This window comes from Mytilus galloprovincialis, chromosome 10 (assembly GCF_965363235.1).
Source record: "Mytilus galloprovincialis chromosome 10, xbMytGall1.hap1.1, whole genome shotgun sequence".
Lineage (NCBI taxonomy): Eukaryota > Metazoa > Mollusca > Bivalvia > Mytilida > Mytilidae > Mytilus > Mytilus galloprovincialis.
The window spans coordinates 12,803,038-12,919,067 of NC_134847.1; the positions used below are offsets into that span (position 1 = coordinate 12,803,038).

Here is a 116,030-nt window from a genome sequence, read left to right on the forward strand (position 1 = left end):
GATATGTGAAACATGAACACACTCACATCATCGGAAGTTTGTTACTGAATTAAAGAAGCCACTACTGAATTATAGTTGCGTGGTATTTGTATTGTCATCTGATAGAAACAGTCATGCTGATTATGTGCACAGTTACTACGGGAAATTAAGATGTGAAATATTTTGCAATCCAAATATTTCTTTACCGGTTTCCTGTTCTTTGCCATGGTAATTGTACAGCGTCACGATGGCCTTATCCCTTATTTAGTATATAATTATCTTTATATTTAGCATTAGTCATATTTTGAGGATGAGAGAGGAAGGTGAGTGTTTGTTCGTATTTTTCAATGCATTGTATTCATTGTTTTCGGCAAATTCATTGAATTGGGTCGGCAAATCCTTACAATAAATCTGTAAAAATAGTCTTTCAAATTTTCCCCTTTACACCATCAGACATCTTCTTTTAGAGGAGCGATATTAATAATATATATGCATATACTTTCATCGGGCCACCTGATGTTTGAGACACCGATTGTAGATAAGAATGAAACAACAACAGTAGGGATCCAGTTAACTTATACTATTGGTATCGGCATCGAATTCGACCACGAACTTGATAACTATTGGAAATATCAATTATGTGGAAAACAAAAGGGTCTGGAGTGGTGAAATTTTTAATCAACACCATTTTCCTATATAATTTATATAAAATTATACGGTTTATTTTTTTTTAATTTGATTCTTCGTATTTGCGTCATTCGGGGAAGCATGTTGGACCTCGACAGTAGTAAACCGAAAGTATTGTTTTGAAGTGATTTATATATTTTACTCTTGCATTCTAGAATATAAAATAAAAACAGTAATAATGTAAAACAACAAATCAACTTCTAGTATTTTAATTTCGTTTCATTCCATATGAATTTCGAACGACGATATTGTTGCAATTGGTGAGATGTAGTAAAAATAACACCGTGCAGTGTTATTGTCATTATTGATAACCCAATATCTACAGTTTGTGATAACAAGCGTCGTCTAGTTTAAATCGTGATACGTTCTGTAATCAACTGCTCTTTCGTATAAATATGTTTTTATGTCATGATCGTGACCTTTACATTGTTTTGAACAGATAAAAGAACGGAGAAGGCACGAAATCGATGTATTCATATTTTAAGAATTTGTGACATGGATCGTAGAGATAATTGCAAGAGAACAATAACTTTAGTTTTAAATGTAAAAGTAAAAACGCCCTCTAACAATCAACAACAAACAAATCAATACATTATACATTTTAAACAAACAAAAGTCATGACAATATACAATATTTATCAAAGGTACCAGGCTAATAATTTGATACACCAAGCGCTCGATTTGTCTAAAGAAGACCCATCATTGGCGATCAGATAAGAAAATTGTAGAAAACCAAAGAGGTAACAAACGGCTATGGAAATCTATGTCTGGGATAAGAAAATCATTAGTTTTTCGAATAATTCATACTTTTTCAAACAGTAAAATTATAAAAATGACCATATCATTGATATATATGTCAACAACGAAGTGCTCACTACTGTGCTAGACAACAAAATGTCAAAGTAAATTAAGTATTTATTGTCCAAACTTTATTTTTCACAATCTACTTAATAGTCCTACCTACACAATAATTTTGGCCAACTAAATTAGACTCAACTCAAATATGCATTTTACCATGCAGACAGACTAGAGCCAGCATTTAATCAAATTTGTAATTCATTATAATACAATAATCTCATTTACATAAGCAAACATCATATATAACACAGTAATAGTATCTATACTAAGTAATTTAAAACACAAGTTTGTGAATCAAAAAATATACTTCCGGCAACAATAGTCATAAATATCTATCAACTTCCAAGAACATTCCAAATGTTAAATATCATATTATGAATACCCGTCATAAACGAACACTCGCCGCCCAGAAAAAACCAACTTATCAACTTTGGAAACCTGTGCACGGAGCAATGCAAGGACCGTTACTGGGTAATGATGCCGTACTCCATCATAATCATGATTATATATAAAAAAAAAATTTTTTATACAAAAAAGGAAGTTTTAACTGTACGATGTCTACGGCTAGAATGACCATCTAGACAAATTTCTCACGAACCCTCGAAAAACAAATTGACATAACAAAACATGAGGTCACCTGACCTATCAAAGCATACATCATTGACCCATACAAAATACTATAGAAACTTTAAGACAGTATTTTTTCCGCTATACTGCGAAATGCTGAAAAATATCTTTATTGAACGTTCCAATATATTAATAGATTTAAAGTTTTATATCGAATTCAACGAGGCTAGAAAGCAGAGATTAACATCAAAATTTGGATTCAATAAATGAAATTTCGGTTTCAAAATAAAATATCAAATTTTGTGCTATCCCAGTTTCATACAACTTGCATAACTATTTATTTAGTTACGTATGGCCAAAGCAAGGGAACATATTGTTTACACATTGTTTATGGGAATTCGAATGAACATTTTTTAAATGGAACGCAATACATGATAATTGTAAACAATGGTAAAGTTTACACTGAAGGAAGTACTTTGACCTATAATGGTTTACTTATACATATTTTGACTTGAATGGAGAGTTGTCTAACTGGCAATCATACCACACTCTCTTATATTTATTGTTGTTAATAGAAACAACCTGTCTGATATGAACTCAATAAACTTGCAGTTGTGCTTCTTTCTTTATAAAATAACTTTTTGTGATATTTTTGCTATATCATTAAAAAAAATCACGAATTAAATTGTATCGACCTTTATGGCTATCACTCGCGTTGCATAATGATATATTTACTGATAAAAGAAATGAATGGTATAGACATCGTACTACTTTCAAAAATGAGGCAAGTTCCTACCACATAGCCATCTATAATACCCTCACCTTGACAAACAAGTCTAATAGACTGAAATAAACCTGAACAACAGGCTTTTGATTTAAACAGGCACATAAGAAAATTATAGAAAATTGTGAAAACGATTGGACTGGTAAAATCACTACTCTCCCAAAATTAAGGATATAGAAATATCTAAGTGGGGGAGCAAAAAAGAGTTCTTTGGTTGGGTTTGAGGCTCCAAAAATGTATGTTTCTTTAATAAATATCGGTTTGACACCGTTTGTATCGTTTGTTCCGTTTGTATCTGTATTAATTGTTAGGTTGACAGCAGTTACATTTGCATATGTTGGCGCCAAATTGTTTACATTCTCTGTCGAGTCAAATATATTTTGACTTGGTTTTTAGTTTTTATCATCGAAATATGGGTTGGTTTGCAATTATTGTCGATTGCATATGTCACTTTCCCATTCGTTTTCCCAGTCTTTAGAGATATTAGTGTTTGAGATCTTGATATCAGGGGCGATAATCCATCATAAGGAGATAAAAATATTATGGTTAGAATTAAGTACGAGACTGAACCCTATGTCAAAATGAACATTAAGAAATAAGAACGGTCTGTTATGGCCCAATTTCACTGTGGTATACTACCTTTGCGCATTGAAACCGTGCGATTTAGAAATGAGGCTCCTGATGAACGTTTCTGCTCCTTGTGCAAAGACGGAACTGTTGATGACAAGAAACATTTCTTACTGTACTGTAAAGCTTACAATAATTTGAGACACATGCTATTTGAATTAGTGAACATCGACAGTAATTCCATACTGGTAGTACATTTGCAACTTTAATGGCATTTTACCAAAGACAAACAGCCAAATATATTTGAATTGATTTTTTCTTAAAGGGAAGAACTTCTTTACAAGTCACAATTTTACATTATTTTTGCTTATTGAAAATATGAACATCAAGAATAAAGGGATTTATAGGTCAAACGCACCGGATGTAATTCAAAACAATTATTGTTTTATTATTATGTAAATAAATGCTAATGCTATACTAATTTACACATGTCATTACAATAAATTATCTACCTAATTTTACATAATGTGACCGGATTAAACATTTTTGTGAATGTCAACCCTCCCCTTATTTGGACTATTGTGTAACATTACATAATGAGTGTAAGAATTAGTTGAAAATAACATAACTCATCAAATCGGCATGAAACATAACAACAACTAACATTAAGATTAAACACACCCGAACTAAACGTACTAACAGCTACTGAAAGCTAGGACGTTAAGCACGTTATCGCGTCAATGCTGATTTGCAATTTGATAAATAACTCTTCTATGAAATCTAAATAGTGCAGCTTTATGAAATTTATATCCATAGATTAGGCAGGTATTACTGTTTCCAAAAATATAAAAAAATATTCTTTAACTTTTCATAAAAGATTCAAATAATGATACAAATATTGCCAAAACGTCAAAAATATGCGCGTCAGACGTAACAAATTATTCGCAAAATAACTTTTGCGGGAATTTTTGTGGTCTAAAAAAAGTTTAAAATCCGCGAAAATTCGCATGAATGATAAACGTCATATATAATTTATGACATCATTGCTGTTTTTTGTGTTGATGGAATGGTCAAAGCTGATTTTTTCAAAAATGAATAATCCTCGCCATGGTCAGGTTTCGGAAAATGGTAAGTTATGAAAAGTTGCCGCATTTAAAAATATCAGATGTTATAAAATTTTGTTTTTATAAATTATTCCTACAAAAGTGCTCAGATCGACCATTTCATATCCGGAATTTTACAGCACTCGCACCACAAATAAAAACGCATTGGCTTCGGGAAAATGTCTTGCAAGATTGTCCAATGTCGAATTTCGCCGCTTTTTACCAAAACACTGTCAGTTTCAACGTCATTATATAAAATATTAAATTTGTGGCATACAAAATAGTGCTTTTGCTTAATTGTGCTTTCACCCCACAAAACGATAACATACTTTTTGATAAGCTGTGAAGTCGAAATGACTTCGTTTTTTAACAAATCAAATGTCTTGCAAGTTTGTCAACTGAACAATTTTATTACGTTTTGAACGTTTCCGATTCGGGACGCTATACATATATGTGTTTTCAAATTATTTCTAAAAGTTTGTTCTTTGTTTTGGTGTTAAACACGGCTACATGGATAAGCGACATTTGTTGTATTTTATTGACATGTCATCATAGGTAGGAGAAGCCGGATATCAAGGGAACTTAAGTTTAAATATTTGCAATAACTGTCGATTAGGATCGGAGTCGAACAAATCTCGCCACGAGCGTATCTTAAAATCGCCGCAGGCTTTTTATCACTTTATATGAACTCATTAGGCCAATCACCCTCCTTGGCCATCGAAATTGAAGGCAGTTTGTATTATCATATGATATATGAACGATATTTCATTGTTTTTAAATAACAAGTACGGTTCGATTTCATGTTTTAAGACCAGAGGACAAAACAAAATAGCAAAATTACAAATTACGAAAATAGATAGAATCATAGAAACCACGATAAGAACTGTAATATAATAAAAGTAGTCATAATCAAATAGAAAATGAATAATTATCTTAAATGGAAAGAAAAAAAACATATGGTAATTTGTCAATAAATAGGTAAAATATTTCAGATGACTGGGGTTGTTCATTTAACGAAGATTCTAAAGTTGTGAAAGGGCTATAATTTATTACTAGAGGATAAAAGATCAACCGTTTATTTTCAAACTTGTGAAGCTTAAAACTGCGATTTGAATTTCATCTGCAATACGGTTCATTTGTGCTGAAATTGAAAGAGGCAGTAAAATTGTTGTACCTGAGGAGTTACACCTCGATACTATAAAAAGCTTGTAAACATATCAGATGAATATAATTATTTTCACGCAATCATTCTCTTTCTTGATTTAATTACTCAGTTGTAAACAATAGAAGTCTTTTTCATTAAAATCTTTTCACTTATCATCACACACACCCATCCCCCTCCCCCCCCCCCCAAAAAAAACCAACAACATTTAAAAAAAGATAAAAGATAAAAGCGCAAAACACAAAAACTATGTTATTTAAGCAACATGAATTGCTTCCTCTCTTCCCTCTCTTCTTTAATTTAAACGGGTGACTAACGCATTATATAATATACTATCTAAGACACTATTTTCTCAACTAAATACCTATTTTGTATTGTTTATTTTTGCTTGCGTAACTTCCAGTAGGAAATATTTCATATGCATATTCAAGACTTTGAAGTATCCATATCGATCAAAAATCATTACAAACAAAACGAACAAAGTATACTCGATTACCGACGTAAAACGTCAAATTTTGACGTTACCAATTGGGACGCAATATCGTGCGTAACGTCTAGTGATTGGACGTCAAAACATTATGAAAAACACAAATACATATTAATTAATATCGGCATAGTTTAGTACCATTAGGTTTCACTGAAGTAAAGCAGTAATCTACTTCATGGTTACTAACATGAAATGTGTAAGCTACTCTTGGAAAGCCATTCATAGGGTCAAGATAACAAAAAAATATCCGTTCGCAGAAACAAACAAGAAAATGCAAATGCTATAAAACTTGTTAAACCTAAACTACAACAAAATGAAATATCGTATATATTTTTTGGCCAGGTATTATTGGTATTATTGGTGCAGCTGTTTTTGTTTTCCCCCTTACTGTCTTCTCTTGTTTTTCAAAAAACATTAACGATATGTTTCAAACTTAATATAAATAGGAAATAGGAAACAAAGCAAGTACCTGAGTAACATAGGTTAAACGCCCGTATATACATTAATTATATGTTTTTTACAATGATCAGAAATCACAATGTAAATCAAATAAATGCAACATTAAAAACATGATAAAGATTTACCTGTTGCGCACGTCGATTCAATTTTGACATTCAACAGATCAATGCATACAGTCAGCTGTTTATATTGTTTAAATCAAGAATTATCTATCACGCATCTGATAAGTGATATATGAACCCTAAAAACTATGTAATTGACATTTGCGAAACACACATTTAAAGTTAAGATTACAGTAGAAACAAGTTGCTTTCTTTAAAAAAAGAAAAGCAATACACGAACCTAAGACCGCTGACTGCCAGGTCACAAAATTGTTGCTGAATTTGTGTTTGCTTTTGAATTTAAATAATTGACTGTGAATAGAAGAAGCCAGTTGAACGTATATATTTACAGCTTCTATTTTAATAGTTATTTTAAAGCTCGACTATTTTATATATCACTTGGGATTGAACATATTTTTCCCGATTATAATCTATTGGCAAATCCTAATTTCTACTAACAGAATAACTTATGCAAATTGCACAAACCTATCGCAATATAAATTTATGCACTCAGTTTGCTTTATAATCTGGAATTCTGGATGCATTTATTTTATCTATCATATCTGTATATTTTGTTTCCTAAATAAATGCCTTTATATTCTCAACTCGTATTTGAAGCTGTCTTTACTCTTGGTAGATGTTGTATGCGGTTAAACCTGTGGCATGCAATTGTTTGGGACCTCTTATGAAGAGACTTATTTTGGTCTCATAAAACATCTCAAATTTTAAGGATTTCCTGATTTTACTTAAATCAATTCAAACATTATACATAGAAACTTAGTTTTGCCAAAGAATTTCTTAATTCAGAAGTTTATGAATACCTGTACACACTTTCAACATAACCAATTTATATAAAAAGGTATGTTGATATAAAAAACGCCAGACACAAGGTTTAAAAGTCTACAAAAAAAGCATCAGTGACGCTTGAAAAAAAATAAAAGGCTAAGTACATTACAAAGTTTAGGAATCTATTCCTTTGGTAGACAATCCTAAGCTTTTTGAAAAGGTCAAAGTTTATAATAGGACAGTGACTAAAAAAAAACCAAAAGAGAAACAACTCCAGGTCAGATTACCGTTAGTAATGGTGACCGTGCTTGAAAGTCACATGTAAAGCTCTTTCTGCCGTGTCCTGAATTTAGATTACAAAAACGAAAATAAGCTTCCACGAGTGAATTTAATAGTATTGCATGCAAGTAAATAGTAAATAGAAAGCATCTCACTGATACTCAGGAAAAAAATACGCATTTGCGTCATCACATATCTAAATCTAATAGTTGAAATCGAATTTCAAACGGCCTACATTAAATTCATTGACATTTTATCCGGAATTTTTTAGAACGCAAACCGATAGTGTGCTTTTGACATGTGATCTATAATGTGATTGAATCAAGACGTGTTGGATAATTAGTCAACACAATTAATACAATTTTCAAAACCGTACCATAGTACAAATATTTAGATGCTATAAGGTTAAACTATTAAAACAAACAAACAAACAAAAATTTAATTAAAATTTTATAATAAACTAACGTTCCTGTTAGTATTTTTTTTCAAATTCCTTTGAATATATATAATATCAATAATCACGAACGTCAAGTATTTACGGATGGACTTTTTATTTATCGAATGAATCTATTTTTAAATTCTAACATTCCACTTAGTATGTGAATATATTACTATACAAAATATAAGCAAAGACTTCTAAATCCATACTAACAGTATAAAATAATCAACATTAGGGTTGTAATTAAATTTTGTTGTAATTATTGTAAATTATTTGTACGGTTGTTGTGAGCTGCAAGGATTTAAAATCATGCTTTATGAATTGAAAACACACAAGTATTTTTATTCACGACAGTTATTTAAATATTTAATTAATTGATCTTACTTTCCGTTTTATGGATATTTTACAATACAAAAAAATAAATAATAATTGCTCATAAAACATAAAAAAACTAAAATGGTATGAAATTATTAATGTAGAAATATAATGATTATTGTTTATACACATTTTTTTTGTAGGATGCAAGAATTTATTTAGATTTAATTTTTATGTTTCCTTTACAAATGAATATTTAAAAATACCAAAGCAGAGTATCTTGTCATATGAAATACTTTAATTGCAACTCTGGAAAAATTCTGATTTCAATCATTGTTAGTTTCTCCAGAAACATAAATACAGTATTTATTTTGTATATATATTTGTTTGATTCCGATTGATTTAAATACTGTTGATAAGAATATTATCTTTCTGTTTTCCGATCTAATATTATCTTTCTGTTTTCCGATCTCATATTAATATTTTAACCAGAATGTTATCTCCCGTAAGTCTAGTATATGATGAAATACACTTATCCCGTGGTTAAATCTTCAAACATAATTAGTTTACATGTTATCGAGACAACAGACAAAACCACGTTTTAATTGACCCAGATACACACAGTGCACAATGGTCGTTTTAAAACAAATATAATTGCGTCGTCAAGGGCCATCAAGGGACGATATCAAAGACGTAGATAACAACCTGTTAAGACCTGTATAAATGACCGAAAACTTTAGAGACGTTCCGAGAATTTATTCTGACTTCCGGCCGAGAGATATCGAGTGACCCATAGACACATCCAAAACTCGCCAATATATAAGCATGAACCCCTCAGGGGGTTCATGCAAAAAAAAAATCATTTCAAAATATGCAAAACAGAACAAAACTGCCAAATGAGCTACATGGTAAGATTACAAAAAAACACCGATTTATTGTGCTAATATTTCTTTTTTGGTCAATGTCGGCACACAATCCCTATTACTTTTTATTTGTTTTAATTCTCCGAAGTCGATTTCAACTTTTTTTGTCCCTAGCATTATAAGCCCAGACGGGAGAGTTATATATCCAATGTTTTACATCAATACGTATTCATGGTATTGTTGAACATCATATTGTGAATATAAGATAATGTGTATCCTAAATAATACCCTTCCTGAATTTCTGTTGAAGGCCCTTAAAATAAATTTCAGCTCCCGCGATAACCGTTACTTTAAACGGAACCTTTGATCACCTCCCTTGAATTTTTGAAATGATAACCATGTTTCAAAAAGCAGATTTGAAGATAAAAACCTCGATTTAAATCTATTTTTGACTTGTACAGATAACAGTAAATTCTTGGTCTCTTAAAATATGACCCCTTACATAGAACGTTTATCTATCTTTTTTATCACAAACGATAACAACGAATCAATTGAATTATTCGTTTACATCAATGCGCCTTAAATTTATGGTTGCAAGCATGGTTAATTTGTTAACGTTTGAAAAATATCTAACTATGGAAAAATCCAATTTAAAAGTCCTTTGTTTTTTCAATATGTATTGCAAAAGATTACATGAGAACACTTAGATGGCGGCAAAACCGTCGTAATCTTTCAATATCCACGAAACTAAAGCCACACAAGGTAAAGATATCTGTACTAATAGAAGTATATATCTGATTATTTTCAGTTTCGGTATATGTATAAGAGGCTTAAATTGTTTTCTTACATAAACAAACAAAAAAAACATGGATTAAAACTGGTGCTTTAGATCGGCCTATCCGATCTGTTAATAGTTACCCAGAGTAGGTGACTATAAAAACATAGATCCTTTCTAGAGGAACTTGGGATTTCTTCTTCAATAAATAATGCGGCTGAAGGCACCAGTTTTATTATATATTTGAAGAATGACTGTAATATTTTTTTTCTGTCTATGAAGAAATAGCATCAAAAATTTGGGGCACAAAGGATAAATTATAGTAGACTGAACAAAGTTGAAAACGTCTTGATCTTAAATATCTATCCAATTAGGACAACAACTGGACAATCCTTAAATATAATTACATTTGTACTATAAAAAAATTACTGAAGTGTCAAGCAGGTATAGGCCCTTAAATCTGATTGTTCTACGATTTTCAATTTACAAATAACAATTGAAAATTTCCTTGCAAATCAAATTAAAAACGTTTCTGGGAAATTTTTAGGACAGTATATGGATGTATGACTAGAAAAAAGAAAATATGTAGTATGATTCCCAATGGGACAACAATTTGACCAAATGACAACAGTTTAACCAAAAAGACATACGAGTTAACAGATATAGTCACCGTATTGATTTATCATAGTGTTGGAAAATGCACTAATTATTCTCCACGGGATTATCATGATAACTGAACGTTATGTTGCTCACCCGATCTTGAGCTATGTTTTATGATTCTGTCTCAAACTTGAGTTTGACCATTTATAGATTTGTTTTCTTGTTAAGTACAGCTCTTTGTAAGAACCAGGCAGAGTGCGATACATGATGGTTTCAGATTTTATCTATAATTGGCCTAGTAGAAGCAGTAAATGAATATTGCTCAAAAAAAAAATTTAAGTGGGAAAATATGAGTGGTTGTCATGGTAACGGACACTCTTTTTTTTGGTCGTTAAGCTTGGTAAAATCTTTCAAAAAACAGCTAAATCACCACAATTCAGAGCCTGCTTATGAATAGAATCATGCATTTTTCATTAATGTTCAAATCTAACATTGATAGAACTTGGTTTAAGCTTCATTTTAGTAAAGATTGCATGTCAACCAAATTTGTAATTTTTTTGAAAATTTTTGTGAAAAAATGCATATTTTCAACATTTCTGAAATTGGGATTTTTTCAAAATTAACAAATTTTCTCTGGTGTTTTTCAAAAAAGTGCAAATGTGTACAGAATAGTTAGCACTGTAGTTATGAAGTTTGGATACTACTTAACCAAATTGAATAGAAAAATGCGTGGGATTTTCTTCAGTTTTATCACCATAGCAACCGATTTTTTCCTTGGAAACGGAGTTTCATTTGCAGAATATTGCAGTTTAAGAGCTTAAATGTCTTGGATTTTTTCATAACCAATAAGAAAATACATAAAAACTTTAAATTACTATCATCAAGTGTTGTTGACTTCAATTGTTACCACAGAAACACATACTAACCATAGCAACATCCACTCTGAAACTGCATAAATAGAAATTTATGTAAAAAAATACATAAATAGAGGGTGTTTATTTTCAAATTGGAACATGACTGCATGCTTTGCTTCACTCACAGACTTGTCTGGTTTTTTTCCTTCAGATTTTTCAATAAATGTAATATATAATGTAATATTGGGGTTAGAAGGTAAAAAAAGGGGGGGTAGGTTCATTTTTTTAAAGATATCATACATGAAGATTTTTGAAAAGATAACGTTTGGTCGGCGAGCCTGATTATAAATAGAATCATTTTTTTTCTCTCAGAAATTTCTTATATAACATCGATATAAGCGGTTTTAGCTTCAGAGCTAAGTTAAGGTACATTGTAGTTGTCATGTTTTGGGATTTTTGTCAGATTTTGGGAAACCTCAAGTTTTATTCATTTGAATGCCTTAAGAATAAATTTATAAGGGTTCTGCGGAACCCAGTGTCTTGCCTACTTTTGCTGTAAATCGCAGGCTCAACAGAAATGAGGAAAAAAATCGGTAAAAATATTCCTCTTCATACTATCTTTAGATTGTAAGAAACTTCTGTCCAAGTTTGGTAAAAATCCAGGATAGTTTATGAATCTAATAAATGTTTTAAAAACTTTTACTGCAGACTGTATGTCATGTTAACTGGAAGAAAATCTAAGTCCATTTAAAAGTAAAATACGGAAAAAATGGATTTATCTTTTTACAAAATTTACTTCTTGATACTATCTTATGATCATAAATAAGCTTCTGTCCAAGTTTGGTACAAACACAGCATGCCCAGGATAGTTTGAGAAAGTTATTAAAATTCTAAAAACTTTAACCACAGAGTAAATGTAATGTTCCCCCGCAGAAAAAAATTAGTTCATTTATAAGTAAAATACGGAAAAAAATAGAATTTTATTTTTACAAAATTTACTTCTGGATACTATCTTATGATCATTGGTATATTGTAGAGAGTTGTCTTATTAACAATTATACCACATCTTAAGATCAAATGGTCACTTTTAGAAATTTCTTTATAGTTAACCAACAACATTCAAACTTGATCTCTGTTTTGTGGTAATAAGCATTGTGTATACATGTTTCATAAGATTTGATTGAGGCAAACTATAATTGCCAGTGGCGTAGCTAGGCAATTTTTAAGTGTACGCCCCAACCTCAGCGAGGGGTTTCAATCTAAGAGCCCCAATCTGATCCAGATGATAACACGACCGCTTCGAGGAGGGGGAGGCACATTTCGGTCATTAAAAATTTATCAATACATGTAGCGAGTTGAACATACTTTAGAGACTATTTTTTCAATCTTTTATGTTTAATGTATTCATTGTGTTGATCTGGAATCTATTGGTAATTGATGTTAGAGAAAATATTCAAATCAGTTACTTTGAAATATGTTTAAAAGGAACCGTGTGGTAACGCAATAACTCGACCAAAACCCCTTTTTATGCAAATTTCGTTAATGGATATGAAATGATTAATTTGCATAGATGTTTAGGTGCATTATGAAAATTCGAAAAGGGTTCTGTTAATTGCTAAAATACAAGTCCGTATGTCAATTGAAAAATGAATAAAAAATACTCTCAAAATGTTGCTTTAGACATAAATCACAAAAAAACTTTTGCCAATGATTCATAAAATTTGATGGAAGTAACAAACTTTAACCACAGACTTTATATTTACTTGTTAACTGCAAAAAGAAATTCCTTTTTAGTTAAATACGGAGAAATTAAGAATATGAAATCACCATTATGCTCTGGGTACTCTTTTGAGAATAAAAAAAACTTCTGCCAACTTTCGTAAAATCATAAGTTCATGAAGGTTTGACAAAATTGTTGATATAAAACAATTTAACCACATATTGAACCTAAACGTTGACGCCGCCGACAAAATATAGATTTACTTTTTCTTTTCTACGCGTCATAAATGCTTACAGACTCGGCTTAAATTCAAAGCACATATCGAATCTCAGCTGATTATCAAATGCTTCAAACAAAAGAAAAGTAAGAAGAATTCACAGTAGATTCAGACTTTGACTGACAGAAAATGAATAAATATATAATAGGGTTCCATTTGATAAAAAGTAAATTTCGTCACTTTTATTCTCAACTGCAAGCTATTGAAGAAAGATTTACAAGACTGATGTGCTTTAAAATCAGATATTTTTAATTTATTGAGATTAAAATATTTTTTTACCAAAATTCAAGTGTACGCCAGGGCGTTTTGACATAAACGTAGCTGCGCCTGATTGCAAAATAGAAACCAACTTTGTGACGACTAATGTACTGACGGACATGGATTAAACCTACTACAACGCCCCTCCCCCCTCCCAAATTGTGGCGCGGCCATAAAAGTGTTTATTTTAGTTTTTGCCATTGTACCTTGAATCGATCAAATGTGTGCACAACGCGTGGGACATCGGAAATTTATTCTTTTTTTACACATGGGACACTAAAGTCTTGTATTCATGAATGATTACAACTTGTTGGGAATAGAAAACATTGATAATTACAAAGAAAAATAACATTGGTATGTACTGCGCTGTTTCTAGTGTTGCATTTAATTAAATAAGACCATGTGTGGAATTTGTCTTCAAATTATTACTGTTATTAATCTTGTATTTATGCAAATATTCTCAGCTTAGTGGTTTGATAACCGGTCCCAAACATCAAAAATCTAAATACATGATGAGATTAAGCATATATCAAAGAACCCCAAATATACAATTTTGTTGAAATCAAACAAAGTTTAATTTTGAACCCCAATTTGGACCAACTTGAAAACTGGGCCTATAATCAAAAATCTAAGTACATGTTTAGATTCAGCATATCAAAGAACCACAAGGATTCAGTTTTTGTTGATATCAAACAAAGTTAAATTTTGGACCACAATTTGGACAAACTTGAAAACTGGGCCCATAATGAAAAATCTAAGTACATGTTTAGATTCAGCATAATTATCAAAGAACCCCAAGGATTCAATTTTTGTTAAGATCAAACTTAGTTTAATTTTGGACCCTTTGGACCTTAATGTAGATCAATTTGAAAACGGGACCAAAAATTAAGAATCTACATACACAGTTAGATTCGGCATATCAAAGAACCCCAATTATTCAATTTTTGATGAAACCAAACAAAGTTTAATTTTGGACCTTTTAGGCCCCTTATTCCTAAACCGTTTGGACCAAAACTCCCAAAATCAATCCTAACCTTCCTTTTATGGTCATAAACCTTGTGTTTAAATTTCATAGATTTCTATTTACTTATACTGAAGTAAGGGTGCGAAAACCAAGAAAAATGCTTATTTGGGCCCCTCTTTGGCCCCTTATTCCTAAACTGTTGGGAACTCAACTTCCAAAATCAATCCCAACCTTTCTGTTGTGGTCATAAACCTTGTGTTTAAGTTTATTGATTTCTATTTACTTATACTAATATATATATGCGACAACCAAGAATAATGCTTATTTGGGCCCTTTTTTGACCCGTAATTCCTAAACTGTTGGAACCAAAACTCCCTAAATCAATCCCAACCTTCCTTTTGTTGTCACAAACCTTGTGTAAAAATTTCATAGATTTCTATTTACTTAAACTAAAGTTATAGTGCGAAAACCAAGAAAATGCTTATTTGGGCCCTTTTTGGTCCCTAATTCCTAAACTGTTATGACCAACACTCCAAAAAGTCAATCCCAACCTTCTTTTTGACACACACACACACACACACAAAACAAGATATAATGTTATCGGAATCTTGAACTTATGAGATGTATGTAGAACGACACATAGTAAGGAATAATTCATAATTGATACAATTATTTTGCTTGATAATTTTGATATGATAATCTTGCCGGTAAAAGCATAATTATTTTACCGGGATTAGCACAATTCCAACTTAGCAGATGTATTCTATTTGTCTATCTCGGAGATCCAGAATTTTAATTGCGGGATAGTAGTACAACAAAGGAGTTATTAATGATATGTTAATAGCTACATGTATATTTAAAGAGGATTCCATTATACTGGACTTCTGATATTAGCGATCAACAATTGACTATTATTATTTTTTTTAAGTCACCACCAACTTAAAATGTGTTCAATTTGCATGTCCGTCTATCCGTCCGTCCATCACACTTAAATTTCAGTTTAGAAATGCTTGACCAAATGATTCTATTATTGGTTTGTTAATATTATGTTACAGGTCAATTTTGTGATTTATGCTGGAATAACATCTTAGACGGGTGTGTGCCATAAGAAATTAAGAATTTTCTTACAATTGTTAGGGCCATATCTAACTTGCCTTGCCATAAGCCAGGTTGGCCCAGTTATTGTAAACCCATGAAGTTCATCATCTGCTAACTTCCAAAAATTGATAATCAGATGATGAACTCGGAACAAAGTCCGACCAAATGCAATTATCTTTTTAAGTATCTACTTGTATGCAACATTTTAAAAAATCAACATACCCCCCTACCCCTCCCCCTTCCAACCCAATGTTACATTATATATTACATTTATTGAACAATCTGAAGGGAAAAAAACACAGACAAGACTGTGCGTGAAGCAAAGAATGAAGCCATATTCCAATTTGAAAATAAACACCTTCTATTTATGTATTTTTTACATAAATTTCTATTTTTGCAGTTTTTAAGTGGATGTTGCTATGGATAATATGTGTTTCCGTGGTAACAATTGAAGTCAACAACACTTGACGATAGTAATTTAAAGTTTGAGTTGGCTTTTATGTATTTTCTTATTGGTTATAAAACAATTCAGGACATTTAAGCTCTAAAACTGCAATATTCTGCAAATAAAAACTCTGTTTCCAAGGAAAAAATCGGTTGCTATGGTGATAAAACTAGAAAAAATCCCACGCATTTTTCTATTTAATTTGGTAAAGTAGTATCCAAACTTCATTACTACAGTGCTAACTATTCTGTACACATTTGCACTTTTTTTAAAAACACCTGAGAAAATTTGATAATTTCGAAAAAATCCCAATTTCAGAAATGTTGAAAATATGCATTTTTTCACAAAATTTTTCAAAAAATATACAAACTTGGTTAACATGCAATCTTCACTAAAATGAAGCTTAAACCAAGTTGTATAAATGTTACATATGAACATCAATGAAAAATGCATGATTCTATTCATAATCAGGCTCTAAAATGTGGTGATTTAGCTGATTTTTTAATGATTTTACAATGCTTAACAACCCAAAAATAGTGTGTCCGTTACCATGGCAACCACTCATATTTTCACACTCAAAATTATTTTTTGAGCTTTATTCATTTATTGCTTCTATTAGTCCAATTATAGATAAAATCTGGAACCCCCCATATATCACATGTATATGGCACTCTGCCTGGTTCTTATAAAGAGCTGTACTTAATAGTTTAATCATATTTTAACATCAGATATGAAACTGCTTGACAGTTGTAAAATTATCTATATGTGCATTGCGTAACATTAAATTACATTATCCTTGGTAAAAAAAAAATGAACAGATTGCTTTTTCTTGTCATCCTTATTATTTATATACAGATTCTTCGAATACATCGAGTGAGAAACGATATTCTTCCACTTGGCACACTTTACAATTTAAAAATTAATTCGCGAGGTTCGCCAAGCATTTAAAATATCTCCAATTTAACTGTCGAAAGTGGATACATATCGTATTGCACGAGATCTGGTTGTTGAATAAAGATTTATAAACGATAAACAGACAATTTCAATCCTTCTTATCGAATGATGTGCAAACTGATTTTTTTTTCTCGTTAGAGGTCATCAGGCATATTCGCCCTTTTGAATGACGTCACAATACGAAATTCAGGAGGAAAGCAAGAACGTCTGAAGTCATATACGAATTTTGACCACATGTTGATTAAATGAAAATAACCAGCAGCTCAGGAATAAAAATAGTCAGGTAATAATTAGAGAAACAGATATATCAACTGTCGGCTCGTTTGAAAGGGCGGTTTTACTGTTGTCATTGTCTTGTGAAAGAGTGATAAATCTCTCTTAAACAACAAAATTATTATAATTTTTTAGCGGAACATTTTGTCAACTAGACATATCCGCTTATTGTTTCAATCTTAAATGTCTTATTTCAAGAAAAAATATCAATTAATAATTAAAAAAATTAGTTAATACTGGTTTTTCCAGTCCAGGTCGATTGACTCAGTTGTAGATTGGACAACTCTTTGACGAGTCTGGCTTACCAAGTTGTAAGTTTGAGATCTACTAGTGTAATGTTTTGAAAAGTCTAAGCTCATTGTTTTCTTATCATTTATAATAACAAGGCCCTCCGAAAAGAAGTTGCTTTGGTCCTCCGTTGGTGTATATGGCTGATAGACTACTAAGTAATTATACATTTCAAATCTACTTTATATAGTTAGCATGATAAACTACCGATTAACAATACGACGGTACGAAATCTTATTTCTAAAAACTTGAAAAACGTACGTTTTAAACAAATTGTGTACTTTATTGGGACATTACGAATGCTTGGTAACAGCAGACAAATATTGAGATCTTTTGTGAGTATGTGAACCTTCAGTGGCGGAGCAAGAAATTTTTCTTAGGGGGTGATACGGTGCTTTTTGTCCGCGATTTGCTTTTTGTCCGCTTTTGCTTTTTGTCCGATTATTTTGCTTTTTGTCCGATACTTTTGCTTTTTGTCCGTTGCTTTTTGTCCGTTTTGCTTTTTGTCCGATACTTTTGCTTTTTGTCCGATACTTTTGCTTTTTGTCCGTTGCTTTTTGTCCGTTTTGCTTTTTGTCCGATAATTTTGCTTTTTGTCCGACACTTTTGCTTTTTGTCCGTTGCTTTTTGTCCGTTTTGCTTTTTAGCTCACCTGGACCATAGGACTAAGTGAGCTTTTCTCATTTTCTCATTATTCGTCGTCGTCATTAATTTTTACAAAAATCTTCTCTTCTGAAACTACTGGCAAAATTAAAGCAAACATTGCCAAAATCATCCTTAGGGTATTTAGTTTCAAAAAAGTATCCGATGACCCCGCCCAATAATTAAGATGGCCGCAATGTCTTAAAGAAGAGCATCGCATAAAATGTAGATTTTGGCTTATATATCTGAAACAAAACCATAGAGACAATCTAACAAGGGATAAGAACATTTCGCCTCATAAAATAATGTGGACCAGTCAGAACTTTTCATGTGGGACAATATGAGCTCTTAATTTAAAAAAAAGTGGGACAATCGGGAATAAGCCCTACAGACTTGAGCAATTCTAAAATAAACACTGTTGATGTATCTCTTTTAAATTTTCTATTAAAAAGTGTTTTACATTTACGAATGCACTATATTGTATCTGTATCTAAAATATTAAACGCATTTATTTCGTGATAGAAATTAAGTAAATGCTTAAGTTACCATTTTATTACTTTTTCCCCTCTTTTCGAGTTTGTCAAACAAAAATAAACTACTTTGTTGAAAATGCTGTTGTGTTAACCAAAGTTTCCTTAATCTTATTACTTGAATAACCTCGAACTTCCTCGTCATTTGGATATAGTTGCTAAATAATTCCGAAATGTATGGATTAATACAGTTTATCTAAATAAATAGCTACACATGTATTACGTAAACTTTGTGATAGTGTTCCAAAAATGAAGTTTGTTTGTTTGTTATATTTGTAATATTTGTAATGTTTAAGAAAAATAAAGTTGTTGGAAATATGACGAAAATATTACCAGACTTAAAAAAGTTTTTTTTTAACTGAAATGTTGCAAAATATTTTGGAGCGACTGTCAATCGGCCATTCGCATATAAGTGCAAATGGTGACTATATATTATTAGCGGGAAGAAGAAACTGTGCGTTTAAGCAATAACATGTCGTAAATGTGTGCACTTCCACATGTAGCAAACGCCGACACCATTTAACATAGTGATAAAACTATTCAAACGAGAAAACCATTGATTTACAAAACACTATACGACAAACAAATACAGAAACAAACAACAACTATTGAATTACAGATTGAAACTCCGTTCCTGACTTATTCGTATGATTATCATATATAATATTTAGCGCGGTTAAACATCAATTTAGAATTTCAATAACGAAACCATCACTCAAGGATTATTTGATTTGATAAATTTCTAAACTATTCTAAAGTTTCGAGCATATAAAAAAGAAGATGTGGTATGATTGCCAATGAGACAACTATCCACAAAAGACAAAAATGACACAAACATTAACAACTATAGGTCACCGTACGACCTTCAACAATGAGCAAAGCCCATACCGCATAGTCAGCTATAAAGGCCCCGATAAGACAATGTAAAACAATTCAAACGAGAAAACTAACGGCCTTATTTAAGTAAAAAAATGAACGAAAAACAAATATGTAACACATAAAATAAACGACAACCACTGAATTACAGGCTCCTGACTTGGGACAGGCACAGATTTAAATAATGTGCCGGAGTTAAACATATTAGCGGGATCACAACCCTCCCCCTAACCTGGGACAGTGGTATAACAGTACAACATAAGAACGAACTATAAAAATCAGTTGAAAAAGTGCGGGAATTTCTCGCTACATTGAAGACCTGTTGGTGACCCTCTGCTGTTGTTTTTTATTTGGTCGGGTTGTTGTCTCTTTGACACATACCCCATTTCCATTCTCAATTTTATTAACTCATCAGATAGACACAAATACAAGTGGACGTGGCCGGGTACTTATACATCCCGACACAAAAAGTCACAATGAACAGATCTGAGAGTACTCGCAGTTATCTGACAGCTATTTCAAAGCCACTAACAACTAATAAAAAGTCATGCCTCTGAGACTTAACGTTCGTTTAAGTCTTTGAATATCCCATGTATTCTACAAATTGGTGTACGTCCACCATTGCTCACACGTTTGAGGATGACAGACTAACTTACGACCAGAATGAATAAGAATTAGTCTATATAACAAGATCTAAAATATTTCTAGTGTAAAAGACTTTAACCTCGCCACATTATTTATGTATGTGCCTGTACCAAGTCAGGAGCCTGTATATTCAGTGGTTGTCGTTTGTTTATGTGTTACATATTTGTTTTTTCATTTATTTTTTTGACATAAATAAGGCCGTTAGTTTTCTCGTTTGAATTGTTTTACATTATCTTATCGGGGCCTTTTATAGCTGACTATGCTGTATGGGCTTTCCTCATTGTTGAAGGCCGTACGGTGACCTAATGCTGTTAATGTCTGTGTCATTTTGGTCTTTTGTGGATAGTTGTCTCATTTGCAATAATACCACATCTTCTTTTTTACAAGAATGCCAACTCCTCACACGTACAATTATTACTTCATTTTCTTTTTTTCACTCATCTAATTATTATATCTATTTTAATTCAATATTGTATCCATATAAATGTATATGAACGCTTACATATATATAATTATTGCGATATCATATATAAGAGAGAGGCAAAGTGTACCAAAGGATAATCACACTAAAATGGGTTGAAACAAACCAACAAAGCCGCAGCTGAATGAAAAACAACAAGATACACAACAGTCCACAAAACAAATGGTCCGAGAACACAATTAATTCGTAGTGCATTTCTTTTAGAACATAAATGAAAATTAAAAAAATCCCACCTGCGCTTTCTCAATGAAACTTTTACAGTGTGTTGTACTAATTTTGGGACAAATTATATCAAAATTATAGAAAACTTCATCGCGTCTAACTCAAAATATGGACAATTTTGTGTTTAGGGTGTCTTGAAATCTTTTGACAGCTTCCGAAGTGCTAATTTTTAACCTTTTTCAGCTGGACCAAATCACTACTTTCCTGTAAAATTCTGGACCCAAATTTTTTTACAGTGTAATTTCATCCCCCCTCCCCTACTTACAATGTGAGGCATTAAACAAGGAGAAATAAATTTGGAAGGGGTATAAAAATTATTGGCAAGTAACCCACTGTTATCACTAGGGACTAATAACGAAAATCAAGGGACGACAATTGTGGTCTCGGACGAAATCATTGAAATTTAAAATCTGAGCAACAAGAACCAATGCAACTGTGATGATGTATGGTTAACTGGAAGAGTAAGATAATCCTGCTCCGTCCATTAAGTTTTAAAAAGTCATGTATTAAACTCAAACTCTCGAACACGTTGTCTTGGAAGATCTTTATTCCAAGGGGGTCCTTAATAGTTGCTTTTTGATAATCCTATAAGGAGTTTATAATTTAACTCCTTGCGAACACTTTCATAAGGAACGAAAATTCCCATCTGCATCTTTTTGAAAAGATTGCAAATATTGTTTAAATTAAATAGGGTATCCCATTTCAAACCCAGCGTCTCGGAAAATCTCATTTTAGGGCACTAGACAATGATTAAATGTAGTAATTCGATAATAATACATGGATTTCTCGCGATAACATCGTTAAGGCGAAATTTAAAGTTTGTCTTGGCTGATTGAAGAAATTTCACAATAAAAACTGAAACGCAAAAACGCATAAAGATGTTTATTCAGGACAATAACTTATATAAAACAACAGCAGAAATACATATGATGTATCACCAATGGAGGTTGTAAAATACTGTAGGTGATACTTAAACGTAATGTTCTATTTATTTTTTTTGTCGTTAAGGGGACTGGAGGGTATTAATCCATTATTTTTTAGATATACATGTAGGATTTTGCTTGTTTTTCTATAGATGAACTTTTATCCTATACTAAATAGAAAAATCAAATAAAAACATGGGGTTATCGTTCACTTAAGCTCACAATCTGCCCTCGAAAGAAGCAACCATTTTTGTTAAGGTACTTTTTTTAAGTTGAACTAATAGGAGAAATAGAGAGATATATATATCGAAATAAAAAAAGAACTAAATTACAGAAATCGATTTAATTTTACAACTGTTTAGTTCACGTAAAGCATATTTGAAAAATATCTATAGGTCACCGATGAGTTGAAAAAGACATTTTAATTCTAATGCCAAAACAAAATGTCATTATTGCACTAAAGGGAGACAATTTGGAGCTTTTACAGTGATATAAACATTTGAAATATAAATCTGAGGCCAAAATCATTCGATTTTTTGGGTTGATTTTTGAGCCAATTCATAAAGTTATAACTAATAGTGTAATAAATAAAATTTGTAATGAAAACAAAAATGATAAAATTTTTGCTGAAATTACCCTCGAGCCTCCGAAAGAGCAAGTATTGCACAAAAAAAAGGAATCATCCTTTACGGAAACAACTCTTGAAATCATCGGCTATTCGTCGATGACTAAAGGCTATTTATTTCTGAAATCTAAATTTTGTTTTGCTGTTCTGAGTGTTCAAGATGTTACATGCAGCTAAAATATTGGTAAAACATTTGAAAAAATACTGATCTGTATAAAATTTACACAAAAGTAAACGAATGAAAGCCACTGGAATGCAGTCCAGGACTCGGATAAATAAGCACATTTAAACAAGAGTGCACACACTGAAATGTCTCGCCTACTTTACTCATCATTAATATTATGTTGATAGCCCTAAGTATAAAGATTTATTACAACTGCCACATAAACTTAACATTAACCAAGATAGCTAACCAAAGACCAAATGAATTATGAAAATGAGGTAAAGGTCAGACGAACCATACCAGGCAGACATGAACAGCTAACATTTCTTCGATACAACAAATATACTTGACCTATTACTTATAGTTTAAGAAAAACAGACCAAAACACAAAAACTTAACACTGTTCAATGAACCGTGAAATTGAGGTCATGGTCAAATAAAACCTGGGAGACTTATATATAGATCATAAGATATTTTCATGCACCAAATATAGTGACCTTTGGCATATAATATTAGATGAAAAGACCAAAACTCAAAAACTGAACTTTGACCACTGAACCATGAAAATGAGGTCAAGGTCAGATGATATCTTCCCGCTAGACATGTACACCTTACAATCATTCCATACAACAAATATTGTAGACTCATTGCATAAAGTATGAGAAAAACAGACCAAGACAGAAAAATTTAACTACAACCACTGAACCGTGAAAATGAGGTCAAGGTCAGATGACACCTGCCAGTTGGACATGTACACCTTACAGTCCTTCCATACACCGAATATACTAGCCCTGTTGCTTATAGTACCTGAGATGTGGACTTGACCACCAAAACTTATTCTAACCTTTGTTCACTGATCCACGAAATGAAGTCGAGGTCAAGTGAAAACTGTCTGACGGGCATGAGTACCTTGCAAGGTACGCACATACCAAATATAGTTATCCTATTACTTATAATAAGAGAGAATTCAACATTACAAAAATTCTGAACTTTTTTTTCAAGTGATCACTGAACCATGAAAATGAGGTCAAGGACATTGGACATGTGACTGACAGAAACTTCGTAACATGAGGCATCTATATATACAGAGTATGAAGCATCCAATTCTTCCACCTTCTAAAATATTAAGCTTTTCAGAAGTTAACTTACGCCGCCGCCGCCGCCGCCGCCGGATCACTATTCATATGTCGAGCTTTCTGCAACAAAAGTTACAGGCTCGACTAAAATGACAGGTTATATGAACTGAGTGGCAATAAAAGCACAAGTTTAACACTTGCTTTTTAAAAAATTAAAATCTTTATTTAAAATGGTCATCTTTAAACAAACAAAAATTGAATATGAAAATTTACAATTCCAACAATAGATCGATATTAAACAGAAATGTTCCATTATCATTTTTCGGCTACAATTGGTATATGAACCATCCAAATGTCAAAATATCAACATAGAGTATTTACAAAGAATGTTTCTGTTATGTTGTGCAACTAAATCTCTACAGCAAATGGTAGTGACAACACTAGATGTTAATTAGGATCCAGCGAAAAGCCAGGCTTTTGTCCACGAAGGTAGCAAATTGTCGGTGTGACTATCGCTGACGGCTTTTGGTAACACACGATATGGTTGTTGGTCATGTTGTTATCACCAAGGGAAGGTCATCGTGCTCTTAATTTCCACACAAACTGATATAGCTCCAAAGGTTTAACAATGAATACCAATGGACACTCATGTCAATTGGAAGGCCACGAGGAATCAATATCGGAGATGTTAAAGACAAATGCATCGGTCATGCTGGGCTTTTGTTGCTTAATGTCTAAATGGACATGGCCTATAATTAAAAGATCCTTTTGCGGAATTTGTGGATTATTTGGTCAACTGTATACAGTCTACGAGCAATTGCATCCTGGGAAAAGCCTCATTAGATAAAGGACCTTAGATAAACCCCAATTTGTTTGTAATTGGTTGTCAGAAAGACCTGGCATATAGTCTTATATTTATTGAACTTACTTACTTACAATAAGGTATAAGCCAGCGAGTAAGTCAGCAAAGGGTTAGGGAAGTACCTTGGTATATAAAAAAGTCGAAATAAACAATTGCCAGCTGGCCAAGAGATTCTCCACGTGGGGTATGATGCCAGAGGTAGAAGTAGGCATTGCCTTAAAAAATGCACAGATCACTTAGGCCCAAGACCGGTACGAGTTTGACAACAATGAATTAAAAGGGTAAGGTGGTACCTCTGTTTGCAACGAAGTCGAAATACACTTTAATAATTGCCGGCTGGCCAAACTAAAAGATTCTCCACGTAGGCCATTTTACCAGAGATAGAGGAGGGCATTGCCATACAAATTTCTTATAGCACTTATGCCCTAGACCCGTACGAGTTTGACAATAATGAATCAAAAGGGGGAGATGGTACCTCTGTTTACAACAAAGTCGAAATAAAGTATTGCCGGCTGGCCAAACTAAGAGGTTCTCCACGTTTTACCAGAGATAGATATGGTAATTGCCTTTAAAATGGCATATAACACTAATTCCAAAGACCTGTACGATTTTGCCTGCAAGGGGTTAAAAATAAAAGGTGTTACCTTTGTTTACAACGAAGTCGAAATAAACCTCTACCTCTGGTATAATGATCCACGTAGAGAATCCCGGAGTTTGGCCTACCGGCTACAGTTATTTTGACTTTAATATGAACAGAGGTACCACCTCCTCATTTTAGCTCTTTACTGACAAACTCGTACGGGTATATGCCATATAAGTGCTATAGGCTATTTTAAAGGCAATGACCACCTATACCTCTGGTAGCATGGCCCATGTGGTGAATCTCGTAGTTTGAACAGCCGGCAATATTTCATAACGACTTTGCGATATACTAGAATACCCTCCTTTCCTTTTGCTGGCATAAGTGCTATAAACCATTTTAAAGGCAAGGCCCACCTCTACCTCTGGTATCATGATAAACGTGGATCATCTTTTATTTTTGGCCATCCGGCAATAGTTTATTTCGACTTTGTTATATACCAGGGTACCCTCCTTACCCTTTGCTGACAAACTCGTACAGATCAATGGAATAAGAAGTATGGGCCATTTTAGATGCAATGTCCACCACTACCTTTGTTATAATGGCCTATGTGGAGAATTTCTTTGTTTGGCCAGCCGGCAATAATTCATTTCGACTTCGTTGTAAACATAGATACCACCTCCCCCTTTTAACACTTTGCTGAAGCACTGGTACGGGTCTACGGCATAAGTGGCCATTTTTGAGGCTATGGCCACTTCTACCTCTGGTATCATGGCCCATGTGGAGAATCTCTTCGTTTAGCCCGCCAGCAATAGTTTATTTCGACTTTGTGATATACTTAGGTACCCCCCTTACCCTTTGCTGATTAACTTACACGGGTCTGGGACATACGTGTTATGGCTATGTTAGAGGTAATGCCTACCTCATCCTCTGATATAATACCCCGCGTATAGAATCTCTTAGTTAGGCCAGTCGGCTTAATTTATATTTTCGTTGTAAAAAGAGGCATCGCATCCCCCCTTTAACCTTTTGCTGACAAACTCGTACAGGTCTAGGGCGTTAGTTTTATCAGCCATTTAAAAGGCAATGCACACATTTAACCTAGGATTAATGGCCAACTTGGAGAATCTCGTACTTAAGCAAGCCGGCAATAATTTATTTCGACTTCTTTGTAAACAGAGGTTCCAACTCCCTTTTAAACCCTTATGATACCGCGTACTTCTCTAGGGAATAAGTGATTTAGGCCATTTTAGAGGCAATGACAACCTCTACCTCTGGTATCATGGCCCACGCGGAGAATCTCTTAGCCATCCAGCAATAGTTTAGTTCGACTTTATTATATACTAGGGTACCAACCTTACACTTTGCTGACTAACTCGTACGGGTCTAGGTCATACGTGCTCATGGTCATTTTATAGAGGCAATCCCTTCCTCTACCTCTCATATTATGGCCCGCGTGGATAATTTCTTAGTTTAGCCAGCGGGCAACAGTTTATTTCAACTTCTTTATATACCGGGCTAATTCATCCCCCTTTTAACTCATTGTTGACAAACTCGTTCGGGTCTATAGCATAAGTGCTATGAGCCATTTTTAAGAGAATGACTACTCCAACATCTAGTATAAGGGCGCACCTAAAAATGTCTTAGTTTGGGCAGCCGTCACTATTTTTGGTGGACTGTGTGATATACTAGAGTATTCCCCTTACCCTCTTCTGACCAACTCGTACGGGTCGAGGACATAAGTGCCATGGCCCATGGACCATTTAAGAGGCACTGCCTACCTATACCTCTGGTATAATGGCCAACGTGGAGAATCTCTTAGTTTGAAGAGCTGGCAATAATGAGGTTTATTTTTACTTCGTGATATACCGGCGAAACTCATGCCCCTTTTAATACGTTGCTGATAAACTCGTGTAGATCCAGGACATAAGTGCTATAAGCCATTTATAAGGGTTTGACTACCTCTTCTTCTGGTATAATGGCCTACCTGGAGTATGTCTTAGTTTAACCAGCTTTCAATAGTTGTTTTTTAGACTTAGGGATATACAAGAGTATTCCCCTTGCCCTCTGTTGACCAACACCTACAGGTCTAGGATATTAGTGCTTCGAGCCATTTTAGAGGTAATGCGATATATTGTAAAAGACATGGAATTTCATGTACAAATCATTTATAATGTGAGTATGGTCTGTATTTAACTCCTAAAAGGACATGGTATTTTGAAGTTCAAAATGAAACCTGCCAAAAATATACACATTTTATATCGGACATAAAGCAAAATTATCGGACAAAAAGCAAAACGGACAAAAAGCAACGGACAAAAAGCAAAAGTTTCGGACAAAAAGCAAAATAATCGGACAAAAGGCAAAACGGACAAAAAGCAACGGACAAAAAGCAAAAGTTTCGGACAAAAAGCAAAATAATCGGACAAAAGGCAAAACGGACAAAAAGCAACAGACAAAAAGCAAAAGTTTCGGACAAAAAGCAAAATTATCGGACAAAAAGCAAAAGCGGACAAAAAGCGAATTGCGGACAAAAAGCACCGTATCAGGGGGCGTGCTACATTCATGCTTGAGTGATTCCCTATATCATCAACCAATTGTAATAATATGTGTCACTCTAAAGCTAGTACTTTGTCATTGAAAATGATTGACATTAGCGTTTCTAAGATTTAAAGTCATTAACCAAGGTTGAAAGCCGTGCTCCCTTCTGAGTCATTTTGTCTCTGTTGGACAATCATACCAAATCCTCTTATCTTTTTTCATAATGTTGCCGAAAGATTTGTAACAGAATACATACACGGACACAGAGCGTTTTTTTTTAGTTTGTATAAACGAATGTTAATAAACGTCATAACCCGACTACGTTTCTTACGTTTATACTTTCCCGGACCATCGGACTTTAGCGTATGTAGGCATCGCACATTAGCGTATATCATCGCACTTTAGCGTGACCATCGTCCTTTAGAGTCCTACATATATATTTGTATTAGGGAAAAAAACCACACACCTTATTAAATGGTCATTTCAAAATATAAACCAAATACATATGTTCAAGCTGTTTAAGGTTAATTTTTAGTAACAGCAAACAAAGAACCATGTCAATTGGACCTGCTTTGATACTATAACTGCCCTTGGATTTTTACTAGATAACAGTTTGGTTCGCTTTGGAGGTTCCGTATACTCTTAAGTTATCAGAGTTCAAACTTACTGTGCACCAGTTATTGCGTACCTGTTTCTGTATTCTTATGAGTTACAATTTAGATATTTGAATGATATATTGGCTCTCAATAATTAAGAGTTCAGAATGTACACTAAAGAAATGTATCCTGTTGAAATGACATTGAATAGATCTAACACTAATAATGAACACTGTTTCTTACGGGACCTTGCTCTTTCTATCTTTAACGGGAGGCTTAATACCAACATATTTAATATAAGAGATGATTTTTGATTTCCTTTTGTTAATTATCCAATGTAGATGTTGACTTTCCGTTGTCACCATCTTATGGCGTTTACATATCTCAACTTGTTTTAATTGCTCGTGTATGTAACGTTATTGATTTTAAAGAAAGAAATCTATGTATTACTGAAAAATTATTACACTAGGGTTAATGATATCATCGGTACAAGGACATTTTTCGTGATATAAATCAACAGGCAGACATCCTATATGTTTAGGTATTACATATCTAATCTTCTATGGTAATATAGTGAACAAAGCACAAAAATGTCCGCCTTCACATCAAAAGCTATCCAAACCTATAAACAGACTTTAATAAAAAGGAATATAATAAGTTACGATGCTGTTTTCAGGTCATTAACGATGGCATTTTTTGGGTTAAGGATTGAATCACTCATCATTCTCATAGAGTCGTTGCATTGAAAATAAACACATTTATTCTAAAACCAGTTGATGGCATAAAACATGTAATACAGGTTATGAAATTCTCATATAGTTTATGATGGTATAATGCTAAACTTCAAACGGATGGGGCTGCGCTTGATTTTCACATGAAGAAGATATACTCTTTCAATCAGTTTAATTGAGTTCTTGAGCTGGCATGTCAGCAACTGCTAGTAGTCCTTTAAACAACTATTACTTTTATAGTTAAATTAAAGTTAATCTTAAGGCAAATAGTATCAGGTTTAATCTGGTTATGACAGGTCTTAAGCATCTTTCCTATTAAAATGAAATCCCTAGTCATGTAAATTAGATAATAAATACTGCAAAATATGGAAGAAAATAAAATGCCCCCCCCCCCCCCAAAAAAAGGAAAATCAAAATGCATCAACATATAAGACCTGAAATTGTTTATAACCAGGAGATAAACTTGTAGTAGGCACACCCTATGGCTTTGCTATCAAACAGTTTTCATATTATTTATAAAACAAATCTATGGGTGAATGAACTTAACACGGTAACATAATGATGTAAAACATGTGAAATCTAATATGTAATATCAAGAACAAGGATACAATGAAGCGTATTTGGTAACAATATGTGAAACAACAACACACTCACATCATTGCAAGTCTGTGACTGAATTTAAGAAGCCACGAATGAATTATAGTTGCGTGGTATGTGTATTGTCATCTGATAGAAACAGTCATGCTGATTATAATGTACACAGTTACTACGGGAAATTAAGATGTGAAATATTTTCGAATCCAAATATTTCCTTATCGGTTTTCTGTTCTTTGCCATGGTAATTGTGCAGCGTCACGATGGCCTTATCCCTTATTGTGTATATAATTATCTTTATATTTAGCATTAGTCATATTTGGAGGATGAGAGAGGTAGGTAAGTGTGTGTTCGTATGTTGTAATGCATTCTGTTCATTGTTTTCGGGACGTACGATCCATCACTGCCGAGCAGAAGAATGGGGTAATCCTTACAATAAATCTGTAAAAATAGTATGTCAAATTTCCCCCTTTACACCATCACACATGGTGGTGCTTCTTTTAGAGGAGCGAGATAAATAATGTGTATGCATATACTTTCATCGGGCCACCTGATGTTTGAGACACCGATTGCAGATAAGAATGAAAAAACAACAGTAGGGATCAAGTTAACTTATACTATTGGTATCGGCATCGGATTCGACCATGAACTTGATAATTATTGGAAATATTAATTATGTCGAAAACAAAAGAGTCTTAAATGGTGAAATTTTTAATCTACACGATTTTCCTATATAATTTATACATATGGTTTCATTATTTTATTTTTCGTATTTACGTCATTCAGGCAAGCATATTAGACCTTGTCAGTAGTAGACTTTGACACATTCCCTATTTACTTTCTCAATTTTATAAAGTATTGTTTTGGAGTGATTTATATATTTTACTGTTGAATTCTAGAATGAAAAAACCCAATAATAATGTAAAACAACAAATCAACTTCTAGTATTTTAAATTCTTTTAATTCCATATAAATTTCGAAAAACGAGATTGTTGCAATTGTTGAGATGTAGTTTATATAACACCGTGCAGTGTTATTGTCATTATTGATAACCCAATAACTACAGTTTGTGATAATAAGTGTCGACCAGGTAAAATCGTGATATGTTATGTAATCAACTGTTCTTTCATATAAATGTGTTTATATGTGATGATCTCGACCATGACATTATTTTGAACAGATAAAGGAATGGAGAAGGCACGAGATCTATCTGTTTATATTTTAAGAATTTGTGACATGGGTCATGCAGATAACTTCAAGAGAACAATTTATTTAGTTTTAAATATAAAAGTAAAAACGCCCTCTTAAAATCAACAACAAATAAAATCAATACATTATACATTTAAACAAACAAAAGTCATGAAAATATACAATATGTATCAAAGGTACCAGTCTTATAATTTGATACACAAGTCGCTCGTTGTTTTGTCAACAGAAGACCCATCACATGCATCAGTGATGGTCAGATCAGAATCTTAGAAAGCCAAACAAGTATAAAGTTGAAGAACATTGTAAAATACGGCTATGGAAATCTATGTCTGGGATAAGTAAATCATTAGTTTTCCCGAATAACTCATACTTTGTCAAACAGTAAAATTATAAAAATGACCGAAGTGCTCACTACTGTGCTAGACAACAAAATTTCAAAGTAAATTAAGTATTTCTTGTCCAAACTTTATTTTTCACTATCTACTAAATATTATTGAACGTTCCAATATTAACAGATTTAAAGTTATTCTATCGAATTCAACGAGGCAAGGAAGCACATTTAACATGAAAATTTGGATTCGATAAATGAAATTTCGGTTTCAAAATAAAATATCAATTTTTGTGCTAACCCAGTTACATAAAACTTGCATAACTACTTATTTAGTTATATATGGCCAAAGCAAAGGAGAATATTGTTTACATATTTTATATGCGAATTCGAATAAACATTATTAAATTGAACGCAATACATGATAATGTGAACAATGGTAAAGTTTACAATGAAGGGTGTACTTTGACCTATAATGGTTTACTTTTACAGATTTTGACTTGAATGGAGAGATGTCTAACTGGCAATTATACCACACTCTTTTATGTTTATTGTTGTCTATAGCACTAACCTGTCTGATATGAACTCAATAAACTAGCAGTTGTGCTTCTTTCTCTATAAAATAACTTTTTTGTGATATTTTTGTTATATCATTTAAAAAATCACGAATTAAATTGTATCGACCTTTATGGCTATCACTCGCGTTGTATAATGACATATTTGCTGATAAAATATATGAATGGTATGGACATCTTACTACCTTTGAAAATGATGCAAATCCATAACATAGAGCCATCTATAATAGGCCCACCTTGACAAACGAGTCTAATAGACTGAAAAACATGAACAACAGGCTTTTGATTTAAACAGGCACATAGGTAATTGTAGAAAATTGTGAAAACGATTGGACTGATTAAATCACTACTCTCCTAAAATTTAGGATATAAAAATATCTAAGTGGGTGAGCCAAAAAAGAGTTCATTGGTTGGGTTTGAGGCTGCAAAAATGTATGTTTCTTTAATAAATATCAGTTTGACATCGTTTGTTAAATTTGTATCTGTATTAGTTGTTAGGTTGACAGCAGTTACCTTTACATATGTTAGCGCCAAATTGTTTACGTTCTCTATCGAGTCAGATATATTTTGACTTGGTTTTAAGTGTTTATCATCGTAATATCGGTTGGGTTGCAATTATTGTCTATTGCATATGTCACTTTCCCATTCATTTTCCCAGTCTTTAGACATTTTGTTGTTTTTTTATACAAAAATTCATAATTTATGTTAGAGTTCTCGCCACGAGAGACCCTGGTATCAGGGGCGGTATTCCATCATAAGGAGATAAAAACATTATGATTCGAATTAAGTACGAGACTGAATCGTATGTGAAAATGAACATTCAGAAATAAGAACTGTATGTTATGGCCCAATTTCGCTGTGGTATACTACCTTTGCGCATTACAACCCGGTGATTTAGAAATGTAGCTCCCGATGAACGTTTCTGCTCCTTGTGCAACGACGGAACTGTAGATGACGAGAAACCTATCTTACTATACTGTAAAGCTTACATTAATTTGGGACACATGATATTTGAATTAGTGAACATAGACAGTAATTCCATTACTGATAGTACATTTGCAATTTTGATGGCGTTTCACCAAAAGAACTACTTTACAAGTCATAATTTCATATTAATATTGCATGTTGAAAACATGAACATTAAGATTAAAGTGACTTATAGGTCCAACGGACCGGTTGTAATTCAAAACAATCAATGTTTCCTTAATATGTAATGATTATGCTATTTATACTAATGTACACATGTCACTATAATAAATTATCTAATTACTTTTACATAATGTGACCGGATTACACATTTTTGTGAGCGTCAACCCTCTCCTTATTTGGACAATTGTTTAACATTACATAATGAGTGTAAAAATTAGTTGAATATGACATAACTTATCAAATTGGCATGAAACATAACAATAACTAACATTAAGATTGAACACATGATTTAAAAGTACTCACACCTACTGAAAACTAGTGATTGGACGTCATGACAGTACGAAAACTGTATGTACATGTATGCCTTGTGAAAAAACCAAATTATATAATTTAATTGATATCGGCATAGTTTAGTACCATTAGGTATCACCAAAGTAAAGCAGCAATCTACTTCATTGTTTCTAACATAAAATGTGTAAGTTACTCTTGGAACGCCATTGACAGGTTCAAGATAACAAAACAATATTTGTTCGCAGAAACAAACAAGAAAATACACATGCTATAAACCTACACTACAAAAAAATAAAATATCGTAAATATTTTTTTGCCATGTTAAACGAGTTTGTTTTTATTGGTGAAACTGTTTTTGTTTTCTCCCTTGCTGTCTTCTCTTATTTTAAAAAAAATAATTAACGGCATGTTTCAAACTTAATATCAATAGGAAATACGAAACAAAGCAAGTACCTAAAGAACATAGGTTAAACGCCCGTATATACATTAATTATATGTTTCATTTTACAATGATCAGAAATCACAATATAAATCAGTTAAATGCAACATTAAAAACATGATAAAGATTTACCTGTTGTGCACGTAGATTCGATTTTGAAAATCAACAGATCAATGCATACAGTCAGCTGTTTAGATTGTTTAAATAAAGAATCACCTATCACGCATCTGATAAGTGGTACATAAACCCTAAATACTATGTAAATTGACATTTGCGAACACACTTAAAGTTAAGATTACAGTAAAAAAAAAATTGTCATTTCAAAATATGCAAAACAACACAAAATGAGCTACATGGTAAGATTAAAAAACAGTTATATATCCAATGTTTTACATCAATACGTAGTCATGGTATTGTTGAACATCATATTGATGACATAAATTCCACACAAAACATATCTGAAATAACGTCCTGAATGTGAATGAAAGATAAGGTGTATCCTAAATAATACCTTTCATGTAGTTCTATGAAAGGCCCTTAAAATAAATTTCAGCTCCCTCGATAACCATTACTGCAAACGGAACCCTTGACCACCCCCTTGTAAGTACAGAAATTCACCTGAAGAAATAAGATACATAAGACGGCAATATAATTTATTTAATAAAATGTAGAAGTCTTTGATAGTCCAAACACTCACATTAAATATTGCAGAAAGCATATGATAGAACAGCTATGATCGGGACCGTAGCATAAAATATAGTACTTAAATTCTAAGGGAAAGCCAAGGATTTCTATCTTATCCCTGTCTGGACATTCTTTAAACCTAAGTTTAAACTTGAAGTGACGTTTTGTGAGTTTCTCGCAGGGTAAAAATTTACAATTTGAAAAGTAGACAGAGCCAAATATTGTAAATGTTTTTTTGTAAACAAAATTATATTTAAATCTTTCATTTTTCAGCCATGATTAATGCAGGTATGGGACCCAGCCACGTTAACAACTTCCTGACAGGATGCAACATTCCTCCAGTAGATGCCTCTACATTACGTAAAAACGTAAAAATACGTAGAAGGAACTAGCCCCGGTTATTATTGAAGCAGCACAAGCATCATGTAAAGAAGCACAGAGAGAGGAGCTGGAATGTTCAGAGTCCAGTGAATTAAAGAGAAGCTTTGATGCTGGATGGCAGAAGAGAGGTTATGGTTGGTATTACAATAGTCACACAGGTAAATTATTTTATCAGTTCTTGTGATATGGAGTGTAGAAGGGCTTCCATTTTATTGATCTAGTATACATTAGGGTTTTAGCCTTTTGGGGCCTGCTTAAAACAACCTCTGTGTACAGGATCCAGTGAACCTGGATATTACTTTAAGATTATAATGAATAATATTCATTGTTTTGTTTTCTTTTCATATGCCCGTTTATACCGTTGTCTGTCGGTCCGTCCCTCCGTTCATCGTCGCTATGTCGGGCAATAACTCAAAAACACTTGAACCAATTCGCATGAAAATTTGGTGAATTGTTTATATCTCTTGACTTGAGCTGCATTTCATTTTTATATTATCATAAAAAAAATTGCGGTTGTATATTGGTATCACCTTTACCTTGTCGTTGTCGTCAACGTCGTCCAAAGACATTTGGTTTCCTGACAATATCTTAAGTATAAGTGAATAGAAATCTATGAAATTTAAACACCAGGTTTATAACCACCAAAGGAAGGTTGGGATTGGTTTAAGGGGCTGTTTAGAAATTAGGGGCCAAAATAAGCATTTGGGTAGTTTCCAGACAACAACTTTTCAAATGGTACATGGATCTCTCTGAAATAATACCACAAGTTTCAATACTAGAAAGGGATGGTTATGATTGGCTTTTAGGGGTGATTATAAAATGAGGAATTATGGTTGCAATCTCTTTTGGAATTTTTTTCTTAAGATTTTAAAAACTAAAAGGAAATTTCTTCAAATGGTTTTTTTTGCCCATAAAAAATGGAGGGAGGTCAATTTGCAACAGCTTGGTGTATTGCACAATAGCGAAAAATGAATATAAATTCAAATTATTAACCAATTCTAAGTTCTTTGATTACAGTTATTCTCAGTCAGAAACCTACAAACAAAAAATGTATTATGTGTCAAATATTTAATTACAATCCAAATTCAGACCTGTATCACATTCAGGGTTGGACCTTTGCGGTGGTATCCAGCTGTGATTGGCGAAGCAATTGATTTATAAAGGAGTAGGTCAAGTTAGACCCCTTTTTGGCCCCAAAATATAGCAGTTTTACAAAATTGTTAAAATGTAAACTTTTATTTATTTATTGGACAGTAGAATGCTTCTGCTACATAAATATGGGCTGTTTTTGATAATATAATGCACATATATCGGTAACTAGCACCATTAAGTCATGCTAAATTCCTTAAATCTTCACAATTCTAGCATTTTAGTTGAATTTTGGACGGTTTCCGTGTAAAACGAAAGTGGCCGCATTCGTGTTCATCCTTAATATTGAAATGTAAGTTATATTTTATGATTATACATAGCATATATAAAGGTTGAGGATGAACACGGATGCGGCCACTTTCATTTTTGACAAAAAAACATCTGAAAAGTGACATTTTTTTGGCATATTTGGTAGATCTTTCATATTTAGGCTTGAATCGGATCGTTTTTAATGACTAAATCAGTTAAAATCTTTCACATAAACTAATCGAATCAAATGAAATAGACACTTAAGTGTTTAAAAAGTGGTCAAAATCTTTCGTCAGATGAACCTGAAATTTGAGGCCAAAATCGGGCCTTACCGGACCTACTCCTTTAAGAATTTAAGTTTAAAAAAGGGGGATTTTCCAGTTTTGAGCATTTATTATTAAACTTAAGCTTTGGTGACTGGGATTTATCTATTAAGATAAACTCCCTTTTATGCCCAACCTACGACAGTAGAGAGGCATTATGTTTTCTGGTCTGTGGGTCCGTTCGTCCGTCTGTCCGTCCGTCCGTCTGTTTGTCCCGACTCATGTTAAAGTTTTTGGTCAAGGTAGTTTTTGATGAAGTTGAAGTCACATCAACTTGAAACTTAGTACACATGTTCCCTATGATATGATCTTTCTAATTTTAATTCCAAATTAAAGTTTTGACCCCAATTTCACGGTTCACTGAACATGGAAAATGATAGTGCGAGTGGGGCATCCGTGTACTATGGAAACATTCTTGGGTTTTTTTATGAATTGATGAAATTACATTGAGTAGTTATTGTCACAAAATTGAACTTTAATTTATTCTTTGAAAAAATGACCGGGGTATCATGCATTCATGGCCAGCTGTTTATTATTAAATCACCAAAGATTTTCAATTTGATATCTTCTGTTTCCTGAGTATGTAAGCTAAAAATGAAATGATATAATATTGAGTCTCCCTTTTCTACATATTATTTCAGGTCATGCAAGTCTAATTGGAGTTTTAGAATTTGACGTCAGAACCAGAAATTGTAGTATTTGCCAATATCACATAGGAAAAAATTAACCAAAGCCACCACATGAGTGTAATGTTAACTGGACAGGTATAGAATAATGATTAATTCATAGAAATTAAGGAGCGGACTGTTCAACTTCAATATATGTATAGGGCCTTTGCTGTTTTTTTCATATTTTTTATACTCAACCTATAAGGGCATTATGTTTTACGGTCCCTCTGTTCATTCGTCCATAATCATCTGTCCCGCTTCAGGTTAAATTGTTTGGTCAAGGTAATGTTTGATGAAGTTGAAGTCCCATCAACTTGAAACTTTACTTAGTACACATGTTCCCAGTGATATGATATTCCTAATTTTAATGCCTAATCATATGTTTAACCCAAACTTTATGATCCACTGAGCATACATAAGCATATAGTGCATGTGGGGCATCCGTAAAATATGGCCACATTTTTGTTTTCTTTTAATGAGTTTTGCTCACATTTAACAGTATATGGAAATACACTGTTCTTATCAAAGACAAGATTATAGTTGGATATTTCTGAAATGTAAACAAACATGGTTAAACACACTAAGAAGGTCATCTGTTATATTTTTAAAGAGAAATGTGACTTATGGGATGAAGTATGTAAAGGGACGAATTGACACCTTCTAAAAGAACAAGTTGTCATACAGTTTCCCTCCCCGTTCTGAATTTTCCCTTGTAGTGGGAAGAGTTGACAACTTTTAAAAATGTCTTTGTAACCCTTTTAAGACGATTTAAAAGTGCTATTTGATTTTAAAGATGTATAATCTTGAATTTAGATAGTTGTATGTATAAGAATTCAACACATTTGACCTGTTGTAAGTGTTGACTAAAAGGTCATGTAATGAAAGGTGTACATGGGATGTTGACAGTTACATAATTTAACTTTCCTGTTCCCCATGTTCATGTTTACTGTAATACAGGCCACTCATGGGGTTGTCCAAGTAATCATAAATTCATAAAAAGTTTGCCAATATAATCACGTAATCGCTCATTATTTGTTTTGCTTGACCTTTGAAAAAGTAGGAAGCATTTTCGAAAACAGAAATTTTATTTATTTTTTAATGAAATAATAACAGTAAATACAATTAAGTAAACAAATAGCCCTTGAGTACACCTCAAGAAAAGTCAATAATTATAATGTTTATCATGTGTATAATGTACCTCTTATTTGTCAACAGTTGTTCACATTATTACAAATTATTGGACACAATCACTTTATTTTTATTTTGTATTGCAGGATCAAGCAAAAGTATGGAGCCAGACATGGCATGTTCAATGACCCAAAGGCTTGCTGAGGATGGATATACGGTTGGAACTTTACATACTGATAATGATGCTACTACTCAGTCAAGACTACCTCGTTCAATAATAAAAAAAGACGATAAAACACATGTGAAGAAAAATCTCTCCAAACGTCTCGACTATGGTCTTTCAAAAAACTACAAACAGTTAAATTCAGCAAAATTCATCCCCTACATAGTGAGGTGTTTTATGTATGCTATTTCAAGACACCAAAAATAATAAACAATCAATGAAGACAGAACTCGCCACTATAGTGCCATAGTACTATTTACTACAGTTAAATGTGTTCAGAACAAAAAAGTTCATTACACTGAATGACATTTTTAGAATTTTGCTATAAGTGTAGGAAAAAAACCCAGTGGTAGTGCAATCTCATTTTCTGTTTGTTTATATTACAGATTCAAACATTTACCCAATGGGAAAGCACTTTCTGGAGACAAGCTGAGGGAAGAGCTGGACAAGTTGGCACCAAGTTATATTGAAAGAGCAGATAGGCTGTGAAACCTAGAGTCAACGCAGTCGAACGAAAGTTTCAACAACAGTGTTGCTAGTTTTGCCCCAAATAACAGGTATGCCTTACATTACTTTAGGATTTCTTTTGATTAAGGTTAACTGTAAAAAAATTAAATAGAAGGCTGTGTTTGCACAAATTTTCCTTAGCTTCAATGTTGCAATTTAAAACATTCAAAGTAAAACAATTCTAACTGATCACCAAATGTCGAAATGGCGAAAATATTGACTGTAAAACAAACTAATTAGTGTTTTTAACAATGTTCAATTATCTTCTATTTAATCATGATAAAGTTTTCTTTGATCTTTTGACAGCAATGAAATACAGTAATGCTTTTCAAATACCAAAATTTATGAAAATATATATATATATATATTATTGAAATAAGAAAAAAGGAAATAAATTGAGATACAGTATTGTATTATTAATTTAGAATTTTAATGCATAAGCGTGCATTACAATTACAAATTTGAATTACTTTATTCCTGGTACTAGGTTGTTTTTTAAGGAATAAATGAAACATATTCAAAGAAATCATTCATTTTTGACTTTACATTCTTCTTTAAAAAAACACAATATCATTTGGAAGTGTCATGATTTGTACTGATCAAGCAAACAATATTGGATACATTTTTATATTTAATAAAAACTACTGACAAACAACCTTCCTTTCATCCAAATTTAATCAAATAATTTTTATCAAGATATATACTACGCTTACCGATGATGTTGATATCAACGTATTTGGAAACGTGTTATAAAACGTCCCTTATCGTACCTTGTCTTTTTCAAATAATCTCGATAATATAAAATTTAGAAGATGTGGTATCATTTCCATTGTGACAACTTTCCACCAAAGTTCAACTTCAGGGGATGTAAACAAAAAACATATTTTATAGTCTTTTACATGAAAATATGAAACAATTCAATTAAGAAAAATAACGGTATTATCAATATCAAAAACATGTATTAGATACAATACAAAAGTAACAAAGAAACAGGCCGGGAACAACCGTTGCCGGATAGTTTTTCTGCACTAGTAGTCAGGTCAAGGTCCGAGGCGCCAGCATAATTTTGCTTGGAGTTAGAAAAAGTATGGTCATCAAAAGAGTTGACATGTTACTATGTACATTTACCATTATATTACTTAATATTATTACAATACACACAGTACGGTGACTAGTCAATCATTGCGAACTACTTTTCTTAGGATGGGAGTCATTGAATATGCGTATATAACCAATAATTAGAAATAATCTATTTAAATTAATAAGGAAAAGTACTTTTACGTCTTAAAAATGCGTTCCATGGCGAGGTACAGAAAATATATTTTAAACAGGAGACTATAAACATAGGTGAACTAGGTACAAGAGAACTCTCAATCTTTACTACTACAAGCAACCTCTGTTATATGGAAGATAATGATATAACTGGACTAGAAATATACACAACCTGTAATTAACTGCCTTTTCAGAACTTTCGCGCTTTGATTTTATTTATCTATGAATATTAAACTGCAGGGTGTATATTTACAATATAAATTTTGAAACCTACTGAAATATTTTCTAGAGAATTATTCGAAAAAACTTTCAAAATTTTATAAATTTGGTGCAAAATGACAGTGAGCATGGATAACATAAACAAGCTCCGTTGGAAGTTGGTCATGATACTATTTGGCTTTAATTTTTAAAACAGAATAATAAAGTACTAACACAACATATAACTGTTTTATCCAGGTTTTTATCTTAAAAAGTAGTAAATTTTGAAAATGAAAATATTGTCACCTATGGCAGAATAAATAGAACCGTTTTCCCTGTAGGTATAATTCTATGGGAATCAATTGCGTCTAATTAATAGTTGACTATGTTATGAGCTAAAGGTCAACATAAGTAAAGATCCGTTTAAATTTCATTTAATTGTCAAATTCAACAACACCGCACATCATACCAATGTTGATTGTTTCCAGTTAAATCATAACAAAATTAAAATCTCTCAATTTCCGAGTGAACTTAGTAATACCTATAAAATAAGTCCTTTCGGGGGCCTATTTATAGCGTGCTATACAGTTTGGTTTATTGTTGAAGGATGTCTGATGATAAATAGTTGAAATTGAGAATGGAAATTGGGAAGTGTTTATTTTGTCTTTAGTGGAGATTTGTCTGAATGGAAACCACCGGGGGAGGTTTTTCTTAACCAGAGTTCAGCTCTATTTCTATACAATTTATTTGATATTTGTTTTAGATATGGTAACGTTCCCGATTTATGGAATAGAATTATAATAAATCCTATTCCTAAATATAACACGTCAGACGCGAGAGACCCCCTTGGTTATAGAGGGATCGCCCTGGCAGCAGTGTCTTACAAATTGTACTGTAATATACTGAGCGATAGATTAGCTAAATGGGTAGATGATAACAATGTACTGGCTGACGAGCAGAATGGTTTCCGGCAACAACGTAGTACAATTGACCAATCATCTAGTCTTACTAATTTGATTGATGTACGAAAAAAACTTCGTAAATCAACCTTTTGCGCCTTTATAGATTTTAAAAAGGCTTACGACACTATACAAAGGGATATTTTGTGGTATAAATTAAATAAAATGGGTGTTGCACACCCTTTTTGTTCTCCTATTAAGTCAATTTATACAAATGTTTTATGTTCTGTAAGAATAAACGGTCATTTCACAGACTGGTTTGATGTTAACTGTGGCTTGAAACAAGGATTCCCTTGTCGCCCATTTTGTTCAACTTGTATATTAATGAGACTGCGGAATAGAAATAGGTGATGAAAAACTGTGTATTTTATTATATGCTGATGACATTGTAATTATAGCAAACGATGAAAAAGAACTACAACTTTTGTTAAATGCTTTATCTACATGGTGTGAGGACAATTGTATGACAATTAATGCAAACAAGAGTAACGTTGTACATTTTAGACCGCCATCTATACCTAGATCTGATGTAATTTTTAATTGTAATGGTCATACTATTAAGTTTTCTGGTAATTATACTTATCTTGGTCTCGTTTTAAACGAGCATTTAGACTATAATGTTACTGCAAAAGCCGTTGCATCTTCAGCAAATAGAGCTTTAGGGTTAGTAATAGCCAAGTGTAAACTTTTAGGTGGTGTTTGTTTCGATGTATTTGTAAAATTATATGAAAGTTTGGTTTGTCCTATAATAGAATATGGAGCAGGTATATGGGGTGTAAAAACACATTCTTGTATTAACTCCATACATGATAGGGCTTGTATATTTTTTCTCGGAGTAAGAAAATATGCACCAAATGCTGCAGTTACTGGAGACTTACAGTAGGTATAACATCTATTTTTGATAAGCAGTGGAAAAGTATTATTCGTTTGTGGTGTGGATTAAATAACATGAGCTCAAATCGGTTAAATGCAAAAGTTCACAAGTGGGCTGATAGTATGAGTATTAAGCATAAGTGTGTTAAAAACCGGAATTTTTTAGTAAAGAAAACCTTATGTGAACTAAATTTAAGTAATTTATCGTGTCCTGAAAATATGGACACTAACTATAAAATTGTATGTCAAAATTACACGAAAAACATGTCGATAATTGGCATGCTGTTTTACATTCTGATAAATCTATATCGGGCAGAGGTGGTAATAAGCTACGAGCCGAACTTACAGACTGTTTAAGGAAATTTTTGAACCGGAGGAATACTGCAAAATAGCTTTACCCTTCAGTCACAGAAGTACTTTCGCCAAATTTAGATGTGGTGTTGCTCCCCTAAGAATTGAAACAGGGAGATATGAAAATATTGTTTTAGAAAATAGAGTGTGCCATATATGTGACGTTTTTATTGAAGATGAAGCGCATGTTTTATTAAGATGTCCTCTTTATGACGATTTTAGAAACCATTTATATTATGTTGCTGAAACTTTTAATGATAATTTTAATACTTTAGATGATAATCAAAAGTTAGTGTTTTTATTCTCAGATGTAAATATGATACGTGTGTGTGCCAAAACCTGTCATTTGATTTTAAAAAGACGTAGACATTTTATATATTGTAAATAGTATTTTATTTCATATTGTGTATTATATCTATGCATTTTAATAGTCTCTTATAATTCGGTATATAATGGCTCTCATTTTATCTAGTGTTAGTTTACAATGTATAAAGATTGATTGTACATTTTTTGTACTTGTTGAGAGATGAGACTTTAAGAAAACATTGAATTGATTGCAACATCTTATTTTCATATGACATTAGAACACACCCGCGAAATCGCGGGCAGTCGGAGCGTACAACATGTAGTTTAAAGTATGTAAAGTGTTGTTAGAGAATTTTGTGAAATATTGAATGACTGGAGAATTTCAGCAAACGTATCATAAGTCATAGGTTATTGGGGACAGGAAAATGTTTTTTTTTATCCCTCCTCTTTCATTTTCAAAATTCCCAATTTTTGGTTTTCTATCAATTTCAATATGAACATTTAGTATGTTATCTATACTATTAAACGAGAAGACCTCATTTTGGATGTCGCTTCTCTTCTTTCCACAATAAATAAATCAACACGCCTCTGTGTCCTATAGGTACAGTGCATAGTCGCATTTGTCAACCATTCATATAATTATTCAGATTGAGTTATTTTGGGAGAAAAACGAGAAAAAAGGCATCCGGATATTGTCCCGTCATTGGATGAAATTTTAAGTCAGATTAGACTTCCGGTTTGCGTTTTTCTGTAGTATACTTAGAACATACGAATAAAGTGTATTTTAAGTCTATGAGGTCTTCTCGTTTAATAGTATAGATAATGAGCAATAACTGCCCTTTTTTAGATTTAGATATTTCAGTAACTCTATTCTAAAATTAAGTACAGAAAAGACATTTTTTTCGTTCCCTTTGATTGTTAAATTTCCTTTTGCAAGATGAAGTTCTTTTAGTCCATCTCGATGGTGTTTATGTATATCACAACTTATAAACTGCCACAAGTCAAAGGGAACGAAAAAAATGTCCTTTTCTATACGTCGCTGTTGTTTTTAGAGATTGTAGGTTTAGGCGTGATCCATTTACGCTTATTAATCGTTTCAATAAACTTGTTCTACGAGGTTATCAACTAACCCTAGTACTGTTTTTATCTGTTCTATCATTAATTTTGTTATAGAAAAAATTATAACATAACTATATATATATATATGTATTGCTTTTGGTACGTCTGAGTCAGTGACAACTTATTAATATAATTATTTTCTGTGACTGTATCTAACATTCATTTGTAGGATCCTTTACTATAGATAATTTAGCTGATCTGTAACAATAACATCTTCATGCCTTATATATCATGTACTGCTGTACGCCGCTAGATTAAAACTGACGTGGAAAGGTAACACACGGCCAGCGAAAGCTCTTTTTCTGAGAGCCCAGGTGGTCGTGTGGTCTAGCGGGACGGCTGCAGTGCAGGCGATTTGGTGTCACGATATCACAGTAGCATGGGTTCGAATCCCGGCGAGGGAAGAACCAAAAATTTGCGAAAGCAAATTTACAGATCTAACATTGTTGGGTTGATGTTTAGACGAGTTGTATTGCTTTTGGTATACAGATATATGAAATCGTACTGTTCTACATACTGATACTAATAATTTAGCATTGCACATGGCCATGTTTGTCTAGACTGTTAATGACTTGATATTTTAATCTAAATCATCCGTTGGATGTGTACTGAATGCTATTTTGTCGCGGATACAAGATGTATTTGTTAGTTTGTTTTTGCTTTGAAATAGTTCTTTTTTGTAAACTGTGAGTACTCTGTGATCCGTGCTTTAGGTTTTTGTAAGTTGTTTTGTGTTTTGTATAGTGACCTGATATAAGGTATCGTGTTCGTATCCATTGATAAATTGACTTTGTTTGTGCAGTTAATATTTAGAAACAGTACGGGGTTAAAGTTCGTTATACATCAATTACTGCGTCCAATCTCCATGGAATCACATGAAATTTGAACAGAAGCTATTTATGATCGAGATACAGTATCCAGAGCAATTTGGAAAATATTTGTTTTCAGTTTTCCATACCTTAAGGATAAACGGAATTAATAATTTAGTAAGCCTAGAAAACAAGCTTTTTCAAAAAGCTTGAAATCCAGTTTTAATCGAATAGAGACCTGAAATTCTCAAGTCAATCATAGATACAAAATGAATTACAAATTGATGTATCAAAGGACTGGGAGACAGAAAAACTCCTCTTCAGATTTTGTCAATACATACTTGGGGTAAGTAATGTACTAACATAACATTTATAACAGAACTTGGAAGTTATCTTCTTTACATAGGTAAGTGATAGCAAAATCTTTGTGTATTGGCACATACTAGAATGTTCACCACCGAACACAGATTTTGCTGAAAAATGCATTCAAGGAATATGACCATTTGCACAGTATCAACACGGATCAAAGTTCCCGATTCACAGACATACTCTGTAATGTTAAACAATCTGGTCAATTGTAAAGACTTGTTTGAATAAACTTCAACAATAAAAATGTCCCAGCTTTCCTGAGACCTGAATGGACATTAGGTCTTTTATTTATACGACGAAGAAAAAGAAGAGACACATGTAAATCCTCCTTAGATAGAGAGAACTATTATCATCTGCATATATACAGTTAAAGCCAGAATGTGTACCTTCGACGTTACGATACATATAAATTCTACCACTGCATCGAGTGTGATACGAGAGGAGGGGTAGGAGGGGTCCTGATCCCGAAATTCCGGACTTAAAAATACCTGATCCCGAAATCCCGGACTTAAAAACACGAAAGCCCGAGGTCCCGAAATACGAAAAAAAGAATTCCCGGATCCAGAAAGGGTCAATCCCGAAATCCCGAGCTTAAAAACACCCGATCGCGGAGTCCCGATAAAGGGCCTATCCCCCCTCATACAATATTTATCCACTCGAGACAGTTAAATTTTCAAATTAAAAACGCAAGGCTCGCCGAGCGTTTTAAATATTTAAAATTTAACTGTCGGGAGTGGATAAATATCGTATTACACGAGATTTGGTGGTAGAATCTGTTTCTCTAAGGATTTTCAAACAATACGCAGGCAAACTTATTTCTTCTTTGCGATTGATCTGCAAAAAGATGTGTTCTTTCTATATGACGTCATCAGGCATGGTCGCCTTTTTTCATGCCGTCACAATAGGAAATTCAGAGGAAAACAAGAAAAGTCGACGTCATAATTGGATTTTAACCAATGAAGAACTGAGATCAAACTAACCACATGTTGATTAATTTTTTTTATACAATGGGTGCAGAAAGGGATAAATTGACGAAGAATTAGAGAAAGATTAATTATCACTAACTTTAAAATTAGTTAACACCATTGAGGAGGTGGAGCTATCTTTCTTTTACCTACCAGTCCCTTCTCTCACAAATTATTTATTTCAATAACAATCATTGCCGGTCTAGGCAGAAAACGTGTAAAAAATGACACTAACATGACACAATACTCGGCTGGTGTGTTAGGTGTTGTCATCGATTTGACTCCATCAACTCCAATGTACTTCTCACATTTTTTTAAAAATCTTCTGCGAAACTAAATTTCCCGAAACTTTGCAGGAATGTTCACTGAAATAAACTTATAAATATTTTCGATTTTGAAGATTAGAAATTCTAAAATGGCCGTGATTGGGCCAAACATTATTTAAAGGGGAGTCTCCTGTCACTGTGAGCTTCTGGGGTTTTTGTGCCAATCCAAACACAAAGATTTGGCACAAAAGAAGAAAGTTTAACACGGAATCCTTTCATAAATTCATACACAAAGTTTTTCAGAAACAATCTTCAACATCTAATTGAAACAAAATCTAGCACTATAGATAAACTTGCATTTTACTATGTACTGTTCTAGCATGTCAGTCAGCTACGGCGAAGTAATTCCTTATAAAGAATATTTAGACGATTTCTTCCTTGATGTTTTAATCTTGTCTTGCTTGGTTTTTTTTTGGTATTTTTTTTGCTTATTTCATTTTCTATCTATAATCTATCAAAAATTTTAAGATATAAAGCAAAAATACAAAATAATGGTAAAAATCGTTATCAAGGTCTTGCTGATAAATTTTGAAGTTTTAACTTTCTTTGTATCAATGAGAGTTTTCCCGATAATTGGCAAAACAAAAATAAAAAAAATTAGGATAAAACTTTGTCATTAAAGGGTAAAAACTCACATAAGAAGTCCCCTGACAGTTTTGACATAAAGGGATAATTGGTAGTGCTAAACATCCTTAACATTTCTGCTTTGTCAGATTTTCTCTGTTTATAACTGGTTTCAAATTAATAAACAAAACTTGTATTTAACACTTAATGATCTATTTTAGCCTTGTCCTCTGTCTTGGAAGGCAGACGGGGTCACACCGGACATTTTTTGTTAACTGGATACTCCAATGATGATTTTGGTACAACTGGCTACATTTGGTCCAGTAATAACAGAGGAGAAGATTGTATGTAAAAGTTAACGAAGTTGGACCAAGCGAGCTAAAAAGGGCACACATTAAGTAATACTACTACAGTATCTATTTGTATCATATATATATATATAGGAAGATGTGGTGTGAGTGCCAATGAGACAACTCTCCATACAAATAACAACTTAAAAAGTAAACCATTATAGGTTAAAGTACGGCCTTCAACACGGAGCCTTGGCTCACACCGAACAACAAGCTATAAAGGGCCCCAAAATTCATGCATATTTTGCAAACTTCAGTATCAAGTGCTATGATAGCAACAAAGCACTATGACTCGCAACTATGTATAACTATCCACAATGATCTGTGTCCATGCTTGTTTATTCTTAAATATAATGTTTTACACATGTTATCTTTATGAATGTGTATATGTTTGTATTTCCCCCATCTTATTTATAACTGATGTACCCTAAGGCCCCTTTAGTTTAGAAATACACTGATTTGATTTGAATGTGAAAATAAGGAGATTTAGTCGATTGCAAATGACACAACTAGCCCATCAGAGCCAAACGATGTGGTTGTAAGCAACAAGAGCTCTATCTGATAAAACGACATTTTGTAGCTCGATCCGTCATTTTTTAAAGTCTTGACGTATCTGCAGGTATACAATTCTTCTTGACAGTCGGAAAAATGATTTTTGCATTATTAAATGCCGTGTCAGTTTTGTCTCGTCTGTGACAACATAGCAGAATATGAGAGAATATAGAGATTACATTTTTTTTTATTTTGGGGAACTATTAGATACTCACATATTTTTAGTAATGGAATAACTGTATTTGCTATATGGGATACTTTTAATGTCTATGTTTATCAAATTTGGTTCACCTGAACTGGACCCAATATCACAGATCATACAGTGATCTAGTTGCGGAACTGTAGCTCGTAAGGGAGCTACCATTTGATTTTTATGGGGGGCTAGGATGAAATTTGAAAAAATAGGCAGGACAGGAGTTTTGAGTAAGAAAAAAAGGCAGGATGTGACACTTGCAAAAAAAAAAAGTCAGGACGACAATTAAGGTAAAAAAAAGTCAGGATAAACTTAAAAAAAAAGGCAGGACCGATTAGAGTAAAAAAAATAAAAAGGCAGGACAGAGATTACAGCTACAAAAAGGCAGGACAAAATTGTTCATCCTAGCCCCCCCATAAAAATCAAATGGTAGCTCCCTAAGTCTTCCTTAACCTTTAAATACTAATTCGAAAAACAAGAATAAAAGCACCTCAAAAGTTATTAAACCTTAGCATCTGTACTTATTCAAGCACATCGACACACCTATTGATACAAGTATATTCTTTTTATAAAACTTAAGAAAAATGCATATTAAATTCATTGCATTTCATATCATAGGGGTAAATAGGAAAGGGGAACGTTACATGAATCATTGAGGTGAAAATTGAGTAGTAATACTGCTATGTGATGAGTTTTATAAAAATGCTCGTAAAAGTTGATTTTTTTATGTTCTATCAAACTTTTATATATCAAAACTTCTTAAGTATTGGTTGTTCCACTATATTTTGTGAAAATTTACTATTGGTGATATATAAGAAATGTAATAGACTATGATAGACGGAAAGATTGACAATAATGACAATAATGTTACATACATTTGAAAATCGTCCAATTCACTCAATTTATATGTTCATATGATATTAAAGTTTGATGTCAAATAAAAGCTGATACATCACTCTTTCATCTGATACTAAATGTGTTTATGATATCTTGATTCGGGAATTTATTATAAGCGTTCTCGTGTTTGAAAATGAAAAAGAAAAAAATCAGAAAATCTCACTTTTACACGATTTTACAAAAAACTGCACCGTGGGAAAACTCTACGACAGGGCTAAAATGAAAGTATAATGTTTGCTCTATCTTCATTTGAATTTTCATCCGTGAGGTATTTCGGTCCATTAAACTCCTTAACTAAGCGACTTTTCCCGATTTGTCACTCCACTACAAAATAAGACCAAAATTAGCCATGAGGTATTTCGGTCCATTAAATTTTCAAATTTACCTTATTTGTCACCGTACTATTTGTGTCCTCATGATATTTTGTGACAATTTGCAGTTCAAAGATGGTCCGAAAAGAGTTACTGTTCCTCAGCTAGCAGTGACTTAGGTTAAGTTTTCGTGGTTGTGTCTGTTTCTCAGAAACTATAAGCAGTATATCAGCTGTGTTTGGGTTAAGGATGTTCACTACTCTTCTTTAACATTTTGTCTGATTTTCGGAATCCTCTATGTTAAGTTTTCATAGGGTTGTCCATTGATTAGAAACTACAAGCAATGTGTCAACTATATATTTTTGTATATGCACGGGTGTCATTCGGTTTAACGAGAGAAATGATCGTGAAAGAATATCTAACGGGGGTCAAATATTGCAAGACGATCGTGAAAGTTCTGGTACGTGAAAGACATTTAATGTAAATTCTAGTTCAGAATCTGTGAAAAAATCGCTTAATTTTCACAACGCGGAACAAATTCGAACAAAAAAATATGTCTGTCAAAATGGTCCAACTTTCTTAACATTACTGTGAAATTAGATAAAGAAAAATTTAATATGCAGTACTTTATGAAAAAATACAAAAGGCGCAATGCATGTATAAGGAATTAATTTTAAAAAACCACGCCAGGTGTACATATACTGGTCATATTTCAATATATCATGATATATTAGAAATTTAATCTTTGGTGTATCTGATAACACAGTAAAATAATAGTATGCCCCTCCCTTAAAAGCGTTAATTTGTTTATGAAAACCTTGAATTTTGTTGAATTTTCTTCAAACTTGATCGTGAAAGATCAGGCAACGCATTGTTTTGATCGTGAAAGATAATGCGTGACCAGATTTAATACTAGTAATCAGAAATCAATATTTCTTTTACCATTTGATATACATGCAACTGGTTGAATCCTGCAAGTATTTTGATAAGAATGAACATTAAAGCTATTCTTTGTTTCCTAATTCAACACCTTACCTCGAAAGTTAAAAAAAAAAAAAAAACAACTAAAAACGTGTCTTAATCAGTGAGAAAAAAAAAACAGCTCTGAGAATCGGTCTAGTGCAATTCAGGTAGACCGCCACTATTTAGACAATAATATGGGTATGCAACGTTTAAACCAAAATGTCAACCATCAACCAAAAACCTATGGTAGCAATACACAGTTAGAAGTTTAGTTTCACATTATGGCCCCTGTGAATTTTTTAAATATGAAAGTTTTTGTACAATAAAATTGATTTTTTAGATAATTGAAGAATAATATAGCCTTTTTAGTGGGTTTATATGAACATTAAGATTGTTTTTATCATGTTTTATAGGCCATTTATATGATTGACAGTCCGTATTTTCCTATCCGTACCGTTCATAGGTCCATACATTATTGTAGTGTTTATCAACAAAGATTTTGCCCTCGATCTTTTCAATTCAATTTTATGGAAAAACGAGCAGATAAGCATATGATTTTTTTGGGACCACTTGATAGATATAAACCTATGGATTCAGGAAAGGTATACTGTAATTGATTAAAATTTTCCTTTAGACCAAATTATGGAGACTTTTGTGACATGTTCACCCCCCTTTTTTGCTATATTTTATATCTAAGAAATGCAGATTGTTGCCATGGTTACACCCAAGAGGGATTATATTTCACCCTTATGACCATTAGAAATCAAACCTATGGAAGATTCTCTTTTTCTATAAGTATATACATGCATAGCACACATATAAAGCCTTCTTGTTAGACAGGAGGGGAAAGAGGGTGTTTAAAAATTATGAGTGTCAATTTTAAGTTTTTTTCCTAACTGTGTATTGCTACCTATAGCAAAAACAACATCTTTCATGAACAATTTGAGATTGAACGATAACCAACATTTGTGCAGCAGTACTTTCTTCAGTTCTATGTATCTGTATATACAACAAAGCAGATGTGGATTGATTTCAAATGAGAAAACTATATAATACAGACTTAAGAATACCAGAGCGTAAATGCTGAAATGTCTCGTCTGCTTAACCTATGATAGTATATTTGTTGAACGTTTGTATTATATAGGGTTTAACTAGTAGTGTCAAATACGCTTAAGAATTTCAATGCTCCATAAAAATAGGTCAAGGTCAGATGAACCTTGCCATACTGATCTCTACAAACATCCCGTACACCAAATGTAGGTGTTCCGATCCTTTATATAGTACCTTAGAAACTGACAAATGAAAAAGTTATGTTTGGCCAATTTATTTGGAACGTAAGGTCGAAAGTATATGAACCCTGACTGACAACCAGCTGTCATAGACATTTTACTACCATTCAATATATCAAATACAATTGGCGTCCTATATGAAACATGCAGACAATACATCAAATACCATGGCGCTGTAGTCTATAACATTGAGAAAGGAAATAGTGAATGTGTCAAAGCGACAACAACCCGACCATAGAGCAGACAACAGCTGAAGGCCACCAATGGGTCTTCAATGTAGCGAGAATTCCCGCACCCGTAGGTGTCCTTCAGCTAGCCCCTAAAAAAATATGTATACTAGTACAGTGATAATGGACGTCATACTAAACTCCGAATAATACACAAGAAACTAAAATTAAAAATCATACAAGACTAACAAAGGCCATAAGCTCCTGACTTGGGACAGGCTCAAAATTGCGGCGGAGTTAAACATGTTTATGAGATCTCAACCCTCCCCTATACCTCTAGCCAATGTAGAAAAGTAAACGCATAACAATACGCACATTAAAATTCAGTTCAAGAGAAGTCCGAGTCCGATGTTAAAAGATGTAACAAAAGAAAATAAATAAAATGACAATAATACATAAATAACAACAGACTACTAGCAGTTAACTGACATGCCAGCTCCAGACCTCAATTAAACTGATTGAAAGATGATGTCTTCATCATATGAATATCAGGCACAATCCCTCCCGTTAGGGGTTTAGTATCATACTATCATAAAATATATGAGAAGAACATAACCCGTGTCATGCCAACAACTGCTTTTTAGAAATAAATGTGTTTAGTTCCGTTGCAAAGACCCTATAAGTGAATCAATATTAAAGCCAAAATATGCAATCTTTAATGACCTGACAACAGTATCGTAACTATATCCCTTCTTAATAAGTCTATCTAAAGGATTTGTTAGTTTCTGAGGTGAATACGGACATTTTTGTGCTTTATAAAAAATATTTCCATAAAAAATTGGATGTTAAATACCTGAACGTATAAGATGTCTGCATGTTGAGGGATATTTACGAATTATTTCCTTATACCGGTGATAAAATTTACCAAATGTTTTGACCAGTTTGTGATATCGAAAACACTGGTATAAATTTTTTTCAGTAAAACATAAATTTCTCTCGCTAAAATCTAATACGTTGTTACATACACGAGCGAATCGTACAAGTTGAGATATATAGACACCATAAGATGGTGACAATGGAACGTCACGATCTAAAAAAAAGCATACAGGTATATAAGCATAAAACGAATATTGCCAAATGATGCATGATAATGAGGTCAATTCTATTTGAAACCTTGCAGAAGTCGAAAATGTACACCTTACAATCATATCAACAGACAATTATCCAAAAGGTTAACGGATCCGCGATACAGACTTGACCACATTACTTAATTGTCATCCAAGCATAGTCGAGGTCAGGTGAATCCCGTCTGACAGACATGTGATTTTAATATCCACTTTAAAAAATGTAGTTATCCTATAACTCGTGATAAGTGAGGATCTTGGCCAATGTAGTTTTTCTCAATACCAATAACAGATATATTAATTATCATATAATTGAAGAATAATTTGAACGTCTTCGTAGCATCAGATCTTTCACGATCCCGCTTTTAACGATCTTCAAAAAGCGGTACGTGATCTTTCATGATCCGAAAAAATCAATTTTGTGTAAATATTTCTTTTTTTACCAAGTTTCAGATTATGTTTATACAAAATAACTATGAGAATCATTTGATTCATTCAAATAGAATGCCCTTATCCGGATAACAGTAGTTTATTCTATTCGATTTGTGAAAATATCATGTTTGTTTACATTTTTTATGTCATTGAAATGTCATTTGACCTGGATCAAATTTGTATGGTTCATTGGTCAATGTTCAAATTCGTAATTCGTAATTAGGACTCCTTCTAATGTACTATATGCAATAGTCAAACCATAATCGTTGTATTGAATCAAGCGATGTATTTCAGCATGTGAACTTTGTTTGTCTTTTCTCCTTGATAAACATTCTATAATTTCATTTTTTTACACATGTATTAATGATAATAGATATGCCAACAGTCGGTTCTTTCATATAAATGGCTGCATTCTAATTTTCGAGTGAAAGTATGAAAATATCTATAGAAACTACCAACATAGTATGATACTATCATTAATTGAACCCGACACTAAGCCTACAGTTGAACAAATCTGCCGCTACATGTTTCATGCTTGTGTTCAAATGTTCAAATGTCTTATTTCAAGTTAAACATTATGATAGAAAATCAGTATAAATAACTTCAACCAATGAATTACCTAGATTTTCCGGAGCTCGCGAACAAGTCATTCCCGAGGGTCAAATTTTATGAGATAAATTTGTCCGTGTAAAATATTTCCGGGCGGACACATATAACTAGTTTAAGAAGACCATGCATGGTTATATAACCAGGAAAATTTGGACTATTTGCGACTAGAAATAAATCCAGTTCAGACAATATATTTTAAGTGCTATAGTGACAATTTATTAATCCGTTTATCAAACCTTTTACATTTCTTTGTGTCTAATTAATTCTATTGTTAAATATATGTTTGTCGTGATGGAAATCACTCTGACCATGACAAGTTAATCCGTTGGACACTAATCCTTTTCTATAGTAACTGTTTTTTTTTATATGCTTTTGTATGTTATTTTGTGGTCAGTTTAGGTCTTAGGTCTGGTACTGTCCGGACCTTACTAATAAAGTTTAAAGTATTGGTATTCCGTCTTTGAATCACTATAACACGGAAAACTCCCAGTTATAGTTAAAAACGACCATATTTGTATATTCCGAAGGCATACTGAATGTTTTACGGAAGGGACCAACCTAGGCTTGCAGCAAGGCTCATTCCGGGGGTTCCTAGAGGTAAGAAGCAGCGCATTAGCTGTATGCCTCGCACTTTATATTATGAATAAGGGTTATAATTTAGAGGTAAGAAACAGCGCCAACTTTCAAGCAAGGACCGAAGCTCATAAACTCGGCAATCTGTGTTAAACGCAGGACTTCGGTAAAGTTCGGAGAGCCGACAACCTTACTTCGGAAGTTGAAGCAGCGCAGATAGCTATATGCCTTGCATTGTATTTATACAGGTACCATACAGGTGGAGAAATTGATAATTTTCAGGTTCATGTTTCACCATTTGAATTATTATCCTGGGTTATAGTTACAATTTGAGTCCATTCAGTAGAGCCCGATTATAATAGAATAAGAAAAAAAAATAGTTATTTTAATACACGAAGTTCGAAATTTTTAAACATACACATGCAAGCAGTAATAATGTATTTCTGTATTATCCGGTGACAGATGTAAAACTATATTCCGAAATATTAAATTAACTTAGCCTAGGTAATAATGACAGTCCATGAGTAATTGCCAATTAAAATTGAGAATGGACATGTGGAATGTGTCAAAGAGAAAACAATCCGATCAAAGAGCAAATAACTCTTTTTCAGTCTAGCAATTGTTTGGAAAAATATCTAATAAATATATATCTAAATGTTTTACATATACCTGTATTATAAAAATATAATAAACTTAATTTATTTTAAATGTAATTATTGTCTTCAATATATTCGCTTCTAAACAGTATATGATACTAAAAATATGAATGGCATTTAACATAAATTTGAAATATCATCAAAGATATGTAACTCGTAAGACACTATTGAATGATGTGAATTCATTTGATAGAACGTGTTGAAGAAAAAACTCGTTGCATGCAGTAAAAAAAAAAAAGAAGAAAAAAACATACCCAAATATGGTTGTCACATGACTTCTATTGTTGTCTTTAGAAATGTGCCAGCTGTCCGACTGTGTAATCGTTTATATTTCATGTCTTTAAAGTATGTAACGAAAATTCATGATTATTTAAACGAAAATTTTTTATCAAGATAATGGTAAGTGTTGTAGAATTAGATTAATTAAATTAAATTAAGATGTGTATTTACTGAGTTTGGTCATAATCTGTAATTCATATTTTAAACAGTTCACAAACAAGTCTAACAATAAAGGGGCACATTTGGTGCCCAAAGGAAAACCTACAACCTGTCGATAAACTTCATTGCCTAAATGTACACATATGTTATTTTGGAGAAAATTAGCAACCTTGATTACATTATCACACCCAGTAAAAATATTCAGCATATTCTCAATATAGAAGAGTGCATAACATAAGCATAAGTTGCAGCAAACATATTTGCAATACGATTCACCAAACGAACATTTCATTAATAATGAAAAGTTTTGTTTGTTAAGATTAAGTTGAAGTGTAGCGTAAAGAGATGAAACTTTAAAACTGTTAATAAATCCAACGGACCATCCAAAGCACGTAATTCATCTTAAAAAACCTATGATTTTTTTACACTCCATAAATTCTACTATTTTAATATTTTTTAATACAAATGTTTGTGATAAACTTTTTGAAGGTAGTTAAGGGACTTTTTTAAAAGCACTGAAATATTATACCTTACTAGAGTCTGAAATATTTTACTGATATTTATTATCTTCTCCGAGGAGACGATATTAAGAATTGAACGATGGACAGTCAGTGCGAGAATGCTTCTTACTACCTGATTGAAAAATATTACGAGACGTGAATAATCACAGTTTATTGATTGGTTAGGACAATCCAAACCTAGTAAATGTCCTTCAATCCCGTAGAGTATCGGATTTATCCTCTTTATTTAAGCAATAAGATTGTGCCTGGTCATTAATCATGCATATTCATGATATTGGTACACAGGTAACTTTTATCTATAAATAGCCGAATCTTCTGGAGTTTCGTAAACAACAACGTTAAACGATATATACTACTTCATAACGTGTGACCTCACGTGTGTGGTCAAATTTGTTGATTGATGCACGTGGCTATTATAAAGGAATTAGTCTACAAAGCGAAAACACTTTCCATTTTCATCAGCTAAGAGACGACTAACCCTTTTTGAAAGGCTAATACTTGTGAGTTTATATAACCAATTCACAGTAAGAACCTTCAAATGCGCAGCAGAAGCCTTTATAGGTACAGTTTATGACTAAACTCAGTAAAGACCCGTTGAAATTGAATTTAATTGATAAATTCAACAACACTTACCGTTATTTTTGTAATATTTTTTCATTAAAAAATAATCAAGAATTTTCTCAATATACTGCTGAAGTTTACCCAAAGGAAGTAATTTCAAATAAATCAAATTTAAATAGTAATAACTGTCCTTTCGTAGATATAGATATTTCGATTTTAAACGAGACTCCACACTAAAATTAACGACTAAAGTGACGATTTTTCGTTCCCCATTGCTAATTTTTCATTTTAGATGGTGATGTTCCTTTGGCACCATCTTACGGTGTTTAAATTTCACAGCTCGTTTGCAATGCCCGTGTCTGTTGTGACGTTTTTGATTTTAACGAACGTAATCTATATATTACTAGTAAATTATTAAACCAGGGATTTTGTTACCATAAATTACTTAAAACCTTCACTAAATTTTTCCAAAGATATAAAGATTAGGTTTTGAAGTTTAGTTGTACCTGTTGAAAACTTATTTCAAATAGCACATCCTCATTTTTGCGGGAGTGATTTTAACCGTGCCCAGAAATTTAGAAATAATCCTGGTAAACTTATCGCTCCTGTAAACAAACTTATTCTAAAAGGTTACCAAATCAATACTGTAATAAGATCATTGAATATTGTTTTTATTGGTATAAATATTGATTTTGTTATCAGTAAATTGAAATCAAACTAAAAATTACTAGTATGTTATATACATATACTTTCATGGATCTTCAATATGTCAATACCGGTATCTTGTCATTGCACAAGGTCATGGTTTTCTCTGACTCTTTATGACGTCTTATACTAAATCCATTGGATGTTGGATGTTTACGAATTGATAATTTAGTTTTAGATGCATGATTTTTTTTATTAGTTGTTAGTGGCTTTGAACTAGCTGTCAGTTAACTGCGAGTACTCTCAGATCTGTACCTAGTGTCTTTTTGATGTTGGGATTTACAAGTACTCGGCCACTTCCACTTGTATTTTTATCCATCTGATGAGTTAAGCCTTTTTCAACTGATTTTTTATAGTTCGTTCTTATCTTGTCCTGTTATTCTACTGTCCCAGATTAGGGGTAGGGTTGGGATCCCGCTAACATGTTTAAACCCACCATATTATTTATGTGTGTGCCTGTCCGAAGTCAGAAGCCTGTAATTCAGTGGGTGTCGTTCATTTTTTGTACATGAATAAGGCCGTTAGTTTCCTCGTTTGAATTGTTTTACATCGTTATTTCGGTGCCTTTTATAGATGACTATGCAGTATGGGCTTTGCTCATTGTTGAAGGCCCTAATTTCTGTGTTATTTTGGTCTCTTGTGGAGAGTTGTCTAATTGGAAATCATACCAATTCTTCTTTTTTTTATAATTAAGATGTGATGTGATTATGATACGACTGTTTACTATAGAATTCTCTGTGGAGCGCAAGAAATTTAGAAGTAATGACAAAATATATTCTTCTAAAAGAGTTTTCGTGTATTATTTACGGCATAGAAACACCACATTAATGGCTACTTTGTTTTTGAAAGCCTTATTACATTCTCTTTACGGTGGGTCTTCCGTATAATTTAATATGGCCGCTACCTATATTAATTCATACTATAAGTAGTAACATTATTAAGTTATTTCTCTATGAGATGAAACCTAGCGATCAGATCTGGGAACAATTACATGAACAAATCAAAATTTCTATAATAATTATATTTATCGCTATTTTACGAAATATTCCTTCAATCTTACTGACTAATAATTTCCCTTTTAGTACAGTAGAGTGATATGAAAAATTATCGCTGGATACTAAGGGCGCACGTGCCCGTTGTCAATGAAATTAACAAAGTCGTGATATGTAAAATAGTGATCAACAGATTATCATTGGTCATCTCAACTCGATTGCTTTTATCACTTTCACAGCACCGACTCAAGCGAGAAAATCAATCTCGTTGAGATGACTATCAACGATAATCTATAAATATCTCCAAAAGAGATGTGGTTTGTTAAATAGTTGTATATACAAAATGCAATTTACATCAAAATCAGGAATTCTTTGACACAATTGAATTGGGAAATATTAATAAAATGATAGAAACATAAATGGAGAATGTGTCCATGGGACACATATGATGCCACAGCTTGCATATATCATATACAGTTATGAATGGACATAACTGAAGTACGATGAAAGTGACGCTACCCAATTTTTTACTGGGTCTATGTTTTGTAGTTATAATCATTGTGTATATAACAAGTTTACCTAGTACCTTTGATAACTATTTACACCACTGGGTTGATGCCACTGCTGGTTGACGATTCGTCCCCGAGGGTATCACCAGCCCAGTGGTCAGCACTTCTGTGTTGACATGAATATCAATTATATGGTCATTTTTATAAATTTCCTGTTTCCAAACTTTTGAATTTTTCGAAAAACTAAGGATTTTCTTATCCCAGGAATGGATTATCTAAGCCGTATTTAGCACATTGTTTTTTAGAATTTTTGGGTCCTCAATGCTCTTCGACTTTATACTTGTTTGCCTTTATAACTATTTTGATTTGGTCACTGATGAGTCTTATGTAGACGAAACGCGCGTCAGGTGTATTAAATTATAATCTTGGTACATTTGATAACTATTTACACCACTGGGTCGATGCCACTGCTGGTGGACGATTCGTCCCAGAGGGTATTCGTAGTCAGCACTTCGGTGTTGACCATCTTCGCTAGCCAAGGGTAGCGATCCACTCCCGCTTTCTTCACCCTTGGCGGATTGAGATAAAATTTCGGAGACACAGGCTAAGGATTTTTGTTGGTTTCAGTCGAAACTCGCTGAATCCAATCAAAAAGCGCCTTTAACATGATCACGTGTAAATGTAGAAAGTGTTTGTAAACAATTGCCACGTGTTTATTGTGCAACAAGTCTTTACATCCCTAAACATACGATTATATATTTAGTGACAACTTGAATGTTTTTAATCAACTAATAGAAGTTCCTGTGTATGTTTCATGCACAAATGTATGAATGTTGACATATATTTCGTTTCAGACTTTACCAAGTCTGTAGAATCTAGACACTACCGTGTTTTTACCTCCAAATTGAAGAGTTCAAGTGCTAATTTATTCAAGAATAATGTATTCAGAATGGACGTGACTAAAATCTTCCGGCAGATGGCGCAACATTGTTTTCACAAATGTTGGCTCCATTCCCGCTCTCTTCACCCTTGGCGGATTGCCAAGGAATGGATCGTAACCCTTGGCTAGCGAAGAAAGGTGTTGACATGAAATCAACTAAAAGTTAACAAAGAGTGGCTAGACAATATTAATATTACGGGTAGACCTATTGTATCATTATGCAATAGTCCACTTGAAAAAGTAGGGACGTTCCTCGATTATTTCATTAACCCGGTGGTAAAACAACAATGGACCTACACTAAAGACACCACTGACTTTATTAATAAACTAGAAAAAATCAAACTTCCTCAGGAAATAATTATGTGTTCATTTGATATTTCTTCTATGTACACAAATATGCGTCATGAAGAAATTATTGAGGCGGTGGATCGTGCTTGGCCTAAACTAAATAAATGTGTATATGAAATCCAACTTCCACCTAAAACAGAATTTTTGGAACTACTAAAAATAGTTCTTCAAAATAATATTTTTGAATTTCACGGAAATATTTTTCGGCAGAGAGTGGGTGTCCCAATGGGACTATCAGCCGCACCATGCCTAACAGATCTAAGAATGTTTGAAATAATATCAGACATACTAAATCGATTCCAATATTCGGAGGACATCCTAATGATCTCAATTTACAGGGACGATGGGTTTATAATTTTTAATAAATCTGAAAGACATTTCATGGAATTTATAAAAATTGCTAATAGCATTCATCCATTAATTAAGTTCACACACACCATTTCAAATACTGAAATACAGTTCCTAGACGTAACAATATATAAGGGGAAGAGATTCTTGGAAGACAACATTTTGGATGTTAAACTATACCGGAAACCTACAGATAACTTCCAATACCTAGACAAAACCTCCTCTCATCCTAATGCAGTCTTCAAAGGATTCATTATTGGGGAAACAATAAGAATAATAAGATCGTCTAACAATGAAATCGACAGAAAACAGGAAATAGATCTTTTCAAAAATAAATTAATACAAAGAGGATATAAAGAAAGCCAAATTGAACCGATTATGAAGGAAACATTAAAAAGATCTAGACATGGTACATTGATTTATAAAAAGAAGAAAAAACGTATAGCGCCACCTCTAGTGTTGGCAACTAGATACAATCCTTTGTTTAAACAACTTGGCAGACTGATAAGAAAACACTGGCACATCATTGAGAAAAATAAAACTGCAAAACAACTATTCCCAAAACCACCTATAATTGCATATAAACGACATAAAAATCTAAAGGAATATCTTACATCATCAAAACTATAATTTGAATGTAATTAAGGACACACAAGAAAAGATAGTATATATAGAATAAAAGATCCGCCAGGTGTCGTGCTCTTTAAGATAATCGCATCCGATATAAAATGCAAGCATATTAATAGATCAAATAAATAATTTAATTATTGGCCAGAGCACCTGATGAGGATGAACGGCCTTGGTCCGAGTATGACCTAAATTGATATCCGAAACACCATGCGGAATGAAAACAATAAAACATTTAATCCAACACAATAGAAAGAATACTTAAATAATTACATGACACCAATACACTTGGGAACACACAACGAGTGTCAAAATCAAACCCTCATGACAAATTATAATAAACAGAAAACTGCAAAATGTCTTCCAAAAAACGAAGACATTATAGAAATGCTTGATTACTCCTTGGATTGGTTTACACACGTGTAATAATTTAATTACATCGTTATTTCGGTGCCTTTTATAGATGACTATGCAGTATGGGCTTTGCTCATTGTTGAAGGCCCTAATTTCTGTGTTATTTTGGTCTCTTGTGGAGAGTTGTCTAATTGGAAATCATACCAATTCTTCTTTTTTTTTATAATTAAGATGTGATGTGATTATGATACGACTGTTTACTATAGAATTCTCTGTGGAGCGCAAGAAATTTAGAAGTAATGACAAAATATATTCTTCTAAAAGAGTTTTCGTGTATTATTTACGGCATAGAAACACCACATTAATGGCTACTTTGTTTTTGAAAGCCTTATTACATTCTCTTTACGGTGGGTCTTCCGTATAATTTAATATGGCCGCTACCTATATTAATTCATACTATAAGTAGTAACATTATTAAGTTATTTCTCTATGAGATGAAACCTAGCGATCAGATCTGGGAACAATTACATGAACAAATCAAAATTTCTATAATAATTATATTTATCGCTATTTTACGAAATATTCCTTCAATCTTACTGACTAATAATTTCCCTTTTAGTACAGTAGAGTGATATGAAAAATTATCGCTGGATACTAAGGGCGCACGTGCCCGTTGTCAATGAAATTAACAAAGTCGTGATATGTAAAATAGTGATCAACAGATTATCATTGGTCATCTCAACTCGATTGCTTTTATCACTTTCACAGCACCGACTCAAGCGAGAAAATCAATCTCGTTGAGATGACTATCAACGATAATCTATAAATATCTCCAAAAGAGATGTGGTTTGTTAAATAGTTGTATATACAAAATGCAATTTACATCAAAATCAGGAATTCTTTGACACAATTGAATTGGGAAATATTAATAAAATGATAGCAACATAAATGGAGAATGTGTCCATGGGACACATATGATGCCACAGCTTGCATATATCATATACAGTTATGAATGGACATAACTGAAGTACGATGAAAGTGACGCTACCCAATTTTTTACTGGGTCTATGTTTTGTAGTTATAATCATTGTGTATATAACAAGTTTACCTAGTACCTTTGATAACTATTTACACCACTGGGTTGATGCCACTGCTGGTTGACGATTCGTCCCCGAGGGTATCACCAGCCCAGTGGTCAGCACTTCTGTGTTGACATGAATATCAATTATATGGTCATTTTTATAAATTTCCTGTTTCCAAACTTTTGAATTTTTCGAAAAACTAAGGATTTTCTTATCCCAGGAATGGATTATCTAAGCCGTATTTAGCACATTGTTTTTTTAGAATTTTTGGGTCCTCAATGCTCTTCGACTTTATACTTGTTTGCCTTTATAACTATTTTGATTTGGTCACTGATGAGTCTTATGTAGACGAAACGCGCGTCAGGTGTATTAAATTATAATCTTGGTACATTTGATAACTATTTACACCACTGGGTCGATGCCACTGCTGGTGGACGATTCGTCCCAGAGGGTATTCGTAGTCAGAACTTCGGTGTTGACCATCTTCGCTAGCCAAGGGTAGCGATCCACTCCCGCTTTCTTCACCCTTGGCGGATTGAGATAAAATTTCGGAGACACAGGCTAAGGATTTTTGTATGTTTCAGTCGAAACTCGCTGAATCCAATCAAAAAGCGCCTTTAACATGATCACGTGTAAATGTAGAAAGTGTTTGTAAACAATTGCCACGTATTTATTGTGCAACAAGTCTTTACATCCCTAAACATACGATTATATATTTAGTGACAACTTGAATGTTTTTAATCAACTAATAGAAGTTCCTGTGTATGTTTCATGCACAAATGTATGAATGTTGACATATATTTCGTTTCAGACTTTACCAAGTCTGTAGAATCTAGACACTACCGTGTTTTTACCTCCAAATTGAAGAGTTCAAGTGCTAATTTATTCAAGAATAATGTATTCAGAATGGACGTGACTAAAATCTTCCGGCAGATGGCGCAACATTGTTTTCACAAATGTTGGCTCCATTCCCGCTCTCTTCACCCTTGGCGGATTGCCAAGGGTGAAGAGAGCGGGAATGGATCGTAACCCTTGGCTAGCGAAGAAAGGTGTTGACATGAATATCAATAATATGGTAATTTTTATAAATTTCCTGTTAACAAAACTTTGAATTTTTCTAAATTCTGAGGATTTTCTTACCCCAGGAATATATTACCTTAGCCGTATTTGGCACAATATTTTAGAATTTGTGGTCCTCAATGCTCTGCAACTTTTTTACTTGTTTGGCTTTATAACTATTTTGAAATGAGCATCACGGATGAGTCTTATGTAGACGATACGCGCGTCTGGCGTATTACATTATAATCCTGACATCTTTGATAATTATTATAACTATTATAACATTTAGTTGAGCCAAACTAAAGTTAGGGAATAGAAACAAAAAATTCAACAATTTTTTTTATTATAAAGGGACAGAAATCAAGAACGGCCTCCTAATTTCTACCTTGATCTGCTAAAGTTCGAGAACTGAAACTAAATATGGGATGTGAGTACGGAAGGACGTACGTGCAGACCGACAGGTGAAACTTAATACCCTCTGCTCTACGGTGGGGCATATAAATCTAAAAGGTAAATGGACAACGCAATGGCAAACAAATGAAAGACGACAAAAAGTGATTCAAGTTCATGTAACATCATGCAAAATTATCAACACAGGAAACTATAGACTGAGCTTGAGCTGTATGTTTCTCGCAAAAAAGGGACCAAAATCAATTGTTCAGAAAGCTTACCAGATGATTCGCGAGTTGTGGCACACATTTGTTGTTAATGGCAATCGGTGATGATTGTCATTTAGTTATCTTACAATCGTGCGAAAGAGAGCAAAACTCTGTTTACGACAATTCAAAATATTCATGTAATATGTGTCACCTTTATCGTATTACGGTCAACCAACGGGCGGCCGTAAAACGTTCGACACTATAATTTGGAATCCTTGCGTCATCACGATTTACTTGTTAGCAGCAACTCCTTATCAGAGGGTGGGGGATGGGTGGACGGGGGTGTTTGCAAGACTTATTTACAGGTAAAACAAATAAGTTATAAAAAGAAAGATAAACATGCAATCGGTAAGCGTTTACCGTGTAGTTTCTTACTGGAAAGTATAAAATTAGCTAAAAAGATTTAAACATTATCCAATTGAACCCAATATTCTTTTCCTACGTCGTTTTCTGTTGTTAACTACCATTTGTTCACAATAAGTTTAAAATTATACTTTAGAAATTGGTTATTCTGTGTTTTGTTTCTTTTCACCAAAGATCCATTGCTTCAATCTTTGAAAAAACGACAACTCGATTTCTTCATATTGTTCCAAACATCTTGCATTCATGTTTTTCATAGCTTTTCTGGCTTTTTTAACCAGAACTACCTGGTGTTTCTTCGCCTTTTGTCTATGAACTTTCGCCTGTTTTTCCTTGTCTTTCGCGGTCTTTTTTATTTTGGCATCCATCAGCTGAATTTCATCTTGATATTCACGTGCCTTGTCCTCCAAATTATCTACTTTATTTTTCAATGTTTTAATTTGATCATTGTTTTTTTTTTAATTTTCTTCAAGTTTTACCCTCTCTCTTTGAAGGTCCGTTTCAAGCTGTCTTTTTGTACTGTCATCAGTAGTCTTGTTGATGCGCATATCTTCATTTACTTTTCTTATATTTAATTCCAGACTGCGTATTTTTTCCAGATTTTCGTTGTCGGATCTAACCCTTTCGTTTTCTCTCTCCTCTATCATCTTTTTATATTGTTGTATCTGAATGTTAAGATCATCTTGTACAGTTAACAACTGCTTTTCAAGATAATCCTGTTGTTCCCTCATACTTAAGAGCTCCTTTTTGTTTTCCGCCTTGTCCCTTTCTAGTTGACTGATTTTGTTTTCGAAGTCTGATATTATCTTTGTATACTTTTCGGACAGTTCTGTAATAAGCCTTTCTTCATTTCGTCGTATCTCTTCCTGAATGGCAGCTTGTGTCTTTTCAATATGTGCTAACAATTCTTGTGTTGCCTTTTCGTACATTTCATTACTGTAGCATGTCCCTCCATTGTTTGTTACTACGTCATTAACCATTTTGATGAGTTCTTTTACCTTTTTCTCGCGGTAACTTTGTGGGCCTTTGTTATCTATTCCTATGCATCTCTTCCCACACCTTGCAACAAACGTTTGCATATCGTCAGGTGCAGTGCGAATGAATTCCTCTAAGGCTACATCGTCGTCCTTAACGCTCCAGTGAGTAAAGACAATGACTGCATACTTGAGCAAATCTTCTCCAAAATGGTCGACAAAATGGTCAACCATTTTTTTCGATTCAGGGGTAAATCTGCCTCGCATCATCACAATAATAACTGCATGTGGACCAGGTGCAGAAAGGCCTATGAATCGGCTAATTTCATCTTGAACTTTGTCTGTGGTCATGTTGGTATCAAAAAGACCAGGAGTGTCTACAACAATGATGTTTTTCCCATCTATTAATGACATACCTTGGTCACAGCTTCGGGTTACAGATGACGCTGAATTACTTGCAATGAATCTCCCTTTTCCAAGAATTGTATTACCCGTAGTACTCTTTCCGTCGCCTGTCTTTCCAATTAAAACAATTCTGAGTTCATCACTTATCTCTTAAAAATAAAGTTGAATAACAATATTATATAATGTTTTGATTATTTCTAGAATTTGATTGTTTATTGTTTGTTATTGATTTATTGAACAATCCACGCCAACTAAAATTATTGTTTTTAAAAAGAAACAATGTTGCAGTCTCATTTTGTAAAAATGAAAATAATCCTAAAATAAAAGTAGTCAGTAAATAAAGTGTAAATATATTCGATCTGCCTATTATAAGACATTAAAATTCAATACAACCGCTTGAATGTCAACTTCGTCTACCTCACAAAATCTTGTTATGCACTATGATTAAAGATGAACGAATTACACAAAGTAACATAAAATGTTCCCAGTTTTAAGATTGAAAAACGTTTTCTATTTCGTATTTTTCTAGGAAGTTGTTAACATGGTTCGTGTATCAAGTATGTCGTAATTACAGCGTCAATGACTTATTCAGGGTCGAACAGGACATACGCTCCCCCTTTAATTTCAACTTGACTTTAACACGATATCACGAAAATTTGTTTAAACCTTGCTACGTTCAGAGGTATTTATTATATATCACAGGTAGTGAGTAAGTCTAACGTTCCTAGAAATGTATGTTTTTTATCTGATTTTCACAATTAACTTCTTTAATAAAGCGTTTTCATTTTTTCAAGACAAGCCAACAGTAGCAATAAAATAAACAATACTATTTTTTTTGGCACCAGATGCGCATTTAAACAATCAATGCCTCTTCAGTGATGCAACAATATCCTTTGTATGATAAATACATGTCATTGAAAGTGTTCAAGCCTCATCGCATTATGTTTGTATAATACATGTAATAGGACAGCTGACTAACAATGATAGATTGCCATGTCTATGTTTAACTGTTGTCGAATCAATTTCTGAAGTCTGCCAATGTATTACAAATATAGATAATCAAGATATTTTCTTGTGTATTTGATATTTAAAATATTTACATGAAATTACGAAAAAAAGTGTTTATTGCCATCATTTCCCCCTTTTTTCTTTTTCTTTTAACACTATGCTTTCTGTGATATGGTAAATTTTGTATCCTTGTCTTTCGTTTGTGCTTATAAATAAATGTGCTATGTTTATCAGCTTTCTTGTTTTCTTTGTTGAAACTTTTTCATAGTGATTAAGACTGTTACACAATGTTGACTGCTGTACCCCCACCTTATCATTTTTGTCGAGCATGCGACTTTTCGCAGAAAGCTCGACATATGGATATTGATCCGGCGGCGGCGTAAGATAACTTCTGTAAAGCTTTATATTTTAGAAGTATACTTTGTATAAGGATGCCGCAGGTTACGAAGTTTCCGTCAGTCACATTTCCAATTTTTTTGACCTCATTTTAATGGTTCCGTGACTACTTGAAAGACAGTTAAGATTTTTTGTAATGTTAAATTCTTTCTTATTATAAGTAATAGGATAACTATATTTGGTATTTTGGTATCGATTCATGCCCGTCAGACAGTTTTCACTTGACCTCGACCTCATTTCATGGATCAGTGAACAAGGTTAAGTTTTGGTGGTCAAGTCCATATCTAAGATACCATAAGCAATAGGTCTAGTAAATTCGGTGTATGAAAGGACTGTAAGGTGTACATGTCCAACTGGCAGGTGTCATCTTAGCTTGACCTCATTTTCATGGTTCAGGGGTCAAAGTAAAGTTTTCGAGTTTTGGTCTTTTTTTCAACTTTGTACTTATTTGGCTTTAAAAATTTTGATATGAGCGTCACTGATGAGTCTTATGTAGAGTCTGGCGTACAAAATTATAATCCTGGTACATTTGATAATAATTTCTTATACTATTTGCAATAGCTCAACTATATTTGGTGTACGGAAATATTTTATGATCTATATGTCGGTCGCGCAGGTTTAATTTGACCTTGACCTCATTTTCACGGTTCATTGCTTAGTGTTAAGTGTTTGTGTTTTGGTCTGTTTTTCTTAAACTATAAGCAATAGGTCAACTATATTTGATGAATGGAAGAATTGTTAGCTGTTCCAGCCTGCCTGGCATGGTTCATCTGACCTTGACCTCATTTTCATGGTTCATTGGTCAATGCTTAGTTTTCTTGGTTAATGTTAAGTTTATGTTACAGTTGTAAAAAAGCCTTATATTTAGGACATTTAACATAATATCAATGATAAGTAAAAATAGGCGAGACATTTCAGCGTGAGCACTCTTGTTACCTATAATGTATGTTCGTTTTGTTAACACATTGTTGTCAATACAATGGAATTTTATGCGATTGTCATACAAGTGAGAGGTTTAGTAAGCTATAAAACCAGGTTTAATAAACCAATTTTTTACATCAGAAAATGCATGTATTAAGTCAGGAATATGACAGTTGTTATCCATTCGTTTGATGTGTTTGAGCTTTTGATTTTGCTATTTATTTATGGACTTTTCGTTTTGGATTTTCCTAGGATATCTGTATTTTTGTTATTTACGTTTTTCATCTTAAATTATAGAATATGACCGTTATGCAAGTTACTAAAATATACACATAATTCTATACATCGACGTGTCATTCCATTTATTTTTCATATTTGACAGAGCTCTAAGCATGTCAGACAATTAAATGTTAATCTACCATGAGTAAGAAAAGAAACTAAAATTATGTTTGAAAATTGGAATAAGATTTAGAATAGTTTAACACGTTTAAAAATCGTACTAATTAATAATCTTTTACAATTATTTGACCAAAAAACCTCAATATATGTTTTTCTCTGCCTGCATTCAATCAAATAAAAAATCATTTTATTCTTTATTCTTTTTTCAAAAGGCGAGTAATGCTCCTAAAACTATAAGTTATTAAAATACACACAGAGGGTTAATTACAAAATTGGTATACCATCCAAGGGAAGAGTTTTAAATATAGTTGCTTAACCTTAATTCACATCCGTACATTTAAAAAAAAAATGGATTTCTTTGTTGTTATTTGATAGAGAGATCATAAAAGACATATTTAACAAGAATCTAATGTCAATAATAATTAACATCAGTTGAAGGTAGAACAAGATCTGATACACGATTGACTTTTTCCCGAGTGCATAATAAAGTAATACAGATTTAACAACAACAAAAAATAACACCGAAGAACACAGGTTTGGCTCTGATGCTGATGAACTTTAGATTGTGACGTTTCCTTGTCAAAATATTTTTTGTGTTTATATTTCTCAATTTGTTCGATTTGCTCGTTTATGTAACAGCGTATTTGACTCTGTAATAGGCAAAACCAATTTAATTACTTGTTCGACGGACCCGCTCGCACATATTTTTTTCAAAACGAAAAAAATATATATTGCCGCAGCTCGCATACTGAAAAGTAATCGTGTCTATTTCCCGAACCGTTTTTTTAAAACATAATAAAGATATTTTTATATTGGTTTCCTTCCCCTTACTTACATTTCCTTGCAAAATAATGTTGATTTTCGATGTTATAATAGAGAACTTTAGGTTTTTGACGTGCGTAATACGTAACATACCTTAACATTTCAAAAAATGTTCATTGTTATATCTCGTTGACCATTTAACTTGAAAATTAAACAACAAAAATATATTTTGACGTACGTAATACACCTTTATTTGGTCGTTGTAAAATTGTGTCGTAATTATAGCTCAACATGCAGACTTCTTACACGTTCAGGTATTTCACATCCAATTTGTTATGGAAATATTCGTTATAAAGCACAAAGGTGTCAGTATTCACCTCAGAAACTAACAAAACCTTTGAATAGACTTATTAAGACGGAATATAGTTACGATACTGTTGTCAGGTCATTAAAGATTGCATATTTTGGCCTCAATATTGATTCACTTATAGGGATTTTGCATAGGAAATAAACACATTTATTCAAAAACCAGTTGTTGGCATGACACGGGTTATGTTCTTCTCATATATGTTATGATGGTATGATACTAAACCCCTAACGGGAAGGATTGTGCCTGATGTTTATATGATGAAATCATAATATTTTAGTCAATTTAATAGAAGTCTGGAGCTGGCATGTCAGTTAACTGCTACATTTTTGTAGTAGTCTGTTGTTATTTATGTATTATTGTCATTTTGTTTATTTTCTTTGGTTACATCTTCTGACATCAGACTCGGACTTCTCTTGAACTGAATTTTAATGTGCATGTTGTTATGCGTTTACTTTTCTACATTGGCTAGAGGTATAGGGGGAGGGTTGAGATCTCACAAACATGTTTAACCCCGCCGCATTTTTGCGCCTGTCCCAAGTCAGGAGCTTAATTCTGTCCTTTGTTAGTCTTGAATTATTTTAATTTTAGTTTCTTGTGTCCAATTTGGCAATTAGTATGGCGTTCATTATCACTGAACTAGTATATATTTGTTTAGTGGCCAGCTGAAGGACGCCTCATGGTGCGGGAATTTCTCGCTACATTGAAGACCTGTTAGTGACCTTCTGCTGGTTTTTTTTCTATGGTCGGGTTGTTGTCTCTTTGACACATTCCCCATTTCCATTCTTAATTTTATGTGTCTCCGTTTTTCCATTAATTTCAAATCTATTTAACATAGCGTATTCCACGAGCGAGAATTTACACTTGTCTTATATCTGAACATACGTAACGAAAAGGCCAACTTTGCTCGCAGGGGACACATGTATATTTTGAATGATATACAGTTACATGTGTAACAATGATTCCTATTTTCGTAAAAAATAAGAGTTCTTTTCAACTGATTTGTGAATATGGCGTGCCAGAGAGTATACGGGAAAATGAGTTTTTGAACATATTTATTCTTAATAGGATAAAGTCGATCAAAGTTTAAGGACCTTGTTCAAGTTCAGTAATTCAGGTAAATACATACACATGTAGGTTGTAGTGTCTTTATTATATTTAGGCATATTAAAATACCTGGATTATTTGATCGTTTTGGGTGTTATTTTATTTGATTGCCATTAACATGAGTAAGGGCTTTTAATATTTGTAAGAATACCAAACATATTTTTTTAGTCTTATTGATAACTCAGCTTTTATTCACTTTTCAATGAATATTCTGTGTCGTGTGTGCCACAATCTCTCAAAAAAACTTTTACCTGGAAAATTCATAATGGCAAGTGAAAAAACCCATATCGTAGTGTGATAAATTTGCCATGTTTAGAATCCCTTGAAGGATGCAGATTCATGAGTGTCAACAGGGGTGTTACAAACGGACGAACCTACGGACCGACAGCGCGATTGAAGGTAGTATTGTGTTACTATTTACATTCGAAGCATCCCTGATGAAAGGTAATTACTCTGAAAAAAGAAAGCTGTTGCAGGAAAAGAAAAGGTCGGCGTTTCGACATAAAAAATACTAAGCGACATGTATGTTATCCAAGGCGAGATACGGTCTTATAATATCTCAACCAAGCGTGACTTGATGCTAAGATTACTGGACCCTTTGACGACAATCAGCGTATAAACGTAAGAAATTGACTGTCACAGGCAATTTGGTGTTGGCTTAGCTGTCAATCAAAACAATACATTACCATAACAGGTGAACCATGTCGAGTAGGGTTTTCGGAAATAGTAATCTTAATATTTTCCCCGGTTGCATTGCCTTAAATATTTGAGCCAAATTAGAGGCATAAGCGACAATCAAAGCTGAATGAAGCAGCATATTTGATTCGTTTAAAATTTCTGTCGTTTCAATTTGGGTAGCTATCAGACTATATTTGCTTCATGATAAAATAGGGACAAAGGATACCAGAGAGACTGTCAACCTCATAGATTGAAAATAAAGTGACGACGCCATGGTCTTAAACAAAAAGACAAACAGACAAATAATAGTACAGAAAACACAACATAGAAAACTAAAGATTACGCAACACGGACCCCACCAAATACTGGAGGTGATCTCAGGTGATCCGGAAGGGCCCGCAGATCCTGCTCCACATGTGGCACCAGTCGTACGTGTTGCTTATGTTATTAAAAATCCGGTAAAAAGACTAATTCGGTAGGTCACATTCGTGAAAAGGGAAGGGTATTGTAGATAATCCAGACTACAACAAACTTGGATATATAGTAAAACCGTGGTTCCAAAGTGGTAGATAAGTAACTGGGGCGGATCCAGAAATTTTTTCAAAAAGAGGGTTCCAGAAAACAAGAAAACAAACAATTGGTGTCTCCTTTACCGCACAATTCACGTAGTTTTTTTTATTTTCGAAAAAAAAAGGTAGAATCCAATGACAGACCCCAACCCGTGGTACAGCCACTGAGTAAATTATTTGTATATTTTTATCCGTTGAACATAGTAAGCTTGCATGGTCTGCAGGCAAACTACCGAAATTAATGGGCAGGATTCCATAATTGATGACCCTGACCTTTGCCTTTTTTGGTTGGTTTTTAAGTTAAATCTCTTTTCTGATTCATAATTTAATAAACAAAAATGTATAAATAATATATTATTATTGTTCAGCATAACTCGTTTCCTCGATGTATCTAACAATTATTGTGTTTCGAGTCATATAATCACGAGACAATTAATTTTCTATAAATGTGTTTTTTTCCCTATTTTTTGTACACATTTTACTTTCGTTCAGCTAAATAAATGTCCATTGTTTTTGATAAGGATGCAACCAATTTATTTTTAGGGGAGGGGGGTGCATGGATAAACTTTTAAGGCTAAATTTCGATTGAGCTTATTTTGTCCAAGCTTGCCAACATTTTTCAATAATCTTGTTTTGCGGCCATTTTTTGGTTTGGCATTTCGATTTTATAAATACTCTTCCAAAATTGGTCTCATCATAAATTCGAGGGTCCTGCCTATTTATTTCAAATTTGATCAAGGCCCCTCCCAGATAGATATGATTGTTATGGAAAAAGCTTATATTTAACGCATAAATATAGAATAACCATATATTGTCTTGAAATATCAATGCTTAGAAACAGCCTCGTTTTTTACCTGTTTCTAAGCCTTGTACACATAACATTGATATTTCGAGACAATTTACGGTCATTCTGTATTTAATTTTTAATGAAGTCATCGCTCATTTACATTTTTCTATTATTTTTTTTTTGGGGGGGGGGGATGGGGGGGACTCTGACATTGAAATTGTGTTTTAAAATTATCTAATGGGCAGAAATATCTTCATTTTAAAATCCCAACACCCCTCGAAAATCGAATGGTCCGTGCCTGTTACATGAATGTTATTGTAGAATTAAAACAATATTATAACTATCCGACTGAAATCTGAAATACAGAAACCGGCGAAGGGAGACAACCACAATTTATATAATGTCTTATAAGTCCGTATAATTGTAAGCCTAAGTTTCTTGCGTTAACGTACGTAAGTTTCGTTTAAAACATCAAATTCTCTAATAAGTACGCAGAACTTCTGATTGAGAAGTGTAACCTTCAACTGTAACATTATTTGCCGGCGGAACAAAACTATCCCAACCCGCTATATGTATATGTACCTGTCAAGAGCCCATTGTTCAGTAGTTGTCGTTTGTTGGTGTGTTTCATAGCGATATTTCTCCGTTTGTATAAGGGTAATCTGGTTTATTTTCCTGTTTGAATTGTTTTACACTTGTAATTTTGGGGTAATTTATAGCAGTTTTTTTGGTCTTTATCAAAGCCCTGTGTTGAAAACAGTACTATGACATGTAATTGTAATAACTTTAAATACATTATCATGTTGGGAACAACCCTCCAAATGAATATTTCCTTACATGAGGGAATGTCCCTCAGACAGGGGTCATTTTACTGATGAAGGAAAAAAAGAAAGAAAACTTAGATTTTTAAACTTGAAAAAGGGGGGGGGGGGAGAATTCATCATATTTGGAACAACTTTTCGAGAATGAAGGAGGAACGACATCTTTGACAATTCAATGGAGAAGATTTAAAACAATTTGAATAATTATTCAATTATTTTTTGGTAAACAGGATAAAGGAACACTTCATATCAAAGTACATGTGGTTAATCAAATTTTATACAATCTTATTTTGATAAATATTGTCAAAACCTATTATTTTATGTTTTAAAGTCATAAAAAATGTACATATTATACTTTTTTCTGAAGAAAATTCCTTAATTTATTCATATTTAGAAGAAGTTTACTTTATTTTAATTGCTTCCTTCCAGAATGCAATTCCCCCGACATTTTTTCCGTATGCAAAGTGACCTCAGTGTGAACCATCTCGTAAAAATCCGGTGATCACAATACGCATTAATGTCCTTAAAATGAACTATTATCTAAATTTACATGTTAAACACGTGCTCAATTTCCATGTTTTTTGTTGATTTTTTGTCGATTGTTGACAAACAGGTGACACTCGTTAAACTTCGGCTTCAAAACACGAACTTTAATTACCTGCAATATTTTCACAACAACACTGACCAATCGAAAAAAAAATTGACGATTATACGACATTTACACGAAAAAAAAATTATAAATTCGTGCACAGAAAACTAAGTTTATGATGTTTGTATGCATTGGTTCAAGAATTGGAAGAACATTATTTTCCACTGGTCACTCGTTTCTTATGACTTTAAAAAAAAGTATAATGCTCACCTCCCAGCGAAGGAAGAACAAAATCTTTGCAAAACTAAATTTACAGATGTAACATTGTTTGGCTGATGTTTAGTCCAATTGTATATATACAGAATGTAATTCCATACGCAATCACATGGTTTGAACGTTGTTTTCAATTTAGACTTATTTATCTTAATTTTTCGTTTGGGCTTGTATTATATTTGCCTTCAGGTTTATATGATCCGTTTATCCTATTTCGACTCTTCAAAAATCAAGTCTATTCTAATTTGAGGTAAATTATATGACCTTCCAAATACAGTTTCAATTCCTATTATCAATGAAAAGACATGAATTGTCGAAATCCAGATATTGTGTACACATTTTTTGCACCTCATGTTTGCGTTTTCTTTTTGTTTTAAAATAATAATAACGATCCGTTTTGTTAAATCATGTGATCCGTTTATTTGGCAATCGCAAATGGCAGTCAGCAAGGTTTAAGAACCTCCGTTGTTTGACGTTTTCATGGATTCCTTTTACGGCCGTAATCTGTGGTGTCTTGAATGTGAGAAGAAAGATATTCTACATCAAATCTCAAATGGAAGTCTACGAATTCTTAGATTTTCTCAGATGGGTGGCCGGTTGCAGATACAATGGGTCTACCAGGTTTGTTAACCTTTTGTTTTTTGGAAAGAATATACAATCCACCAGTCTTTGCGTACTCTGGTTTTAAGTATCATATTGTTTGCTCATCTATGTCACCGTCATTGTGCATGGTTTGTAACGCAGTAACAATTTTGGACCTTAAGTCGGAAGTAGGATCATGCATGGTCAAGTTTCTTATAAAATCCCTCTCTAGAGCGCTGATCCTCTGCTTCCGCGATGTTTTTAGCTTTGTCCATTATCACAACGGCACTTCTACATAGCAGCCCAACAATGTTAGATATGCAAATTTGCGGAAGCAAATGTATATATAAATGTGTTGCATTCAAACCGCTCTACAATGCAATTTGTTTAACATGCACAGGTATAAAAATTGCGGTTTTTATCCAACGCAATCAAAGGTTTAAACCTTGTTTTCAACTTAGACTTGTTTATATTTTTTCGTTTGGACTTGTATTATATTTTCCCTCCTGGTGTATATGATCCGTACATTCTATTTCGAGTCTTTAAAATTCAGGTTGGTGAATTACGTGGCTTTCAAAATACCGTTGCGATCCCTTACATCACTGAAGAGACATGTTTTCTGTTTGATATTAAATTAATTTTATTCGTATTCGTTGATCTTTAGATACCACAAATGTCGTCTTTTTTGAAATTTCATTAACTTTGTTGTATTCCCGGTTATTACATATTTACTACGTGTCGCCGCCCCCCGAATTCGCTTCATTTTAGAGTTCATCTGATTTCATCATAATAATTTTTATTTTCTTGATTTGTCTTCTTAATCGATTATATGAGACTATGATGTCTGATTATGTATTACGTTCATTTTACACTTTTTTTTTTTAAATAACTGTAACCAATGCACAATTTTTAACACTATCACTACAAACTGCTAATAGTCTGAAAAGGCCATATTTTGTGCTCGATCAGTAAAGTCGAGTACATATTTAACTCGACTAGACTCGACTTTATATCGACAGTACTTAACTGTACTCGACTTTGGTCTCAACTTTATTTAATGAGTCCAGTTCAGTACTTTATAATCTTGGTGTTGTCTGAAATGGTCTTGACCTGTCTCGACTAGTGTCGACTCAGTTTTGACCAGGCTTGTCCAGTGTCGACCGGTCTCTTTTAGTCTTGAGTTTCAAATTAATGCTTGACTCGTGGGAATGAGCCAAAATAGCAAAATAAAAAAATATATCTTACTAAATTCATATTTTTTGGTAGTTTGGTTCATTGCTGTGAAATTAAAGAAATTAATTAATAAGTAAAAAAAGGCAATAATTTTTAGTTTATGTTAAATACAGATAGTCATGTCTAAAATGTGAGGATTTAATCAATTAAGGTAAAAAAAGCTAGAATTTTCAGTTCGGACTAAATTCAGATAGTGATCATCTTTAATTTTTTTTCATAACTATTGCAAAGCAACTTGAATTTTTATTAAACAGTGATCACATTATATATTGAGCTAATAGAATGCCTGGTTATTTTGTAATTTGGTTTACTGATGTCAAATTCAAATATTTGAATTAAAGGTATCTATTTGCATCTAGTCAAAACTGCAAATTTCAGCTTTTTTTTATATCTAATAACTCAGTCCTTAAATTTGACAGCGACACGACAAAATTCAATGTATAGTCTGATGAAAATCCAAGATGATTTGAAAAAGTTATAAAAAATAAAAAAACAACACGGTTAATAATCTATTCCGTCAGAAGCGCTTTTCTGGATTTACCTTCATCAGGAACGCTCAGAGCCAAACATTTGAAATCCGAAGATGTATAAGTACCGAAAATCGTTGAAGAAATATATGTAAAAAATACCTAAAATAAATAGCCAAATTCATCTAAAGCCAACTTTGCCTAAGGGAGTTGAACCTTAGTTTCATAATAATTTCAAATATATATTAGAAGATGTTACTGACTAACTGTAAATTCTCAAACTTCGCAGACTTTAATCAAACTACCAAACAACCTCACATTCTGTTAGATCAATGTACATTTGAGATAGCCGTAGAGTTTTATGAAAATCCAAGTTGATTTGAAAAAGTTATAAAAATAATAAAAGGTGACTATCTGAATTCAATCAAAACTGAAAACTCTTGGTTTTATTTTACTTATTAATTAAATTCTCTAATTCCCTTATTTTTCAGCAATGAACCAAACTACCAAATAACCTGAAACTTTGTAAGATCAATATTTAATTTAGTTATTTGGGCTTATTCAGACCAGATATGACTAAATTTGAAGGTCAAGACAGGTGGAAACTGGTCGAGCCTTGGTCATCAAGTACTAAATCAGACTTATTAAGTAAAGTTGAGACCACATTTGAGTACAGTTAAGTACAGTTATCTACTATCGCGAAAATGCCGAGTTTAGTGGAGTAAAATATGTGTTTGACTTAACTGGTCGAGCAAAAATATGGTCTTTTCATACTGTGAGCAGTTTGTAATATGCCTAATGGACTAACCTTTTTTTAACTGGTCTACTGTGAAGCACTGAGATCTCCATATTGCTAAAATAAAAGGAGAAAACTAAAATATTTTACATGAAACCAGGTTAAATTCAACATTTTTACATAAGGAAATGCCTGTTTAGTTAGATGTGTTTGATCTTTTGATTTGATAAGTGACTTTTTGAATTTTCCTTGGAGATCGGTATTTTTTTTATTTTACTTTTATAAAAGTTTGACGTAAAAGTAAAATAACTTAAAATAAGATTTGTTAATATAACATAGGAAGGGGAATCATCGAATAATTTAACAGTGCAATACACTGGACGTGAAACCCATGTTACAAAGATAAACGACACTTTAAATGCACCTGAGTCGAAGAATTTACTATCACCCAATCTTTAGAGTTGATCATGTATTCTGCTATAAGCTTGCGTTTTTATGCACCACCTACGATAGTAGAGGGGCATTATGTTTTCTGGTCTGTGCGTCTGTGCGTTTGTTCGTCCGTCCGTCCGTTCGTTCGTCCGTTCGTCCGTCTGTCCCGCTTCAGGTTAAAGTTTTTGGTCGAGGTAGTTTTTGATGAAGTTGAAGTCCAATCGACTTCAAACTTGGTACACATGTTCCCTATGATATGATCTTTCTAATTTTAATGCCAAATTAGAGATTTTACCCCAATTTCACGGTCCACTGAACATAGAAAATGATAGTGCGAGTGGGGCATTCGTGTACTGAGGACACATTCTTGTTTATATTTACCATGAACTGACCTTTTCTTATTAGACACTTTATTGACTTTACTTACCTTTTTAAACTCAGAAAACTCAGTTTACGATTCTTTTGTATGTTTATCAACAGTCGCAATTGATTTATTTTAACTACACTGATTTGTGCTCTATACTTCCCCGCCTTTTCGTTCCCCCAGAATCTATTACTAATCAATATTCAAGTTATCACCATTTATTTTTAACTTGATTCCATTCTTACCAGAAGTATAACTGTATTTGTCTTCCGATCCATTACAAGAAGAGTACTCTCCATCTAAAATGCAGTGAAGAAGATGTTTATAAGAAGTAGATAATCATCTGACATTGCTTTTGTCATTGGTTTATACAAAATGTTTACAATTTTAGTTCAGGTTAGTTAATGGTGTCCTGTCACTAAATACTACTAGCATTGATTTCATATGCTGGAATGTCCAGAATGTAATTATGACATGTTTATTGTTTTGGTTTATGTTAGTATTCGTACCACGCCTACGTCATATCGTTTATAATATAATTACGTTAGTATTTTATTTGTTTCCATTATATACAATTTATAAGCAAGAATTTGCTCCTGACCAAACACTGTTGTAACAGAACTAAATTATGAGTGGAAAAACTTAAATCGAAACTTGATAATTTTCTCCTCACCATCAATAATTTGGTACATCTTAATTTTGAAGGTCATTTGAAAAAAAACCAGATTGTGTCCAATTTGTGACATTTCATAGATTGTGGATTGGCATTACTGGTGATGCAAACATAAGAAAAACACTTTCGATGTTCATAACTCGGGTGTTTTACCTTGATTCATGAACTTAGGAGATTAACATACCGACAATCATCTTTAACTTTGAATTCGCAATGGTATCGCCCACATTTTAGTAATATCGAAGGGTATAACTAAACTGATGCTAATTTGTAATCTCAATTGACATATTAAACATAGATAAGCTCCGAATTTGAACCCGTACAAAGAGTTGCTGTGTTAATTTTGTATTTGTCCTAACAGATCTGTAGCCCTTAAACAGGTTTGAAGGTCGTACGAACAAATTAATTTTGAACAACATCTATTTTCTATAAAGACTGGATAGATAAAGAGATCCTTTTGATAAATGATTTATTAAACGATAAGTGGAAACTAATGACTTTTCAACAATTCCAAAACATTTATAAAATTAAGTCAAACTTTCTTACTTATAATGGGGTCATTTCATCAATACAATCATATAAAAAGGCTTTAAAAAACTATATATCCATGAACAATTGTTATAAAACACTAGGACCAATTATGCCGAATAATATAAGAATATTTTTTGTATCAAGAAAAGGTTCGAAAGATTTTTATAATGTTTTAGTTGAAAAAAGCAGTACTAAACTTAGATGTGAAGAAAAATGGTCCTTAACACTCAACACAAATTTTGATTGGAAAACTGTGCATAATATGTCTTTTTACTGCACAAAAAGCTCAAAACTCCACTGGTTCCAATATAGAATAATACAGAGAATATTGGGCACAAAATAATTTTTATATAAGATAAAAATAAAACAAAGCGTTAAATGTACTTTCTGCAATGAAGTTACTGACGATATTGAACACATATTTTGGACATGCCATAAAATAGCAGATCTGTGGATAAGACTCATGGACTGGATTTATAACCAAACACAAATAATTATTCCATTTAACATGGATATAATTTTTTTCGGAAATTTAGGAAAAACAGAAAATAATAAAATAAAAAACTTAATAATACTTTTATCAAAATTCTTTATCTATAGAACAAAACTGTGTGAAAATCAAGTAAATTTTGCAGGGCTGAAAAACTATCTAAAAGAAAATTTAATACTAGAAAAGAATATATTTTTAAAACAAAGCCTCTTCACTTTGCCAACCTCTACTGGGACCCCTTGCTTCCATTATTAGAATAATTTACACTTAAGCAACTTAGCATTACCCTATGTAATGTTATTGTGTATTTTGTTTTTAGCCTACTCACACCAACATATAAGTTCTTATATAATATACTGTTATATGTTGTTTATTGTTTATTGTCTTTTGTTCTTGTTTTGTGCCTAAAATGCATAAACATTCTTTAATATCTGTTTTGTGTTTGTATGAATTATTTACAATGGAAAACCAACTTTGCCAAATTTATTTAATGTTGTATCTTAGGGAAAAAAATACTGCTGCCAAATTACAAATTTCAAGGACTTTTTATTTTTACTTTTTTTTTCTCTAGTTCTTATTTGTTTTGTTTTGTTTTGTTTTGCTTTTTATTTTTATTTATTTATTATTTTCTCTTCTCTTCTCACTTTCTCTCTTAAATAAAATTCTCTCTTTATTGATCAATATTGAAATAATTAATACACAATAATATATTGTATATATAGTTTATAATTTTGAATACTAACAATTACTAAAAAATTTTCTAAATATACATTCTAATGTTTAACGAGGCCGGGATAAGGTACCGGTACTTTCTGTATCAAACTAACAAATGTGAAAGATTTCAATAAAATATGTAAAATTTCAAAAAAAATTTTTTTTTTTTTCATGAAATGCAATCCATCAGCGATAGTAGGCTTATAATCATGAGAAATAGATCTAAGGTACTGAGAAAAGTTACTAAGAACAACAAACCTTCGTCTGTGAACAAGGTGGAATTATCTTCGTCAGAACTCAAATTTTCATCTATTTCATATACTGGAATTTCTAGAATAAAAAGTAGAAATTGTATCGCTTTTTTTTCGTCAGTTTTATCTGTTATACCATTGCTGTAGCGATTGAACTCATCATAAATACTAAGAAAATTGGCATACGTATTAAACGTTGCTAAACTATATTGATGTTTTCTCATTGCAAGTCAATGAGCGATGCTTATTTTTTAACTCATGTTGCTTATGTAGTATGTACCAATGACATTCTACAGCATATAGATGTGTTGCATTAAAACTCATTTGTACATGTATCAGGATAAAATTGGTTTTAAGTGCTTTTCAAAGTCATCCTAGGATTATTTTTAGAGTATGAATTCCCGTGCTGTGATAGCTTTGCCAAAGTTACTTTAAAAAAAATACGGAACTCCAAAGAAATTTCAAAACAAAAGCACTATAAAAACTGTAAAAACAAAAGCTCAAGCACATCAAAAGAAAGTAAAACAAATGTCATATTCCTGACTTCGTTCCAGTATTTCCGCATGTAGAAAATGGTTGATTAAACCTTGTTTAAAGTTATATAAACCTCACCTTGTTTAACAGTCGCAACACATTTCCTTGTATTGAGAACACTATGTGAAAAAAGATATCATAGATGAAACAAAGTCAAAAGTTGCGGGGCCGCAGAACATGATCTTAATAAAAAAACATCTATTTCAACATAGAAAAGCATGTCCTGCAAACACTCTATAGACCAACAATAGGCAAAAATGAATGTCAACATTGCAATAAGAAATTACCTTAGCACAATAACACAACGGCAGGATGTATAAATAGAAAGCAACGCCGAAAGGATATTACAAAAAAAAAAGACTAACCAGTAATGGTTAAAAATAGAAAAGACAAGTTAAAAGAAAATATAAAGATGATAACAACGTTAGTATAATCTATACTACAAGACTGTCATGTATTATTTGTAAAGTTGATTTAAAATATTTATCAAAAACATTTTGGTATCTTCAGGGAAACTTGTTTTTGGCGTTCTTTGACATAACCCTGGTTTATCAAGTTTCTATGCAAACACTTGTGGCGTATTGTAAAGTCTGAGTAGCAGCTGTAAGATATTGAGAACCGAATGAGTTGGGGACTACAGGAAGCTGAATACACGTTCCGCGGTGTAGCATTCTTTACCTTTATGTTTACTTTTAAAAAATATATCCGAATGTAAAAAAAATTAAGCATATGCTTCAATTTCATGTTGAAAAGCAGTGTGAATTATTTCTGTTCGACAATTTTTTAAACAGAGAAACATGAAAAATGGCGGTATAAAGGATTAAGAAATCAAAGGTTTAGATAGATCTGTTTTCAACGAAAGATCAAGATTTAGAATTATCAAGAAGTTCTATACAGTTCTTTATCATCCACATATGCTTAATACCACTACACGAATAAACGGTTTAACAGTATTTTTGAAAACCTTTTTTCACTGAAGACAACACTTTTGTCAATCAAGAGAACATTCTTTCGTCGAACATGCAAATGAGACGGCAATTTACTGTTGTTTGAACGGATTTTTTTTCAGCTTAGGTACCACAAAAACAAACAAAGTAAGATTTTCTGTTCAATGTTATGTTCCTTGAAGCCCTGCAGGATTTATGATTCGTCAAACACTCATCCATGTCGAATGATATGTGAATGTGTACAGGGTTTTTGAGTTCTCATTTATTTCCAATGCTTGTATAAGACACTCTTAGTAGTACGACTGTCCGCAGTAAGAACAACATATTAATCGTGCAAAGATGACTAACATTTTACAGCTTCTTTGTCTCTGATCCTGGACATAGTTCTTCAACTTTGAAATTCGACGTTTTAACAGACACCTGATAGCTGTAAACCATTCTGACAAAGTGTCCAGTTCAACTTATCGTTGATCCCATACACTACTGGACGAAAAAACAACTGTCCATACCAGTAACAGTCATTGTACGACTATTTTTGTCTGTGGAAGACTGAAGAAGACTGTCAAATCAACCTTATTTCGTTGTTACAGTTAAATTATGTCTGTCCCAACACTTTTATGGGTTGTGAAAAACATTAAATGCTATCAACAGTAATTTTAGGACTGTTGCAGTGGTTTACGGCGTTGTCATTGCCAAATACTATTTATAACAGTCTTTCTAAAAGTTGTGGCAGTTGTATAATGTTTGTCCCAACCTTTTTATAGTTGGGACAGTTGAAATTTGTTTGTGTCAACTTTTCAGACGTTTAAGCAGTCAAAAAATGTTTGTTACAATGTTTTTAGAGTTGTAACAGTTGTAAAATGTTTGTTACAACTTTTTAAAGGTTGTTACAGTCATTAAATGTTCATTACAACTTTTAAAAGGTTGCCACAGTCGTAAAATGTTTAAAACAAACATTTCATGGGTTGTTACAGTCGGTAAATATGTAATACAAATATTTTAGTGTGACGGTTGCGAATGTTAAAACAATGTGTACACGTCTAAGGTGCACCTTCTCAAAGTTTGATACAGGATAAATGGATTAATGTATTTTATTTAAGTGTCACGTATTGGGGATACAGTTGTGAAATTACCCATAATTTATATGATCCCTCATATTATGTTGTTGTTGGTTTTTTTTTTTTTTTTAAATTGCGATCGTTCTATGTCTTGTCGTATTCCGTTTATGGCATTATAATTATGTCTGTTCATTTGTGGCGGACGTGTGCGTTTGACGGTTTATCTTTATTTTTTATTCAGTCTATTCAAGAGTCTTTTATAACTTGTTTTATACCAAAAGCCTTCGTTTAAAAATAGAATTAAAATATTATTGCAGAAGATTGATTTAATTGTCTTAATTTCAAATTGCTACGTCGGGGTACCTGAAGTAAATTTAAAAGAATATGACTAAGTTACATATATCATACAGAATAATAAAGCTGATTAATTTTAATTGCTATCCATTAGGGACATTTCCCGACGATAATAAATCAAATCTGTCAAGTTTTATTAAAAACGGAAATCATATTCTTCACCCGTAAACGATTTGACGTTATTGTACCCTTGTCGGCAGAAATAGCGGGTCTGCAAACTTTACAATAAATCGTAGACATGCCATGGTAGATATGTAGAAGGGAAACTACATACAATATAACGGATGACCTGGAAATTTCAATCGGTGAGTATAAATGAACAATATTTTAAAGCATGTCTATCAGAATAATCATGGATCCACGATTTTGAAGCGAAAATGTGCACATTTCGTGCCTACCCTCATGCTTCAGGTATGAATCGACGTTCTATATCGGTTTCTCTATATCACCTCACTCGTGCATATTACACATCTTTCTATGTTTATATATAGTAGCATGTTCAAAAGCAAAGTAAGAATTTGGGCTTGTAAAAATTGTTCCCGGGATTGTAACCCCCCTTTTTTTGGAAGATCAATAGTCCAAATAATTATGACGTCTTGAAAGGCTATTATAATTTTTTTCTTTGACGCCTTACTTCGACACAAGACGTCATAATTAATTGGACTAGAAGATCAATTGCATTTGAAAGGGTACATTTAGTTTGACCCCCCTTTTATCCTGGGTTGGGACCCCCTTTTTTTAAATGGCTGGATCCACCCGTGTTCTTCGTCTTACTGTGTTAAACCCTACATGATGATGTGGGGCATTCACAATGGTTTTAATTTTGCCGGATGGCCTTATACTACAAAACCTATATTTATATTGTATATAAAAAAGAAGATGTGGCATGATTGCCAATGAGACAACTGTCCACAAGAGACCAAGATGACACAGCCATTAACAACTATAGGTCACCATATGGCCTTCAACAATGAGCAAAGTCCATACCGCATAGTCAGCTATAAAAGGCCCCGATAAGACAATGAAAAACAATTCAAACGAGAAAACTAACAGCCTTATTTATATAAAAAAAATGAAGAAAAAACAAATATGTAACACATTAACGAACGACAACCACTGAATTACAGGCTCCTGTCCTGACTTGCATATGTTAATGTATTGAAAACTGCATGACTCATCCTAAATTTGCTTGAAATATTTCTAACTGGATTTTTTTTAAATTGAGAAAATTCAAGATGAATATTATGACAAAGTAAATATTTATGTGTAAAATGTGAAACTAGCATGTTTGAGTATATTTTTTAAATAATTTCTGAGTCATGATTAACAAAACATGGATAGATTTTATATAAATTCTAAAGCATGTCTTATATTATCAATCAAAAGAACTATTAATCAAATCAGTGTGGTCTTAACTTTTTATTTTCGTGTGAACTCTGTCAGTTTAACTTTTTATATAACATTTGCCCGGTTAGCATGGTTAGTCAAAATTCAATTATGCCTTTTAACTTGTTTTGGTCTTGGGGCTGCTGTCTCTTTTGCATATATATATATATATATATATATATATAAGTACGTCTGAGTCAGTGACAACTCTACAACAGATGTATCCATCGGATCGCCATCAATGATGGTGATACATGGCTGTGTACATAATGTATATACAACTCGTCTAAACATCAACCCAACAATGTTAGATCTGTAAATTTGCTTTCGCAAATTTTTGGTTCTTCCCTCGCCGGGATTCGAACCCATGCTACTGTGATATCGTGACACCAAATCGCCTGCACTGCAGCCGTCCCGCTAGCAGATCTAACATTCTTTTTTGAGAGCCCAGGTGGTCGTGTGGTCTAGCGGGACGGCTGCAGTGCAGGCGATTTGGTGTCACGATATCACAGTAGCATGGGTTCGAATCCCGGCGAGGGAAGAACCAAAAATTTGCGAAAGCAAATTTACAGATCTAACATTGTTGGGTTGATGTTTAGACGAGTTGTATATATATATATATATATATATATATATACCAATCATCTCCTTTTAAACATATTTCAAGTGTCTTTTAATTTATTCCACTGTTAAAGGACTTTCCATTCAACAGTCATATTTTTCTACATGTGTTAAATTGTGCTTTGACTACTTCATTGTTTGGTTGCTGTATCATTGATATATACATGTATGTATATTCCACATCTCCTTTCATCATGTATAATCACATCTGATTTCAGATACATATATATTTTGCTTTTTCCAAGTTACTAAAATATTTTATTTATATTTAATTTCATATGTTGAAACATTCAGTACGTCATGTATGTGGGAGGATACAAAAAATCTATCTGTAATCATATTATGTTATGTAAACATGGCCTAAACTTAAGCATTTTATGAATTTTATAGATATTGAATTACAAAAATTAGCTTAATTAACTACATGGTATGTCTCACATGGAAGTAATATTTAAATATTATTTCCATGCTCAGATCAATTTGGTTTAAAACATACTAAACATGTTTTACATGTTTAATTTAACTTCAAAATAAATAATTTAAAAAATATATTTACTGAGCCTGAATTCATGACCATGTAAATGTGATATTAGAAAAGGTAATAATCAGGATGTTAACACTGAAAAGTTAATTATCAGGACTTCTTATATACATGTTATATGTAATAAACAGATTAAGACACAACAGTTTCATGAATTTATTGCCTTGAGGGATGAAAATTAAAATGTCATAGGTATTGAAGATGATTTTATATAATGATATTAATAAATTTTAAATGTCCTTTTCAAATTGTGGATAAATTTATAATTGAAAGTTATTTAAAATTATGAAAAATATGAAACAACAGGATATAATCTTTTATTTTGGATATTATATTAAAAGTTTTAAAAGTCTATCTAACATGTCTAAGTCATGCAGCCAAGTATTGATTTATCAACATAAAAATGGGTAAATAACTAATATAAAATAAAGAAAATATGTTGTCTGGTTAAATAAACTACAAAGCATTATTTAATACAAGCTGTAATTAGTAAAAAGTATACTGGGTAACATTTAAGATGTCAAATTAAACTCAAAGTTTACTGCTAATCATAAGAAGGAAAAACTAGCTTTTTTAGGTTGCTAAAAATGTTTAAATTAAAGAAAGGGTTAACCTTTGAACAAAGATTCTACATTTCATGATTTACATAAAAAAAAAGGTTTATTCATTCATGACACAAAATGACAGTCAACAGTGCATTTTTTTTTTTTGGTCATCTTTGTAGCATTTATTTCCTATTAAAATGATCCAAAGAAATCACCTGTTATGTTTTACAGTGAAATAACTTTGTCTGGCTTTAAATAACTGATTAAAACAATCTTGTATAGTGCTAGCCTCAATTAAACAGTAACCCTTCAATGAAGTGACACACTTAAGAAAACATTAATGTAGAAAGAGAGAACATATTTTTTTGAAATAGAACCCCCAAAAAGGGTTTTATTCTTCTTCTCATACAGGACATATAAATTCAATTGTATAAGTCTCATAAATTCATTTGTGTACATCATAGAACTTTGTTGTCAAGAAAATTATGATCTCTAGTATTTATACATGAGTATTATCTTCTATATAAATTTAAAGAATTATTAAGTAATAATAATCATGATACATGTAATTATACAATATTAGATAAGTTTCAATACTTTATTCTTAATTTATGTTTTTTGGTTTGTAGAATTCACATTGGTTTGAGCATGATTCCCAGCCAGTTATGAAGCCGGCAAAAAAAGGAAATACATATAGCATGTATAGGTGACACTAAGTATCTCGCATACCTGTAGCTGTTAATTGTGAAACAGTGGACTAATGGACTTATTGTTGTTGGAAATAACAAATAGGGCTTACAGCAATATGCCATGATGTTGTTGGGATTTCATATCAAATTGGACAAGAAGAAAATTGTGCATTGTACAAATAGCAAACTTACAATTTGAAAGAAAGACTACATTATTTGATGACAGTGAATACCTTCGATAATTAATTTATTTGAAATTGAAATAATAATTTGGAATTAAGAGAATTCAAAGTTTTCTGGGAATATTGATATCATAGTGCATCATATTTGAATTCTATGAAATACCTTGGATAGTTATTCAAAAATAGCAAATTGGATTAATAAAAAAATCAGTTTCAGTGAATATCAATAGTGCATCATATCTGAATTCATGAATACCTTGGATAATAAATTTATATGAATTTGGATATTGAGAATATCTGGTTTGTGTGAAATTTATAGAAGTTAATGCTTGCATTCCTATTGTTAGCTATATGTACCACCAGGGGGTGTTACACAACCTTGATTACCCATGAGGGTCTGTCGTGGTCGGTCACTATTGGTAAGTGTCATGATGACGGAAGTTTTTAATGACCTTGACTGCATTTACAGCCCTTGCATGGACGTTGGTTGATGTCAAATGACTGCTTGCTGTACTTATATAAGAGTCGCGATCTGAATGTACATACAGTATATAAATATAATCTATCATCTAAATTAATGTTCATTCTGAAACTGGCATTTTATACTAGTCAAAAATATTAAACAATACATGTACTTCAAAGTATCATTTTATTGTCTTGCCTTCCACAAAAGTCATTTAAAGTTGATTGTATGCAGGACATAGGTATTACAATCTTGGGCTGATGACGTAAACTTTTTTATAAAGCTTTACATTTTAAAAGCTAAAAGAGCTGGATGCTTCTTATCTTGTCGGTATTCAGATAGCTCATATGTCATATGTTATGAAGTTTCAGCCTGTCATTATATGTCCATTGCACCTGACCTCATTTCATTGTTTAGTGACTACTTGTAAAAAAATACTGTTTTTATAACAGTGAGATGCTCTCTTATACAAGTACATGTACATTTTGTAATTGGATAAATTTTTTGTATATACATGTATGATATAAAAAAAGAAGATGTGGTTACAGTGGTATGATTGCCAATAAGCATGATGAGACGACTCTCCGCAAGAGACCAAAATGACACACAAATTAACAACTATAGATGTAGGTCACTGTACTGTGTACAGCCTTCAACAATGAACAAAGCCCATACTGCATAGTCGGCTATAAAAGGCCCCGAAATGACAATGTAAAACAATTCATACGAGAAATATGAGTATCTTGCAAGGTCTATCAGGTTGAGCTGACCTGACCCCGACATTTCATGGATAAGTGATTAAGGATAATTTCAGTTTAGGCCAAAATAAATAATTGTGTGTCTCCTATTTTACTCTCCAAAAAATTAAGAACATTTTATTCTATTAAAAAATTTTGTTTTTAAAGTTCTAAACTTTTTCTGTTAACATGGTTAATGTACATGTGTACTGTGATAACATTTCCCATATTTGACAGATAATACACTGTGCAGTCTTAGTCGTTTCAAAGTTTGGTTTCTGATATGTTTTACTGATGAGTATTATTTGTAATTATCATTCACACAAGTTATCTGATGTGGAAAGACGTCAAATGATGAATATGACATGTACATGTATGATGAATACGTTGTTTCGGGTAGGCTAGAAACGGAGGTACATGTATGGTCGAGAAACCAGAAACATGCAATAAATTTATTTTGGCCTTAATATCATGAATATTATACAGTACTCCAGTAGATCAACTTCATGTATATTTAATGTACATGTATAGACAGAATGGAACAATTGAGTCTATGTCATGTATGTCTGACTGGCAGGGTTCATCAGACATTGAGCTAAATGTCATGGGTTCATTGGTCAATGTTGAATTTTTGTGGTTTTGTCTATTTTTCAATGTTTCTCAGATGTGATATAAAAAAGAAGATGTGGTATGATTGCCAATGAGACAACTATCCACAAAAGACCAAAATGACACAGACATTAACAACTATAGGTCACCGTACGGCCTTCAACAATGAGCAAAGCCCATACCGCATAGTCAGCTATAAAAGGCCCCGATAAGACAATGTAAAACAATTCAAACGAGAAAACTAACGGCCTTATTTATGGGGGAAAAATGAACGAAAAACAAATATGTAACACATAAACAAACGACAACCACTGAATATACAGGTTCCTGACTTGGGACAGGCACATGCATAAATAATGTGGCGGGGTTAAACATGCTAGCGGGATCCCAACCCTTCCCCTAACCTGGGACAGTGGTATAACAGTATAACATAAGAACGAACTATAAAAAAGTGATAAGCTACATCATGTACATTGTACATGTATAGGATCACTATTTTTTTGGCATATGACATGAATGTTAGGTGTACATGTTTGATTGGCCGGCTTTATCTAACAATGAGCACATTTTCATGGTTTTCATTAATTTGAATAAGGAGATGTGGTATGAATTTTGATGAGACAACCATCAACCATAGACCATGTAGACCAAGTGATGTGCTTGTTAGCTATATAATAGGTTACTCCACACCCTTCAACAATGATCAAAACTAATACTTCATAATGAGCACCCTATATAAAGGGTTCTGCCTTGCACGCAACACCGTCAATGTAAAAAAAAAAACAGACGAGAAGCCCTACAGTGATGATAGTTTGATTTATATACAAAAGCTACATACAAACAAATATGATAAACAGCAAGCAACAAAACACACTACATACATTGAAAAATAAACCTGTGTCAAGGTGGTGCAACTTTCATGTACAATTCTAGCATAAAAGAAAAAATATTAAAAAAAAACTGATATACACATGATACAGTGTATCCAAAAAAAATAAATCATATGGAACCAAAATACCATAGATATATATATGACTACCAACATAATAATCAATATTTAATAGATCAGTGTTAAAATATGTTAACACACGCAGAACAATATCTCAAGAATGTTTTGAAGGACTTTACGAATGCCTACTCGAATCCAATCTATTAGAAAAATCAGTTATTACAGAAGAGTGTCTACCATGCACTTGCAGTTGCACTGCACTTTATACTAGAATTTCTTTTGACAACCCTGCATACATCCTTATCCATTTAAGGATTCTCTACCTTCACGAAACTTTAGAGGCGTTGGTTCAGCAGTCCTTCATTTATATTAGAATAGTATGATAGCAGAATATATCGACATGAACATATCATATGTATATATATATCATGTATACAGAATGATATATTCAAATGGATGAAAATCATATACATTTAGCATGCATGTAACTATAAACAAATATACAAATATGTATATAACAACAAACCAGAGTATATACTGATTTGTATCACTACAATGTAAAATAGTTATTACGGTGACGTAATTCCCCGTCATCTAATTTATTCATCGTCCATCGACGAACTTGTCTCAGAAAAAAATATATCTCTGTCATGTCTGTTCACATGGTACATTTACCTCACTTATACATGTAGGTTTATATATGTGATAAAACCCGGCGAAATATGAACTCGATGGTTAATATTTTTGCGTCCATGTGGAGAGTTATTAATAAAGACATTTGAACCTCAAATAACAGTGGCGTAGCTAGGTGTTTGTTACGTGTACGCCCGAACCTCGGCGAGGGGTCTGAGGGCCTAAGTCATAGCACCTGTTGCATGGTAGTTGGTTCAACGTGACGAAGCCCCCGTAAGCTAACAGGTTATCAAGAATGAGATACCGTTCCCGTTGTTGAAAATTCTCATCAATAGCAACATACTTTAAAGAATTTAAATGGTTTCTTTTTAATATTTAGTTTATTCATCGTGTTGATATGGAATCTAATGGTCATTAGATATAGAGAAAAGTCTAAAGCAGTTTCTTTAAAATATGTTCAAAAGGAGCCATATGGGGTAATTGTCGTTAATGAACATGAAATAATTAATGTTCGGAAGGTTTCTGTTGAATCCTGGTTCTCGGCTGGAATTGCCTTCCGCGTAAAGTGAATGCATTTATCTATCTTTTACAGGATTTAAAAAAAATAAAAAAATATTGTTTTACTTTTCTTGGAATATCCGACTCGACCCAATTTTAACAAAAATCTATTAAGGTTTATAAAATCTTTTGAAAAAGTCCCATATCGTTAAATTGAATAAAGAGAAGTCCTTCTGTCAAATTAATACTGCCACAATGGAAGAAAAAAAAGCTTTCAAAATTTTGATTCAGACATTAATCAGAAAAAAAACTTCTTCCATCCAAAAAAAGGTTTGACAAAGTAATTGATCTATAACAAACTTTTATCCCAGACTGTATCTACTTGCGCAACAAGTTTTTTTTTTAATTCTAAATACGGCAAAATTAAACAGATAATTTCATCATTATGCTCTTGATACTCTTTTTGTCATGCACAGTTTCTGTCCAACTTCCATACAAAGGTTTGCTTGAGGTATTTATATTTAAAATAAACACCTTTTAACCCCACACTTATAGGCTAAAGAGGGGGGTCAAGAGTGACACCACCGACGAAATTTAGAATCGCATATGTCTTGCTATTGGGACATATAGAAATGTCACAGGCTCGACAAAAATGGAAACCACATATCGAATCACAGAATATAATGAATTCATTTAAATAGCAGGAAAGTTGGTAGAATTCTCTGAAGATTCACAACTAGAAGTTTCAGACTTTGAGAAACAAATCTATATAATATGATACCTTTTGTTTGAAAAGTAAAATTCGTCACTTTAATTCGAAATTGAAAAAAAAATTTACAGGGTTGATGTACTATTTATAAGTTATTTGTATTTTATTGAGATTAAAATTCAAGTGTACGCCCGGGCGTTTTGACGTAAACGTAGCTACGCGCATGAATAAGACACCACTCGGTACAATAACAGTACAAAGTTGAGTAAATCTGACTAGACTATTAAAAACCCCGGTAAATAATATAAATTGAATTTAGATACAAGACATTAACGAATATTTCAGTGTTTTCCATAGCTACAAAAGATGCGTTGAAAGTTCAGCATAACTGAGATTTTATTTGTATTTATAAATCAAAATTGTTAGAACCGAGTACGGTAACTTGTATACTTTTCAAATAGTCACAAGAACTTAAAAACAAACAAATTAATTCTAAAAGTGTCCATGTCGTATGAACTAAGCCCTCGACAGTTTTCTACGGGGATAAGTTTGACAAGTGTGTATATTCCCGCTGGGTTTATAGTATATTGACCGTTATTATGAAGATATGTGATTCGTAAATCTACGGGTATTGGAGGTAAAACCTTACATGCATGAATGATTTCACAACAAGGTTATAAAAATTAAAACGTTGTCATTATGATAATTTCGAAAAGTGTCTTATATGATATTATAAGATACATTTTTTTTACAAATAAATTGAGACACCTTGTTCAATTTATCTAACAGGTGCATGTAACTGTGTTTAAGCATTAAATGCGCATAAACCAGTCCCATGTGAAATTGCAGGTATCTCTTCCGGTGGTCTGATTTTTTTTTCGAAGAGATGCGAGACAAGGGAGTGTCAATTGAGTTATTAATTTACAACAATTTACCAGATAAGCGGGGAATCCCAAAATTTTCAGCGGCAGATATTTCAATATGTTTTTGTTTTTACAATCAGTTTCTATTTATACTAATGTATTAAATGGGTATGACAGTTGTGTCTTTTTTTTATAACAACCTTTTTGCACACGATGTAATTGTATTTAAAATAATTTAACCTATCCCGGACTGTCAGATAGAAAATTGGTATCCGTAACTTTTAAGTCTATAAAATGACTACCAATATTTGAAAGTTGCGACACTTATGGATTATTAAACTGTTGCTGTATAATGGTTGTAGCAATCATATTTTAACTGTAACAACCTTTTCGACGTTTAAACAGTCTATTTACGACTGTTTCAACGTTTTGCCTGTTGGAACAGTTATTAAATAACTGTAACAACTTTCAAAAGGTTGCAACAGTCGTATTTTAACCGTGACAACATTTTCGGCGTTTTAACAGTGTATTTATGACTGTTACAACGTTTTTCGAGTTGGGACAGTTGTAAACCAACTGTTACAACTTGAAATTAGTTGTATCAGTCCTTTAATGTTTGTGACAGCTATTTCTAGCGTTGTTGCAGTCGATTTATGTTGGAGACAAACACTTTAAAAGTTGGGACAGTCATAAAATAACTGAAACAGTAAAATTTTACAACTGTTACAACTTTAACAAACAATTACAGTCTTAGAACGACTGTTACTGGTATGGACAGTTGTTATTTCGTCCAGTAGTGATACTGATTAAATTACTATTGTATAGTTGTAGTATGTAATTTATTTTATTGTGTTTTCACAATAGTTGTAAATCGGTTTTGGCGGTAAGTATATATAGAAAGTTTGCACGAAATTTCAGTATCAAGGTTCGGGCAGTGACCATTGTCGTACGTTTCTGTAGTATTGACGTCTAATTTTCATTAAGAATTCTGTTTTTTAAGGTATTGAAGTTGTATCTAAATAATAAATGTTTTGTATATATTTTGTAGATGTTTGATTGCTGTCTTTTACAGGTATTGTTGATCAAAATGAGATTTTGTGATGTTCATATTTTGTTTCGTAGATGTGCATCATTTCCGTATTGAAAACATGAACTGTTAATTGTGTTTGATGAAATATTATGATATCTGGATCTTGCTATTTTAAATAGAAATGTTCATTGCGCATAACAGTACCTATATATGTATTTAGTTTCTTATTATGGCTTTATCGTATAAAGGTACATATCATAATTTGCTAAGATATGTGCTACAAAAAAAATCTAGTGAAATTTAGCATATAAATACTTTATGATATTTTAAACAGTGAAAGTGAATTTAGAGCATAATATAGCTTATCATTTGTCTCACCACTATCCAAATCCTGGCTAGATTCATTATCTCCAAAACAAAAATCTTCTGTAAGAAAAATTAAGTTAATATGTAGATAATAAATTCAAACATGTTAAAAATCACGTGTTTGCAATTTTGTTTGTACTGTTTAATACAAAAAATAAGGAGATGATGTTGCAAATGCGACAAATATTGACCAAGTTTCTAATGATGTGGATGTAAGCAATTAAAGTTAAAATTAAAATGGATTTTTAAATATATGGAATTGACTTTGTTTGTGTAAGCCATCTTGTACAATACCAAAATTTAGCGGTAATTTGTTTTAAAATCTGAGATTTATTTACACAGAGAAACAAATGTTTTTACTTTCTTCATTGCGATAAAAAGCTTGCAGATTGACTCTTGTGCATACGGTTATTTAACGTTTTCCAAGCACTAACGTAGACATGTAAACTCATTATCTAGATGACGTTTTTTAGCTGACGCTTCATAACCTAGAAAATGTATAATTTGTTAAGTAAAATATGCACCTGGTTGTTCTTTGAGCGATTTCACCTCATGCTTGTAAATACACGATATATCATTTGTTTCTTCCCATTTTTGCATCCATTCTTCATTTAAAAACAAACAGAGTTACATGATTATTGTATGCATAAGTTGATGTTTGTTTATCAATTAAAATATAGCAAATGTTTGACAGCTATGTCTAGGCACGTGTCATACTTCATAAAAGAAAACATGTTTCTGTATGGGTACGTCGTAGTTACCAACTACTTTTTTTTTCTTCTTGTTAAAGCCAAACATTCTGTCAAAGTTATTGATCATATCTATTTTTGTATTACAGTCTTTACATTGAAACTAAATTAAGTCAACCCTCTATAACAATAGTTTTTTTTGTCTCGTGTAATCAATAAGGTGTCCGTATAAAATACCCGTGTAGATAATTCTAACATACATTTTATATTCTCTCATTTCTGATTTTTTGTTTGTTAGAGATATATCAATATATTGATAATTATAATTAGCAATGTTAAAAACAAAATCATGAATTGTTTAATAAATTATAGATAGGTAGCTGCCGTTTCAGTTTTACTACCCGATTTCGAATATACAGTCACCTGCAGGCAGTCAAATGTCAATACTGATATCATAGTCGTTCTAAAATTAAATTTGGAGTACACATGTTAGTCATACATTTCATAGTAAATATCGATAAATCGAAATGAAGCAAATCATGTTGTTTCCCAATACCAGTTATCGTACAAAACATTAACAAAAACACCGCAATTCAAGAGAAAATGGTCGGTCATTATGGCGATCAAAACCTTCCAGTTGTCTGATAGTTTTTTTTTCCAGTTTTGCAATTGGCATTTCACGTTTCTTTGATGATGCTTTTTAGTACAATTTTCATTTTTTTCTATATTTTTTCCATTTTGTTAAATTGAAATTACCTGCAAACTTTTTGTTGTCCATTGTCAACAAAATTTTGAATAGTATGCGTTCACTTCCTGGCAGTTGAAGTCCAGGTTCAATATGAATTGATGCATTCGTGTGCTGAAGCTGGGAAAGCCATCGTGTTAAGACGAAGTTTTCTGCTTTCTGTTTTGGCTTTCTGTCTGTGAATAAATGTCATAGTTTTACTGCCAAATAGATAACAACATGATACCAGTTTACAGTCACGATGACTTATGTAAGTGCTACTGGATTTGCGAGTTTACAGAAATATAACTGTTTAATCAAACAAAAACAGCCAAATATCAATCTGATAAGGAGTGTTCTGAGTTATATAATACGTGTGTACAATTCGTGACGACGATCACGTCACTCAGTTGTTGAAACGTTTCATTCGTCAATCATCAGGGATTAAACTGAGGTTGTCAAAACCAACCTCATGTCATTCGTACATTTGCAAGAAATATCATTAATAACATATAAAAAACAAATTCCATACAATAGCTGCATGATCAAACCTTTGTATGGTAGAAAACGAAAAGCACGCCAAAAGTTCATCAAAACTCAAAATTGTGTTTAAGACATCGCCCCAGACTGTCAATAAACATACACATAGCACAATCAACACCAGACCTAAAACTAACAAAAATGTATAAGAAAATTTTAAAAGGATAATGAACTATAATTCTAGGGAAAAGGACTTAAATGTTTCCCGACAAAAAATGTTCCGAACAGAAGAAAAAAATGACATTATTTGTTTTTGAATACATGAAGAAATTGCAATCTCGGTTTGCTGAAGCATGTCAAAACAATACAAATTTATGTGTAAAAATAACAGATCAGCAGGCTTAACATTACATTCATTTGTTGGAGGAACTTCTCGTACAAAACACAGGCTATATTTGTAAATAACCTTTTGAGAAGTTGTATCATGCCGTCTACGAATTAGAGTGTAACATTTGCGGATTGGTATACGTCGGTAACACGGAAGGAAGGCTAAACAAACGAAAGTGGGGCCGTAGATCAATGCACACGGTATTCTTTACCAGCCTTTTAATCAGCCTGACGATTCCATCGTTTCTATAACAGGTCGAATCCACAGGACAAACAATCCTCATGTTGCAACGCATCTCCTTAGACAAAAAGAGGACTACTCAATTAGACTATTGGGAACTGCGACACCATATGGTTATTCTATATTCAATTTATTTTTTGAAACCACTGTTACAAACCCTCATTCAAACCAGTACAAACTTGCAGCTATCATTTCGGATATTGCAAGTCACAGACTTTTCAAACCAGTTCACATTGGAACAGATTAAAAAGAGAAAAGATCTTTTCTTAATCTTTCCTTTGTCAAAAAAGGTGTCGATAGAGTCAACTTTGGCAATATCCTTCATCATAAATAAGTTCAAATAATTTCCTTATTTCATAGATCAGTCTGTAACATTCATTTCTTATACTTATACCAAACCAATTGAAACTAAAATGTTTAATTACAAACACGTTGTGCAGGATCTCAATATTGACGACTTCAAGTCTAAACCTCATTTTGCTAGTTCCCAATTCACATATAATCCGTTTGGCCACGTTATTACCGGTGTCGTCAATATTGTCAAGAACACTTCCCTACCAAATAAGTTGTCCAAAGGTCCAAAATATCGTGATCCTAAATCCATCAATTGGAAATACAACTTCATACTGATAGATTCAGTCGAGGATTATGCTAGGCAATGGACTAAGCGCGAGAAGGAAGACGTAGATACTCTTTCCGAATGGATTAAGGCTGTGAGGTCTTTGGTACAAATCAGAATTAAGAAACTGAATGGGTCTATTAAAACCCATGTACGTCAATCTGTAAAGACCCAAATGTTGCAAAACACTTGTCCTACCTCCATGACAAATATGTATTTTGTCACCAAAGATAAAGCCTCAAACAAGATTATTTTTGTGTGAAAAACTCATTACATCAACCGCTTGATAAATGAATTAGGTATTGACAGTTCATTTGGAAACTCAACATATACCCCAACGACAATAACCAAAGAGGAAATCCTAGATAACCACGGGTCTGTTCTATATTCCTTTGCAATTTCAACTTAAGATGAAGAACTTGATCTTCCATTACTGTATTGGATACCTAAACGACATAAGTGTCCTTACAAACAACGGTATATTACTGGGTCTTTAAAGTGCACCACGAAACCTCTTTCTAAATTATTAACATTCATTTTATCAACAATCCAAGCACGACGACTTATTGTAAAACTGCCTACGCTAGAGGTGGCGTGAATCAGATGCGGATACTAAAAAAATATTAAGATCTTTTAGAGTACATACAATCTAAGACTCTTTGATCTTGCAATCGTATAACAACATTTGACTTTTCTACACTTAACACAAGTATTCCCCATTCCAAACTAAAGGACAAATTGAAAACGTTGGTATTGCTTTCTTTCATAAAAAAGAAAAGCCAACGTAGAAGCAAGTATCTAGTCTTATGGAGGGATACATTCTACTTTGTAAAGGATCACTCTGATTCAAACAAAAATTCTCAGAAACTGATATTATCAAGATGCTTGATTTCTTGATTGACAACATATTTGTTACGTTTGAAGGACGTGTTTTTCAACAGACTGTCGACATTCCAATGGAAACCAATTTTGCCCCCTCTTCTTGCCAACTTGTTTATTTATTATTATGATACTAACTTCATAAACATCGTGAGCCTAAATCCATCAATTGGAAATACAATTTTAAAATTCTGATGGACTCAGTCGAGGATTATGCCAGGCAATGGGCTAAACGTGAAAAGGAAGACGTAGACACTCTATCCGAATGGATTAAGGCAGTGAGGTCGTTAATACAAATCAGAATTAAGAAACTGAATGGGTCCATCAATGTCCATGCTACGTCATTCTTTAAAGACCCAAATGTTGCTAAACACTTATCCGACCTCCATGATAAATATGTTGTTGTCCCCGCAGACAAAGCCTCAAATAACATCGTTTTTGTCTGTAAAAGTCACTACATTAATTGCTTGATAAACGAATTAGGTATAGACAATTCACTTGGAAACTCAACATATACCATTACGACACTTACCAAAGAGGAAATCCTGGATAATCATAGGTCTGTTCTTTGTTCCTTTGGTATTTCAACCAAAGATAAAGAACTGGATCTTCCATCACTGTATTGGATACCTAAACTACATAAGTGTTCTTACAAACAACGGTATATTACTGGGTCTTCCAAGTGCTCCACGAAACCTCTTTCTAAATTATTAACATCTATGTTATCAGCAATCAAAGACAGGCTTCAAAGTTATTGTGAAACTGCCTATTCTAGAGGTGGCATGAATCAGATGTGGATACTTAAAAATTCCAAAGATCTTTCAGAGTACATACAATCTAACTCTCTTTCATCTTGTAACCGTATTAAAACATTTGACTTTTCTACTCTTTACACAAGTATTCCGCATTCCAAACTAAAAGACAAATTGAAAGAGTTGGTATTACTTTGCTTCATAAAAAAGAATGGCCAACGTAGATACAATTATTTTGTCTTAGGGAGGGATAAATCATACTTTGTAAAGAATCACTCTGATTCAAACAAAAAATTCTCTGAAACCGACATTATCAAGATGCCTGATTTCTTGATTGACAACATATTTGTAACGTTCGGAGGACGTGTTTTTCAACAGACTGTCGGCATCCCAATGGGAACAAACTGTGCCCCTCTACTTGCCGACTTGTTTCTTTATTATTATGAGGCTGACTTAATGCAGGCACTTCTTAGGAAGAAAGATAAGAAGTTAGCAATATCCTTTAACTCTACTTTCCGCTATATAGATGACGTTCTTTCACTAAACAATTCAAAATTTGGTGACTATGTGGAACGCATCTATCCCATCGAATTGGAGATAAAGGATACTACAGATACAGTTAAGTCGGCTTCATATCTTGACTTACATCTAGAAATTGACAATGAGGGTAGGTTGAAAACAAAACTTTACGACAAAAGAGATGATTTCAGCTTTCCTATTGTGAACTTTCCATTTCTAAGTAGCAACATTCCAGCAGCACCTGCATACGGGGTATATATCTCCCAGTTGATACGATATTCCCGTGCTTGCATTTCCTATCATGATTTTCCTGATAGAGGGTTGCTGCTCACAAGGAAGCTATTAAACCAAGAGTTCCAAATGGTGAAGTTGAAATCATACGCAGGAAAAAAGGCGGTGAAATTTGATTGGTTAACTTCCAGTGATGGTTATTATATATTGTTGTATATTTTATTTTATATGCAATGAAATGTAATGTGAAATGTTGTCTGTAGTACTGGATAGAATAGGACTTTAATCAATTTTTACCTATATGAAACAACGATAAATTCTAACACTATACCCCAAAAAAATCCTGTCGTTTAATTTTTCTTAATTTTGTTTCATTGATAAACTAGGCCAACCTTAACATCTTGTAAAAATTTTAAAAGATTTGAACCGTATGTTTAAAAGATGTGGCAACTCAAATATGGCATCTTTTACATACTAGAATCGGCCAAAATTGGAAGTTTCTGAAATATGGGTATAGGGTTAAATATGTTAATTTTTTTAAAAGTTAATCCTAAATTGACAATAGCATAGCTAATAATGATAGCTGAGGTAAATATTAGTTAACTGATACCCTTTTCTTGTAAGTTTTTTAGTCTGGATTTAAAATTTTGCCCAAACTTAAATAGGGGGTACCAGAATCAGCCCCGAAAAGTGAATGCTGTGCTTCTAGTATTTGAAGAAGATTTTTTTTTGAAAAAAAAATGTGTCGTTTAATTTTTTTTTATAAAACTAAGCATTTGGAGTGCTATACTAGTCGGTTGTTCTTGCAATTTTTTTTTTAAAATTTAACCGTTAGATTTTTTGATATTTAAGTTTGAAATACGCCCCACCCTCAAATTTGTTCATTAAATAAGAGCAAAAACTATTCAAAAAGTACATAATGGCAATATTTTTTTTCCTCTTTTGAACTAGGCCTTACAATATTTGGCATGTGGATGTATCATAACGAGGTTAAGTTTCTTGCATCATGATGACCTTTGTGTGACCTTCAAATGTGACCTCAAGGTCAACTTATGTGGGTTTTTTTTCGTGAAAAACAACCACGTCGGCCACAACTTCTTCACCTTTTGACCTAGGCCTTACATCTTTGGCATGTGGATGTATCATCATGAGGTGGTTATCCTTTTTAAAAAAAGTTACCCTCATGTGACCTTGAACTTTGACCTCAAGGACGATAATTGTGTTTTTTGGGAAGAAGCGCTTGTACCGGCCATGACTTTTATGAAGGTTTGAATTCCTATTTATTTTTAAAAATCATAATACACAAGCTTTAATCGACCATACAACAATATAGACACATTTTATGACATGTCAACCCATTCCATGCACACGGAATAGACATGTAGTCACATAACATTGTTTGAAAAAGGGATGGTTTCCATTGAAGCGCAGTGTACGTACTTAACTACTCAACAGAAAGCAAAGTGAAAACTTCCTAGGAATCAAACAGTAGGAGTGATGCCACATAACTATATACCAATAATGGGATGGACGGAAGGACAGACGGACAGGGGTAAAACAATATCCCCCGCTACTTTCAGTTGCAGGGGCAAAATAAGGACGTAACTGATTTTTGATTTGAGATACGAGCTGTTAAAGTTAAAAGCATGACACGCAAAAAATACCTATATACATAGGGAAAAGCTTTAAACTTGGCAGATGCTTTACATGATCAAGATTTTCAATTTATTGGTCTACAGATTCAAAAATATACAATTCAAAACTTAAGAACAAAACTAGTCGTGCAAAGAACCACGGCTTATGAGGGATGAAATAGAGCTGACTGTGCAAAATCCTTATACTGTGAAATCAAGTTCTTTAAACTTAAAATTGTTTTTTAGTATTTCTGCAGAGGTTATGAAAATTAGATACAACTGGTTTTTACTTAAAAGCACGGCAGTTACACTATCTATTTTACATTATTTTTTGGGACCCTTAGGCAGCAACCATTTGATTTTCGGGGGGGGGGGGGCTATGAATGTTTTAGCGACAAGTCGTAAACAATTTTTCTTTCAATTTTAGCATCACATATAGTGGCAGTTGAAAACAAATTATTTTTTTTCTCCAAAAACTGGAAAAAAACTTTTTTTTCCAAAAAAAACCATAGCCCCCACCCCTCCCCAGAAAATCTAATGATTGCTGCCTTATTATTATAGAGAATGATTACTCTATTCAGTAAAAATCTTCAATTGATATTTGAGAAGAAACATTTTCACTTGTCACTTGCAATAACACCACAGTTTCTTTTTTCATATTTATTTTTTAATTGCATTTGATAAAAATAATTTGAAAGATGTTTCTATCTCTTCGAAATTTAAATTTGATAAAGCAAAAATAACATGTTCTATTTATATCATACATATGTGTAGTTTCAGTTTCAACCATGATTCTAAATACAGACTTGACTTTCCCTACATTGCGGACGGAATAGAAGACACCCGTTTATTTTCTACACCTGTTAGGATAAAAGGTTGAAAAAAGATACTAGAAAGATGTAGTATTTTTTTTTATTCAGATGAATATGAGAGTGCATAAATATGTGTTGTGTTTTGTGTACTGAATCGGATGGTTATTTTTCTTCTTTTTGTCTTTGCTCCGTAACATGTAAATGATGCACTGGTGGTTGAGTATCCCCCTCAGTATCTTCTAAATTTTTACATGAATATAAATCATGTAATAAAATATTCAATTGCACTTTAAAAAAATATGCCAGAAATTTTAAAATTAAAAATTAATCATACATGTACCTATTTAACATAACTACGTGTATTACTAATTAAACCCATAGTGTTTTCATTAAAAACTACATGTATGGTTTTAAAAAAAGTATTGTGGAGTCAATTCAGTTTTGATTTTAATCAATTTGGTACGAAGATCTACAAACAGAAGCATTGTATAATTGTCCATGGTTTATTTATTTGGTTACAATTTTATTGTCAGAGGGAGCTGCCATTTGAGGGAAAGCTTGGATAAAATTTGAAAAAAGCAAGACAGGCTTTTGAGCAAACGAGACAGGAACAGTAATTTGGCATAACAAGCAGGATTACAATTTATGTAAACAATTACAGATAAACTAATGAAACTAATGAAAATTGCAGTTCCCTAAAGAATGAAAAATAAAAATCCAGGAAAAATGATGTCATCAGAGCGAGGGTAGGAGGGGTCCTGAATCCTGATCCCGAAATCCTGGGCTTTAAAACACGAAATCCCGAGTTTAAACAAATTTAAATCCCGGGATTCCGAAATTTGAAAAAAAAAAATTCCCGGATCTGAAATCCCGAGCTAAAACACCGGATCCCAGTCCATCACCCTTCCCCCCTTCAATGATTACAACTTAAAAAAAATGCTGGATAACATTTTTAATTCCAGCCCTCCCACCCATAAAATCAAATGGTAGCATTGTTGTACTTTATTTCATTTTATCTAAGATCTAGACATTGGCAAGTAAAAAACGAAAACAGTTTTGGTCCTTTATATTTCCCTCCTTTTTTTTACGTCCTTTTTTCTTTTGGTAAATTTATTTCTCTCTTAAATTTCCCTATTATGTCTCCTTGAAAATTCCTTTATGGAAAATTAGTAACTTTGGTAAATGGATTAAAAGATTAAATGAATAACAATAGGTGTACAGCTGCTCTTAGCAATGATGCAAAGGTGTAACACCACTAATTCAGGCCCGGCCAGAAAGCACATACCAGAAAGTAGTACATATTTAACACAAAATAGTTCCTACGCATGGACATAACTTTCAATATATTTAGAATATTTTATTGATTTTGGTATCAAATGAAAGCTGCATGACTGGTGATCATTGCAGAATAATTTTTGACTGATACATTTGAATAATAAAAAAATGGCATGAAATTTAAAAAGGAGGGTACATTTTGTCTTTTTGTCAGATCGGAAGTACCTGTTTTGGTACATTCGAAGTTCCGGGAACCAGTTCTTTCTTATATGCAATGATTTTTTCAGAACAGGACACCAGAAGGTGTTACTTTGACATGCAATGATTGTCACTTGATTTGAGCTTAAGAGCTGTGACCACTCGAAATTGAGGAATTTAACATAGAAAGCAATGGGGCCATTAATTAGTGGTGTACTTCCTAAACATTCTGATCATGATCCTTTAAAAGCTTGCATATTGCAACATGATTTTAAAACGTAGCAATGAATCAGACTTTGTTTATATAGATTAGACCGTTGGTATTCCCGTTTGAATGGTTTTACACTAGTTATTTTGGGGCCCTTTATAGCTTGTTGTTCGGTGTGAGCCAAGGCTCCGTGTTGAAGGCCGTACTTTAACCTATAATGGTTTACTTTTTAAATTGTTATTTGTATGGAGAGTTGTCTCATTGGCATTCACACCACATCTTCCTATATCTATATGAGTAAGAGTTATCTTTTCTTAGGTGTTCTGTACCCCCTTAATTGATGGTTTCAGTCATACTTTGAATTGTGAAGATCGTGTTTTGTCTGCTATTCTTACTGATAGACAGTTTATTTGCCAATCGTCAAAAGGAAGAAACGAAATGGTTAGAACTGTCAGTTGAGAGCGACAACTACTACCAACTTGAAAGTGAATAGTATGTTTATTTTTCAACATACTTCTAGATAGTGTTACTCTTAAACCCGACTAATATGTAATATAAATAGATAGGTCATAAGGTTTTAATAAACGTCCATTCTGTGTTTTTGTTAGATGTATTTCTATTTGTATCCATCTGATGAGTTACACATTTTCAAGTAATTTGCATTGTTTGTTCTTATGTTGTACTGATACAAGACTTTCCCATCTGATGAGTTGAGCCGTTTTCAACTACTTTTTATAGTTTGTTCTTGATGTACCGCAACACTAATGTCCCATCCTGTATGTATATGCTTGTCCCTAGTCAAGAGTATGTAACTGAATGGTGGTCGATTGTTGCTGTGTTACATATTTGTTTTTGGTTCCTTGTTTTGAACATAAATTAGCCAGTTAGGTTTTTTCGTTTGTATTGTTTAACGTTTTTCGTGTTGTGCTTTTTTAAAGCTAACTATGCGGATGGGCTTTTTTCATTGTTGAAGGTCGTACAGTGACCTTCGGTTGTTAATTTATGTTGGTCTCTTGTGAAGAGTTGAATAATTAACAATTATACCACATCTGTTTAGTTCTTATCGTTTTGTTTTGTTTTTGTCAGAAATTCGGAATCATCTCGTTTTGTTTATGCAGTGCCATTCAAATTACCCGATAACCTCTACTTTTCTCTTTTCCATTTTGTGAAATATAATTAATATATTAATAAAAAAAAATAATTGAAACTCTGATAAGATTCTTGAGATTCTACATAAAATATGCCTGTACCAAATCAGGCATATGAAAGTTGTTATCGATTCGTTTGATGTGTTTGAGCTTTTGTTTTTGCCGTTTGATTAGAGATTTTGCGTTTTGAATTTTCCTCGGAGTTTAGTGTTTTTGTTCTTTTACCTTTTTGATAGATTTTGAAAGAACAGTGTACTAAATGTATAAAAAATCTGGAGAAAAACATTTTCGGGCAAGTTTTGACTTGATTATATCCCTCTTTTTATTTATGTCAATTTTTTAAGTTCTGTAATTTATATACTTTACATTTATAACATCATTTAATATTTATTTTTTGATAAAGAAGAGCGAAAATGCATTTCACGCTATATGTACCATACTGTTTATATCACAAAGCCCGATGTGGACTATTTGTGTATAATCTTCGATATTTTTAACTACATGTAATACAACTTTGACCAATTAATAAGTTAGGTTAAGAAATTTTGTATTCACATTACAGTTATTGAAAAGAACGTTCATCTCTGGATGTTTTGTAAATAAAATCAGTCAATTTTGATACATTGTACACGCACACAAACACTAACACATATTTTTAAAGCAAGAAACGTTGCATAACAGACTTACTAATTCCATGTGCTACCTTTTGCGTTACTGCCTTGCATGATTCCGGTTGTATACTTTTTATTTGAACAGCTGGTTCATGTTTTACGCTTTGTACAGCACCCAAACCTGGAAAATCGGAAAAGAAATTAAACATTCAAACTTAAATCTACATAGCGAAAAATCATCTTATTAAAATTGTCGTCGCGAAATTGTCCCTACAAATTTTTAAAAATATATATTGAAGATACGTCAAGGTTTGAAAAAGTTAAAAAAAAATTAAAAATCCTGAACTCCGAGGAAAACTCAATACGGTAAGTCCGTAATCAAATAACAAATTCAAGAGCTGGATTAAACGGTTTTATAGCTAGCTAAACTTCTCGGTTGTATGGCAGTCCAACACAATTTTCATTATATTGACAACGAGGTGTGAGTGAATCAAACAAATATAAAAGGTTCAATTGGTAAAGTAAGGGTACACGGTCAACATTGTGTTATAATCTTCATAACTATAGAAAGAGACAAATAAGTAAAAAGAAACTTGATTCGTCAAAATCAGGCGATGTTTTTATCGTCTAAAGAAGTGTTCATTTTATCGTCATACACCGAAAATTACCGTCAACGTCATTTGGCAAGATTTTGTTTACCGTTATTAGTCATGATGATACCCCATTACGACCCTAATGAAAACTATGTGTAATTTTAAACCGTACTAAACGGAAGTCCAGTCTATTACTTAAGTCCACCCGATGTCATAAACAATATCCGGACGCCTTTATTATCGTTTTTATCCCAAAATATCCCAAACGGAATAATCATAAGCGAGGATGACAAATGCGACTATGCATGGTACTATACGACACAACGGCATGGTAATTAATTTATTGTGTGAAGCGACACAATAAATTAATGAGATCTAATCGTTTTATAGTTTACAAATGTAGATGAAACTACAAAAGCTGCGTATAAATAAACTCATCATATATACCAGGACTAAATTTTGTATATACGCCAGATTTTCCCCCTTTTTGACATATTCCTTATCAATTGTGACAATAACCCCCAAAATCAATCTCACTTCTTTCCTTCTTACATGGTATTGAATCTTGGGGCATGGAATTCCTTACAGTTACACGTATACCCAGTAACTGTCTGGGGACCAAATGTATCCGGAAGACGACGAAGACAACATCGACATTTTATTATACGACCGCAAAAGTTTGCGAATGCACAAAAATGAATACATTAGTAATCATATTTATAGGAAAATTTGACGATATTGTGGTTGTGACAGTTTGAATATATCCGTCGTCACCCGTGAAAAAGATAGTCTATAACGGTCAACCAATTCGAAGAGATTATTTCAACTTAACCACGTTGAACACTTAAATTAAAGGCTTTGAGATAATAAGCAACCATCCATGAAGGAAATCATGACTGGAAGTGCAAGCTCTGGAATATCGTTTCATAAGTAGAATAACAAAAATACTGAACTCCGAAGAAAAATATAAAAGGAAAATCTCTACGCAAAAGGCCAAATCGAAAACTCAAACACATCAAACGAACAACTCTCATATTCCAGATTTTGTATAGGCTTTATATTATGTAAAATAAATGGTAGATTAAATCTGGTTTTAAAGCTAGCTAAACTTCTCACTTGCACGACAGTCGCAAAAAATTCATTTATATTGACAACTGGAAATTAGTTTAAACAGTTTTACTATAATTGCTAAAAATACGTTTACCTGTGGTGTTAAACGCTTACATTATTTAAGCAATGAAAATCAAATGGATACTAAACGAATGTAAACACAATGAAGCGAACAAACTTTCTAGATATTAATAATGGTAAAACATGCAATCGTATGAGGAATAGAAAATTAAGATATCGTCTTAAATATTCATAAAGACATCATTGAAATAAGTTGAATGTCCGTATAACTGTGACCTCTATCGCAATAACCGTTGTGCAACGTACGATCATGATGATAGTGTGTGTGTCGTCTATTTGCTCTATTTTATCATTATGTTTTGTGTATGTCTGTGTTTTGGTACACACACTGAATCAAAAGTGTTGAAGAATTTGGAATGTATCCATGTACTCTAACTGCAAGAAACGCCTTGTTTTGTTTAGTTTCCTTTATAATTTATTCAAATTCAAATATTTTTTACCATTAAACTACATATTTTTAGTATGTGACACAACATAACAAAATGAAAATAAAAAACAACAACAAGATTTATTAGAATTCATTAAAACATACCATTATTTTTCCAAACGTTTCCTCCTGCAAGTTCGTTGACAAGTCTGTGCGTTTTCCTGTGTTTGCGTCTGCAACTTACAGAGCAAAATTTAGCGTCCGAGCAATTTAAACATGGTTTTAAAACATTCACTGCTTCTTTACAATTGCAAAAGGAACATGCCGTATCCATTCTTACTGGCTGACAATGATGAAGTCTAAAATATCAACCGTTTGATAGACAGGAATTAATTAAAACAAGAAAATAAAGTAAATAGTTTGAGATTGAGTATTTCCACACGCATTCACTTATTTTACCTAAGATACAGAATATTATATATCAGATTCTCTCAGTCAGATATCCAAAATGAATCTAAATTGATTGAAACAAAGTGAGTAATATAAGGACGTTTTTGAAATAAGAATATTCCTATACATTTTGACCCATTTGAAAAGGAACGACAAACCAATTCAGATGTCCATCTTTGAATTACCTTTGTATGATAACAAAAAACAAGAGAAAAAAAAACAACATTTCCATGTCACCTATTTTTCAAATTATTATTCGAATGAGTTTTTATGCAGTTTGCATTGATTAAAACGTGAGGCACAAATCAAATTTGTTCATTCGGTAAATAAATTTTAGATAGATTTCGGGAAAGGTATCATTAAAAAGAATTGAAATTCAACTTTGGAGCAAATAATTGAAATCATTTGACATAATTATGCACTTTTTGCAATGTTGAATACAATATCTCAAAACGGTGACATGGATACACAATAATGAAATTATATTTCCCCATTTTAACTAAAACCTATCAAAGACATGACACAAACTGTTAGCTTTATAAATAAAAAATCAACCGGGAAAGAGGATGGACAAAAATTGTGGGAGTTAGTTTTAATTGTATACCCTAGTGACTTTAGATAAAGCTATACACTAACAATGAACACTGCCCTTACCTGGATCTTGATATTTATATTTTTAACGGGAAACTCAATACAATAATTTATGATAAATATACATTTTAAGATAGTGACGTTCCTTTGTAACCATCGTATGTTGTTTATATATCTCAATTTGTTTGATTTGCTCGTGTATGTGTATGTAACAATGTACTAGTATATGATTTCAACGGAAGAACATTCTGTATTACTGAATAATTATTACACCAGGGTTTTCGATATGACAAACTAGGGAAAACATTTACCAAATTTTATCCTCGGTAGATGGATGAATTTAAGTAACAGTAAAGTAACGTCACGATAATAAGTCTGTAGCAATGCATATATATATATATATATATATATATATATATATATATATATATATATGTATATGAAGATCTGGTATGACGGTATAATATCATAATACCTAAAACAAATTTAACAACATCCAAACACCATTACAAATGGCATATTGAATGTGTACTTATATATATAGTTTAAAAGTAAAAAACACAAAAAATCACATCATAAATCGAACATTGTTTCTGTTAGCGCTTTCATCGCATCTCCTGTGGTTCATCAGACAAAATTGTTATCGTTACTAGTAACGACTTGTGACGTTACGTTATAGTAACGTCATGCGGTATTGTATATATCTTACCGAATTTCACTTCCTAAATATATATATATATATATATATATATATATATATATATATATAAGTGTCTAAGAATGTAACTTTAACACACTAATGAGTGTTATAAAATTAGTTGTTATATTTTATATATTATTCACGCAATATTTCGCTAAACAAATTAGCTTCATCGGGCGTGTGCATCTATCTAGGTGAAATCGGATGCATGACAAAAAAAATATCTGTGTAGCTTGACGTTTTTGTGTAAAAGTTTAAAATATTGATTGATGGGGTATATACAAGATATTTTTGCCGTTTATTGTACATAATAATTTTTAAATCTAAACAAATAGTTGTTTTAGTTAAATAGAATGAAATTGATGATTTATCAATATTTTAAACTTTTACACAAAAACGTCAAGCTACAAAGATATTTTTTTGTCATGCATCCGATTTCACCTAGATAGATGCACACGCCCGATGAAGCTAATTTGTTTAGCGAAATATTGCGTGAATAATATATAAAATATAACAACTAATTTTATAACACTCATTAGTGTGTTAAAGTTACATTCTTAGACACTTATATAATTTAATTTAGTAACTGCATCAGTTTATTTACAAACTGATCCACACCTAGATAGATTGAATGTTGATTGTTGCTATTTTTAGACACTATATATATATATATATATATATATATATATATATATATATATATATATATATATATATATATATATATATATATATATATATATATATATATATATATATATATATATATATATATATATATATATATATATATATATATATATATATATATATATATATATATATATATCTGATATGTAATGTAACATTTCGATTTTTCTTATTTTCTTACTTTTAAATGTGTTTTACTCTTAACCCTATATTCTAGTAACTAGTGTTTAGTTTACTGTGTTGTATTGTGTATACTGTTTTTTGGTCTTTTTTCATTGGCTCGTCAGTTTATTTCAGATTTTGTATTTTTCGTTCTGACATCTATATTCTAATATACAGTTAAATATGGTATGATGTAAAAAGCAATATTTGCAAAATTTCATTCTCTGGGGTACATAAATAAGTAAGCTAATACCACGATACGACTATTCTTTTCAATGTTTAATATGTGAACTTTTCAAAAATATTGCATTGACAAAATGTTTATATGTAGCCTTTTGAACGTCTATGTGTTACCTTGTCAACATTGATTTCCTTAAAGAGAGGCAAAGGATTCCAAAGTAACATTTAACAATGTTTAAACTCAAAATAAATTTACGACATCATTAAAAAATAAAATAAAATCAGAGAACAGAATGAACTACACGAACCCTACACGAGCCTCGGCGGGGGTGGATGTGGAGCGTGGGGCTAGCCGGGGGGAGTGGATGTGGAGCGTGGGGCTAGCCGGGGGGAGTAGATCCTGCTTATAAATTGAACCCGTCGACCTTCCTTTTCTCAATGAAATTTTTACAGTGTGTTTTACTACATTTGGGACAAATTATATTTTATGTTTAGGGCGTCTTGAAATATTTTGACAGCTTCCGAAGTGCTAATTTTTAACCTTTTTCAGTTGGACCAAATCACTACTTTCCTTAAAAATTCGGACACAAATTGTTTTACAGTGTAATTTACCCCCCCCCCCCCCTTCTTGCAATTTGAGGCATTAAACATGGAGAAATAAATTTGGAAGGGGTATGAAAATTAATGGCAAGTGACCCACTGTCAACACTAGGGACTATATTCGTGAACAACGAAAATCAAGGGACGGCAATTGTGGTCTCGGACCTTCTGTTGCCCTTGTTTCTACGACTTCCTTAATAACACAATCCGCAATCAACTATAGTCTAACAGTGTGTTGTGCTGTTTCACCACTGTCCCAGAAAAGGGGGTTTTGCGCTCTCAAACATGTTTAACCCCTACCAATTATGTATTATTTGCATGTCCAAAGTTAGGAGTCTAAAGTACAGTGGTGACCTCGAGAAACTGATATGGTAAACACATTTTAAAGAAAAAGTAAATTTAAAATAACAGACGAATGATGAAGAGTTATCGTGCAATAAAATCCTTTGGTTAAGATGATTTGCGAAACTTTATTTGAATATGTGAACAAAACAAAATTTACTTACCTACTATGAAATGTTAAATTCCATTTGCAGACCTAATATGACCTATCTATGTGGAGTTTGTATTGTTGATTACAATACAATAATCTTTGTTGACGATGTTACATCGATTGCAAATTTCTATTAGCTAAATATAAATTTTAAAAATTTCCATTATGATAGTATTTGCTATTTATTCTTCTAAAAGTCCATTTTTGTATAAATATCTGTAATTTTCCTTTGAATATGACACAAGAGAAACTATAACGCGACTGTTGAAAATAGACTTACGAATATATACTTTTCAGTATTAAACAGTTTACATTGTATTCCTATTAAATCTTACTAGAAGGAAATAAAGGATATTAGACTTTGAAAGAATTACAGAACACATGTTTTATAGTGCTATTATGTATGATCATATTTGAAGAGTAAACTTACAAAAATATCGAACTCCGAGGAAAATTATAAATGGAAAGTATAATACAGTATGATTTAAATCTAATGCGAATCTTAATTCAATTTCCATTTATATGGTTTATATGCGATGAATGTTATATGTATATTGTGTATTTATGTCATTATATCGGTTCAACTTAAATGAAACTAAATAATCTTAAACTTATTTAACAGCTTATTTAAAACGTGATGGTGATGGGCTTGTGGAGATCTATAATTGTCTTTTGGTCTTTGATGAAAAGTTGTACATTTCATAATCATACCACCCATTTTAATTCGCACTAACGAATCAAAAGATCATGCAAACAATCAGTTCACAATGTGTTACATGGACACAAAATCAGATGACTTATTTTGATAAGAGATCTATTTTTGTTTCAAGATTAGACGCAGGTAACTACAGTCTTTGCAAATATATAATTATAGTAACACCATATTTAGATTGATGCAACGTATGTCCAACAAAGAAGTCAAAACTGGTATCTTCTATATATTCACCTACTGGTCCACCTGCACTGTATCATGTGTATAGAGAGTTTTCTTTAATTTCTACCTTTTTGAAAGTGGGGACATTTTGTAATGAATCATTATTATTATTCAAAGAAAAAAACCTGTGCTATATCTTATGGATGACATTATTATTACACAACTGTCAGAAACAGAAAACGTGGTAAAGGTAATTAGATTAAATACAATTTGTAAGAATAAATATATTTCATGTGTAAAGTAACGGAATAGTTTATGTGAAATGATAAGATCATAAATACAGGATTAAAAAATTACAATTAAGATTTCCACTTTTGATAAGATATGTATGAGAAATTGATACTTTTTCCTAGCACAAATGCGTTAACTTGTGTTGTGATGAATTGATACAGAATTAACAGTGAAGCAGTGTATTTGTTTTAAACATTCATCTTATAAGTACCTTAGGGTCCAATGTGTATGTATCGCGCATACCTCACTACATGGTATATGGCCTATATCTGTACTCAAATGTACTGATTTTTACTAGCCCACTCTACAATAGTCTGTAGGTTACACGATCTTACTCGACTGTACTATGTAAGTTAGTAAAATAGTTTATTAAAAAATCCCAACTGCGCTTTCTCAATGAAATTTTTACAGTGTGTTATAACTTATACTAGTTTTGGGACAAATTATATCAAAATTATAGAAAACTTCATCGGCTCTGACGCAAAATATGGACAATTGTATGTTTAGGGCGTCTTGAAATTTTTTGACAGCTTCCGAAGTGTTAATTTTTAACCTTTTTCAGCTGGACCAAATCACTACTTTCCTTTAAAATTCGGGACCCAGATATTTTTACAGTGTAATTTTACCCCCTTCTTGCAATTTGAGGCATTAAACATGGAGAAATAATTAATGGCAAGTAACCCTCTGTCAACACTAGGGACTATATTCGTGAACAACGAAAATCAAGGGACGACAATTGTGGTGTTGGACCTTCTGTTGCCCTTGTTTGTACGACTTTCGTAATAACACAATCCGCAATCAACTATAGTCTAACAGTGTGTTGTGTTGTTACACCACTGTCCCAGAAAATAAAGGGGTTTTGCGCTCTAAAACATGTTTGATCCCTACCAATTATGTATTATTGGCATGTCCAAAATTAGAAGTCTAAAGTACAGTGGTGACGTTGAGAAACTGATATCGTAAACACACTTTAAAGAAAAACTAAATTTAACCCTCTCCCTTTCACACCGGTACAGCTTACCGGTGAAACCAATTTCAAGATTTTTTTGGGACATATAGACTTGTTTAATCGCCATTTGCTGACGTACAGATGTGGTTAAGGGCTCAAATTAATCCTCAGATAACCAGCAATGCGATTTAATGTGCATCAAACCTCTATCATTATTAGTGAATAAACAAGTCGCCCCTTACTGGTGTGTAATTTTTCTGTAAAAACCATTTATTTTTCTTCGAATTTATAGGGATATTCTCAAAAAGAAGTGCAAAGAAAACTGCTCTTTTAAGAGGATTTATGTCTTTTTTCAATAACTGTGCAGTGAGTTTTTGAAGAATAGTATTAAACTAATAGTTCTAACTTGTACACTAGTTGCAAATGTAATTTTTAGTGTAGCAGCGCAATCACAAACTTGAATTACGCTAAAAATCTGAAGTCATTTCTTAAAGATATTATGAGAAAAGAGACAAAAACCGCTAAAATATTCTGAATTTTATTTGCAAAGTTGAAATAGATGTAACAAAACATGGTTTCGTAAGTGTTGCGGTATACCAAAGTTAAAACACTTTTGTTTGAATAAAGGAACATGTATATTTCAATGAAAAAATGACAGTTTAAAGAGTGGATTCCTCCTAGATATGCGTAAAAATTATGCATTTGGCAACACAAAATTATCATCTGAACACATAATTCCAAAAAGAAAACAAACTGGGTGAGAATCTTTATATTATTTTTTTTTTAATTTCTTCCGTTGTAGTAGACTTACAAAATGTTAAGTACTTAAATTTCGATAAATTCACTACAATGCCAGTGGCGCAGGGGTACGCTGATCTATCCCAAGGCGCTAAGATTGAGAGTTCGAATCTCACTGCCGGAGTTGGAAAAATAATTTCCTATATTAAATGTAACTTAACTTAACTTTACTTTCAATTTCAAAAAGGAAACCTACGAATTTTTTTAAAAGAAAGTGTGTGTGCAAAATTGCCCCTCCCCCATTTTACCCCCTTTGCTCCATCTGGCTCAGTCAAGGGTGTCCCAGATCAAGCTAGCATTGGTAGTTCAATGAATTTTCCCTTGTAAAAACAAAGTTTAGGTTGCTGATTGATCGAATTAGACAAATAACTAGGGTCCAAGTTTGAAAT

General features: G+C 32.6%; 1 protein-coding gene and 1 long non-coding RNA gene across 2 annotated transcripts; one reads left to right on the forward strand and one right to left on the reverse strand.

Moving 5' to 3' along the window:
- Nucleotides 1–65,036: 65,036 nt before the first annotated feature.
- LOC143048978 (uncharacterized) lies at nucleotides 65,037–109,218 on the reverse strand. Its single transcript, XM_076222815.1, has 9 exons — nucleotides 109,029–109,218; nucleotides 106,789–106,893; nucleotides 96,751–96,915; nucleotides 95,830–95,910; nucleotides 95,318–95,365; nucleotides 81,599–81,670; nucleotides 79,178–79,231; nucleotides 78,209–78,253; nucleotides 65,037–66,590 (listed from the first exon to the last, which is right to left on the reverse strand). Exons 1-9 carry the CDS (start codon nucleotides 109,195–109,197, stop codon nucleotides 65,521–65,523), a joined length of 1,809 nt encoding a protein of 602 aa, XP_076078930.1. The 5' UTR covers nucleotides 109,198–109,218; the 3' UTR covers nucleotides 65,037–65,520.
- LOC143049872 (uncharacterized) lies at nucleotides 84,309–89,089 on the forward strand. The gene is made up of 2 exons (XR_012970339.1): nucleotides 84,309–84,789; nucleotides 88,207–89,089. It is a non-coding gene; the product is annotated as an uncharacterized LOC143049872 (long non-coding RNA).
- Nucleotides 109,219–116,030: the final 6,812 nt, after the last annotated feature.

What these genes read in the sequence shown, in the direction of transcription:
- LOC143048978 (XM_076222815.1), bottom strand. Translation starts at nt 109,197, where the DNA reads ATGGATACGGCATGTTCCTTTTGCAATTGTAAAGAAGCAGTGAATGTT. An exon ending in TAGCCAGGATTTGGATAGTG is followed by an intron (nt 81,671 to 95,317) that starts GTGAGACAAATG and finishes TTTTTATTCTAG; the next exon opens with AAATTCCAGTATATGAAATA. An exon ending in CACCTTGTTCACAGACGAAG is followed by an intron (nt 79,232 to 81,598) that starts GTTTGTTGTTCT and finishes ACTGCATTTTAG; the next exon opens with ATGGAGAGTACTCTTCTTGT.